The following is a 142,298-nucleotide window of genomic DNA, read 5'->3' as shown; positions in this document are numbered from 1 at the left end:
GCTCCTATTGCAGAACCAGCCCCCTTGTCAGACACACACCTTGACCTCTTGTATTTTCTTCCCTTTCACTGTGCTGAGGACATCATTATAGTACTGTTTGCAGCACAAAACTTTTTATTTTGGTATAAGCAAACTTATTTTTTGTCATGTGTACATTTAGTGTTTTACTTAAGACTAGAAAATGTAGTTCTAACATTTTCTGCTGAAAGTTTAATAGGTTCAGTTCATATTGAGAATGCATGCTCTCTTTTGAGCTCATTTTTGTGTATGTTCTGAAGTAGGTATGCAAATTCATTCTTTAACATGTGGATATTGAGCTGTCACCCAAGTGTTTGTTGAAGAGGACTATTCCTCTACAGTGAATTTTCTCAGCACCTTTGTCGTGTAAGTGTTTATTTCTGGCCTCTTCATTCAATTCCATTATCTTTATGTCTATCCTCATGCCAGTGTCACGTTGCCTTGGTTACTGTACCTTTTGATAAGTTTGACACTGGGAATTCTGCATCTGCCAACTTTATTCTCCTTTTTAAAGGCCATTTTGGCTATATGGATCTTGCATTTTCATAGGAATTTTGGAATTAGCTTGCCAATTTCTGCAAAAGAATGTTGATAAGGATTGCTTTGAATGTATAGACCACTTTGGGAGAACAATATCTTAATATTAAGTCTTCCAATCCATTAACACAGCTTTTAAATTTTTTACAGTACTTTCTAGTTTTTAATATGCAAGCATTGTCCTTCTTTTGTTAACTTATGCCTAAGTACTTTGTTATTTTGCGTGATATTGCAACTGGAATTTTTTTCTTAAAATTCATTTTTAATTGTTCATTGCAAGTATACAGACACTCAATTGATTTTTGTGTATCAATGTTACATGGATCTTATCCCCTCCAATCTGGCTGAACATGTGTATTGGTTATTTTGTGAATCTTAGGATATTACATATACAAGAAAATGTTACCTACAATTGAAGATAGTTTTGTTCTTTTTCCAACATGGATGACTTTCGTTTCTTTTTCTCACATACTTGCTCTGGCTAGAACCTCGAGTGCAGTGTTAGGTAGAAGCAGATAACCTTGCCTTGCTTCTGATTTTTTTTTTTTTTTTTGATAGGCAGAGTTAGACAGTGAGAGAGAGAGACAGAGAGAAAGGTCTTCCTTTTCTGTTGGTTCATCCTCAAATGGCCACCACGGCCGGCGCACCGCACTGATCCAAAGCCAGGAGCCAGGTGCTTATCCTGGTCTCCCATGGGGTGCAGGGCCCAAGCACTTGGGCCATCCTCCACTGCCTTCCCGGGCCACAGCAGAGAGCTGGACTGGAAGAGGGGCAACCGGGACAGAATCTGGCGCCCCAACCGGGACTAGAACCCAGAGTGCCGGTGCCGCAGGCGGAGGATTAGCCTAATGAGCCATGGCGCCGGCCAGCTTCTGATCTTAAAGAGCCAACACTCATGCTGTCCCCACAAAGCACTGTGTTAGCTGGGAGTGTATTGAAGGTGACTTCCATGGATGAGGAAGTTCTCTTCTACTCACAGTTTGCTGAGAGCTTCAGTCATGAACACAGTTTCTCTTTTTCTTTGTTGAATCTCTTGATTTGTTGGTTAGGTTATTCTGTATTTTTATACATAAGGTGAGATTTGCCAGGATGTCTTCCTTCTTATTGTTGTAACTGAGCATAATTTTTATTGGTACCAAGAAAAACTGCTTTTCATAGATACTTTTCAAAGTAGAAATAAAGTCTCTGTGTTTAAGAGCCCCAGTGTGGTCCCAACACTGGCTTTTTTTTTTAGCCATTTAATCATAAGTGATTCTATAGCCAACAGAGGAATCTACGCTATGTTTGTACAAAGAAAAAAATATAATACAAAGCCCTCCAAAGGTTTCAGATCTGCCAGCCATTTTAAAAATGCAATACACATTAGTGATTTTTTTATATTAAAACTTATTTATTTGAAAAGCAGAGTTATAGGGAGAGAGAGAGAGAAAGAGAGTGATCTTTTATCTGCTGGTTCACTCCTCAAATGGCCAAAATGGCAGGAGCTGGGCTGACCCAAAGCCAGGAGCTTCTTCTGAATCTACCATGTGGGTGCAGGGACCCAAGTACTTGGGCCATCTTCTGCTGCTTTCCCAGGTGCATTAGCAGGGAGCTGGATCAGAAGTGGAGCAGCCGGGACTCAAACTGGAGCCCATATGGGATGGTAGTGCTGCAGGTGGCAGCTTTACCCACTGTGCCACAGCATCGGCTCCACACGAGTGATTTCTAAAACAAAGTAGATGTTGTAGAGAGTGGTGAGACAGGAACTCAGGTATACCCTCTGCGACTCCCCAGAGAGAACCCTTATTCATTTATCTACTGACAATAATTAACTAGAGATTCAATTTTATGACTGGAACTTTGTTGACCATTAGCAGGGATAGAGTTTTCCTGCGGTTAGTTAACCACGTGATGAAGTGTGCAAGTCCAGCAGCTGCCTTTCTGAGGGCAGGCTTGGATGAGACAAACAGAGAGAACAGGGAACTCTAGTGCTGGGGGACAGCAGGAGGTGTCTAAAGTGCTACCTTTATGGAGTCCAGAGTACACCAAGAGAACGCCAGTCTTGACAGATGTTCCCTACTCTGCCCCTATTCAGTTTGTCTAAGAAGCCAGAGTGGTTGTCATCCTGTGCCCCCTGACAGAGTTAGGGGTCCATTCCTCTTGGCAAGGGGGAACGGGAGGAGTGAGATGAATTGAGGCAGGTGGTTCCCAGTGGAAACCGAGGGTGCTAAATGCTTGCTTTTCCCCTGACCTGTAGCAAGGTCAGTTCCTTAGGAATTTCCAGTCTTCCCATGAGAATAGCCAGGGAGTGGTGATTCCATCCTTCTGAGCTCCCAGTTTACTGTAAAACAAACTAGGTTTCCCACCCTGCTGATGGCTCTCGAGCCAGACAGGGTAGACAAGATTACAATTTGGGTCTTTTCATGGGGTTGTCCCTGCCGTGTACTGACTGACCATTTTTTCCCAAAAATTGTGCTTAAAAACCCGACTACTACTAGCTCCTTCCATTATGGGCTGGTGGTCTCTGGATTATATAAATCTTGCTTTTAAATAAGAGAGAGGGAAAGACAGAGAGAGAGAGAGACAGAGAGAGAGAGAAAGAGAGAGACTCTGACATTTACAATCATTGTACTCCAAAAGCACCAGAAGTGACAGTTGCCCAGAGAAGTCCACAGCTGAACTCTGTGTTGGGTGACGACATAGGCTAAGGAGCGGCTGAAATTAAACCCAGGGGCTGACTGCCGCCCGTGGTCTCCTGTGAGCTGTGTCTCTGGTGAGCCATGGCACCCATTGCCTCTGTTGCTAATTAACCCTTCTAGGGCGTTTGGATGGTCAGCAGAGTCACTCACTGTCCAAGAGAATAAAGACATCTCCCGCTGGGAACACACCAGACTCCCAAGCTCAAGGTTGCCCTCCTGTAATGTCCCTGCCACTTGAGGGGTCAACTGACCTCTTCCCGTGACCACCTGGGAACTGGAGTTGGGGAGCCAACACAGTTGTGATGCTCTGGCTATTCCCTTTATGTTGGCCCAGGAGATCTGCCTTTCTCCCAGCAAACATGAAACTAGCAAGAGGCTAACTTGCTAGTTGCAAGCAGGGTAAAAGCTCAGACCCCTCAGTTGTGAATCATGATAAGTGAGGTTACCTGAGAAGTGTATGGTTGTAAGTAGAATTCACCATCCAGATGTATTTGGAATATCCTGCAGTTAATATTCTAAAAACCTCGGAACATTGGCTTTATGATCCAGATGCTGCTTCTTCCCAGACTCCAGGAACTTGTGAGTCTGGGAGAAATGACAGACAGGCTTCCTTTAAGGAAATATAAAATAGTACAAAATCATTACGTTTAAGGATGACCCGAGTTTCAACTAAACAAAAGCACTGGTTTACCGAAGATTCAAATTCGGGTTTATGTTTCTGTTATCTTCAGCTGCATACAAACTACCCCAGACTCGGTGCTATGAGACATAACCACCCTGCTTTGCTCAGTGGTGGTTCTTAGACTGAGGGACCTGGGCGTAGTGGACACGATGCCTGCTCCATTCAGCCAGGAGCCTTACCAAGACTCAAACACAGAGTTGAACATCCGGGGGTTGGAATCACCTGCCGTTGACTTCATTCACGTATTGGGCATCTGGCCTGGGTGACAGAAGCCTGGCCTCAGCTGAGACTGTTGGCCTGGAATGTAGCTCAGCTCCTCACAGTATGGCACTGGGCTCCAGGAGGGGCGGTGCTCAGAGGGCGTGGCCAAGAAAGCCAGGCAGAAACTGAGAGCCATGGGATGACCCAGCCTTGCAGGCCACGTAGCATCACTTGCATTACATCCTCCTGGCCACAGCAGTCACGGTCATCTCAGATTAAAGCAGAGGGGACGGGGCCAGCACCATGGCCTAGTGGGTTAAGCTACCGTCTGCAACGCCAGCATCCCATATGGGTGCCAGTTTGAGTCCCAGCTGCTCCACTTCTGATCCGGCTCCCTGCTAATGCGCCTGGGAAAGCAGTGGAAGGTGGCCCAAGTCCTTGGTTCCTGAACCCATATGAGAGACCTAGAAGAAGCTCCTGGCTCCTAGCTTTGGATTGGCTAGGCTCTGGTAATTTGGGGAGTGAACCAGTGGATGGAAGAAGACCTGTCTCTCTCTCTCTCTCTCTCTCTCTCTCTCTCTCTCTGCCTCTCTCTAACTCCACCTTTCAAATAAATAAATCTTAAAAAAAAGCAGAGGAGATATAGACCCCACCTCTTAATGGGAAGCTTATTAAAACATCTACCATCACTTAATATTTAGCTCCCCTGGATTATTATGTATTTGTATCTGTTGCATTGAAGATGGTAATAAAAAGGAGGCATACACCATTATGATCAATGCCAACTGAGGCTCAATCAGAATGTATGATATGAAGTCCTCATCAGATGTTTGTATCCCAGTAATGATGGTTTTTACAGAGAAGGCACAGGGCAGATCAGGTTTGACAGGATACCCAGAGAAGGGAGAGGGACAGTGAGAAGTGCAGGCTGGGGCTCCTCCAGGGACATTCCTGAAGTGAAGGCTCAGGGACAGCTCAGAACGGAAAAACACTCGAAGTCACAATGACCTACTCCAAAATTGTACCTGTGAGTGACTCTGGAATAAATCAAGACCCCCCCCCCCCCTGCATTCTCACGATGAAAGTCTGCAAATAAGAAAGTAGAATGTTTCTGTCTGGAAAATAAAATCATAAATCCTGGCCCTACAGGTCAACCCACCCACAGGAAACTTGGAAGCACGTCATTTTGGCTTGGTGTGTAGGAGCATCTGACTTAGCCAAGGGTCCGGGCAAACACTGCTTTTTAGGGGACTCCCAATTATTCAAGAAGAGGGAAACATGAATGACCTTAACTCCTTGCCAACTATCCACCTGCAGAGAGGAGTCAGTGCTGGCCTGGTATACTCCCCTCCACACCCTGTCCAGGCCTCTCACCTGCATAAGGAGGGGGTGGGAGGGCCGGCGCTGTGGCATAGAGGGTAAAGCAGCGGATGCCTGCAGTTCTGGCATCCCAGATGGCGCCAGTTCGAGAAGGTGAAGTTTTTCCTGAAGAGCCGGGGCCAGAGTCAGGCCAGCTCAGCCCTAGGCGGGGACCTTATGTTGAGAGTACAGGCACCGTGGGGCACAGGTGGCACTACCAGCGGGAGCAATCCCACCCCTGGAATGCTGACATCTGCTCAGCGCTGGACGCCTGGGATGGTCCAGAGGCTCTCTCTGAGTTTCTTCTCATTCATATTTCCCCATAGCCCAAGTCAGTGGTGTCACTCTGTCCTCTGCAGCTAAGAACCTCTGCTTGTGTAGCAGGTGTGAGGTGACTCAAAGGGATGAGGCAGTGTTGGGACTGCAACTCAGGTTCATGCTCTCCACTCCACTTGCCAAAGCAGAGTAGGGAAAGGGGCCAGGGAATGGCAACTCAACGATGTTTGCTTCTTGCCCACTCTGTGGACTGTCGGCTTCCTGGGCACAGTCAGTGACACCCCAAGTTACAGCCGGTGCCATAGCAGACTTAAACACCAGGCTCGGCATCAGATCCCTGGTTTCATTTGGTAGATGGAATGGAAGCTGTGTAACCACACCCCCCCACCCCAAACCACACACAGTTTATCCCTGGATGTGACAACGACCATCTGAGAATGGGCAACAATAAATCTCCCAGGGCCGGCTTCACTTCCAACCACCCAAAACTCTCTTGGACATCTGCCCAAAAAATGCACATTTCAGAGTGATTGCTTGTGTTTCTTGGTCTTCTGCCCTTGGTTCCTAGCCCCCAGATACAGACATGGCTAAGGAGGGCCCTGCCATACCCTTAGCTGGGCGTTTGAAGTCTGAACTGAGTTTTGGCTGTAAGAGCAAATGGAAACATTTCAAAATGTTCTCCTATTTTGGAAATATATAAAACTCGAGCTTAGGAGAGAATTTTTCACTGATCCTACAACACAGCTTTGTGTGTGAAGTAGCAGAAATTATAAGTGGGAGGGAGATTTTCATTTTTTTGTATTACTACTATTTTTGTGTACATTTTTGAGGTACAGTGTGATTAAGGGGGTCTTCATTTTCATAGAAAATACACATTATGAAGAAGCTATGCATGGATTTCAATTTTTTTTTTATTTCAAATGCAAAAGGACAGAGAGAGAGAGAGAGAGGAAGAGAGCAAGCTTCCATCCACAGGTTCACTCCTCAAATGTCCATAACAGTCGTGGCTGGGCCAGGCTACAGGCAGAAGCTGTGAACTGTCTGGGTTTCCCAAGTGGGTGGCAGGGACCCAAGTACTTGAGGCGTCAGTGCTGCCTCCCAAAGTGTGCATGATCAGGGATCTGGACCGGAAGTGGAGTAGCCAGGACTTAACCTGGGCGCTTCAACAAGGGACACAGGGGTTTCAAGCAGTGACTTAAGCCACTATGCCAACTGCCCATCCCTCAACAATGTTTGCACTAAAAATAAACATGTCTTTTAATCCCATTCTTCCATGATTCAAAATACCCTCATAACCACACAATGTGGAATGATTAAATCAAGCTAATTATTGTCCCCTTTATCTCAACGACTCTTTTTTTTGTGTGTGAGAGTACGTAAAGTTAAGAGCATTGCTCTCCCAATATTTCTGAAATGTTCACTACACTGCTATGAACTGTGGTCACCCTACTGTGTGATAGATCTCTCTGTATCATGTTTGTTCTAACTGAAGCCCAACCCTTTGACTCAAGTCTCCCACTCCCTACCCCAGCCCCTGGGAGCCATCACTCTACTCTCTGCTTCTAGGAGTTCAACTGTTTTAGATTCAACACATGAATGAGACCCATGCAGGATTTGTCTTTCTGTGCCTACCTTATTTCACTCCCTCCAGGTTCATCTATGTTGTTATAAATGGCAGGATTTCCTACTTCTTTAAGGCTGAATAAGTATTCCATTATGCATATACATCACAGTATAAATCACATTTTCTTTATCCCTTCATACTTAGGTTGCTTCTCTCTTAACCATGGCAAATAGTGTTGCAATGAACATGAGAGTGCAAACATCCCTGTGACATAGTGACTTCAGTTCCTTCAGACATGTACACACTGGTGAGACTGCTGGGCCACATGGTCATTGTTAGTTTTTTGAGAAACCTCCATACTGTTGCCAGAATGGATGTACTAATTTACATTCCCACCAACATGGTGCAAGGGGTCCCTTTTCCACACATCCTTGCCAACACTCATTTTTCATCTTCTTGATAAAAGTTATCCTAACATGTTTTAGTTGATTGCATTGTTTTAATTTGCATTTCCCTAGTGACTTGTTTTGAGCATTTTTTAATTAACCTGTTGCCTATTTGTATGTCTTCTGTTGAGAAATGTCTGTTCATGTCCTTTGCTCATTTTTTTAAATGGGCTTTTTGTTTCCTTGCTATTAAGTTTGAGTCCCTTATATATTTTGAATATTGACGCCTTATCCGATGTGTGATTTGCAGGTATTTTCTGCTGGTTGTCTCTTCATTATGTTAAAGAGAAAAGGGCTTCCTTCTGACCAAATCTATCACTTATTTGCATCAGGAGTCGGGAGGTTTTTGTCCAAAATAGCTGAATAATTATCCGATTTCACTTTCGTTTTAAACGTTGAATTTGTGACCAAATAGTGTTGAAAGAAAAGGGCCATCTAGTTTAATTTTCAAAGATGACCTAGAAACCATTCTGACGCCATGAGCAGCTGGTGCATAGGAGACAGTATTGGTGCCCTGCCTCCATCAACCCAGCCTGCAATGCTCGGGACATGCCTGCCCAGAGTGAGCCTGTCTCTCCATCCGGGATCTCTGCAGGTGGAAGGAGGAGTCATTGTCCTGGAGCGGCCAGTGACATGCTGGAGCTGGACCCTAAGCGCCTGTGTGTGTACATCCTTGGCTAGTACACCTGAGATGTGTTCTCTGTCATCTCCCAGAGCTGCCCAGTGGGGTCAAGCCCCAGTTGTCCACAGCAATAAGCTGCTTATCAATGCATCTCTCCTTGCCTGTCTCTCTTCCCATTCTCCTATTGGTCCTGCTGGGGCTACCTGCCTAACAAACCCCTTGCTCAGAGCCGGCAGGAGGAGCCAGGCTAAGGCACCCTTCCACATCCTCACGTGCTGGAAGCCGACGCAGGCACAGTGACTGCTTCCCTTTTCTAACACGTGACTTGAGGAGCCAAGGGAGGCATCGTTGAAGGAGGGAAAGGGGTCTGGAGGAGCCGACTCCTGGGTGTTTGTTTTGTCGGCTGCGAGATCCCACGAACCACAGTCATTCATAGTGTTAGCCATCTAACACATCACTCATGGAATACACTCGCGGGTGTGAACAATATCCAACACGCCGCTCGTGGGCTACGCTCGCGGGTGTGAACAATATCCAACACGCCGCTCGTGGGCTACGCTCGCGGGTGTGAACAATATCCAACACGCCGCTCGTGGGCTACGCTCGCGGGTGTGAACAATATCCAACACACCGCTCGTGGGCTACGCTCGTGAGTGCGAACAATGTCCAACACATCGCTCGTGGGCTACGCTCGCGGGTGTGAACAGTGTCCAACACATCGCCTGTGGGATACGCTCGCGGGTGTGAACAATATCCAACACACCGCTCGTGGGATACGCTCGCGAGTGCGAACAATGTCCAACACGTCGCTCGTGGGCTACGCTCGCGAGTGCGAACAATGTCCAACACGTCGCCCGTGGGATACGCTCGCGGGTGTGAACAGTGTCCAACACGTCGCCCGTGGGCTACGCTCGCGGGTGTGAACAGTATCCAACACGCCGCCCGTGGGCTACGCTCGCGGGTGTGAACAGTGTCCAACACACCGCTCGTGGGCTACGCTCGCGGGTGTGAACAGTGTCCAACACACCGCTCGTGGGCTACGCTCGCGCGTGTGAACAATATCCAACACATAGCTCGTGGGATACGCTCGCAGGTGTGAACAGTGTCCAACACATCGCCCGTGGGATACGCTCGCGAGTGTGAACAATATCCAACACACCGCTCGTGGGATACGCTCGCGGGTGTGAACAGTGTCCAACACACCGCTCGTGGGATACGCTCGCGAGTGCGAACAGTGTCCAACACACAGCTCGTGGGCTACGCTCGCGAGTGCGAACAATACCCAACACATCGCTCGTGGGCTACGCTCGCGGGTGTGAGCAGTATCCAACACGCCGCTCGTGGGCTACGCTCGCAGGTGTGAACAACATCCAACACGCCGCTCGTGGGATACGCTCGCGAGTATGAACAGTTTCCTGCGAGGGAGCCAGGAGAGTCGTGGAGAAATGGTGCCTGCTATTTTCCTAGAGGAATAGTTTTGGTGGACTTTCAGCTTTCGCTGCTTTGATCCACACAAACTGGAATATAAAAGAAAATCTATCAGCTGGTAAAAAGTATCCAAAAAGGTCAGTGTTAGTTTCAGTATTTCTCCGAAAGGACCTTTGTACACCATTATCTACTGTGTGTTGAAGCTTTCTCCAATAAAACGTACTCCTAGAACTACTGAAAATAATAATGTAATGAAGTGGACAAATCTTAGGTATACAATTCAGTGAGTTTTACATGCACACACTTATACGCATACACACACACAGCACATTTTGGCCACACACCTACCACACACAGAGACAAAACACAATGTACACTCATCCACATATATTACACACGAGCACATATACACACCACACAATTACACACATCCCCTTGTAACCACTCCCCAAAACACTAGAGAACACTTCCAACACCCGACAGTCCCCTGTGTCTCTCCTACTCCACGCCCCCACCCCCAGAGGTCATCCCTGTGCTGTCCAGTTTGTCTGATCCCAAGCTGCCCACGATGGTGCTCTGTCTCGGAGGACTTCGTGTGTGGTCTCCTGCCCTCGTCACTGCGAATGTGATATCCCTCATGATGTTGTGGGTGCCTGCAGCGTGATCTGTGTTGCCATGTGGTGTCCCGGTAGACGGCTACCGCACAGCCTGCTGCCGATGGATCTTTGGGTTGTCTCCAATTTATTGTCTACTATGAATCAAACTGCAGAAGTGTTCTGGCACACGTATTTTGGTGGACAAATGCATTCACTTATCTTGGGTACATACCTAGGAGTGGAGTCGTTAGTAGACACATGGCCAGATTTGAGTAGCTATTCCCAAATGGTTTTCTAAAGTGATTGCACCAGTGTATCCTCCTATCAAGGCAGAATGTGAGTTCTGTTGGCTCCATAGGCTTGCCAAGATTTGATACTGTCCATTTTAAAATTGCAATCACTCCCTGGGGGAGGAGAGGAATTTTCCCACTAGATCATGAAGAACAATTACATTGTATACACTTTTTAAAAAAATTTATTTGACAGGTAGAGTTACAGACAGTGAGAGAGAGAGACAGAGAAAAAGGTCTTCCTTCTGTTGGTTCACTCCCCAAATGGCCACAACAGCCGGAGCTGCGCCGATCCAAAGCCAGGAGCCAGGTGCTTCCTCCCGGTCTCCCATGTGGGTGCAGGGCCCAAGCACTTGGGCCATCCTCCACTGCCCTCTTGGGCCACAGCAGAGAGCTGGACTGCAAGAGGAACAACCAGGACTAGAACCCAGCGCCCATATGGGATGCCGGTGCTGCAGGTGGAGGATTAACCAAGTGCGCCACTGTGCCAGCCCCCATTGTATACACTTTTATGTACTTATGGGCTACTTGACTATCCCCTTTTGTAAGACTATCTGTAGGACAGATGTTTTTAATACCAAATAGTATTCTCTAAAACTATGCCATAAGCAAAGTCTCCAGAAAATGTAGTTTGAAGATGAAAACATGAAGCATAGCTCATCTTTAAAAATTAGCTAACCACCTTTAAACGTAATTTCTTTGTTTAAGAATATCATCCTGGGCTGGCGCCGCGGCTCACTAGGCTAATCCTCTGCCTTGTGGCGCCGGCACACCGGGTTCTAGTCCCGGTCAGGGCACTGATCCTGTCCCGGTTGCCCTTCTTCCAGGCCAGCTCTCTGCTGTGGCCAGGGAGTGCAGTGGAGGATGGCCCAAGTGCTTGGGCCCTGCACCCCATGGGAGACCAGGAGAAGCCCCTGGCTCCTGGCTTCAGATCAGCGCGGTGCACTGGCTGCAGTACGCTGGCTGCGGCGGCCATTGGAGGGTGAACCAACGACAAAAGGAAGACCTTTCTCTCTGTCTCTCTCTCACTGTCCACTCTGCCTGTCAAAAATTAAAAAAAAAAAAAAAAAGAATATCATCCTGAAAATACCTGGGCTACTCGGCTGACATCCTGGGGCAGGCACTGGGGCCCGGTGGGTTGAGACTCCCCCTGAAACGCCGGCATCCCGTATGGGCGCCTGTTCATGTCCCGGCTGCTCCACTTCTGATCCAGCAGAGGATGGCCCGAGTGCTTGGGCTCCTGCACTCCTGTGGGAGACCCAGGAGAAGCTCTTGTCTCCTGGATTTGGATTGGCCTGACTCCAGCCATCACAGCCATTTGGGAAGTGAACCAGTAGATGGAAGACCCTGCTCTCTGTTTCTCCCTCCCTCTCTCTGTAACTCTGCCTCTCAAATAAATAAGTCAGTCTTTAAAAATAAATAAAAAAATAAAAATAGGCTGACATCCTGATCTGTCCTGTGCATAAACAGTCACAAATGAATTACTAAGCCCCCATCAGTGAGAGTTTGCATAAAACTGGGCTCAGCCTGGTTTGAGAGCTGTAGACTGTTCTCATCCTGTTTGCCACTCGCTTGTTCCGTGTCTTTGGCCAGTCCCAGGAACTCTCTGCATGCAACCTCCTCTCCACTTGGAAACGTCACAGTTCACAGCTACAGTGCTGACCCCAGAGATAGGAGCCGGGCACACAGTGCCACCCATTTCTGCTCCCATGGGGCCCCGGCATCCTTCCAGAAAACACCAATTGGCACATCCATAGAATAATGCTTTCCAAACACAGCCCCGATCATACTTGATTGCATCCATGCAACAACGTTGGAGACAGGTGCAAAAGAAAACATCTCCATTGTAAAGGAAGAGAAAGGGCAGCTTCCTGCCCATGTGGAGCTGCTGGATCTCCACGGTGGAGCTGGAGCAAGACCCCAAGGCATCCCTCCTTGGGATGCTCGTGGGGAAATGGCACACCACAGCCTCATCCACTCGCACACAGGCGGCGTTTTCTGAAGCGTCTCCCATCCCCTCTTCTCTTCTACAACATCAGGAGAAGCTCCCGAATGTTCACCTCTTACACCTGGGCAGGACTCACGGCAGCCTTGACCAAGGATACATAGAAGGTATGAACTGCCCGCTGCACACACTTCCCCCGCTTGGCCTGTGGTGGTTTCCCCAGCCTCCGGGAAGCCAGCTTGTGTGAGACGCACAACCGTGCTGGCACCACACGCGTGAGCAGCTCCAAGAGCACAGAGAGCCCGTGTATGGGGACTGGGAGAAGGGCCGGCAGCCTCATGAGAAGCAGATTGGTTCTGAAGCCTCAGCTACCCCAGCCAGCACCAGGGATCCAAGAATCCCTCACACCCAGAACCACATCCAAAGTGAAACTGTGGTCTGAAGCCGTCAGGTTTTGTGAGTTTGTTGTACAGCCATAGATGATCAAAACCCTCACTGGGAGAGGGGAAAGGAAGGGTATCCAGCCACGTTCTCTTCTAAGCTCAAACAGTGAGCAAAACACAAATGCTGATGCCATGGAGCTTACATTCAAGAAGAATCAATCAGATTCCAGATGGAGGCTCAGGCTCAACCTGTGGCCTCTGGACCAGGTGGGCTGGAGTGTTTCCCACCCCATGGAGCTGCTCGGCTTAGCTCGAGGCCTTCCACGTCCCACGGGTGACCTCCTACCTGCACAGGGAAGGTGGGGCAGAGACATTCACGTGCAGACGGAGTAAGGGGCTGGGAGCAGTGCCTGGCACACAGTGGCACTGACGAAAGCACCCACGTGAATGACAGGTATGTCCATTCATTACAGCGCTGCTCGCTTGAAGTAGAGATTTCAGTGTGGAGTCCGTCCTTACGGTATCCCATGCCGCATCTGGAAACGGAGACTAACACACAGCTCTCTGAGAAAGTGTTGGCTTTTGTTCACAGAGAAGTTCCCTGTGTGTGTGCCCGTGGCCTGTGGGCTTTCAACACATACTGGCAGGACCATTTTTCTGATTTAAGGGTCCGTTGAGGATGGAATATTACGGATCACATTCTTTTAGAAACTGCAAGGTGCTTCACTTCACTGGGGAGCTGCTCCAGCTATGCGTGCTGTGTAACGAATTACTCCAGAACTCAGTGGCTCGAAACAAGCATTTCATTTTGCTTACACAGATCTTGTGGGTCAGGGGCCAGCATCGTGGCATCATAGCAGGTAAATCCACCACCTGCTATGGGTACCAGTTTGTGCCCCAGCTGCTCCACTTCCAATCCAGCTCCCTGCTTAATGGCCTGGGAAAGTAGTGGAAGGTGGCCCACGTGCTTGGATTCCTATCACCCATGTGGGAGACCTAGATAGAGTTCGTAGCTCCTAGCTTTGGCCTAACCCAGCCCTAGCCATCGTGGCCATCTGGGGAATGAACCAGCAAATGCAAGATCTCTCTTTCCCTCTCTTTGTCTCTCTCTCTCTGTCTCCCTCTATCTGTAACTTTGACTTTCATATAAATAAATCTTAAAAGTTTTGTAGGTCAGTAGTGTGGTAAGAGTTCTGTTGGGCAATTCTCTTTTAGAGTTTGCATTAATCAGAGTTCTGTAGAGAGATGGAACAGATAGGATACGTAAATAAACAGAGCTGAGTGGGATTTACTCGGGAAGTTGACTCACACACCTGGGATACGGAGGATTCTCAGAAGGCCAATAGGCCACTGGGACCGGGAGAGCCAAAAACTCACCCTCAGCCTCAGGCTGGAGGCCCGAGGACCCCAGCAGCCACTGGCCAAGACCTGGACTTCAAAAGTCACACCACTGAGACAGACCCAGAGAAGGGAGGAGGGGCTTTAAGGGGGAGCTCAGGAACTAAGTGCCTCTTGACTGACTGGTACAGAACTCTCAGCCACCAGGAGCTAACAGAGCCCAGAAGCCAATGAAGCCACTAGGAGCGATCTTCTCTCATCTGCAGCATGGCAGACTCATGTGACACTTCCAGTCTAGTTGAAGGGAGAAGTTGCACTCTGAGAATTACATGTTCAGACACTAGCCAGCCAGTCTGCTCATTTTCCTTCAGGCTGACATAATGCTCCCCAGGGTATTCTCTTTAGGCCTGGTACTACTTTCCGTTGCAGTTTCCTATACACAGGAGAGTGGAGTGGTGGGTTGGCCGCTCACACGACCCTGCACCTATTCGGTAGCAAATGGAGCAGCCATGTGTTGTGAGGAGTATCTTCTCCATCTCAGTGCTCACAGCAGCTTGTCTGCACTGATGGATCCCGTGTCACCTTTCAGAAGCACATACGTTGTAAGCTAAAGGGAATGTCGCTGAGGCTGACAGTGGCCTACACTGTTGCTGTATTGAGCACAGGGGAAGGTTCAATGATAAGAGGTTAAACCAGCCAGGGATACAAGTGATTCAGCATCACCTAGGGTCTCTACCTATGCTCATCCAGTGCCAGCACCCACAGAGAACCTGTCACCCATGTGGGAGACCTACATGGGTGACAGGAGCACCCACAGAGAACCACAAACCAGCGGTTACTTCATCTTCTCCAACTCATCAACAGAAATCCAGCCCACAACACTACAGGAAACAGGAACACAACCCACCAGCTCACCTTCCTCGCATTCTTGCCCAACAGATGGGAATGGCATCCTGACACAGTCTTCAGATGGCCTTTGACTGGACAGTCAAACTCCAGTGTTCCAGCACAGAATCCATGGATGACCCCCGGGAAGGGACTGTACATTGGAATCTGTATTTCTGCCTTGGTGTTGCTTGCTGTTTTTGTTGTCATAAGTATCAGAAAGTAGTTCTACATTAGAAAGAGAATCCAGCCACTAAGTATGGTCTCACTGAATGGCCCTCAAACTGGAGCTTTGCAAACCGCAACTGAAACGTGAGTCGGGCAGAAGACGGTATCTACATTATTGAGGATAATCTCTATGTTACAGAGTAACACCTGGTGAGTTCTTACACGTCGCCTGTGTGGCTGCAGCAGACAGTGACCAGATGTCACCACGTCGCGAGCCTATTTTTCTGTGTCAGTTTCATCCAACATTCCAACATGCCAGCCACAGCGGGCCAGGAACTCTAACTGAAAACTCTATATAGTCAATGTCATTGCTAATTCAGTTCCAGTTTTTATACTAAAACGGTCTCAATCCTTGTAGTCATTGCAAAGATCTCTCTCAAATAATAACACTTTAGAGTTACTGTTTTCTCTAGATCCCATGAATCATATATCCATCAAAGAAAATGGTGACTGGAAACACAGGAAATGATTCAAATTTGGTCCCTGAAATTATCAAGAGGAGGGGAAACAAAATCAGAAAATCCAATCTGAGACTTCTTTTGGAAGCATTTATTGATTACTTCTTTTTTTCATATTGTAAGGTCAAATATGTTTCTTAGGTTCTTCAAGGGTTTCAAATCACAGGTGTGCACACGTCTTTATTTTCCTGTAGGGTTTAATTTCACCATTACAGATACTTCCTTATGGCCCTGGATGTATTAAAGTGCTTGACCACTGGGTCAGGAAGGCCATTGTAGCGATCAGGTGACACTGTAGCAGTGACTATAGACAGAGTAGACCCTAATTGGCCCTGTGACTTTACACATTCATGCTATTTCTACTACATTTGTACCACCTACTCCATCCACACTCTGGTATAAGATACTTCCATAGGTAACCGTCAGGATCGTAACTGATTTTTAGAATGAGGCAGAGCGGAAATGAAAAGGAAAAAAGGAGGGAATAGAGAAAGAGGCTTCTGCCTTAGAAAAGTCATGCTGTGATTCTAATAATATTTGAACCACCAGTGTACATTTCTTATTGTTGCCAAACTACTTACGTATTTAACTCTGTTCCAGAAGGCTGAAGATCCTTTTCCAAATCTATTCCATCTACCTAACGCTACTTTCACAATTCAATTTTCGGTTTTGTCAAGAGAGTTAAAGGCTTATTGTAAGGATACCTTCAGTCATGTTCTCATGGCTGGGAAGCGAAGATCTGCAAGGACCAGTGTTGTCAGAAAAGAGAGCAAATTCCCCTGGCCTCTGCCTTTCTTGCCCTGTTCCTTGATGGAATGGCACACAGGGAGTTAGATAGGAATGCCAGCCCCGCACTGTTCCCCTACACCCTGACCTGTCCACTGAATAGGCCCACTTTCCCATAATGCACCTGTGTCTCATGCAGGGCCAGGAATGAGGAGGCACCATCACGGCCACGTGGAGGTTGAACTCCACATGGAAGTGGCATGAAAGCCTCACACACGCTAAACTCTACCCCATTTGTATATTCAATTAGGGTGAGCACTGTCTATGTCCTAAGAGGCTGGTGACAAGCGAGGCGCCATTCTTCTTCTCTTGACCTTGCTTATGGCTCCTCCTCTGGCCTCCCTGGGGACCCACTGTTCATGGGCATTGCTCTGTGTGGGGCGGCCCACACCCATGCGTGACTGCATCTTCACTCACTCTCTCTTAAACAAACCCTGCTCTCACTGTGCACTGTCTTCATGCCTCCACTTTGAATTCTTATCCCTGGGTTCTTATGAAGAACCTGCAACAAAGATTAGGATATTTAGGCCATAATGTAACCCCTGAGGGCAGATCCTCCCCGTGTAGCCCACTGATCAGAATGCCAGTCTCCCCTAGACACATCCAGAAGGAATGCTGTACCAGCCCTGTGAGTATCCTTAATCCATCAAGTTGACACTTAAAATTAACAGTCCTTAATGGAGTTCTGGCCACATCTGACCGGCACGTCACTGCTGGGTCAGCCATACATACTTCCTGTCTGGCTGCTCAGCGGGACAGACAACCCAAGCCCACCTGCCCCTCCAGTGTGGCAGGCTCAAGCCAGCACGACTTCTCACTGCCTCCTCACCTTGGCTGCCCGCGTGGGAGGCTCCCCAGAAGCCCGTGATGATTGTATTAATTAGCTTTTGGCTACTGGGACAAACTACCTGAGGCAGGCCACTTTGTCAAGAAAAGATCTTTAGTTTGGCTGAGGGCTAGAGAGGTGCAAAGTCACCCACACCTGCTGATGCTCTCTTGCTGGCAGAGCCCCCACGTGGACCAGAGCATCACTTGGCCAGGAGCGGGGAACACAGCTGTCAGTGTCTATGTCTGGTCTCTCTTCCTCTTCATATAAAGCCATCAGGACTGAGTCACAGGAGCTCTACCCTGTGTATCTTATTGAAACCTAAGCACTTCAAATGGCCCCGCCTCTAAATATGGCAGTCACATTCCTCTTCCACCCTCATTGCCATTAACCACACCTCTGGGGACTCAATGCCTACACGGATTCAGGGGCAGAAACCATAGCAATGACCTGGTTTTCCATAAGCAAAAAATCCGCAGGGTTGACTTTTAAGAACAAATGAGCAGACAACTCAAAAGCAAGGCTGACAAAAGAAATTCAGAAATCCAAATGAGTTTGTGAACTTTAACTTCAGGAGTAACCATTTCATTGATTTCCATAAAGCTCCTTCCTCTAGAATTCTTTCAGTTCTTTTTCCTTTCCCAAATGGCAATCTTCTTTTTTTTTTTTTAAGATGTATTTTTTATCTATTTGCAAGGCAGAGTTAACATTTGAAGTCAGGCGGGTTTGGCCTCGGAGGGGATGGTTTTGAGCATTATCAGGGAGCGCAGTGCCCAGAAGGGAAGGCGGGTGGGGACCTCGGTGGGAAATGGCTCTAGAGAAGTTGCTACCAGGGGGATTAAGCCCTTTTTACTCAGTGTGAGCAGAGTATCCGAGCTGGAAGATGACAAAAATGAGTGGAGAATTGATGAGTCGTCTCTGGCACTGAGAAGAGGGTGGCTCCTGGCATTGAGCCCCAGGGGGTTCTACAGCCCTGGGGGACACCTCAGAGAGGGCACACCAAGGACTCCCCACCCCTCACTGGCACCCCACAAGCCCCCAGCTGTGGTCTCCGGCTAATGACCCAGCAGCACACCATGCTTCCATTTTCTTAGGAATTGAATTCCTAGGACATTGCGTTAAGGTAATGTTTTCAAAAGAATATTGTCAACAGAACTGTCAGGAATCAAAGATATTAAACGGAATGTTTTCTTATTGAAAGCAATGAGGATGTGAAGTGGCAAAAATGCATCCGTGAAGGTCACACTGGCCTGTTTTTAAAGGGGCCTCTCTGATCTCTTTCATCTGCCCTCATGGGCTCAGCTTTCTGATCCTGATACCAAGGGGGTTGCTACAAGCTCTTCATCCTCTTAAGTTCCTGTATACTTTGGTAGTGAAATCAATCACCAGGAAAGCATCCTTGCCTTCCACTTACAAAGAAGCACATGGGTCTACATGTTATGTCCAAGTGAACAAACATTCGTGGGTAGTTGATGATTTCTTCCTCCACGAAGGAGAAGGACTTGAATTTGGAATCAGAGAGTCCTAGAGATACCATGTTCTGTCTCTGACAAGAACACCAGGCCGGGAGGCCAGAGTGCGCACCTGCCGGCTGTTCCTTCCCTGTTGGCTTGCACCTTGTCTGCACAGGCTGAGCAAGTGTGTCTGCTGCTCCCGGGCGCTCCCTCCTGGGCCTCAGCTTCAGTCCGGCTGGTTAGACAGCAGAGATTCATTGGCACATTGCTAAATTGCCAGGGCCTTTCTCTTTGAATCCCGGAAAAGCAAATGCCTTAGAACGAGCACAGAGCATAAATTATGGCCCTGAAAATTAGACTGGAATTCCCCCATCAGGCTCTATCACCAAATATCTCAGTTTCCTTGTCACTAAAACAGGACTACTAACAACATGTACCCTGAGGCATTAGTGGGATTGCATGAAGTTTTGATATGCAGTGCCTGACATACAGCAGGTATTCAATAAATGCGGGTGATGGCCATTCTCAGGACAGAAGAGGACGGGGACAGGGCCTGCATGGATGCAGTGGCTGAAAGCACAGGTCGCTCCTCTCTGAGGCACTTGCCCTCGCTGCCCGAACAGACGGGCACTCAGAGGCTGTTCCCTCCCCCTCTTCGCCCTCCTAACAGAAACCGTGACTCAGCACTGCCCCAGTACTCAACGCGGCATTCCCAGGCTGCGGCCAGTCGGTCAGGGACAGTGGACGAGGGTCGCCACCACATTGCTGTCCCCAGCTGGTGCTGCAGGAGATGCAACGCACCTTATTGGACCTGGCACCGAGACACAGGAACGGGAACCCTCGTCCTGGCTTCCCCAGTCCATGGGGTTCCCTTCCGTAAGGGCATCTACTCAGAGGTGGTGAGGTGCTGGGTGGTCCTTGGTGTCCCCATGAGCTCTGAAGTCTAAGAGGCTGCGACTACCTAGGGGTGTTTGTAAAAGCACCAGCTGCTGCCGAATTCCGAGGAGCAAACCTTGGACAGGTGACAGCGGCATCAAGTCGACCGGTCTCGTGTAACTCAGTTACAGCAACCCCCACACAATGCCATTTGGGTGACAAAACAAATTGCCTTTCCTAAAAACTTCCGGCCTCATCTGGATCAAGTGGGGAAAATCAACACCAGCGTAATTTAATCATTGTATCTGCATTTTGCTGTTTTTGTATCTCCTTCCAGTTTCCTCTCAGTCTATTTTTAACATCCTCCCTAGAACATCTTTCACAGCCTGCAAGGGGAGTGCACTGCATAAGAAAATTAAAGCAGGATATGACCATTTGAGGAATGAAATATCTTAAAGCAATCAGCTAAAGTGCTCCCAATTATAACAAAGAACATTCTTTCTGGAGAAATGTGGGTTGATTTGTGGGTTTAACAGATCCTCCCTTTGTGCAGTTACAATGTGTCCAAGCGATGTGTATAGCTGTTAGATGGACTCACAAAGTCATTTGAGTTAAAGCTAAGTATGTCATTCATTATCTAGCTATCTAAATTGCATAGACTGGGTCCAGGGAGTGTATGTAAACAAGGCCCTGATGAAGACCTGGCGAGCCCTGTAACTGGGTTTGATACTTCGTCTTCCCCAGTAGACAGCAGGCTCTCCTGGCACAGCCATGGCTGTTTGCTCAGGTGCCAAGCAGAGCACCTTACACATACCGAGTGTTAAATAACTTCTTGCTAATTGATTGGATAACCAGTTGAACATATAGATTGTCTACTGTGGAGGCCATCTGAAGACAGAGTGGTGAGTGGATGGGATGTCGCACGCTAATACCCTAGCGCCCTACCATCGTATCTACAGCTCTGCTGTAGGCACCTTAGCAGGTGACAGAAAGGCAGGTCACGTGGTCCTGTACTTGGCAGGCAGGCAACCTAGTTGGGATGGGCAAATGGAAAATAATAAATTGTGCAAATTGACATGTGATTGAATGTCAGAGTGAGCACAGCAGACATCCTGGAGTTGTGCTGGCTTTCCAGTCAAGCTGTGTTCCAACTGCGTGGCTGGAGTTTTGGAGTTAAGACAGCTGTGTCCGCTGGTGGCGATGGTGTTGTCACCAGGAGGCAGAATGACAGGGCTCCCAGCGTTCTGGGTCTTCACTCACAAAGTGGCTCCACCAGTGGGTGTGAACCTAACTGTAAACTTTACCATGCATAAGTTACGTTTCAACTTCAAAAAATAAAGAGGAAAAAAAAATGTCACAAAGTGCAGCCAGGTACACCATTCCTCCCATCTGCAGGTTTCTTTCGTGGCACACGAGCCTCACCGAGCCCGTCGGGGAAGCCATCGTGTGCAGGAGAAGAGAGAGCCAGAGACAGGAGACTGTTGAAAGTCCTCTCTCGGCTCCTTGGCTTAGAGCGTTGCACCTGCTGTCTCTTATTTGCGCAGAGAATTTCCCATGGGGCACTGTTCAACTCAAAGCTGGTCACTAATGCAGTAACCGGATATTTGAAAAGTAAATTTTGCCTTCCAATTTTTAACACCATTTTTTAACCCTCTTCCAGGGAAAGCAGTTTGCTGTAGCTTGAGGCTGAAGACCATGTTGGTTAGCAACTGGATGTTCTGGAGTTTCTAAGACACGAGGGATAAAGTTCTCCATCCTCTTAATGACACAGGGTACGTCCATGTGATGGCTAGTTTTAGATGTGCACTTGACTGGTTCAAAGATTCCCATGTAGCTGGTAAGGCATTGCTCCTGGGTTTGTCTATGATGTTGCCAGTCCTGTGAGACTGTGGGCTGTGGGCAAGCACCATCCAACCAGCTGAGGGCCAGATGGAACACAAAGGCAACAGAAGAATGAATTCTTATTTTTAAGATTTTAATTCTTTTGGCTTATTTGACAGTGAGAGAAACAAAGAGATTCCATCCACTGGTTTATTCCCCAAATGACCCCAATAACCAGAGCTGGGCCAGGCCAAAGCCAGGAGCCAGAAATGGCGTTCTGGTCTCTCATGTTGGTGGCAGAGACCCAACTACTTGAGCCATCACCTGATGGCCTCCCGGGGTGTACACCAGCAGGGAGCTAGAACTGGATGGAACTGGCGCCCAATCCCAAGCACTGTGTTATGGGGTGCAAGGTCAAGTGGCCTCTTTAGCACCAGGCCCAACATCTGCCCTGGAAAGATGAATTCCTATGCTGTCTTCCGGATCTGGGACACCCTTTGTCTCCTGCCCTTGGACATGAGAACTCCAGCCCTCCACCACTGTGATTTGGACCCCAAACTCATGCAGAAGTTGAACCCCAAGGTACTAAGAGGGTGGAAATGGGATCCAACTCAGGTATTTGGAAACGAGGCCCTTGGGGAATGGTCAGATTGGCTCAGGCCATCGGTGTGGAGCCCAGGATTAAACACTGGCAGCTTTACAGAGACAGAGTCAGGCACACTCCCTGCTGCTTGCCATGTGCCGCCCCACGCCACCTCTGGACCCTGGCAGCAGCAACACAGCCGGAAATTAAGCCGATGGGCTAACAGGTCCTTTCCCGAGACTTATAAAATGTGTGGAAATGTGGAATTACAAAACTAGTTCAGCGTGGTGCAAATTTTGAAAATCCACATATAGTTTCTTCATAAAACACATTTTCCATGAACTTTTTGGAGACCCCTTGCATGGTCATGTGTGTGTGTGCATGTGTGTGTATGTCCTATTGGTTCTGCCTCTCTGGAGAATCTTAACACAGCGACACCACGAGACTCTGCTAGTCCCTGGACTGTGGGTCCCTGGCAGGCAGGGGAGGCCTCTCCTAAGTCCCACTTCCTAGGACTGGCGCACCGCCAGGCAGGGTCCACGTGCTCAAGAGACTTACTCTAAGTAGGAATTACAGCAGGAAGGCAGAAGGAAGATCTGCTTCTACAGGCATGCGTGGTTCTACGAACTTCAAAAGTAACTTTATTTCTGCTTTTGAAGTCATAGTTTAGAAACGTTAGCAAATGTAGAAAAATAGCAATGCAAAGATCCACATCAAAACACTAACTCTGGCGTGTAAAGCTGGCTATGCCAAAACTGAACTCAGCTGAGAGGAACGTCCCGGCGGAATTCTGAAACTGGTAAGTTTGTCCTCAGAACCTCTGTCCCCTGACCCCGCTCCTCCAGGGCCCATCTGCTCTTGGGCGCCAGTGGTACCTTCCCCAGGAGCATGCGTGTTTCAGCTGCTCACAGCCTTAGGCTAGGAGGGTGGAATTCCAGGCACGAAAGAGCTGGGGGTGCGGGCAGTGACCAGGATCCGGGGGTCCCTTGTGGTCCTGGCCAGTAAATTTCCCTTTGGTGGTCTTTCTGATTAATGATACAACAATCAGCTAGGTCCAAGTAAGATGTCTAAATGACCCAAATACCTGGATTCCAGGTTTGCAGCAACCAGGGTTTGTCCACCTGAGACCCAGAAGGGACCTTAGAGCCCGGATCACCATACAGATGTGAGCTGGAAGTCACCAGAGGAAGGTCTTTTTTCTCAGGGAGATGCGCCTGCCCACAGGCCCTGGGGTGGGAAAACGTGGCCCAGTCAAATGGAAGTGGTCAGTTCTAGGCTGCATTTCCCCTCTGGGCTGTGTGAGCTGTGGACCTTTTTCCCCTTGAAATTAAAACAACCACCCCAGGCTTAACAAAAGGATACAACAGGATGTCAACCCCAGCAACACACAGCTCAGCCCAGGGCTGGGAGCCCCCATGCAAGCCATGCCACAGGGTTCTGATGGGTGCACTGGTGGCAGCAGCCCCTGACCTGCAGCTGGGAGCCCCCAGGCAGCTATGCCACGGTGAGCCGCCTCCACAGAGCAGGGTGAGCTTCCCAGGAGGAGATGGGGTGGCAAGGGTCGGGTGTGTCCTCCATGGGTACCAACCTGGAGGCCAGGGGCACAGGCCCCGAGGACGTGTCTGTCATTGTCACTGCTGTGGCTTCATGCTCAACCAGAGAGCCATGGCAGGACACTGCCCGTGACCTCAGCCAGGTGGGGAGAGGCACACTTGATCATCTCTCACCATGCTTGGGGTTCAGGGCCTTATGAATCTGGGGGCCTTGTTCCCCAAGTCCCCCAGTGGTCAGGAGGGGCCGTAGCACCTGGGGGGGGGGGGCACTGTGTCAACACCTACATTTTCTAGGTGGCAGCCTCTGATTGGCCAACCCAGGACTTCACCCGCCCACCAGGGCAGTGGAAGGTAGCTGCCCGTCTGTCCTGAGCCATTTGTACAAATCCCATACCTCTAAACTCAGAGGGCATGGAGATTAACGATAAACCAAAGCCTTTGTGCACCTGTAACTTTAAGTCAATTAAATGAATCTAAAGTTTTAAAAATCAGTCATATAAGCTGCTGGACCAGTCAACCTCAACTAAGTAGCGTGAGAAGTCTTCAGATCTGACTCTCCGTCTTCATGTGTCCTGGCTTAAACACTGCATCTCTGTATAACCAAAGGAAGTATGAGCTATATCCACATGTGATTCTCACAGGCAGAAAACTGATCATGTGTATTTACATGTGATCTAAACATTCACTTTGTCATAAGTCTTAGATGATTTTATGGGATTACATCAAAATAATTTCTTAGATGTACACATTCAAATGTGGTTGTTTTTTTTTTTTGCTCAGAAATTAAAATAACAAAGCACTTAAATTTGGAATGGGTATTCACCCTGGCTAACAGCAGGTGCTCAGAGGAGCAGAGACCCCCCTGCCTGGAGCTCTGTGCTCCACAGCCCCTCGAGCTGCCTCGGTCGGCCACCTCTTCACGCCAGTGGACAAAGCTGTGGTTGGCACCAACACAGGCCAGTGGAAGGCTGTTATTTTGTTGTCACAGAGTGAAGGGCTGCTTCTCTGCCCATCTCCCACAAAATCTGTGGCGTTCCTGAACAGCAAAGACAGCCTGCCACCACGTGCGAGGCAGAGGTCTGTGTGGTTCACTGTGTAATTCACAGAATCCTTGCAGCAACCCTGTAAGTCCTGTTAGTATCCTCCCAGCTTACAGGTGGGGGAAGAGAGGCACAGGGAGACCGAGGCCTAGCTCAGGGCCACACAGCAGCGCTGAGTGTGGTTTCCAGCCCGAGGATCTGGGCTCCCGGTCACTTGCCATCACCTGCCCCATCAGCAGGTGAGAGAGGAGAGCCTGTGTCTGGATCCAGCCACTCCTGATCACCTCCTGTAACACTGCTGTCAGCACACACACACACCCCCTTCACCCCTGCCCCAGCTCTGGCACAGCCCAGGCCTCTCTGCAGCCTCCGCATGGCGTGTCTTGTTATTTAGGACCTGGTGGTAGACATCACTTTGAAAGTCCACCATGTTCAGGGTGTAACTGGTAAAACGTACTCCTCCCTCTCGCCATCACCTGCCTGTTCCCTTCCTCTCCCAAGGTGCAGCTGGAATTAAGGAAAGAACTAACCATGTATGTCAGAGGGAGGACGAAAGACTGAAAGCAGAGGAAATACAGCAACACGGTAATGAAAATCCAAGTACGAGACTTTCAGTATTTCAGAAACTCTGGTTTTGTGAGTAAGAGGAATTGGTGTTTTAGAACAATCAGACATAGGAAATCCCTCAGTGTCATGTGACACTTTAGTTACTACTGCCAAAACATTATTAATTATTGAAAGGGTTACTTGAGTCATTAATATCCTCCCCCGTTTACCGAAGCAAACTTTTCAACTTAGTCCCATCACCAATTGACTCCTCCGTTAGGATTCTCTCTCTGCTTCATACACAGCTAAAAATAGCTCTCCAGTTTGTGTCTGGAAAGTCGTCTATTCCCTTCTCTTCTCCCTAAAAACAAACCGATGTGAAAGCCGGCACATCTTCCAGCCCCAGAGGCTTCGTGCCTGCAGCACCTCCCCACGCAGTGTCCTTACCAGGCTCGCCCTGACTGCGGTCCAGCCCAGGCGCTCCCCGGCCTCTGGGTCACACCGGGGACCCTCCTGAGTCCTCCTCTCTGGTGCCACCCCCCAGGCCTTTCCTGGACACCTCTGCCCGTCCCGATGCCCCTGGGTGTCCCCTTTACTCTGGATCTCGCCATCATCCCGCCAGGCCCACCCAGCTTTCTCCTCTCACATGAGAGCCATCACATGAGAGCCATCCCATCTTACCAATTCACGCTGAAATTATTAGCAATTTAAACACATTTTTCTTCTCCTGGAAAAGCCATCCATTAGAAAGGAAATCAGGGTACACAAGTCAGAAAATGACTGGCTTCCAGAAGATAACAAACTTTGGGAGGGGACCCTGTGATGCAGGCAGGCAGATAGGATAAAATTGATTAGATTTGTAAGCTGGAGACCACACCCTCCACCCCGCCCCCTGTGTGATCTCATGCCCCTACCTGATCTCACCTGGACGCCCACCTGCCAATCACTGAATAAAATCCTTAAAAAACAAAATAATACCATGTTGTCTGGTCCATTGGAGCCAGTACTCAGAACTGCTCTCTGAATACGTGCCAAGAGCCCACAGGATTACCCACGTTGAAGTCATAAACAAGGCAGGACGATGTCACCTGGAGCGCGTGCTGCCAGTCTGGGGCAAACCTCCCAGGAGGGGAGCTTGTGCAGAGCCCAGGCCCAGAGCCAGCGCCCCTGCAGCGCCAGGTCCCCACCAGCACCTCGCCCCTTTCCTCGCCAGCAGTTGCAGGGAGTCCACCGTGGTGCGTGCTTTCCCCAGCCCTCCCAGCCTTCTCAGGAAGCACTCGTGGTGAGGCTCTGATGAGAGCAGAGGCAGGGGAGCCACAAGTTTCCGCCACACGCTCCTAGCCTTTCTCTGCACGATGTTTCCATCCTGGATTTCTAGTGCAATGAAACCTGTCAAAAACATGAGAAGTAGGTGTGAAGACAGAACCCAGGCAGGGACTCTTGGAGGAAATGATAGATAATCCCCCACCAGGGCTCCTGATTGGAAGGTGGGGCTCGCTTTCTTTGTCACAGCTGGTGTTTCGTGTTCCTAACAGAATCTTCAACAGAGAGAAAAGAATGAGGTTGATGTTCCTGCTCTGGATGTCTTGGTTGGTGGAAAATTGGGATTTCGTTCTCCGTGCTCCTTCCTGACAGCACCCTATGAAGTGGGGAGCAAGTTCAGGGACAGGTGAACGGAGGTGGGTGGGGGATGGAGCCCACCTCCGTTAGATGGCAGAACCGTGGTCACCTCAGGAGGCGGGGACAATGCTCACCTAATGGCACAGTGTCCAAATGCTCAGCCCAACACCAGCTATCAGGTGGCTCCTGCACAGCTGGGGGTCACGTGGACGAGGAAAGGAATAGGCCAGGGCCAGTGCTGTGGCACAGCAGGCTAAGCTGACATCCCACATAGAAGCACCAGCTTGAGTCCGGCTGCTCCACTTCTGATCCAACCCTGCCAATGCGCCTGGGAAAGCAGTGGAGCATGGCCCAGGTGCTTGGGTCCCTGCACACAGATGGGAGACCTTAAAGAAACTCCTGGCTCCTGGCTTTGGACCAGCGCAGTTCCAGCCATTGCAGCCATCTGGGGTGTGAACCAGCAGATGGAAGACCTCTGTCTCTCTGCCTCTCTGTAACTTTGCCTTTCAACTAAAATAAATCTTTTTTAAAAATCTGATTAAAGAAAGAAGATCTATGAATATGGAAAGATAGGTAGGCAGACTTAATGTTGTCAAGTGGTCTGCTCTTCCCAATTTGATCTACAGATTCAATACAAACCCAGTCAAAATATCAGGAAATCATTTTGAGAAACAACAAACTATTTCTAAGTTTATGTGAGAAATCAAAAGACCCAGCGAGCCAACACAATATTGAAAGAGAAAAACAAAGTTGGAGAAACAACATGACTCAACTTCAACCTACCCTAAAGCTGCCATGAACAAGATAGAACAGAATTAGCAAAATAATAAGCAGATCAATGAGCAGAATAGAGAGCCCAGAAATAAGACACCCATGAATATGGTCAATTGATCTTTGACAAAGTAGCAAAGCTAACACAATGAAACAATGATAGACTTTTCTTTCTTTCTTTTTTTTTTATTTGAGAGATAGAGTTAGTGTGAGAGAGAGACAGAGAGAAAGGTCTTCCTCCCATTGGTTCACCCCCCAAATGGCTGCTATGGCTGGTGCTGCGCTGATCCGAAGCCAGGAGCCAGGTGCTTCCTCCTGGTCTCCCATGCAGGTGCCGGGGGCCCAATGGGCCATCCTCCACTGCCTTCCTGGGCCACAGCAGAGGGCCGGACTGGAAGAGGAGCAACCAGGACTAGAACCCGGCGCCCATATGGGATGCCGGCGCCACAGGCGGAGGATTAACCAAGTGAGCCACAACACTGGCTCCCCTGATAGACTTTTCTACAAACGGTCTGGAACACCTGAGCATCCACATGCAAATAAAAGTAAATCTAGACAAATTTCTTACACTTTTTCACAAAGGTTGACTCAAAGCAGATCGCAGACCTAAATGCAAAATCTAGAACTACAAAACTCCGAGAAGATAACCCAGGAGAAAACCTAGATGACCTTGACTTTGGTGATGACTTTTCAGATACCCCAAAAGCATGATCAAAGAAAAAAATTGTAAGTTGTACTTTGTTAAAATGAAACACTCAGCTTTGTGAATGATACTGATAGGAGAAGAAGAAGACAACTCACAGACTGCGGAAAAATCTTTGCAAAACAGATATCTCACCAAGGACATGTGCAGATGGTAGGTCAGCATAGGAAAAGATACTCAGCATCGTATGTCACCAGAGAACTGCAAATTAAAACAGAGAGATGTCAATGCACGCCTACTAGGCTGGCCAAAATTCAGAACAATGGCAAGACCGAGTGCTGTGAGGCTGTGAAGCAACAGGTGTTCTCATTCATTGCTGGCTGGAACACCAAAGGGTACAGCCACTCTAGAATATTCTAGGCAGAGTCTTGCAAACAAAACACGCTCTTGCCACATGATCCGGCAGTCAGTCTCACTCTTGGCATTTTCCCAAAGGATTCGTGGTGCAATGATGAATTCATGTCCCACGTCTGTCCAAACCCACAGCATGGACATCAGGAGTACACCCCAGTAACAAACGATGCAAGTTACTTAATAATGTTGGCAACAATGTAGCAACACATCACAACCATGCAAGATGTTAACACAGGAAACTTTGAATGGATGGGTGACTGAGTATATGGGCGCTCTCTGTGTTTTCTGCTTGTTTTTTCTCTATACATAGAATCGATCCAAAAAACCTGTTAAGAAAAAAACCCAGACTCCTCAGATGCATCCTACATATACTATCACCTTGCTCCCTCTCCTTGGAGAACCCCGAGGACCAGGTCTTCCCCTAGAAATTCCTGAAGGCCTTTTGGACCAGACTTGCTGAGCGTCTACAGCGGAAAGTGGAAGGTGGCTTGGCCAACCACGTCCAATTTTACCAATGAAGTTAGGACTGAATATCCCACATGTCAGAGTGAGGTGCTAGCCCATGACAGAGAGCCTGTAAGGAGAGTGACCCCGACGTGGTCTGCGAGTATCAGCCCAGCACCCTCCTCCAGGCTGGCCTCCAGGATGCTACAAATGTACTTTGCAAGAAGCCATCCATTTGTTTCCCTCCCCCACACTCCTGCCATGGGGGAGGCTGGGGAGATGCTGCTCCCTCCCTCACGCCAAGGGAAGCCACCTCAAGATCCATCATTTGGGGGGCAGGAATGGCATCATACTGAGAGGTCCCACAGGTGACAGCGTGCAGCTGGCCGGGAGCGCCCCCCCCCACCCCCGCCACACCTGCAGAGCCCAGTTAGCAAGCAGCAGCCTCCCTGGAGAATGAGAGGCCACAGACTTGACAAGGGGCCAATTCAGAGGGGAACCCCTGCATCTAGGGGCCTGCAATGGGAGGTCTCCAGCGGTGCAGAGTCCAGAGAGGCCTGCGGAACTCACCAGGGCACCACTCAGAACCCGTCATGCCACTGGCGCCTCTGCTGTGCCCACACATACAGCCCACCACCCTTTCCAGGCTCCCTGTGACCTGGGGGGCCCAGGACAGCCAGCAGGGGTGCAGGGGTGAAACAGAGATGGGGAAGACTCCCCCACCCCCACCCCTCCCTCAGGACACAGCTCCTTGTGGCAGGTTCAAGGCCTGAGGCAGGACTGACAGCTTTACAATCACATGCGCTGAGCTTTCCAGCATCTGGGAAAGAGATGCTGTAAGTTGGATCACGCCAGTGTCAATTACGGTTGGAATTCCGGGGAGGGGGATTAGGGGTGGGGGTAGTAGGGCTGGAAACTGCACCCCACAGACACAGCCACCTGTCCTGAGAAGGAGCCCTGGGCCACTGCCTGCATCCACCTCAATGGCGCACATCCCCGAGAGGAGCACATCACACGTCTGCGCTGACGTGTTTGTGACGGCGTCTCATGCCCTGTATCTAGTGGAAGAGGCCACGCACACAGCCTGCGAGCTAACACTGTGTCATGTGACAGCCTCCACGGGGCCCACAGCCAGGGGCCAGGCTCCGAAAGGCCGCACACCACCATCAACAACTCCCCAGCCACCTGCTGATTCCCCTGATGGATGCAGCTGGGATGGGGAAAGGAATTAAAACTGGCCTAGTGGGTAAAGCCACTGCCGGCGAGGCTGGCATCCCATATGGAGGCCAGTTCATGTCCCAGCTGTTCCATTTCCAATCCAGCTCCCTGCTGATGGCCTGGGAAAGCAGCAGCAGATGACCCAAGAGTGTGGGCCCCTGCCACCCACATGGGAGACGGATGAAGCTCCTGGATCTTGGTTTCTATCTGGCCCCCTGCTGGCCACTGGGGCTATCTGGGGAGTGAACCATCCTACAGAAGGTTTCTCTCTCAATTCTGACTTTCAAATGAATAAATAAGTGTTAAAATAAAATACACTGACTCCAATATCCCAGGTTTTCATTAGGGGTTAGGGGAAATAAATTTGTTATTGAAATCTAACATTCAGGCTTGCCAAAGACAAAAAGAGGGATTCAGTGACAACGGCCTGCAGGGTGTTGGGCATGACCCAAAGCCACTGCGTTCTCCCCAAGGTGTCACTCTCTAGCACCAAAACTGCTTATCTGGAAGGGGCAAGGAGGTCAGAAGAGGCCTGCTTCCGCTTCCGGAGGAGTATGAAGTACCAGCACAGTGTCACTGTCCCAACAAGGAAGACCCCAGGCTCCCCTTGATGGGTCACTAGACGTATGGGCGTCTGCTCCATGCGGACAACACATGCCCATCCATAGAGATGTGGTTTCTCCCATTCAGAGTGCAGCCTGCAAAATCCCAGACAGCCACAGGCATGGGAGGTGCCAGGGACACAGGGCACCTGCAGACCACAGGGTATGAACCCAGACACAGGCAGGTGACGAGCCGGTGCAGGTGTGGTCAGAACCTGCGTGGGAGGGGGAGGCAGAGCCCAGGGCTAGGACCTGGCTGCAGCTGGGCAGGTGAGCACAGAATGGAGTCACCTTAGCAGAGGTCCTCAGCAAGGTTCCCGGCTGCCAGCCACCAGCAGAGGCTGCGGAAGGCACGGAGCCCCTCTCTGCCCTGAAGAGGTCATTTGGCTCAGGAGGAGGAAGTGCAGAAAAGCCCTGGAAGCGGGGGCATTCCCCACAGGAGCCAGCACACGGGGCAGGCACTGGGGCGCAGCAGGTTAAGCCCCTGCCTGTGACACCAGCATCCCACACGAGTGCAGGTTCAAGTCCCAGCTGCTCCACTTCCGATCCAGCTCCCTGCTACTGTGCTGGGAAAGCAGCAGATAATGGCCACGTGCTTGGGTCCCTGCCACCCACTAGGGAACCTGGATGGAGTTCCTGGCTCCTGGCTTCCATTGTGGTCATTTGGGGAATGAACCGGCAGATGGAAGATCTCTTTCTCTCTGTCTCTCTCTCTTCTTCTGTGTGTCACTCTGCCTTTCAAATAAACAAAATCTTTTTAAAAATATGGGAACAGTGGGGATGGAAGACGCTTTGTGTGTGCCCGATCCTGCGGTGTGGCACAGCCGATGCCAGAGCTGCTCGGACTCTCCACCCCCGGGACCCGCAGGGCCTCGGCCTCTGCTCTCGCCACATGTCCTGCTCCTCGTGTCTGTCCAAGGTGCCTGGGCTGAGGTTTCCACTCCCAGCCATTCCTCCTGGCACATCCGCACCTTCTGTCCCCCAAGGCCCTCCCTTGAAATAAATCACTGCTCCTGTCTCTGCCTGTAGCTAGGGACATCACAATCGTGTCCCATGTCACGTGCTCACACACTGCGCCATGAGCACCTGGAGGGGAGAGACACACGCATCGTCCCACCTCCCTGCGCTCACTGCACCCCGAGAACCCGGCTCTCCCAGCGCCTCTGTGGGGCAGGGGCTCAGACAACCTGCAGCCCAGGGGCTGACCCCAGGGTAGGACAGTGTGGAAAGGGCTTGTTCATCAAAGTCCACGGCTGCACACCTGACAACCAGTTCTCCATCAGAGAACAACCAGGTACCTGGGGGGTCAGAGAGGCAGATGGCAGGTAGACACACAGAGATGATGCATGGGTACAGGTACCCTGAGCATCCTGAGAACGGAACAGGAGGCTGGGAGAGAGGCCATCGACAGCGTGTTGAAACGTTAACGACTGGGTCTAGACACACAGCAAAATGGGGTTCTTTGTATTTATTCTTTTAACTTCCGTGTGAGTTTGAAGTCATTTTTATTTTTAATTATTTATTTGAAATATACAGTTACTGGGAGAGGGGTGAGGAGGGACAGAGATATTTTCCATCCACTGGATCCCTCCCTGAACGGCTGCAGTTCAGGCTGAAGCCAGGAGCAAGTCTCCCATGTGGGTGCAGGGCCCAAGCACTTGGGTCATCCTCCACTGCTTTCCCAGGCCATTAGCAGGGAGCTGGATGGGAAGAGGAGCAGGCAGGACTCCAACAAATTACACCACAGGCCCCCTTATTTTGCTTGTGTGTGTGTGTGTGCGTGCGTGTTTAAAGTTCTTTCAAAGGCAGAGCGACAAGGGATCTTCAACTCCCGGTTCCCTGGCCAACATGCAACAGCCATGAAGAGCTATAACAACAGACACTGACCTGCCGTGTTTCTCATTCGCAGGGCTTTTCCGCTTGGTTCATAACCACCGGCTCTCGGGCAGGAGTCCTCGGCACAGGCTCACCCAGGGGGCTTCAGACCCGCGTGCTCCTCCGTCCCCGCCTTCTGGGGGCGGCGCTGGGCGCCTGGAACGTGGCGGGGTCCCGACCCAGCCAGCCACTGAGTCCAGCGACGCACATGGCCTTCTTCCAGTACCTTGGCGGGACCCAGCGCATGCGAACCCCGCATCTTTCTGTCCAACCGAACCCCTGCGCGAGGCGGTGCCCAGTCCGCCTGCCCCAGCACGCACTCCAGATTTCTCCTTAATTCTCAGTGCCACCCAAGCCAACCCCACCCCACTGGCTACCGAGGCAGCTCCCCACGCCCCAGCCTAGGGTTTCTGACCGCTTCCTCGGGTGCCTTCAGCGAATCACTTAGGAAGGAAGGCGCAGGTGCCCCAAACCTGGCGCGTGCACTTGCAAGGCCGGCGCACACCTTGCGTCTGCCCTCGAATTCGCAGTCCGAGTCGGGCAAGCCCTTCGCCCACCCCGGCTCACCTGCTCCTACCGCCACCGAGAGTGTGGGAGACGTGGGCTAGGAGGGGGCGCGCAGGGGCCCAGGGTGGGGAGGGAGGCAGGGGTCAGGGGGCCAAGGGATGCGGGAAGCTGGGGGAGGCGGGGGCGCCTGATCAGAGAAGGAGGGGAGAAGGGGTCGCGCAGAGAACGGGGCCGGGGGCGCGCACCGGGCGGGCTCCAAGGAGAGGGAGGGAGGGCGCGGGGCGGAGGGAACCGCGAGGGACGAGGGGGGCGCGCGGGGCGGGGACAGGGGGCCAGAGGGCGGGGCGCAGCCGGGACCTGCGGGAGAGAGGCGAGCGCGCTCCGAGCGAGGACGGAGGGGTCCGGCCCACGCGCTCCGGCCGCCGGGCAGCCGCTGCGGGGCGCGCCGTGCACGGACCGTCTGAGCCCCGGGCGCCGGCCAGGGAGTCGCCGCCGCCGCTGCCGCCGCCGTGCGCTCGGCCCAGCCCATGGTGGAGTCCGCCGAGCCGCAGGCGCTCGGGACGGAGGCGGCGGGCGCTGGGTGGCCCCCGGCGCGCTGAGCCCGGGATGAGGGCGCCCGCGCTGCTGACCTGCTGCGGCTGGCTGCTGGTCCCCGTGAGTGCGCCCCGCGACCCCCGCACCCCCACCCCACCGGGATCCGCGTCGCTCACGTCCCGAGGAGGCGCGCCCCTCCTGCCGGGCTGCGCTCTCCGCGCCAGCTCCGGGGCGCAGAGAGCTAGAGGGGGGTGGCGCGGGGACCCACCCGTCCGATCGGGCCCCGGGACAGGGAGCCGGGTCGCCTGGCGAGCTCCGGCGCTGCTCCGTTGGCGCGTGCCGCACCGACTCCGGGGCCGGGAAGATGCGGGAGCCTCCGCCCTCCCTCGCTTACGTCCTGGGTTTGCTGAAAGCGGGATCCCATTCTTGCCCGGGCGCGCGGCGGCGGCCCAGGCCCGGAGCCCGGGGGCTGTGTCGTCCCGGTCACCTGCGCAGGCTTGGCGTCCCGGGGGAACCCGGAGTTTGCTTTGTCATTAATTGCTTCTGCTCCTCCTCCCGGTACTCGCTGTCCTTAGTGTTTGCTTTAGTGTGTGAGAGAGCGGGTCGTGGCCTGGCCGAAGAGTTTCCTTTTGGAAATATGCGTTCTTTTTTGTTTTTTTAATTGCACGGGAGGAGAGGATACCCCGCCCAGAAGTTGGTTAGATCGGTGCACTAAGACGTTACGCGGTGCTCAGTCAAGATTTCCGCCTTTTACCTAAAAGCCCATCTCTAAAAAGAAAAGTTTGGCCCGCCTTGCCTTCCTGTCTGCGGGACCGAGACGCGCTCGCCCGTGTGCACGCACGCGTGCTTCCTGTGTGCGGGTGGCAGCCTGGCCTCCCGCGCCCGGAGCTGTTGAGGCGAAGTTGTCAGTGCCGGTGGCTCTGTGGTCGCCGCACTCCCCGGTCTCGCGCGGAGCCGCAGCGGGTCTGCCCCGGTGAGAATCGGATCCCCGCCGCTAAGGGGGCCGCCGGCAGGAGCGAGCGGCCAATGCTGCTTTGGTTTCTGAGACGTCCCCCAGAGGCCACTGCTTAGTTTCTTTTTAAAATCAGTGTCATTTCCCTCCTTCCGAAATTCCTGAGCTGGCACGCTTGACATCAGGAATCTAACTTTTTGGTGGTTGGTGGGTATTGGGTGGTGAATCAAACAGACCGACAGCTTGCTAAGTGGGGCTGAATGTGGCAACAGGACCCAGCGTTCGGTTTCTCCTCTCTTAGAAAACTGTTGGTGGCTGGAACAGGTGACCTGTACCAGTAGCCGGCTAACCAGATACAGATGGCGCCAATACACCTGCCAAGTGTAATTCTCTTTGGTTGGTAGTAGTACTCCTGCACGAGAACAGGTTTGATTAGACAAAGTGTGTGTGTGTGTGTGTGTGTGTGTGTGTGTGTGAGAGAGAGAGAGAGAGAGGCAGAGAAAGACAAAGAGAGAGAGAAAAAGAGAGGCAGAGAGAGAGAGGCGCAGAGAGAGAGAGAGAGATGGAGGGAGACAGACAGGGACCAAGGTCTCTCTAAGCTCCGGAAGGAGCAGCTCTAGCGCATCTTGTGGGTATTTCTTGAGATGGAGCAGGGGCATAAAAGCAGAGACTGTTGTACTTTTGTGAAAACAGAGCTTGGAACGTGGTCTAAGATGCAGAAGCCTGCTGAAGCCTTGACACGAGGCTGTCTGCCACCCGAGTACTAACCAGATCCCACCCTGCTTAGCTCCCGAGATCAGACGTGTTGTCTTAGGGCTCTGCCCCGACCCTGATGGTCCTCAGGTGCAGGTGATTAGCAAAACAACGGTCTGAGGAGAAAACCTGTGTTTCCTTCAGTCAACTCCATGGCTGTGAAGAACGTGGAGTGATTATTGAAGTATAGAGTTGTGTCGCCTCCCAGTTAGTACTAACAGCATACAGCGGGGTGATGGTAGTAAGTTCCTTTTCTTTCTTAGAGAGTAGTTATTATTGGGTTGTAGAATTTTGTGAAGTAAATGGCAGAGCTGTTGTTAATGACCACGCTGGGCACTTTAGTTCGGAAGCAGTTTAGAACCGTGCACGCTCCGGTGCTCCTGGGAGAACCTCTGCTTGACGTTTATTGCGGAAGTTTCTCTGATTTCCTTTCTTTTCACCTTGAACAGGTGAGCAGCATTCACCCAGAATGCCGATTTCATCTGGAAATACAGGAGGAAGAAACCAAATGTGCAGAGCTCCTCAGGGCTCAGACAGAAAAGTACAAAGGTAGGTGGAAGGCTTGGGGACCAACCCCCTCCCGGATGGCGCTCTGCACGGCGTGGCTCACGCCTCACTCGCATCACTGATGGTCCAAGGTCACCTGCACCTTGCAAAGGACTCGGAAACTCACATGGTGCTCACTGTATGGGGGTCTTCCCACACCCCTTTTGATAGGAAACTTGGGAGTCCTTCGCAGACACAGACACAGTTTCCATGGCTTGAGCTAACAGCAGCAGTTCCTAAAATAATTTCCTGGGATTTGTTATGCTTTGCAGAGACGGCTCCGGTTTGCTGTGGAATGAACATTTGTCTGCATTCTTGAATTTAAAAATCGTAGTTAGATCACAGGTCATTTGGATGATGAAAACTGACCAGAGAGCACATGGGAAAGTGGGACTTGGGTTGACTGGCTGCGGATACCAGGAGCCGGCCGGCAGTGGCCACTCCAGGTCGGCAGAGGGAACGCTGGGATGTTAGTCGCTGTAGGCAGGTGTTTATAAATGCCGAAGGGCTGTGGGGTAACACCCGGGTCATAAATAGCAGCAAAGCCTTTGATCCTTTACTGTGCTTTGTCTGCTCTGTGTCATGACTTTTTTCCTTTTTGAGAAAGAGGTAAAACCCAAAGTAATACCCCGGCGTCGCGATGGTGGGCTTCGTTCTGACATGGCCGCGCGCAGTAGAAGCAGAACGTGAGCCATCCAGGTCACTTCGAGTTTTCCAGGGACTCTCTGAAAAGAAGCAAAAAACCGTGCGAGCTCGACTTTAATTATAGACACTATTCATGCATGTTTGTCTGCATCTTTAACTTATAATCGACAGAAATCTCCATTCTACATGCCATTTTATCCCGAGTCTTAGAAACCCTGTGTGTGTGTATTGAGCTCATGGCACGTCACCACTGGGATCACGGTTCAAGGATGGAGAAGCACAGGTGACCTGCAGCTCCCTGTGCTGGCCGCTGCGCCTCCACCTGTTACCCAAACAGGCATCCCTTGTCTTTCCTGGCCCCCGCCCCCAAGCCAAGCCTGCATTTCCTCATCTGAAAAACCAGGGCTTGGGCTTCCGGGTGACAAACCTGTGACCCTGGGGCACACACACCTTCCAGTGGCCGCCTCTTCCCTGTTGCCCAGAAAACAGCAGATGAAGCTGCTCAGCTCCCTGAGTGGCAGCCGGGAGAGGCTTGTGAGAAGGGTGGCCGGCAGCCGACCTGGGGAGACGGGGGAGACAGCAGCGCCATCTCAGGGACAACTCGGTTAAGAACGGAGACGTTGAGAACTGGCCATCAGGGGCTCGGGGTCCTGGGGTCCTAGGAAGGGGCAGCATCCCCTGTCCCCGTCTGAGTACAGGCAAGTCTGTAGGAAACAGAGCGCTTGTGTTAGGAAAGGAAAAGTGAGGTGGGACACGAGGGGACTGCTGTAGCTACTTTTGTTTTTTTTTTTTTGTTTGAAGATTATTTATTTATTTGAAAGTCAGGGTTACACAGTGAGAGGCAGAGAGAGAGAGAGAGAGAGGTCTTCCATCTGCTGGTTCACTCTCCAGATGGTCTCAACAGCCGGAGCTGTGCCTATCAGAAGCCAGGAGCCAGGAGCTTCTTCCGGGTCATCCACATGGGTGCAGGGGCCCATGGATTTGGGCCATCTTCCAGTGCTTTCCCAGGACACAGCAGAGAGCTGGATCGGAAGTGGAGCAGCCAGGATGCGAACCGGCGCCCTTATGGGATGCTGGCGCCGCAGTTGGAGCTCTACCCACTATGCCACAGTGCGGGCCCCTGCTGTAGCTACTGTCAAATGCTGGAGGATGATTCCAAATTGTGAAGTTTCCTGTTTAAGGAGGCATCAGAAATGCAACCAACCATTACGCAAAATGTTTCCATTTTTAAAAACAGTTTATTTGAAAGACATGGTCTCTGCCTGTCTCTCATACAGGCACAGACACACAATCTCCCATCTGCTGGTTCATTCCCCAAATGCCTGCAACAGCCAGGGCTGGGCTAGGTCAAAGCCAGGAGCTGAGAACGCCACCTGTGTGGGTGTCAGGGACCCAACTATTTGAGCCATCACCTGCTACCTCCAGGGGTATGCCATAGCAGGAAGCTGGAGTGGAAGCAGATCTGGGACTTGAATTCAGGCACTCTGATGTGGGGTGCAGGCACCCCACGTGCTGTCTTAGCTGCCGCGTCAAGTGTCTACCCCTTGGCTTTTTAAGTTTGCACATGGTGCGTCATTGAAAACCAGAGCTGTACAGGAGCTGGCAGACTCCTGTGTGATCAGCACTGCCCAGAGCTGTGGATGGTGGCTGGATGCAAGCTTCATCCTGTGATTGGAAACTCCTGTGGCACATCTGCCAGAGATAAGCCAGCCTTTTAAGATAAGACTCCTGGGGGTGTCTCCTGTGGCTCAGCGGGTTAAGCTGTCACCTGCAGTGCCGGCATCCCATATGGATACCGGTTCGAGTCCTGGCTGCTCCACTTCTGACCCAGCTCTCTCCCAGGCTGTGTCCTGGGAAAGCAGTAGAAGATGGCCCAAGTCTTTAGGCCCCTTGCATCCACATGGAAGACCTGGAAGAAGCTCCTGACTTCTGGCTTCAGCCTGGCCCATCCCCCTGCAGTTGCAGCCATGTAGGGAGTGAACCAACCATCTATCTGTCTCTCTCTAACTCTGCCTTTCAAATGAATAAAATAAATCTTAAAAATCGAAAAGACTTCTTGGCCTCCTCCGCAGAGGTGTCCTGTGTGCGAACGGCATCATGTCTTGGGTCAGAGCCTCCAAGGGCGGAGTGCACACACCCCGCAGCTCGCCCTGGCTGCAGGCAGAACCGAGGGGACTTGGCCGGTTTGGAGCAAGACTGCGAGAGGTCTGCCTGAGCTGGAACAGTGGGAACCTGTCTCCGCTCTCCTGTGATGTCTCCCTGAGCATTCTTTCTTATCGAAGGCTCTCACTTCGCCTGTGAGCGGTATCTGAGTCTCTCACCTGATTGACATTAGGAAACGCTTGGTCACAAGCCAGTGGCCCTCGGGGGAAGAACACAGCGTGACCTGGTCTGGCCGTGCTTCGGCTACTGTGCACTGACGGCTTGTGTCCAGAGGATTCTTTTTTTTTTTTCTTTTTGCTCTTTGGAATATGCGTGGTGCAAATGCCTGTGATATAAATAGTAGTAAGTTGCCAGAATGAAGATCCTGTAGGTGATGGGAACCAGACCCGCAACCTGCCAGGGCCGAGGGAAGAGGGCGTTCTTGCCAGCGACGGAGGTGAGGGGGAGTCGATAGGAAACGGTGTGAGATGGGCCACGAAGGGTCTGCAGCGGCTACTTTTAAGTTCCAAAGGATTAAGAAATAGGTGTGAACGAGCTCCAGAAATGGGAAAAACAAAACTCGTTTTCAATTCTAGTGAGGTAGTCTGTATATGTATTTTAAAAAAATAACACATCTAGACAAAACCCATTTTTTAAAAGATTTAGTTATTTTATTTGAAAGGCAGAGTTACAGAGTTGGGGGGGGGGAGAGATCTTCCATCTGCTGATTCACTCCCCCCAAATGGCTGCAACAGCCAGAACCAGGAGCTTCTTCCGGGTCTCCCACATGGTGCAGGGGCCCAAGGACTTGGGCCATCTTCTGCTGCTTTCCCAGCCATAGAAGAGAGCTGGATCAGAAGTGGAACAGCTGGGACTCGAACCAGCACCCATGTGCAATGCTAGCACTGCAGGCCTCGGCTTTCCCCACTATGCCACAGCACCGCCCCTCAAAACCCACTTTCTTCTTTTTCTTTTTTTAAATTTTATTATTATTTTTTTATTTTTTATTTGACAGATAGAGTTAGACAGTGAGAGAGAAAGAGAGAGAGAGAAAGGTCTTCCTTCCATTGGTTCACTCCCCAAATGGCCACTACGGCAGGCGCTGCGCCAATCTGAAGCCAGGAGCCAGGAGTATCTTCTGGGTATCCCATGCGGGTGCAGGGCCCAAGCACTTAGGCCATCTTCCACTGCCTTCCCGGGCCACAGCAGAGAGTTGGACTGGAAGAGGAGCAGCCAGGACTTGAACCCAGTGCCCATATGGGATGCCAGCGCCGCAGGCAGAGGATTAACCAAGTGAGCCACTGTGCCAGCCCCCAAACCCACTTTCAATGCTAAAGTCTTCCAGAGGACTCACTGGGTAAGCTTTAGAGGCATTTAGTGCTCTGGACTTAGTATGGTTCCGTCATTGGGCGAGATGGGCGTGTTCACGTGATTCTGCCTCATCGCATGCCGAGATCTGGGGCTGTGGCCAGGAGGAGTGGGGCGGTGCCTGGGCTCTCTCTCTTGTTCTACTTTCTGGGCCACATGCAAGGTGCACGGCTGACCTGGGGATGATGGCGAATGCCGGCTCAGGACAAGGCCACAGCAGGTGCTAGGCAAAAAAAAAAAAAAGCTCACAACAAATCCTGCTGAGCCAAGTGTGATCTGTCAGGAACCGGGGAAGGTTTGAGATGGTTCCTGCTTGCAAGGTAGCTTGTCTCGGTCCCATCAGTGCTGGGAGAAGACACAGGAGCCTTTATCACTCACAGCGTGGGCTCCGTGTCCCCAAGGGTTGCCTCTGACCCCGAGTCCCCAAGGTTCCGTGGGGAGCAGCCCGCATGCAGGCAGTGTGTTTGTGTCAGCGTGAGGAGCTCAACCTGCCGACCTTGGCTCCAGAGAGAGAGAGATGGCAGCGGAACTCGCCTGGGCACCATGGGCACACATCGTCTCTGCCTTCCAGGCTGTTCGCTATGTGCACCTGCTCAGAAAGGGAGTTTGGAACGAGGCTGCCGACGCCACCTCACAAGATGCCCGTGGAGAATGATCCCCGAAGCCGGGGTTGGTGGCCGCCTCCTCTCATTTTCCATGACACAATCCTAACTCACGGCGTGACTAGTCCATCCGTCTGCTCCCCCGTCCTCCATGCAAAAGGCAGCGTCTCGTCTCCCCTTCCATCTCCCGAGCTGTACGTAGTGCTTGACATTTGAAAAGGCATTTTAAGAGCTCTTGCTGAACACATGCATGAAAGTACGCACATCGGGTATTAAGTGATGTGCTCACATGGAAGAATGTCACCCAGAAATGTATGTGGTGACAAGTGTCCCCACTGTAGGCTTTTCCACGCTAGGTTCTCATGTGTTCCCCTACAGAGCCTGTGCTCATAGGAGGGTGCTTTGAAAAGTCTGTGGGGAAAAAATGGAATGAAAAGATAAGTTAGGGGGCAAACATTTTTGCAGTGCGTGTATAGTTTTTTAAAAATATACATTTTCCGTGGGGCAGGTGTTGTGGCACAGTAGGTTAATCCCCGCCTACGGCGCCGGCATCCCATATGGGCTCTGGTTTGAGTCCCAGCTGCTCTTCTTCCAATCCAGCTCTCTCTGTGGCCTGGGAAAGCAGCAGAAGATGGCCAAGTGCTTGAGCCCCTGCACCTGTGTGGGAGACCTGGCAGAAGATCCTGGATCCTGGCTTCGGATCGGCACAGCTCTGGCCATTTTGGCCATTTGGGGCATGAACCAGTGGATGGAAGACCTTTCTGTCTCTTCCCTCTCTCTGTAACTCCATCTCTCAAATAAATAAATAGAACCTTTATATATTATATATATATATATATATATACACACACACACACATACATTTTCCACAACCTTTTTGAACACCTTTTGTCTAAGTCTACATGTAGGTATGCTCTCTCATTTTCTTTTTGTTTAATTTTTAAAAAAGATATTTTGTATTTATTTGAAAGGCAGGGTTACATGGGGGGCAGAGGATGGGGGAGAGAGAGAGTTATCTTCCATCCACTGGTTCATTCCCCAAATGGCAGCAACAGCCAGGACAGAGCCCAGCTAAAGCCAGGAGCCTGGAAGTCATCTGGGTCTCCAATGTGGATGGCAGGGGCCCAAATGTTTGAGCCATCTCCTGCTGCGTCCCAGGCACATTAGCAGGGAGCTGGATCAGAAGTAGAGCAGCCTGAACTCAAATTGTGATGGATGCCAGTATCACAGGCAGCAGCATAACCCACTGCATCGTAATGCTGGCCCCTACTTTTTTTAATTTTTAAAACAATCTCTTATTTATTTATTTTTCACTTTATTTGAACATCAGTGAGACATAGACAGCTCTTCCATCCACTGCCAAAATGCTCACAATAGCTAGAGCTGGGCCAACTTGAAGCCAGGAGCTCGGAACTCAGTCTCCTACCTGGGTGGCAGGGACCAGTCATTGGGCCACCATCTGCTACCTCCCAGAGTGTGCATTAGCAGGGAGGGGTATTGCAAGTGGAGGAGCTGGGACTTGAACCAGGCCCCCTGATGGGGAATGCAGAAGTCCCGAGTAGCATGGCACCACTGCACCCAATGCCCACCTGTCCCGTTTTCTTCTGTAGAATGGGAGCTGGCCTTCTGTGCACACTTGCTCTGATGTGAATATTGTGTTTGGTTTTCTTTTTCTGTTTAACTTTAACTGCGTGTTTGGAGACTGTCCTGTTTTGGTCTTCATCATCTACTTGAGAGCTGTGTAGTATTCTATTGTATTTCTTTAGTCTCCCTTAGAATCCTGGACTTCAGGGTAGCTTTTGGTATTTTGCTACTACAAACAATGCCTCTCTGACTATGCTGTCCATGGGCATAAAGTAGTTACCAAATTTGAGGGTCGACTTCAAGCCACTAACTATACCATTGGAATCACCTTCTCCTGGAACCAAAGAACACCATGTCAAGCCACTTGCTCGTTTCTCTAGTTGTGGTGTCACATGGAGTATAGTTGATGACATCTCATTGGTCTTTGCTTTCTTGTATGTCTTTGTCACAGAGGAAGCTGGGCAGTTTCCATGAACGGGTTCTCTTTCAGAATATCACGGGGGAGGGGAGCATCCCAGCTTGGAGAGGTGTCCAGAGGCCGTGCCGTGATGCTTGGTGTGTGCACCATCACACTTTGTGGTTCAGTGTCCCCCTGGGAGCCTGGGCACTTGACAAGTGAGGCTGTTGTGCCCGCTTGCTGTTCCTGGTCCCTAGCAGGTGTTCTGGACCTGTACATGCAAACTGAATGAACAGCTGCCTGCCGTCTTGTGCTTGTGTAGGTCTGAAGCGAGCAGGTTTGGAGTTCCCGGTGGGAAACAGGGAATAGATGTGCATATTGACAATGTAGATCTCTTTCTTTGTAAAAGAGGCGTATTTGTTTATTTGAAAGGCAGAGTGACAGCAAGAGAGGGAGAAAAAGAGATCTTCCATCTGTTGGTTCACACCCCAGGTGCTCTCAACAGCTGGGGCTGGGCCAGGAACTCCACACGGGTCGTCCGCGTTGGTGATAGGGACCCAAGCACTCGGGCTGTCATCCGACACACATTAACAAGAAGCTGCATCGGAAGCGTGGAGTAGCCGGGACTTGAACCACGTTCTCCGATACAGGATGCAAGCGTGCCAAGTGGCTGCTTAACCCCCTGCGCCACAACGCCCACCTCCAGAGCTCCTTTAGGACGCACACGCCTTTCCTCTTCATTTTCTCTAGTGAAAGTAGCCCGTGTTCTAATCCAGGGCTCTCTCTGGGCCAATGAGGGCACAGCTGATCTCTTTTTTTCTCTACAGCCTTTTTGCACTAAATTTCTTCTAATTGCTAAACTCCTTAAGATCAAGCCCTAGACTTGGCCATTGAAATAATCAAGAACAGTTTGTTCTGGAAGTTATGGATTTAAATTTGTTTTTGACAAGAAGCAAAGCCCATTGAAATAAATTCTGTCCTGAATAAATTTTTATATAGAGACTCCTAAGAGGAATTATGAATAAGAAATTAGTTTCTGGCCGGTGACTCTGGGGCTCATTGCTGATGTTTGTCGGAACGAAGCTCTTAAGCCACGTGACTCGGAGATCGGATGCAGGAATTCTGAAGTGGACGCACCTGCTCTTTCAAGTCACTTTGCTACTGATTTGCGGCGAAGTCCGTTCCCTCTTCCCTCCCTCTAAGGTCAGGGCTCAGCGTGGTTCTGGTGAGCCCACGGCATGGCCACGCAGCCTCCCATGGAAGCCGTCTCCCCTCTGCACACAGTCCTTCACTTCTTCACTCCTCTTCCCTCCCTGCTGGCTCTGGTTCCCAAGCCATGTGCACGGGCATCCTTACCAGGCTGCTGTCCCTTCTGCACATGGCTGTGGCCGGAGAAATTCCAGCCAGCCTAACTTCCTATGATGGCGAATTTGCACACCGTGTCTTATGCCTTGTTCACAAACCGTAATACTCCCAGCTTATTATCTTTGGGGTCTCCTCTGGCTGGGCACTTAGGACAGCGTGGAGGTTTATCCTGGGCAGCCTCTGTGAGAAGCAGACACACAGCTCTTGTGTCCTCTGTGGGCAAATGACATCTCAGCTCCTCCCTGGGCCACCGCGGTTGTCACAGACATGTGGCCACGACTGCCCTTTCTGGATGGACAGAAACACATGCGCCTCCTTGTGACCCCTCTCGGATTCCTGGTGGCTTTCGGTTTCGCATGTCTTTGGTTGCCTGGGCAGATTGCAGCTTTTCCCAAAGAGGATTCGAGATTTGAATCTCTTCATTTGCAAGGCTCTGCAGAGCTTTCTGGGTCAAGAATCAGCTCCAGTCCTCGTGGCCAGAGCCTCTGCTTTTGCACAGTTGCCTATGTCATGGAATCACTTGCTGATGTGCTGGCTGGTTCTCCCTTTAATTTGTTTTCAGTGGGTTTGTACTGAGCACACGTCATGTGGATTGAGTGATGAAAAGTTTATCAGGACATGGTCACTCCCCTCAAGGAGCCCCAAACCCAGGGTTAAATAAAAAAAAGCAGATCTTGGCACAGTGTCTCTTGATTTCTCGGGGAAGGGGACTTAGCATGGAAAGACAACAGAGCGTAGAGTTTCTTAGAGGCCGTTGCATGGTAATGTTAGCTGTCAGGAATGGAGAACTGACAGTGACAGACTGATGATTAAAAACCAACTTCGTCTTTACTCAGAGATAAGACGGAAAAGAGGTGGGTGGAGAAGCTCCCCACAGAAGGGAAGCTTTGATCCTAAGCTGATTGCGGTCACTACCAGCATGACTTCCTGTGGATCTTTTGTGTGTAGTGTGCTCGCTGCGCAGGGCCTTGGCCTTGCTTTGGTGTTTGCCGTGTGTGTCTCAATCATTGCACCTGCTGCATCTCACCCATCGCCTTCCTACTGTCCGGTGAACGCCTCATCCGACATGCACACACACAACACACACAGATACACACAGATGCACACACAACACACAGACACACAGATACGCATAGGCAGACACACACAGAGATACACACAGCACACACATACACAACACACACACAGACACACAGATACACACAGTCACAGAGACACAGATACACAGACACAGACTTAATGCACACACACATAAACACATGCAGACACACACAGACACATACAGACACACAGACATACAGACACACAGACACATAACACACACAGATACACAGACACACACATAGGCACACATATACACACATAGACACACACACAGACACACATGCACAAACACACACACATAGGCATACATACACACAGTCACACACACATACACACACACACACACCCCTCCCAGCACCACCATGCAGAGCCCACGGCCTCCATCCTGGCCTCCGTCCCCCGGCTACCACCCTGTGCTCCTCTGCACTGTGGTTGCACAGCCACTGTCAGGACGGGGAGCAGGTGCCATGCCCTCCTGTATTTTCAGAGTGGAAATCGTCATTTTGCTCATAGAATTTCTGTTCCTCAAAGTCCAGGGTTCTCCCATTGGGCCTCAGCCAAGAATCCTTCCTCTTTGGTGGGGGTCGATTAGATGAGGACCAAGCCCTGTGAGCCTTGCCTGATGCCCGGGATGGACGGGAGGCGCAGGGCATGGTTATGTCACCGAGGGGCTTCTAGGGGTCAGCCTGGTAAGGGGGGATGCTCACTGCAGTGGCCATGTCCCTAGACCCCTTTGGCTTGCTCAGAGCAGTGGGAGCGCCTGGTCTTGGTGCTGCTAGGCGGCTAGCCTTCCCTCACCCCAGAACCCCAGGCTGCTAACCAAGTGCTCCGCTTGCAGAATCCTTTTGGGTGCTGGGGGGAGCTCGAGTAGGGGCTTGGCTTCCTCTCCACAGGCAAGGGGCAGCCTTGGGGGCGTTCCAGCGTCTGTGGCTGAGATTTGCCTGGCCCTGGCCTGTCTCCTCCAGTCATTTGCATGCTCGGCTTGAGCTCCCCGTGGAGCTGAGGATTCCCTGGCTTGCTTCCTGCGTGGTGAGCTCAGCGTTTTCTCTCCCTCTCTGGCCTCCGCTGAGATCTTTGAAATCCCAGGGAGGCACCTCATGTCCTTCAGCCTCAGGGTTGAGGGATTCTTGCTCCTCTGGCCACAGCCTCCCTCGTCTCCCCTGGCAACCCCCTGCGTCCTCTCCCTCGAAGGCAGACGGCTTCCCTCTGGAAGTGGAGACTACGCTGGACAGGACATTAAATGCCGAGAACATTCTCAGATGTCTGCAGCCACTGTAAATATTGTGCCGTTGGTAGCACCCCCATAGCTCAGGCATTAACTGTTGATTTCAAAGGCAACCTTGCTCCCAAGCCAGGGGACTATTAATAGAACTCTCTAAACCATCTAACTCACCTGTGCCCAGAAGGGAGGGGAGATACCAGCCAGAGAGGACGCTGAGGGTGAGGCTGGGTCCCCAGCGCCCTGAGGTGGGCCGTGAGGAAGAAGCGTGCTCTTCACGCTGTGCACCTGCGAGCAACCGCTGCACGGCTGCAGGGTCCCGTGCTGGGTGCTGTGCAATATTAAAAGGTGCACAGGAGATGGTCTCCTTGCACCAAAATGTGAATGGGAGTCCTGAGAGGGAGGGAGAGAGGGAAGGAGGGAGGGAGAGGGGGAAGGAGGGAGGGAGAGAGGGAAGGAGGGAGGGAGAGTTCCACCTGGGCCTGGGGAGCTGGCTTTGTCCTGGAGTTTGAGCTCAGCACCCCCAGGGGGGAAAAGGCAGGGCACTGAGGGCAGAGGCCCCTGTGGGGAGTGATGGGAAAGGCACCTTCCAGGGGCCAGAGTGCAGAGGCGCGGGCTGGGAGGGTCCCAGGGCTGGGCAGTGTGTGCCTGTTGCTCTTCAGAAATTCAATAGAATGAAAAGAATAGCACAGGTGAGCCAAGGAAAAGTGCCTTGGGTCAGGGACTGTTGGCATGTAGCCCTCCAGGGGAGGGGAGAGGAGGGGAGTTGGGAAGGGCTGTTGACTGTCAGGATGGGGCAGGGAAGGGGGAGGAGAGCCCAGGGTGAGACCTGGCACAGGAGTGCGGGGGTGGGTGGGCAGAAAGACCTCCAACTGCAGAGCTGGGCAGGGACCTCTGTTTCTTTCTCAGGAGGTGGACGTTCTCACGTGCTGGGGATGTCTGGGTCCAGAGAGGCCCTTGTGTGCTCAGCACTGGTCCCAGGGTGCAGGGTAGACAGGGTTCAGGGGAGGACGAGGTTGGGGGTAGGAGAGGAGTGGGCCCAGGGTGGACAGGGGGCCGGGGCAGGGGGGGTGGATGAGGGTCAGGGAGTCTGCTCCTGGACAGAGTGTTGGAGAAGCCAGCAGAGCTGGACCCAGAGCGAGGAGCTCAGAGCTTGGGCACAGCCACTGTTCCCCGCTGTGCCTGGATGGTGGCACCAGGTTGTTTCCCACGAGGGTGAGATGCAGCCAGAGCCTGGGGGAGAGAGCAGTTCCAGGAAGCATCTCCACACTGCTCAGTGCCTCCCTGGATCAGCATGGAATCCGCCTGGTACGTGAGCAGCCTTGTCCGCACACTGCAGAGCCGTGTTCTGGGATGCACTGGGAAGTCGCCCAAGTCCTGGTCATAAATCTGCGGGAGATTATCCTGGGAGCAGCGTGGCAAGATTTCCCATGCGGCTCGTCCTTGAAATGCTCGCCCTCTCCAAACTGGGCTGGTCCCAGAGACCTCAGGAGGAGCGCGGCTCTGCCCAGCCCTGGAGCTCCTGTGGCACCAGCAGTGCCCCAAGGGGTGGCCTGCATTGCAGGAAGGTTTACAGGTGATGTAAAGTGTCAGGTAACAGTGGAGCCTGGAAGATGGCACAGGCAGAGATGGTGAAAGGGCCAGACACGTGCACACTCACCGATCTTTCTACACAGTCGCCCTTAGATGGCCCTGAGTCTCCGCCTGGTGCCGCCGTGCATCGCTGTGTGGGGGCCCAGACGACCCTGCAGGTGCAGGAGGGGCTCCTGTCTCAGAGGCGTTTGGAGGGGGTTCTGGCTTTAGGCAGCGGTGACTGGACAGGATCCCAGCCTCATGCATCAGGTGGCCTTGGGTTCACTCTGGAGCATATTTTGATGTTCGGCTTTTATTGAATTTAGCCTGTATTTTTAAAAATATATCAGTTCTCTCTGGATCTCTGCATGTTACTTTGACATATTTTTTGGTTCCTCCAACAGTATTGGTTATTATTTCTGGGTTTGGAGTCTCGGATTAAACTTAGCTCAAGTCTCAGGATAGGGCTCCCACCTACGGAGTTCACTGAACCCTCACCCCCAAAATAAAGCTGCTATGGCTCGGATTCAAAAATCCCAATGTCATCCAATTTCCTGTTGGCAGTGTCCCAGGAAATGGTGTTTCCCCACCGCTTGGTTCTGGTTTACCCCAGCCCTGGCTATTGAGGATGGGACGATTGTAGCCTCCCAGGTAAGCAGGCTGTTGTCATATGCTGGAGTCTTCTTTTTTTTGTTTTTTTTTGTTTTTTTTTTTGACAGGCAGAGTGGACAGTGAGAGAGAGAGACAGAGAGAAAGGTCTTCCTTTTTGCCGTTGGTTCACCCTCCAATGGCCGCCGCGGCCGGTGCGCTGTGGCCAGCGCACCACGCTGATCCGAAGCCAGGAGCTAGGTGCTTCTCCTGGTCTCCCATGGGGTGCAGGGCCCAAGCACTTGGGCCATCCTCCACTGCACTCCCAGGCCACAGCAGAGAGCTGGCCTGGAAGAGGGGCAACCGGGACAGAATCCGGCGCCCCGACCGGGACTAGAACCTGGGGTGCCGGCACCGCAAGGCGGAGGATTAGCCTGTTGAGCCACGGCGCCGGCCTTCTGGAGTCTTCTAGGGAAACCTGGTTCCCTGTAAAATATTCTTTGCAGCCTTCCAGACTCATCTGGGTCAACACCGTGTGGGGCCTCGGTGTCCTCGTGCCCGGGGCCTGCTGAGCTGTTTCTTTTAGGAACCCAGGATAGGCACTTCACATGCTGGCAGACCATAGAAGATCAAGCCCCCGCATCAGTGGCTGCACTGGTGCAGCTAAACTCCCACTGTTCCTCCTGGCAGGAAAAGCTCTGTCGTCAGGGGCTTCCAGGCCATGGCAGGAAACCCCAAGTGTAGCCGAGCACATAGGAGTGTAGTAGATGCTTGATAAACATTCGTTGAAGAGATGGACATTCACTACTGCACACGACAAGGCACATGGCTGCAGCTTATCTCTCAGACGCAGTGTTAAATCATGAAAAACAGGTCGATCCGTTGGCAGGACAACAGAGTGGTTAATTTCTGTCCCTGTGGGTATTTGGGTCATCGTGACATCCCGAGCTTGCTCTGGTCCCTGTCTCTGGAATCGCTGCGGATAAGAGCCGTCTGGCCTATGGCCATCTTGCACCTGCACCGATCGTCCCCTGCACAGAGCGCGTTCCCATTCTGTGCGCTGTGCACTCCCAGGACGCTCCTCCTATTAGTTTTGACAGGTTGTTGCTTTGGGTGTCTCCCTCCAAAGGCTTCTTTTCCTCTGTGCATCTGCCAATAGCATTTCTCGTCATCGTTCCTAATTGCAGCCTTTCTAAACGACATTTGGCACGGTACCCAGCTTAGCTAATGCATGGATGCGGCTCTCCTTACCTTAGTGGCAAGGAGACGATGTACGTTTACATCCTCAGAAACAGAGAGAAAGGAGGAATCCTTCATTTAGTAGAATGTGTGTAGTCTCTGGGATTTAATGGGCTGTAGAGTAACAGGATGGTCTGTAATTGATCACCCGGATAGAGATGTCTGAGCGGGGAGCTAAGTCCGCAGGAGCCTGGCACGCAGGATCTGCCGATGCTGTTGCAGGGTTGTTTCCCAGGGTGCGGGGTTGAGCACTAAGATGAGAGCGTCCTGGAATACAGTGGTGAGAACAGTGAGTTTCTCTTTGTGCCACGGCTCCCTAATAGGGCAGCTCCTCGGAGGCTGGTGTCCTTGTCTCGGCTCAGGAGACGGATGCCGTGGGGTCCTTCTTGCTCTGTGTGGTCAGCTCATGTCACTGCAAAACCGTGGCCCTGAGTGTCCATCCAGGAAGCACCAGGGGTCCATGCACGGCATCACGGTGAGGGTCCCTGAGCTGACAGTCCCAGCAAAGTCGTGGGGTTCTAGGGCCGGACTGCTCTGCCGGGCTGCACTACAGCTGCCCTGGAAGGCTCCAGAAGGCAGAACGGGGGCCCAGGGAGGACGTGACAAGGAGCCAGGTTGGGGAGGTTTTTGTGGGAGAACTGGGGGCCCATGACGGGGAGATGCCTGCTGCAGGAGCTGCCTTCAGACTCTGAGTGACAGAGGGCCAGGGCTGTCCCTGGCCAGCTCTGTGGTCCTCTGCATCTGGGGCTCTCTTAAGTGAGGAAGGAGCCGTGGTCACCTACGTCCCCCTTCCTGGATCCATGGGGACCCTGGCCTGTCACTGACCGCTGGCGTGTCAGTGAACTCCACACAGTGAAGACAGTGGTGTCCTGTGGAGCGACCGTGAGGCCAGCAAGGGGCAGTCGCCCGTCTGCAGTGATCCAGGTCAGAACAAATGGCCGTAGTTCAGAGCAGGGCGAAGCTCTTATGAAAAATGATTTTCCCTCAGTTTGGTTGGTGAGTCATCCTGCCCGGCATTTAGTCCTCTCAGTTGACAGCAGGCACAGAGGATCAGTGGCTTTGACAGCCAAGAGGAAGACGGTTTGTTTTTCTAAAAGACTGCAACATTAGAACTTAGGGGCGCACAGCAGTCGTGGGAAGCAGCTTGCCCAGCATCCTCCTTACCTGAGAAGAGACACGTACGCCCTGCACCTGCCCGTGGCTCCCTGGGTTTTCATTTCCACGGCAGGAAGCCCGCCGAGGAGGCCCACCATGCTTTGCTGCCTGCGTCCCTCTGTAGTATGTGCTTCTTCTTGAGAAAACAGCAGAACCCAAGGCAAGCGAGCTATGTGGGAGCGAGGGAGCAACTACTTGGGAAGTGATTCCAGACCTCTTTTCTCTTGTGTGACCTTTGCCCTTGACCCGAGTCCTGGTAGGAAGGTGTGGACTGGCTCTGGAGACTGAACCACTCAAACAGTGAGCTCTGAAGACAGTGAGACCATGGGGTGTGCCACTACCACTCAGGGGCATGGATGCCAGGGGAGGGAGCCCACAGTTTTGTTATCTTTTCCTTCAAAAAGAAAAGGAATTTTAAATTTTGTTTATTTTCTTTAAAGATTTATTTGAAAAGTAGAGCCACAGAGAAAGAGGGAAAGACAGAGAGAGTAAGATCTTCCATCTGCTGGTTCACTCCCCAAAGGCCAGGGCTGGCCCAGGCCAAAGCCAGGAGCCAGGGACTGCATCTGGGTTTCCACATGGGTGGCAGGAGCCCAGGCACGTGGGACATTACCTACTGACTCCCAGGCACGTTAGCAGGAAGCTGGATTGGAAGTGGAGCAGCTGGGACTTGATCCAGCACTCTTATAGGCGCTAGCATTGCAGGTGGGCAGGTTAGCACGCTACACCACAATGCTGGCCCCCTTAAATTTTCTTTATCTTCAATTAACATGTGATGCTCGTACATTTTCATGGGGCGTGGTACAATGTCTCAACCCAGGTATACAGCCTAAGCTGATCACATCATTGGTGTTTCTACCTCCTTGCCTTGTCTCTGTGTGTGGAGCACAGTGGCTCCTGGCCTCCTGTTTTTCAAACCGTGTGTAACAGGTTGTTGTGAGCTACAGCCATGCACTCTGCGGTGTGGTGCTAGAAACGGCTGCCAGAAATACCGCCCATGCCATGCATCTGTATCCACACCGTCCAAGCCACAGTGGCACAACCTGACTGCAGGTTTGAGGGCGGCTGTAGATGCATAACCCGCAGGACGCGAGCAGTTCAGCCGGGGCCTCGTCCAATTCAGCCCATTTTCTGGCAGGACCTCGCAGTGGCACCTGCTGGCTTTGTGTCTGTGTTTGCTGTTTGTGTTGAGCCCTTCCTCCTCCACTCTCTGCATTTCCTTTCAAGGAGCGCTTGGATCGCGAGGCTCCGTTAGATCCTGGTAGGTCCACTGCCTGGGGAACAGCACGGCTGGGTGAGCCTCTGTGCGTGTGCCTTGCCCAGGTTGACCACTCTTCCATCCCCTGAAGAAGTGGCCTCCGGAATCTCCCAGGCAAAGCCTTTTCTTGTCCCCGGTGCAGGTGTCAAGTCACCTGCGGGCTTGCCAGCACCCTGTACGTCCTGGTATGGCGACTTTTCACGCCTTGGTTTCCATGTTGATGATGCCCAAGTCAGGTGTCTTGGGGTGTGTAGGTAGGTTGACTTCTCAAATTCTAGTTATTCTCCGTACATTGATTAATAAGCACTCTCAGTAAAGAGAGCGTTCCTCGTCGCCTGAGAAATAGACGAAATTTTCCTCCTATAGGCAGGCTAAAAATACAAGCATTGCGTAGTCAATAGGTCAAATTTCCTTCCCGACAATTATTTCATCGCTGTTTGTTTATGGCATCCATGCGGTGGCTGTTGAGGGTTTACAAATAGGGAATCGAAACTTGGTTACTCATCCTGTGGGTCATTAGGCAGCCTTTAGAAACAGTGTTTCTGTACATGAATAACGTAAGAAATAGGAATCCTACCATCAGTGGAAGATCAAGGCGGATGTTAACAAGTGTGGCATCCTGGTTTGGTAAAAGCAGATTCTGTGCAGCGTCTCTGTGCGTGCATGTGTGTGTAAGCGTGTGTAACAGGGCATCACTGTGCACTCGCTGTGTCTCAGGTTCATCACAGGCAGTGTCTGTCGCCTTGGTCCCAGCCTCTGCTGGTGAAGATGAGGGAGCATTCTTGGGATGCTGTGTCCTTGCTCCCTCTGCCATGGAGGGAACCCCCCAACACACACACACACACACCAGCTCAGAGGACCTTCAGGAACCTCCGCTGGAGAAACGAGCGTGGCTGGGTGGACAGGGCCACTGAGGAGCGACGTTGGGAACTGCTGACCGCGTGGGAGGAGCCAGCGTGCAGCTCTCCGCCTCCGCCCAGCACACAGCCCCGAGGGCTGGGGTAGAGAAGGAAACACAGCAGCAGCCCTTGCGGAGAAGGTGGGCTCTGGACCCCGCAAGCCCAGAGGAAGCGGCAGGCCACCAGCAAGCCCGTGTCCTGCCCCCGGCGCCCCTCCTGCCCTGACTCCCCTGCCCTGCCACCCCCACCCCCACCCCCGGCTGCTGTTGGCTTCCGGCCCAAACCAAGTCCAGGCTTAAGCTTTGAAGTCCGGAGCCGCATCTCTAAAATGAGGACAGTAAACTACAGCTGAGACCCGAATGCCAAGGAAACACCTTTGCTAGGTGGCCAGAGGCAGCTGGCCGTGCCCTGTGAGGTGGGGAGGGTGGTGCTCTATCGGCGTGAGCATGGGCATCTGGCATAGTCAGTGTGGGCATCGGTTCCTGCACACACGGGGCCATCATGCTCTTCTGCACCTACTTAGGTCCTGTTGGGATTTGTTGCCAGTGGGTGTGGACTACTTTTGCAATTTAAAAATTCATCTCTGGAAAAGTGTATAGTTTTAAAGACCTGGGGCTCACATTTTGGCATAGTGGGTAAAGCCACCACCTGCAGTGCCGACATCCCATATAGATATCCTGGCTGCTGCACTTCCAATGCGGCTCTGTGCTATGGCTTGGGAAAACAGTGGAAGATGGCCCAAGTCCTTGGGCCCCTGCACCTATGTGGGAGACCCAGAAGAAACTCCTGGCTCCTGGCTTCAGATTTGCGCAGCTCCAGCCATTGCGGCCAACTGGGGAGTGAACCAGCAGATGGAAGACCTCTCTCTCTCTCTTTCTGCTTCTCCTCTCTCTTTGTAACTCTGACTTTCAAATAAATTAATAAATCTTTGGGGGGAAAAAAAGAATTTTAAAGACTCACAATGGATCTTCAAAACATTTGTGTAAAATGCATACCATGAGCAAAGTGCATGGATTTCAAAATGTTTTCCACCGAACTCATCTTTTAATTCTGTTTTCCATGAACGTTTGTGAGGAATCCTGTAAGTGAGGCATTTTTAAAAATGATTCACTTATTTATTTATTTGAAAGGTGGAGTGATGAGGGGGTAGGAGAAAGAGAGAGACAGAGAGGTCTTCTATCTACTGGCTCACTCCCCAAATGCCTGCACTGGCCAAGGCTGCTCTAGGTCCAATCCAGGTGCCAAGAACGTTTTCCCGGTCTCCCAGGTGGGTGGCAGGTGTCATCATGCTGCCTTCCAGGCACATCAGCAGGGAGCTGGCATGGAAGCAGAGGAGCCAGGACCTGAACTGGTGCTCCAACAGGGGAGATGGGGATGTCGTCACGAGCAGCAGCTTAACCTGCTGTGACACACAGAGGTGTCACCTTAGGTCATGAGACGTTCTAAGCTTTGTCCTGCAGCAAGGACATGGAACTCAGGGTGGGCAGAGCGTGTGTCACGGGAGGAACTCGTGGGCAGAGCGTGTGTCACGGGAGTTGACGTAGCATGATCGGTGTGTCCCCGTGGCTTCATGACCTGGGGCCGGCCGGGGACCCCCCTGGGTAGGAGAGAACACCAGCTGAGCCGGGAGGCTGCCTCCCACACTGCCGCTCTGCCCTCCTGCGGCCGTTCTGCTTGCTGGCCGACCCTCTAAGCCAGAGTCGGCTTATTTTAAGGCACTGAGGAGGAGAACGACACAGACAGTGAGAAGAACGTGGCCTTCACGTGTAAGCACAGTCTCCCATTCAGGGCTGCTCAGCGATGAGTCGGACCTGAACCAGCCCAAACTGAGAGGCAGAACACAGGAGCAGCTGACAACGAACTTGCTGGCAGGTGCACGGCTTCCCGGCCTGTGGCCTCGCTGCGTGGACGGGCCTCGGGGCTCTCACAGCTTGGCAGCTGCCCCCACAGATGCGGGGGCACATGGTGTGGAGTCAGCCAGGCCACCACAGTCCCTTGTGGGGTCCCCATACCTCCTGAAAGGTGCTGTGGGCTGGAGGATGTCCCGATCACATGCCCTCCCGAACCCCTAGGGAGGCAGGTGTTGGTGGCCCAGGGCCTGACCCGTGAGCCTCAGCCACCTGCTGGCCATTTTGCCTCTGGCACTTTAGTTAAGCACTCTGTGCCTCAGTTTTCCTGTATGTGAAATGGGGTCATAATAATACTTGCCTCTTGGGGTTTTAGGTGTTAAGTGGACTTGTGTGTCTGTCGCACTGAGCAGTGCCTGCAGGGGGTGTCCTGGGTGTCTGCTGCTGCCCTTGGCACTGAAGTCTGTCCGTTTTCTTCCAGCAGTCACATGGGACAGGGTCAGCTGTTTGGGCTCCTGTGCCCCCAGTTTCATTGGGTGGGGGGGGGGGATAGCACCAGTACAAGGAAGAGCAAAGTCCAGAGACACCAGGCCACTCATCACCATCATGAGAACGTCAGATTACATACCAAGCTCTATGCCAAGTGTGCTCATAATTACCCATGAGATGAGATGCTGGGGGTGGGGAATTCTACCCATTTTACAGAGGGAGAAGCTGAGGCTTGGTTCCAGTGATGTGCTCACGGTCCGAGCCGAGAAGCCCACCAGTGTCCCTGCCTCCATCCTTCCTGTACCTTCCAACTGGGGATTGAGGGCTTGTTAGAACCCAGACAGCTGGGGCTGGCGCTGGGGCACAGTGGGTTAAAGCCCTGGCCTGAAGCGCCGGCATCCCATATGGGTACCAGTTCTAGTCCCGGCTGCTCCTCTTCCCATCCAGCTCTCTGCTATGGACTGGGAAAGCAGTAGAGGATGACCCAAGTCCTTGGGCCCCTGCACCCACATGGGAGACTCAGAGGAAGCTCCTGGCTCCTGGCTTCAGATCAGCGCAGCTCCCACCATTGCGGCCATCTGGGGAATGAACCAGTGGGTGGAAGACTCTCTGTTTCTACTTCTCTCTGTAACTCTTTCACTTTTGTAACTTAAAAAAAAAAAAAAAAAAAACAAAAAACAAAAAACAGATGGCTGAGCCCCACCGGAGTTTCCAGCTTAGGGCCTGGGGCCAACCTGAGACCATCCCTGACAAGTTCCCAGGGTGGCTGCTGCGGGACCACACTGAGAGCCCACGGGTCACACTCAGGTCCTGTCCAGCCTGTGTGTCCCAAGATGGGGTCTCAGCCAGGGTCGCCTTGGAGCCACCCAGAAATCTTTAAAAGATGAAAACGCTACCCAGGCGCATTAAACCAAAGGCCTGGGAGACAGAACCAGTGGTTCCCAGTGTGCAGTGGGCGGCTGCTGAACTGTTGTCACCTGTGTCACAAGTGGGGGGATGGGGTCAGGAAGGGACATGGAGGGTCCTGGGGGGTGCTTGCCAGGGGAGGCCACTCGGCTACCCCCGGCTCCATACCCACAGCCTTGAGTGTCCATGTCTGAAGTGGGGTGCTTCTGACCTGGCTTTCCTGTGGGGTGCACATCTGGGAGTGCATGGGATGCCACGGAGCGAGCTCCTGGGTCTTCTGGGAGATGGTTGCTGCACAGGGAAGCTGGTGACAACTGTGACCTCGCCAAGGGGCTCTGCGGCAGCGAGGCTCGGTGTCCTGTCCAGTGGTCCTTGAGAACTGTTGTGTTCTGGCCGTCGTGGTCTCTGCAAGGACTGGGCCGGGCGGAAGAAGCGCTGTTCTTCTGGCTTCTCTTGAGGTAGGAGAGAAACTTCACTCTGCAGTAAAGAACTTGGACTTGACCATGTGACTCCATTATGGTGGGGGCGGGGGGGGGCACCATGAGCCAAACTGATCCCAGACTGAGGCTTTTACAACATTTCTTCCTGCCATTGAGTAGTTATTTCTGTTTCCTCTTCCTTTTCCCTTCCATCTTCTCACATTAAAACATCCCGCTGTGGGTGGGTGCTTGGATAGCACTTAAGATGCCACTTGGAACACCCACGTCCCATGTCAGGGCGCCTGACAATGGTTTGGAGTTCCGATGCCAGTCCTGGTTCCAGCTTCCTGCTCATACTCGCCCTGAGGGGCAGCAGGTGATGGTGCAAGTGCTTAGGTCCCTGCCACCTGCATGGGAGACCCTAGGGAACTCCTAGCCCCTGGCTTAAGACTGGCCCAGTTCTGGCTATTGCAGGCATTTGGGGAGTGAACCAGTAGATGGGAGATTCTCTGTGTGTGTGTGTTTGTGTGTGTGTCTCTGTCTCTGTCTCTCTCTTTCCACTCTCAGCCTTTCAAATAATAAACTGCACAACACGGGAGACAGAAGCCCAGCACGGGATGTGCACACCGTTGGCCGTCTTCATCTTATCGCATCAGACTTGTTCACTGAGATGGCTTTGGCTGACTGGTTGGTTTTTTGTACACCTGTGGCTCCTTGAAACAAGGAGAACAGTATCTGGTCTCATGCGCCATTATAAACAGGCAATTTAAGTTGCTCTCCTGGGGCACTGTGCTCCAGGGGTTGTCTTCTGGAAGCAAACTGGCCATTTCTGTGGGGACAGAAGCAGTGGGGGCTCGGAGGCTGCAGCGCTGCACACGCCTGGCTGATGCTCTGACGAGATCTGCAGCAGCTCACTGCTGGAGGAGATACAGACGGCTTCCTTCATCAGTGCCTGTCGCTTGGCGCAGGAGCAAGCTGTTGAATCACGAAGCCTGGCTCGGAACCGCTCGGGCTCCGCTGCGGGTGCCTTCTGGGCTTTCCTGCTCTGCCTGGTTTCTGGACGCAGCTTTGCTGCTGTGACTTGAAACTGAAATGAACCTGTTGCACGGAGGATCTGATCGGGAGTATTTGCTCTTGAATGCAGAGGGAGGCACGTGACCTGACACCTCCTTGTCTGAGCGCTTTACTCCTCGCCCTCCGTTTCCACTCCTGCGTCTTGCAGAACATCCCTCTCGCTCCACCTGGAGAGCGCCACTGAGATGTTGACATCAGCCACCCAGCCCCTCTCCTCCCCTTCCTCCTGGATCCTCACAGCATCGGTCACCGGCTTCATTGCTCACCGTTTCCTCGTGTGTTGGGAAACACACCTGAATTTTTTTTTAAATTTAATTTGTTGATTATTATATTTTTATTTTTAACTGACATATGGTGATTGTGCATATGTATGGAGTACAAAGTGACATTTCTGGTTTTTTTAAGATTTATTATTTATTTGAAAGAGTTACAGAGAAAGAGGGAAAGAGAGAGGTCTTCCATCCTCTGGTTCATTTCCCAGATGGCCACAATGGCCAGGGCTGGACCAGGCCAAAGCCAGGAGCCAGGAGCTTTTTCCAAGTCTCCCACACAGGTGCCTGGTGCCCAAGTACTTGAGTCATCCTCCGGTGCTTTCCCAGGTGCATTAGCAGGGAGCTGGATCAGAAGTGGAGCAGCCGGGACTCGAACCAGAGCCCATATGGGATGCCGGCACTGCAGGTGGTGGCTTCACCTGCTACACAGCACCGGCCCCAGGGTGACATTTCAGTCCATTTTCACAGTGTGTAATGATCAGACCAGACATATCCATCACCTCCATCATTTATTATTCCTTTGTGTTGCAAACACTCGAATCATCTCTGTTAGCTATTTTGAAATATACAGCTGGCAGCTGGCACCCATGGTTACCTTTCTGCGCTATAAAACGTAAATTATTCCTGCTATTCGCACACCCCAAGATTTATTAACCACCTTCCCTCCATCCTCCTCTTGTCCACACCGGCACCAGGCTGTGGTCACCACTACTACACTCTATTTCTGTGGGGTCAGTACATTAAGTTCCACACGTAAGCTAGAACATCTGAGGTTTGCCTTTCGGCCGTTGGTTTCTTTCACTTCATATAGTGTCCTCCAGTTCCAGCCACACTGCTGCAAAGGACAAGCTTGCATTCTTTTTAGTGGTTGAATAATATTCCATTGTGTATATATGCCGCATTTTCTTTGTCCATTCATCTGTTGAGTGATTCCTAGGTTCCCATGGCTCTTGGGAACAGTGTCGCAAATAAATATAAAAATTGTGTCTCTTTGGCATACCAATTTTATTTCTTTTGGATATATACCCTGGAGTGGGAGAGCTGGATCATATGTTTCTAGTTTTTTGAGGCATTTTAATACTATTTTCCATAATGGCTGTACTAGTTCACATTTTCACCAACAGTGGATGAGAGCTCCCCTTTGTGTTCTTACCAACGTTTTTTATTGTTTGTCTTTTTGATAATAGCTGTTCTAACTAGGGTGAATGCCATTGTGGTTTTGATTTTATTTTCTTCTTGATTAGTGAACATTTTTTTCATACACTCATTAGCCATCTGTATGTCTTCATTTGAGAAATGTCTATTCATGTCATCTGTCCATTTTTAAATTGGATTTGCACCCTGTTGAGTTGCTTGGGTTCCTTATGGATTCTGGAATTTAATCTCATATTGGATGAAGAGTTCATCAATATTTTCTTCCATTCTGTAGATTGTTTCTTCATTCTCTTTGGTGTTTCCTTTGCTGTTGTGACCTTTTTAGTGTGATACAATCCCCTTTGTCAATTTCTACTTCTGTTGACTGTGCTTTTGGGGTCATGTTCAAAAAATCCTTTGCCCAGACCAATGTCCTGAAGTGTCTCCATTATGTTTTCTGCAGTAGTTCCATTGTTTAATGTCTTACCTTTAAGTCTTTGATCCATTTTGAGTTGACTTTGGTGTATGTTAAGAGGGATCTAATTTCATTCTTTTGCATATGAATATCCAGTGTTCCCAGAACCATTTATTTAAGAGATTTTTTTCCTTTCCTCAATATATGTTCTTGCTGCCCTTGTCAAAAATAAGTTGGCTGTACATAAATGGATTTATTTCTGGGAACTGTCTTCTGTTCCATTTATTTATGTGTCTGTTCTTATGCCAGCACCATACCATTTTGGTTACTATTAACTGCGGTATGTCTTGAAGTCAAGTATTCCAATGCTCTTAGTTATGTTCTTTTGGCTTGTGATTGCCCTGGGGGTTTGGAATCTTTATGACTCCATACAGATGTGAGGAGTGTTGTTTTCTATGTCTGTGAAGAATGTCATTGATATTTTCATAGAATTGCATTGAATCTGTGAATCACTTTGGGTGGTATTTTAGCAATATTAATTTCTCTAATCTGTAAACTTGGGATGTCTTTCCATGTCTGTGTGTGCATTTTTCAGTCTTCAATGTTTTGTAGTTTTCACTGCAGAAATTCTTCACTTCCTTGGTTAAGCTTATTCCTAAATTTTGTTTGTTTTGTTTGTAGTTACTGTATTATTTTCTCTTGACTTATAAGCAGTTTTGTTGATGTTTAAGATGCTATAGTATTTTTAAGAAAGCTTTTATTTAATAAATAGAAATTTCATAGGTATATGAGCATTTTGATGTGCTGTTGGATTCCTTGCTAGTTATTTATTTATTTATTTATTTATTTTTGACAGGCAGAGTGGACAGTGAGAGAGAGAGAGAGACAGAGAGAAAGGTCTTCCTTTGCCGTTGGTTCACCCTCCAATGGACGCCGTGGCCGGCGCACCGTGCTGATCCGAAGGCAGGAGCCAGGTGCTTCTCCTGGTCTCCCATGGGGTGCAGGACCCAAGCACTTGGGCCATCCTCCACTGCCCTCCCGGGCCACAGCAGAGAGCTGGCCTGGAAGAGGGGCAACCGGGACAGAATCCGGTGCCCAGACCAGGACTAGAACCCGGTGTGCCGGCGCCTCAAGGCAGAGGATTAGCCTGTTGAGCCGCTGCGCCGGCCACCTTGCTAGTATTTTTTAAAAAGAATTTGTGTATAGTCTTCAGGGATACTGGAATGTAGTCGTCTTTGTTGTGTTCTTATTGGACTTGGTATTTGGATAACACTAGCCTTGTAGAATGAATTTGGAAGGGTTCCCTCACTTACAGTTCTTTGGAATATTTTGAGAAAAACTGGTATGAGTTGTTTAAAGGTTTAGTAAAATTCAGCCATGAAACCATCCACTCCTGGGCTTTTGTGGTTGTTGGAAGACTTTCCATTATTTACGCAGTCTCATTACTTGTCATTGGTCTGTTTGGGCTTTCTGTCTTCACGGTTTGATTTCAGTGTCCAGACATTTGTGCATTTTTTCTAGGTTTTTCAGTTTGTTTGCATATAGCTATTCATACTAGTCCCCAGTGGCGATTTTCTGTATTTCTGTGGCATCAACTGTCAAGTCTTCCTTTCATTCTTTATTTATTTGGATCTTCTTGGTTAGTCAAACTTGATATTTGTCACTTTTGTTTAATTTGCAAAAAGCCAACTTTGTTTCATCAATCTTTTGATTTCTTGTTTAGCCTCTGTTTCATCTATTTGTCCTATTCTACTAATTTTAGACTTGTTTTATTTTTTGCTTTTCTACTTCCTTGAGTTGCAAGACTAGGTTATTTGGAATCTGTTTCTTTGATGTATGAACTTACTGCTATAAACTTACCTCTGAGTACTGCTTTTGCTGCATCCATAGATTTCGGTATGTTATGTTTCCCTTTGTATTTGTTTCAAGAAAGGTTTCAATTTCTCTTTTCATGTTTTCATTGATTTACTGTCACGATAATGTTTAATTTCCATGTGTTTAATTTATAACATTCCTCTTCCTTTTGATTTCTACTCTATTCCATCGTAGTCCTTTAGATGTTGGGGGACTTGTTGAGACATTTTTTATGACCTAACGTACTGAGAGTAGTGTATATTCTGCAGCAGTTGGATACAATGTTCTGTAAATGCCTGTTAGGCTCATTTGAAGTGTAGCTCCCATGCGTCTGTTGATTTTTTTTGTCTGGATGATCCATGCATTTGGTGAACGCACCATCATCCTACTAGAGTCTGTCTCTCCTTTCAGATGTTTGCTATTGTTATATCCTTCTGCTGAGTTGATCCTATTAGCATTCTATAGTGGCCCTGCCTCTGTTTATAGTTTCTGACTTAAAGCCTATTTTATCTAAGTGTGCCTCATTTTGCTTGCTTTCGGTTTCCATTTGCATGGCACAGCTGTTTGCATCCCTTCACTTCCAGCGCATGTGTGTCTTTACTGGTGAATCGAGTTTCTTGTAGGCAGCCTATCATTGGATCTTGATCTTTTTAAATCCATTTAGCATGTTTAAATGTTTTAATTGGAGAACGTAATCTGTTTACACTCAGGGTTACTATTGATGAAGACATACTCATTCTCTCAATTATTTTCTGGTGGTTTTGTGCAGCTTTGTTCCTTCTTCTCCCTCTGTTGCTCATCCTTGGGGTTTTCTGTGTTGATACGGTTGGATCCTCCTCTTTCTCGTCTGTGCACCTGCTCTGTGGGTGAGTTGTGTCCCTTCGTGTGCTTTCATGGTGGTGGTTGGTAGCCTGTTGCCTCCAGGGTGGGCCTCTGTGATGTGTTTCTCCTGGGGTTGGTCTGGTGGTGAGGAATTCCCTGTCTTGGAAAGACTTTATTTCTGAAGCATATTTTTGCTGTTTGCAGTATTCTTGGCTGGCAGAAATTTTTCTTACGACTTTTTGCTTGACCTGTAAGGTTTTTTGCTGAGACGTTCGCTGTTCATCAGTGGGGGTTCCCTTATATGAGGTGGGATGCTTTTCTCCTGGTATTTCTAGAATTCTCTCTGTGTCTTTATTTGGACAGTTTAGCTATGATGTGCCTCCGTGAGGACCTTTTGCAGTCAAAACTTTTAGGGCTCCTCGGGGTTTTCTAGACCTGGCAGCTATGTCTTTCCCAACATTTGGAATGTTTTTAGTGATTATTCATTGAACATATTTTCTGGACCGTTCCCTTTTCGTTCCCGTTTGAAACACCCATAAAACACAGAGAACACTCAGAAATGTGCCTGCAGTCCCTGCACCGGGGCCAGGCTGACCTCAGTCATTCCACTCTGAGCGTGTGTGCGGCCTCAGCACACGGGCAAACGCTCTCCCGATGCTGTTGGGCAAGCGAGCAGAGCAAAGCCTCACCCCAGCGAGGCCGGCCTGCCCTCCGCGGGCTCCCCCTCCCCATTGCCCGTCTCTGCGGGGCTCTACGTGTCTCCCGAGATAGAAGCAAGATATGAGGGTGACCCTGAACATTAAGGGCATTCAGTTCCTGCCTCCTGTAGCCACCTGTTCTCCAAACAGAGCCTGTGTTGCAAGGCCAGCAGGTTCACGACCAGGAGTCTCCCCTAGAGAGAGCGTGGGTCGCAGCAGACGTCCGAGTATCAGGTGAACTGTCGCAGCCTCACTGCTGACACGCGGCCCTGCACTGGCACGGCTGCCCTCACGGTACTCTCCCATTCGTTCACACGTGGCAATGCAAGGGGATGCGTTGTCATGGTGCACTTAAGATTTAAAAAGGAAAACAGGGCTAAACACATACCCGTTGGCTCCTCATGTGAGACCCTAGCCTCACCCTCACACTTCTCCGTGTAGTGTCCGTACCTGGGGGTGATACACCAAGTCCCATGAGGTCCGGGTGAGCAGATGTGGGCATGAGCCCACCTGGAACCAAAACCTTCCGCTGACGACCTGGTCGCGAGCCTGGGCTCCGTCCTCTCCTCCCCTCGTCCTTTGGCATGGAGCAGGTGTCTCCAACTCTATGACCCTTGTCGCCTCACCATAGAGTTTGAGGATGGGGGTTCGTGCCTCCTTCTAGGAGCTGCTCTGAGAGGAAGCCAAAATATTCGTGAAAGCTGCCTCGTAAATAAACAGTAATATAGAGAGATTCAGGTTGTGACTCGCTTGAAGTGAACTGATGTCTATATCAGAGAAATAACAAGAAAATCAACCCAAAGCTTGAACGTAACACCTGTACCCTTGTCTGTGAGAATTATGACTTGCCTGGGGATATTTTGGGGAGAAAATGTGTTCTTTGGGTACAATGAGATTATCATTTCCTTTTAACTGTGGCAGATTCCTCCACACCCAGTAGCACTTCCCCCTCCGGCTAGAAGATTCTACAAAATTGAATTACAGCTGTCTCCCTTGGGATTCCACTGGGACGAGGCAGTGCCCTCTGTACCTTGAATCTCTAGCACGTCGGTGTCGGTGAGAACACCCACTACGAGCAGCCTTTTCCTAAATCCCATCATTAGTTCGCTGCATACATTCCATTGAGGGTGCCACAAGCGCTCAGAGATGCCTGGAGGGTGCATCGCAGGTGCGTGTGGTCGGTACTTCCGCATCACACGTGCGGCCGCTACTCCCTGCGTCACGCGCGGGGTCAGTACTTCTGCATCACGTTTGTATTTCTGCACCATGCGTGCATTCCGTATGTATCAGTCTCTCTGGATAATGTGTGAGGTCAGTATCTGTATCACGCATGTGGTCAGGACTTGTGAACCCCTCAGTACAAGGAGACTAAACGGCCTTGCACACAAGGATTCAGGGATCCGCCAGTGTTGGTCTACACTGCAATGTGGCTAGCTCTCTGGAAGCGTGGTTCCTCGAGAGGCCTCCCTGTAGGTGACCCACCAGGCACTGCCCACCTCCTGCCCTGTACGTCCCACTGACCGCGCTGTCACACTGGGACACTGAGCGCCTGTGCTCCAAGCTGGCCGGAGGCTTCCCAGGAAGAAGTAAGGTTTGTGCCTGTTTAGGAACGTGTGGCTATGCAGTGAGCTACCTGAGACAGTGCTTTCAAAACCAGCCATCTGCAATCTCCCACGCGGTGTGGTCTGACCAGATGTGCCCGCTGGGGTCTTTGCTCAGCCGTGTTCTCCAAGGCTGGAGAAACCCCCTCCCCTCCACGTGGCTGTCTTCACCTTGGCTGCCCTTGGCTCCTGCACACGCCCAGTGCCAGCCTTTCCGGAACCCAAACCACCTTCCAGACAAGAGGGCCTGGGGGCCCGGGATTGTGACCGCCTGCAGCCCACCTGTGCCCACGTGGTCAGGGCAGGTCACAGGCCCCCATTGCAGCATGGGGACAAGACCCTGGCTTGTGCCGGGGAGGACTTGCTGGAGAGGAGGGGAGGTGCTCACGGCAGCCCTGGGAGACTGCGGGGTCTATGAACGGCGGTCACCGGTCCACTCTGCTACCTGCTTGATTAAAGGCCATCACAGTTACCCACTCGAGCATCAGCCTGCTGTGAGTGTGCTGAATTCTGAGCCCCGCCTGCAGCTGCCTCGGCAGGATCACACGTGATTTCCCAGGCCTTGTAGGACCCAGGGGCTGGCTCCTCCCCACGCGGTACGGAAAGGTTTTGGCTACACATCGCAAGCTTGAGAAATAATGCCACGTTTTGTCTTTGAAACTCTAGTGAGATGTTTAAAGTGTATTTCTGTAGTTCTCTGATTTGCTCATGCTCAGCCCAAGCTGGTGACCTCTGCTTTGGATGGGGGAGGGGGGCTGCAGCCACTCTCCCTGCTGGGCTTGGACTGATGGGAAAGAGGTGGGTGATAAATGAAGAAGACTGCTTTTTTTAAGATTTATTTATTTATTTATTTATTCAAAGTCAGAGTTACACAAAGAGAAGGAGAGGCAGAGAGGGAGAGAGAGAGGCCTTCCATCCGCTGTTCACTCCCCAGATGGCCGCAACTGCCGGAGCTGCGCCAATCCGAAGCCAGGAACCAGGAGTTTCCTCTGGGTCTTCCCACATGGTTGCAGGGGTCCCAGGACTTGGGCCATCCTCCACTGCTTTCCCAGGCCACAGCAGAGAGCTGGATTGGAAGTGGAGCAGCTGGGTCTTGAACAGGTGCCCATATGGGATGCTAGCACTGCAGGCAGGCGGTGGCTTTACCCGATATGTCACAGTGCCGGCTCCTCATAGTCACTTTAGAAGGTGTGTACAGGACATGGGTAGCTGAAGAGCCGTGACCTGGAGGGCCCATTGCTCTGCCTGAGCGAGTTTACCTTCACCGTCAGTGTACGGTAACGATGGACTTGCTGTTTTCTCTCTGTGCTTTTAGCCTCTTGCTTGGCAAGGCTGGGGCGCTCATTTTATTTCTAGCTTGTCTCTGTGGCCGCCTCTAGGATTGTGCTGTCCAACAGAACTGCCCATCTTGAGGACCTGTCCAGTGGGACAGCCCCTAGCCCCTCATGGCTGCTGCGAGGAGGGGCTGAGTTTAGAACCGGATCTGGTTTTACTTAATTTCAGCGGCCACATGAGGTAAATGGTTGCCCCAAACTGGAAAGCGCAGATGCTCATTGACTTATGATGGAGGATGTCCCAATAAATCCATCCTTTCTCTTCGCTTTGCTTTGAAAGGCAGACATACACATACACATACATACACACACACACATACACACGCACACGCACATACACACATGGTTGGGGGTAGGGAGGAGAGAAAGCGGGCTCCCATCTGCTGGTTCACTCCCCAAATACCAGCAATAGCCAGGGCTAGGCCAGGCTGAAACTGGAAGCCAGGAACTCAAGCCAGGGCTCCCACGTGGGTGGCAGGAACCCAACTACTTGAGCCATCACCACTGCCTCCCAGGGTGCACACTGGCGGGAAGCTGGCATTGGGAGTGACTGGGACTGGAAGGCAGGCACTCTGATATGGGGTGTGTACTCACTGCTGCGCCAAATGCCTGCCCGGATAAAATCCATCCCGAGCAAACCTGTTGTGAGTCACGCGTGCACTTAAGAGGCGGGACTTCACAGCTCAGCGGCAGTCCGTGGAGTCTCGGCTGTTTCCGCTCATGGACCGTGGGGCGGGCAGACAGCAGCTGCCATTATCCACAGCTGGGCAGCGATCGCAATCCAACCCTGAAAGCGGTTTCCACCGAATGCTTATTGCATGCGCACCATGGCACAGTGGAAATTTGGTAGGGCAGGGATGTCCCTACTATTCTAGATTTGTCTTTCTCTTCTTTATACCAATTTATACCACTTGGTTCATTTGCCTTCATCTACTATATTTGCTAAAATTTGTGATATTTCAGTAAATAATAATGCGGGTAAGAGGCATCTGGTCTGGCTCCCGACTTTAGGCACACACGTGTGTCGAAACATTTCTAATATTACTTGCCGTTTTTTTTTTTTAAAAAACAAATATCCTCTTGTATTTTGTTAAGGGAGTCTCTGATTAAAAATATGGGGTTTTTAAAAATCAGCTCTGGCTGCTGAATTTCGCTCAGTGGCTTGCGGAGTCTGCACTGGGAAGGTTTTCCCTTCTCAGACCACCTTGGACTTCAGCAGCAGCAGCAAGGTGCTGCCAGAGTTTCACATGCCGATGCCCCGCCCGCCTCACCTGAGCCGCTTGCTCTGTTTCACAAAAGCTAGGCTGTCCAGTGCTTTCTGGACGGTTCTATCTGCAGTCTGTGAGCATGCCGTTCTCCTGTGGGTGGGGATCAGCTGGTTGCACATTGGCCCATGGCTGTGATCTGCCTGGGGTGGGATCCTGACCAGAAACAGTCACCCCACTCCGAACCATGGCAGCACCTGATTGGTACTCTTCTCTCAGATCTTGTCACCTGGGGGACCTGTTCTCGCAGTATTTTTTTAAAAATATGAGCTGATCATTTAAAAATATATATTTATTTATTTGAAAGGTAGAGTTACAGAGAAGCAGAGAGAGGGAGAGAGAGAGAGATCTTCCATCCCCTGGTTCACTCCCCAGATGGCCCCGATGGCCAGAGCTTCGCCAATCTGAAGCCAGGAGCAAGGAGCTTCTTCCGGGTCTCCCAGGTTTGTTGCAGGGGCCCAAGGACTTGGGCCATCTTCCACTGCTTTCCCAGGCCATGGCAGAGAGCTGGATCGGGAGTGGAGCAGCCGGGACTTGAACAGGTGCCCATATGAGATGCCAGCACTGCAGGCGGCGGCTTTACCCACTACAGCACACTGCTGGCCCCAAGCTGATCATTTTTGAGTTTCCACAATGTTATCACGCACTTCAGATTTTAGCTTTCAGCAAGGCGGTGCCTGTGTAAAGCTGTGTGGGGCAAACAGTGCACAAGGCGTTCAACACAGATCATGAAGTCCAGGCCACCTTCCTCACTCCCCGAATCTCACCCATGAGGGTGCGAGGTGCTTTCTCCAGCATGGGCTTTCTTATTTCTAAACAGCATGCGTATGTGGCTGGAGTTTGTCCCAGTTTACGTCATTGTCCATTAAACTCCTACTGTGCATAGAGATTTCTCTCTCTCTCTCGGGCCGTTCTCTCACCCATGTACCCATGGACCTCCCGATACCATAGTGCTGGCTTGCATCATCGCAATCACAGTTGAGTCATTTAAAAAGCAGCACTTTCTTTATAGCTTGATGCTTTGCCTGGAATAACGGTTTCCTCGTTTTCCATTGCTTGGTCAGTGCATCGGAACAGCAACCACAAAACTCACTCAAGTTCATAAGCCAGCCTCAAAATTCTGCTTCTTCCTTGGAGGTCAGACCCCTTCCTCCTGGCTGCACAGTCTGGAAGCTTGGGCCTCTAGTATGGGACGCCGGCCGGGGTCTCAGAGTTCAGAACTCAAACTTGGACATGATCTTCTTGGACGTGGTTCTCCAGTGCCCGGCGTCCAGGCGTGCCGTGGGCAGCAGGGCCAGCCTCTCAGCCCCCTAGGCAGTGGCAGCAGGTTCCTGCCATGCTGCCCAGTTCCTGAACACACGGGCTTTGTAGCTTGGGAGCTGTCTGGACGCCTCTCAGTGCAGCCCTTTCAGCATCTTGGCTGTCACTTTTGTGAGGCTGGAGAAGCAGAAGAGACAAAGTCACTCCCCGCGGACGGGCAGTCTCAGAGACTGGGTGTCCATTGCCACTTCATTCCCAGCCCGCCAGCCCTGCACCCCCTGCCCTGCACACTGTCCCTACTGCAGGGGTCCACGTGCATCCCCCTCCCCGCCACAGTGGCCGTGGTGTCAGCCTCTCCAGTCTGTTTATGGCCTCACCACTTCCAGCACATTCCTCGCAGGTGGGTGGCAATCAAGGAACAAGTAAAGGGACACTTAGTTAATGGCTGGGGATGACTGGGATGACAAATCAAACTCTATACACTTGAGTCGAGTCTTGCCATACTAGGAAGATTGCCTGACTTGACGTGAGCTGGGCATCTGGCTGTGAGGGGTTAAAGCAGAAATGATCAGGACTAGGCAATGCGTAATTGCTATGGTACACTTCGTATTATGTATTCATACGTTCCTTTGAAGTCACTTGATCTTATTTGTGTCTATTCTTATTAAAGCAGCAAGTTGTCATTTTCTGGTAGAGAGAGTCGAGCTCCAGAACAGCTGAGCACAAGCCGTCAGAAGGTGGTGTTTTACGAGGTGGGGTGACCTTTCTCTACTGCGGGTGGGGCTTTCCCTGGAAGTCTGGGCATTGTCACTTTCCTGATGGCTCTGTTCACTCCCTGCTGGGAGCCCCGCCCTGGCCGGAGCCGTCTCCTAGGGTTAGCAGTTCCCCAAGGTGTGCACTTGGCCAGCTCAGCACTCACCTGGTGCAGCCGCCTGACGAGCCCTACACACACCTGTGCGGCTTCTCGGGCTGCTTCTGTACTCGATGACTTAATTTTTTTTTTTTAACACTTTAAAAGAAAACAAGCATTTTCTTTCAGTATGTAAGAGCATTAATATATGGATTTATGTAACCATACATTTTTGCAATGAATATATTTTGAGTTTTGTAAGAAAACATTTAGTAGGTCTTCTGCAAAATTTGACTGGTGGCCAGCTTTTCAGAGACATATCCTTGTCCTTAGAGGTAAAACACCCCTGCATTCCAGCCAAACACCTGTGTGTACTCCCCGCTGATGTGTTTGGACACAGTCTGGGTGGACAGAGGAAAGCCATTGCTGCTGTGTGCTAGTTTTTGTTGTTGTTGTTTGTTTTTCCCCAGGTGAGCACATTTCCCTCAATATTGGAGTTTAAATGGTTTTGGCCTGGCCCAGCCTCACATGTTACAGCCATTTGGCAGGGAGGGGGGTGAACCGGTGGATGGACAACGTCTCTCTTCTCTCTACTCTCTGTAACTCTACCTTTCAAATAAATAATATTTAAAAAAAATAGGAAATGTTTTTTTAAAATGTGGTGGACTTGGAAGTCTTTGAGAACTTTTTCCCACCGATCTGCTCAATTAAAATGACCATGCAAGCTCTATTCTTGGGAAGACTGTTGGCACAAGTGTGTCTCCTAGAAAAGTAATTTGCGAGATAATTATCTAATTAGGGGCCTCGCTACTTGTAAGGCATTTACACTAACACAGCCTTGCCCCCCAAGCGGTGTCTCAGCATCTCAGGTCATGGTGTCCCTCTCTCTCTCCTCTAGCCTGCCGTGGTGTCTGGGACAACATCACGTGCTGGCGCCCTGCGGACGTGGGAGAGACCGTCACCGTGCCCTGCCCGAAAGTGTTCAGCAACTTCTACAGCAAGCCAGGTACTGCCTCTGGGGGGTTTGCGTCTGGGGGTGCTGGTTTTGTCCAACAAGAAGTGGGGGCTTCCCTTTTTTGGAACTTGCTGCTACCGAGTCTAAGAGCAGCTGGGCCATGTTGGGGTGAGCATGGTTTTGTTTTGTTTTTTTAAGATATATTTTATTTATTTGAAAGACAGAGAGGTAGAGTCAGAGAGAGAGAGAGAGGTCTTCTATCCACTGGTTCACTCCCCAAATGACCACAATGGCCAGAGCTGAGCTGATCCGAAGCCAGGAGCTTCTTCTGGGTCTCCCATGCAGGTGCAGGGGCCCAAGCACTTGGGCCATCCTCCACTGCTTTCCTAGGCCATAGCAGAGAGCTGGATCAGAAGTGGAGCAGCTGGGACTTGAACCTGCCCCCACATGGGATGCCAGCACTGCAGGCCAGGGCTTTAACTGACTGGGCCACAGCGCCAGCCCTGAGCACGGGCTTTAGGGAGCAGGAGGCCAGAGTCCACCAAGTAGGAGAGAGCAGGGGCGGGGGGACGGAAGAGAGCAGGTGATTCGTGCTCAGGGACGGACACCTGGGAATCCAAGCGCCAAAACCATAGTGAGCCCAGGTGAGGCGGGACTAGGGGTGAGGAGAACAAAGGAAGTTTCCGTTCCTGCCTGCAGAGGCTCCCAGAAGCCCCCGGGGGGACACCTCCCCGGGGGGCTTCTGAGGAAGGGGAGACCACTCGGCGTCCGGGAGACCTGATAGCAGCCACCAGAGCTGCAGCTTGGTGACCATCAGGAAGCATCGTCCCAGCCCACCTCGTGTCACCTGTCTGATTTCGCTGGAGACTTGCGACTGCTGAGTTCCCAGAGATTGAAAGGATGCCCCCAGCTCCCTTCCTCCGTGCCCAGGGTGTGCTCCCCCGGTGAAACCCACACATCCCTCGCTTGGTCCTGGGAATGTTGTCTGTTTCCCTGTGGTCATAAGTGATCCCACTTTGCTAAGCGCAAAGATCCGAATCCAGGATCACAGGAGGTCAGCAGGAAAAGCGAAGCACCTTGCTTGGGGACTCTCTGTGTCATGGGCAGATGTCGAAGGTGAAGCCGTGCGCACCGAGTGTGTGGAAGATCTTCAACACAGAACAGTGGGGTAGAGGCTGGGATGAAGCCGAAGGAGGCTCAGGAAGCAAGGTTTTCTCTCCCCTCGGGTATGAGCACAGTGAGGCCCTGTCCCAGCCCTCTCCAAGGTACAACCCGCGATATCCCAGAGGGCCTGAGCTCGAATCTATCCCAGCCAATCAACACCATTTCTGCTGAATGGCTCGGGCTATAAATATTCTCCCTGGAAATTCCAAATGAACTGGCACGGTCCCAGGCGTCTCCTAATTGGACGTATGGTTCTGACTGCTTCCAGAACGCACACAGCAGCCTGGTAGTTTCACACTGGCAGGCAGCAGAGCCGCCATCGCTGGGCCATCTGGTGCAGCCAGCCCAGCCTCTGCCAGACGGGAGCCATCTGGGGTCCCAGCCCCAGGTGTTTACTCTCGGCCTCTGCTTTGAGTCATCGTGGGTCCTTGTTTGGAGAATCCAGCTCTGTCTTGAGTAGGGCTGGGCTGGGCTGGGCTGGGTGCCCGCTGTCGTTGGCATTGTACACCAGGGGCCGAGGCCTCAGAACAAAATTGCTCAGGGGCAAACTGGGAGTCTTGGGACAGAAGTAGGATTCGATGTGGCCCAGTGCTTTCCAGTTTGCAGAATACTCTGCCCCACACGGCAGCCACTCCTGCCTCTCCCATGGAGCTGGAAGGAGGAGCCACGCACGCTCAGGATGAGGTCGGCCCACAAATGCAGAGGGGTTCAAGGCTCAGACTGTACCGCAGCAAAAAGTCAATCTCCCCTTCAACTTCCCATCCCACCAGCAGGTGGAAGGTTCGTGTGCCCTGCACAGCTCAGATGGCCTCTGGTGGCATAGTCACAGGCAGCCTGGTGTGTCGTCATGGCAACCAGTACCCCAGCACGCGCCCTGCTGCATCCATGCCCAGGCACAGAGGCAGCTCCTCCTCCAGGTCCCACGCTTGTCCTGTGGCGCTGGGACCTGGGAGGCGCATTTGCCCCTGGCCTGAGCTGGCCTCTAGCTGTAGAGTACTTTGGTCACTTCCTGCCCCCACCTCTGCGGGAGACAGTGGACCAGCTGTCTGCTCGGAGCAGGAGGAGGGGAAAGAGACAGCCTCCTGTGAACAGTGCCTGTTCTTGATCTGTACACAGCTACCTGCAGGCAGTGCTAACAGCTCTGGTCTGTTTCCCTCCTTGCCATACTGTGTGTGTGTGTGTATGTGTGTCCCCTTGTCTGTTTCCCTCCTTGCCATACTGTGTATGTGTGCGTGTCCTTACTCCATGGTGTCCACCTGCTGACCTGGCACGCAAGGCTGTGTCCAGCCTGGTGGAAGCAGATCAGCCTCCTGCGAGCATGCATGGACTTGGGGGCAGCTCCAGGGCATCCCCGGGACCTCAGTGGAGGTTGGTGTAGACTGAAGAGGACTTGAAATCGCCCTAAAACTGTAGCCTTGGCACCTGGGCCTTGGGCTGTCCCCTGCCTCCACCACCCTGCGTGACAAGGAATGTCGGCACCCCTCGCCAGCGTGAAGGGAGTGGGTTTTGCTCCTGATGCTCTGGCTCATCAGAGCAAGTGAAAAGGGGGACGGCTGTAGTGTGGACAAATGGCAGGGCTCAGGGCTCAGAAAACCTGTCGCTCCCGCTCAGTAGTGACCGAACCTTTATTTTCCCCATCTGTAACATGGGGATAGAATGGCCCATGAAATCTGCCCTGGAAAAGCAAGAGGCTGTCACACAGGGGAAGACGTTTGCAGCGCAGTGAGAGGGCAGCTGCAGAGACAGGCACCGGATCGGCAGTGCCCAGGGCAGGTGGCGTGTGAGGGTCTGAGCGCCGTGGGCTCTGTAGTGAGGGCTGCTCAGGACAGGTGCTCTGGGGCGTGGTTGGCTCAGGAAATGAGTATCCTTATCTCATGCCTTCCCACTTGGCTTGTCACTCACTGTTCCCTGTTGTCACCTGCTAAGGACACAGTCTTGGACAGCACAGGGACCATGTGTCTTAATGTATGGTTTTAGATCATTTAGGAGCGAACAATGGGATTGTAAGATGTCAAGTGCCTTCCTTGTGGGCAGTTCAAACCTGAATTGATGTCGTTTGTTCCAGTGTCCGGGAACAAGTGGGAGACTGCCCTGTGCTCTTCGATGGGCAGTGAGAGGTGAGGAGGAAGCTTGCGAGAGCTGGGTCCAGTGAGCTGGAATAGGCCAGCTGGCCCCAGAGTGATCGGGGCTTGGCCATCGCTGTCTTACGGTGACAGAATCTGAGAGTCTGTTAAGAATTGCTCCAAAATACCAGCGCTCACACTTGCAGTCATTTCCTGAGGATTACAGCTTCTGTCTTTGGCATTGCCTCATGGCACCATGCACTCACTGGCAGCACTCGGGGCCCCAGCAGCCCCCCGAGCTGGCTCACTGGCCAGGCGAGGCAGCTGAGGAAGGACTGAATGGCAGCCCCGGCTCCTTGTGGCCATGGGTGAGAGCAAGCATTCTAAGACAGCACAGGAAACCTGGCTTTTGTGCACTTGCGGTTATAAAGCATCTAAACTTCTCTCTCCAGGAAACATCAGCAAAAACTGCACGAGCGATGGCTGGTCGGAGATCTTCCCGGATTTCGTAGATGCCTGTGGCTACAGTGACCTGGAGGACGAGGGCAAGGTAGGTTACCGTCGTGGCCCCGCGCGATGTCACCATCTACTTCCCGGCACTGCACACCGCCAGCAGCCGAGGTTTACTGAGATTCCCTTTCTCAAGAGCACCCTGTCTCTCCAGACTAGTGCAAAGTTTCGATTTCCATTCTGCCGCTTGGCCATGGGGGTTAACGGAGTACGCCATCCGCTTGGAGGCGGGGAGAAGCAGGTTTCCTTTACCTGCCGTCACTGTGTCTGGAAGATGGGAGACACCTGACCGTGGGCTGGACCTGCTGGAACCAGCTTTTCTGATGTATCCCACAGGGTTTTCTGGGCCCTCATCCTGCAACAGCTGTGACCAAAGTTGGGGCAAGAAAACAGTAGGAGAGATGCAAATAGGCAGCAGGTTCAGGCATCAGTAGAACTACAAGGTAGTCAGTGAACGCGTGTTAGAATAGCTTTCTTGTCTCCATATCGTGGCTACTGTGAATAATGTTGCAATGGAGGTGGGAGTTCGAACATCTCTCGAGCATGGATTTAGGTTCCTTTGCATGATGTATACCCAGGGACCCGGAGGCTGTTGCGTCCGCATGAGCACCCCGCAGCGCCGTGGGGCATGGCATACCGGTGAATGTCTGTGAAGCTGTGTTGCTCATCTTGCTGCCTTATGTGGGCGTGCACACCGAATAAACCTGCAGCCGGAGGTGTGTGTAGACACGTCCTCCTACAGAGGCGTTAGGTGTGGCTGAGAGCGTGGGGAAATACTGAGCTCACACGCGTGCACACACACACACACACGCCTTCCGCAGGACCACAGAGTGCTGGGTGAGGTGATCGGCCTGTGCAGCCGAGGCTCCCTTGGCTCTCCTCCTCGTCCTCCCAGAGGTGCCCTCCTGGCCTCCCAGTCCCCCAGGGAGACCTCAGCAGCGCGGCTTCAGCGTGGGACTGGCCCATCTTCTCTGTGTCCCTTCCTGCCCAGGGCTGGCTCGGCTCGCTTCCCTAAGAGCTACAACTCGGAGCCAGCTCTGTGTGTGCGAGTGATTGAACCCTGGTTAAGAAGGGCGATGGGGCTGGTGCAGCTGCCATTTTTTTAAGTGTGTACTTGAGCTGGATGTAATTACCAATATTTCCTATTGGGAACTGTTAGCAACCCACTTCTCAGATGGAGAAACTGAGGGTTCCAGCCGTGCTGTGGCCTGCTTCCCCGCTCACAGCAGAGCCTCTTGGGTCTGATTCCAGAGCAGGGCTGCTCGCTGCCCATATCTGCTTTGTTGAAGGCCCCAGCCGTGGGTTGGGTTGCACCTGTGCGAGTGGCCCAGCCTAGGACAACACTGGCCCTTCTGGCACACGCAAGAGTCACTGGTTAGAGCCCTGCTGGGATCCCCGCCATGAGGCGTCTGGCACTGGCTCCCACAAAGGCTCCCCCCCAGCCCTGGGGGGTCGTGACAGCTCGCCAGGAGGATGCTCGCTGGGCGCACGTGCCCAAACCCTCGGCTCAGCTATGGAGAGAACAGCGCCTTGCGACCTCCCTCGGAGCTGGTCCCTCAGTTCTGCCATGTGTGCTGTCACAGGGAGGGGCCACCTGCACCGGCTTCCGTGGGCAAGGGAGCTTCCCGCTAGGCCGTGGTGATGAGAGGGATGGAAAAGGTCTCAGTAGGCGTGCTTTGTTCTCTTCTCTCCTATTTCTGCTGTGCGTCATCGCCGGTATTAGCTTGGCTCTGACACGTGTGTTTAATGCTCTCTGTGGCTGTCACCCTTTGGTTGTGAGCGGGGCCCTGAGTGGCGCCTGGTTCCCCTGGGGCACAGGGAGAGCTGCCTCTGAGCCCACACCAGCCTGCTGTGTGCACCAGGAGGTGATGTTGTGGGCACAGCCCTGGAATTTAATGTCGATCCACTCCACCCACACATCCCCGAGGTCACGTGGGAGGCCCCTCAGCAGCCTCGGCCAGATGAGGAAGCCAGGGAAACTGAGGCACAGGGGAAAAGCTGCCATGGCTGCACCGGCAGTGGATGGAGCTGACAGCCTGCTGCAACCAGATGCCCGTGGGTCCGCCCACCTAGCGCCGGGCCCTGTACTGCGGGCCCCCGCTGGCCACGCCTTCCCATCCCCTCCCTCACCCCTAAATCCTCGGACAGTTTGGAGAGTTAGTCACATCCTGTTTTCCTCGTGGTCGCCCAGGGGCCGCCTCCCAGGTCCGCGTCGGTGTGTTTAGCGCTGTCTCCTCGGATCCCACGGATAAGGCCCAGCTGCTCCCACGCGGGCAGGCTGGGGGTGAGCTTTTATCCAAGGCCATTTAGCAACAGCATAAAGCAGCAGGAGCCCTGGGCCAGGCTGGAGTCTGTTTAACTTTCAACTCCGGTTTTCCCATCAGGAAGGTGGGGGACAGATGCCACCCACGCCACACACTTGTGTGCAGCCCGGTCCCCATCGCGTCCGTGTTGAGCCTGGACTTGAGAACACGGCTCTGGGGGTGGGGGTGGGGTACCTTGGGTTCCAGTGCTCAACCCAGGAAACCACCCTGGTGGCTTTCTCAGGAAAACTTTAACCCCATGGAAAGGACTGTTTTGGGGGAAAAGATAAGTTCTTAGGCCTTGTGTTTTGTTTTTAAAGATTTGAGAGGCAGAGTTACAGAGGGAGAGATAGAAAGGTCCTCCATCTGCGGGTTCACTTCCCCTTATGGCTGCAATGGCCAGAGCTGTACCGATCCAAAGCCAGGAGCCAGGAGCTTCTTCCAGGTCTCCCACACAGGTGCAGGGGCCCAAGCACTTGGGCCATCCTCCACTGCTTTCCCAGGCCATCAGCAGAGAGCTGGATCGGAAGAGGAGCAGCCGGGACACAAACCCAGCCCGTGTGGGATACCGGCACTGCAGGCAGAGGTTTAACCCACTACACCACAGTGCCAGCCTTTAGGTCCAGTTCTGGGGACCCTGCATTCTGATGAGAGCAGGGACTGCTTGCCCTCTCCCAGCATGATGTCCACCGAACCTGTCACACCCTGTGTATCTCACTATGGGAGACGCCTGGCCTGGCCTGGCCCTGCCTGGACATGGCCAAACCATTTTAGGAGCTGTGAAGAAGGCTCCAGCGACCTCCTCCACGGACTCTCATGGCTTCCGTGGACAGTGGAGGTGGGGAGATCGCAGTGTGCACGCTGGAGCACAGATGTGGAGCGTGGGCACCACAGCTGATGCTTGCACTGTTACTCTTGGGGGGGCATCAGGACCCACGCTGGTGAGGAGCAGTGTCCCGAGGCCTCGACAGCAGGACTGCTGCCCATTCATTAGCTCATTCAGTCATTCCGTGCATGAACATTTCCTGGGAACCTCTGTTCTGAGCTCCCCCTGAGAGCTCAACGCCCATGGTGGCGATTCGGCTCCCATCGGAAGTCGCACTCAAGCTCCTTGTCCCTGCACTGCCCTTGGTCGCAGCCCAGGAGGCACTCCCAGAACGCTGGGAAACTGCCAAGTCCGTCTGGTGCTTCGCAAGGGCCCCTAACCCAGTCCCTGCCTGCGTGAAACCCAGAGCGTCCGGGATCCGTGATGCTTTTCGTCCAGCCTGAAGAGCGATTTTTCTCCTTGATTAAACATTCCAGAGATTCCACAGATATCCTAAGTGCATATTCCTTGCTAATGGATTAGAAAGTCAAAATATTTTCATGTGAGAAAGTGAAGAAAGGGATGGCACGCAACCAAAATGAGGAGTTCTTCCGGATCGCGTTCTCCACCCCTGAACACTTCGAGTGCTTGGCTGTCTTCACAGTACCCACTGCAGGCCACGCCAGACGCCTCAAGCACCAGCATGGCTTCCAGGGGGGCCTGCGATGCCCGAGGCCGGGCATCTGTCTGTCCAGCGCGCACAGGGCAGCCTCCTGGGGCGCAGACTGGGTTTCTCCCACCCCTGTGGCCCAAGCTTCATCTCCTTAGCATCTCTTCCGCTGCAGATGGCAGATGTAAAGTCTAAATTGGATTTCCTGTGTGCACATGCGTACACACACACACAGCCAAACCCACTCGAGGTATGGCATGAGCAGTCGTTAGTAGCTTGGAGCTTAATTGAATCCAAGAGAAAAATTAACCTCTGCAGAAGTCACACAAGCAGGCAATTCAGAAGATGAGATGTAGTTAGTAAGGTGGGGTCTTCTGCAGGGAGCAGGAGTGTGGAGACCCTCAAGGACCATGGTGGAAGCCCCTGAGAGAGGGGTATTCCATCTGCTGGTTCACTCCCCAAATGGCGACGACGGCTGGAGCTGGGCCCATCTGAAGCCAGGAGCCAGGAGCTTCTTCTGGGTCCCCCACGTAGGTGCAGGGGCCCAAGGACTTGGGCCATCTTCCGCTACTTTCCCAGGCCATAGCAGAGAGCTGGATCAGAAGAGGAGCAGCTGGGACTAGAACTGGCGCCCATATGGGATGCCAGCACTGCAGGCGGAGGCTGAGCCCACTACGCATGGCACCGGCCCCAGCGGCCCTCTTCTGTCACCAGCTTCCACGTCCACACTCTTCCACGTCTGAGTCCTTCTATCAAAACCACTTTTCAGCTTCTTCACTCCGTGGTGCAGGGACATTGTCACAGCAGGCCTTGTCTCTCTCAGTGCTTGAACGATGGGTCAAGCTGATGGAAGGATTTAAAGGAACGTTAGCCTGCTGGGCAGAGCCGACAGGTGGGACTGGGGTTCATGTTGTGCGTAAGCAGGATGGGAACCCCCGTAGTGACAGCACAGCCCAAGTGAAGGTAGAAGCGTGGATGCTGTAGCAGCCAGCTGATGGGAGGCGAGGGTGGTGGCCGGCCCCCACAGAGCTGTGCGTAGACCACAGGTGCACACGGAACCTCTGGGTCTTGTCAGGATGTAGGTCCTAGCTCAGGGTCCACAGGGGGGCCCAGGATCCAGAGTTTCTAGAAGGTTCCTAGTGGATGGACGTGAGGCCTCAAGTCCTACAAAAGAGGCAGGAGCCTTGGTCTCGGAAGTCCGGTCTTGGTTGGGCCCCTTCCAGCTGTCTCCCATCTCCAAGTAATTCTGGACAAATTCTCCTGGCCCCAGAGACCTCTGGACTGCCTTAAAGTGCTGCTCAGCGTCTTCAAAGCTCCCCTTCAGGCCCCTGCACTTGAACTTTAGACATTGAAAAGAATGCCCTGCTCGCCAAAGGCCTGGATGCCTCCCCCAAAACCTGAAGGGGGCAGCAGTTCACCTGCGGGAATTTGAAGATTTATCTCGGGCGGGGCCGGAAGAGCGTGGAATTGGGAGTGCGCCCTCACCCTCGTGGAGTCAGTGTCCGGCGCGAACAAAGCAGTCAAATCTCTTAAGACCTCAGCACTTGGCGTCCCCGCCCCTGCCACCTTCGCTCCTGTGGTCCAAGATGGCAAGAAGGTCAGGGGTCGTGCTGGGATGCACCACGGGACAGCGGCCCCAGCAGCGCGCTGATGGCCAGCACTTGAGGGGTCTGCTCCCTCTGTATTATATATTTGCTAGCATAATTCTTAAATAAAGGGCACTTAGGCTAAATTTAGCCAAGAGAGCAGTTTGGAAGTGCAAGTAGACACATTTCTTCCATATTATGCCATATTCCTAAAAATATTTACGCACTCTCCTCCCAGCACCCAGACCACTGGCTGCTAACTTCACTCCACCAGGGTTCCCCAGCCCTGGCAACACCAATCCCAGCAGCCGGCACTGCTGGTAACCCTGGGATGCGCTGGGTCCCAGCAGACACCTGCCCAAGATCACTCCAGCCAGGACTCGCGGTCAGGATCCAAGGAAGCAGAGCACCCCACTGGCTGGCAGCCTTGAGGGTGCACCAGCCCACAAGTCCTGGGACACCCTCGTTTGCTGTGTGGAAAACAGAACAGGAACCCCCCAACAGTGACAGCGCAGCTCAGGTGAGGGGTTGGAGGTGTGCGTGGGGGATGGGGGCTCGTCTGTTCAGCTTCAAGGCTGTTGGAAGGTCCATTCTTTATCTCATTTCACACTGCATAGCAGAGGGAGGCCTTTGCATCTGGGGAGCTGAGGGCACAGGGAGTGCTGTGCGCTGGCAGGGGACCCATGGAGCAGGGGTGGCAAGGCTACCAGCCACGGGCAAGCTGTGCTGGGTGACTCCAGCAGGAGCCGGTGGCTTGGGCTGAGCGCTGGATCCGCAGCTGACGGGGAGGGCGTGGAGGCAGGAACCTGCTGCCCGCAGAGGTGGGATTCAGACGTTGCATCCTCGTTAGCTGTTCTGAGACTCGTTTTACCTTCACCTGTGAGCATGGTGCTTTCCCGATAAACACATGAGTCTTATCAAGGCCAAGGGAGAGACGGGATGAGGGCGAGGGGTTGGAGGAGGAAGTCCTGCAGACACTCGCCCCCAGGATGGGCAAGTGAGTCTCTCAGTTCTTTAGGAAAGACCCTTTTAGGACAGATTGTCCCGGAAGGAGGGGGATGAAGGCGAAGCAGTCGGCAGTCAAGGTACGCAAGGAGCGCACCACTAGGATACGTCCACGGAGAGGGTCGTTCTGGAGGGGGTGGGACATAGAGGAAGAGGCGCACCTCTTGGGGCCTCCATGTCCCGTATGTGAATGCCTGGTCTCGGTCCCGCTCCTCTGCTGCCGGTCCAGCTTCCTGGGAGCAGTAGGTGATGGCTCAAGTGCTTGGTTCCAGGCCCCCAGCTTTGGCCTAGCCCAGCCCCGGCTTTTGCCGGCATTTGGGGAGTGAAGCAGTGGATAGAAAGATCTCTGTTGCTCTCTTGCTCTCTGCCTTTCAGATAAAGAATGAACATATAAAATAAAATCTGAGGTCCTTTAAAAAAGACCCAGTCAAGTTTATGCCAAGTTAGTCTTTTAACCTTGGCCGTTGTCAGGACAGTGGAAAAACTTCTGATCACATTCTCTCTGCTGTATCTTTGTAGAAACCTGTTTTGAAGTAGCAAGAACGGTGCAAGGGACCCCACAGGTGGTACTTCAAAAAGTGTGTCAAAAAATGGAATTCAAAGATTTTTGTTTTGGTGCACACTGTCTTGAACTCTGTGCGTAGCTTTTTCCCAAGATGCTTTTCCCGATCCCCTGCTGCGGTCTGGAGCCCTGCTCACCGGCCTCCTCCATCCTCCTCGCTCTCCCAGAGACGGGGCTGCCCGTGTCTCTCCCACCTCTTAACCGTGTCAGGGCGTGTCTTCTATAAAGCAGGTCTCTTCGCTTCCACGGCCCCAGTCCTGTTATGAAATCTATGGGAACTTAACATTTTTTCCAGTGCTAACCTCTAATCTGCAACTCCACTCCAGTTCAGTTCTCCCCCTGTAGGCTCGTATGGCGTTGTTCTCCAGGGCAAGCTCACACGCGGTTATTTAATTGTGGTGGTTCTTGTGGCTTGTTTATTCTAGAACCTTCCAGGGTGTGTCTCGTGGTATCCAAGTGTGTGTAGATTCTACGCCTCTTTGGCCCCAGAGTGGCTCTTGCTGGGGGTCTGTGTGACATCATCTTGGGACGAGATGCAGCCAGGCACTTTTCTTTGAAGCCCAGGTCAGAACACCAGGCGGCAAAGCAGAGTTCCCAGTTCCTGGGTCACTTGCCTTTTTTTTTCCCCCCTCTATTTTTTTCATAATCATAAAGGCTAACGCTCAAAATAGATCTCAGTGGGATAACCCACTGTGGCTGTTTCTTTACCTCAGCCGTGGCAAAGTCGGATGGTAAAAGAAATCAGGTCTCCCTCTCACCCCGCCACAGCAGGGGAGGAACATGCCGGGTAACTACGTAAAATGAGGAGCGCACCGCCTCGAGTCGCAGCCCCTCGCTGCACAGGGCTCTGCCTCGTGCCAGTGTCGCCGCAGATTCACCGTGGGCCTGGCACACGGAAACCGGCTCGTGGGGTCATTGTGGTGCGAGGGCAGTCGGTCCTCATTCAGAGCAGGGCTGGGCCGGCACCCTCTCCTGCTGGGGGCACCCTGGGTCCCCACAATGTCTCTGTTCTTCTGCCCTGGGAGACCCAAGAGCTGAGCCTGCAGCCCGGGGACGTGGGCATTGTCACGGATGGTGGGATAGTTTGTAGACACTGGGAACGTGTCCTGTCTTTGAACGAGACCTCATCAGCTGGGAGAGAGATGGCTGACAAAGCCGGGGAGCTGGGGGTGACGTGAGCCCTCCACGCCTTCCACCTGCGCTCTCAAAGACTTCATGAAGCCCGAGACAACTGCAGGGGTGACTGTAGATTGGTGCTTTGTCACCAGCCATGCTCTGGTCCCCGGCTGCCTCTCTGGTCATTGGAGCCATGTCTGTGCCCTTGTTGGATTGACCTTGACTTGCCCCCAGGCTTCCGTCACCTCCTTCCCGGAAGAAGCTGCAGCTCGCTCACTGTGTGTGCCGGAGGCAGCGCGCAGCCTGGGTGGCTACCATGTCCCTGCGAACACCCCTGAACTTGATCGCACACGGACCATGTGCCTCTTACATAAAACCTCAAAGAAACCAGTCTGCCAAGAAGCATCTGGGGGCTGCGATGGAAGGGGGTTGTCTGGGTGAACTGGTTCGGGCTGTGCTGGCACAGTGATGTGCGAGGGAGAGTCAGAACTCTGTAGTTGGGGGGGGGGGGGCAGTGAACGTGAGAAGGTCCCTGTTGGCAGAGGACAGCGGTGGGCTGGAACCCAGAGGCTCACCTGCCACTCTTCCGTTCTGAGAAAAGCAGCCCAGATGAAAGGGTGGGGGGAGCGATGGTGTCAGCAGTGGCTGGTCCCCGCTGACAAGGTCACTCGGCGCTCAGCCAGGTGGTGGGGCGGGGCACCTGTGGCCTTTGCACGTGATGTTCTCAGCTGCCTCACGGGCGACAGATTACCTGATTTAACGCCGGCCTCGTGGTCTTGCTCGCTCTGGGCTCAGCCTGCAGAGTCAGGCTTTGGCAGTGGGAGGACGAGACAGCACCAGGGCGTCCCTCACGTCCAGTTCCACTGGGACTGCCCACGGCCCAGGCTCCCGCCGGCTCTCCCCAGGCAGCACAGGTTGTCAGGGGGATGAAAACAGTGGCTTTGTCGATCGGAGGGCTCCCGGCTCAGGGGGTCCCAACCCCTTCCCATGGTGCTTCTGACCCCTTGTTCAGGTCCCGGTAACCTCCCGCCCCCCCACTACACAGAATGAGGGAGGGGTGCTGGCAGGTCTCAGGCAGGTGAACTAGGAAGCAGGAGACCCCCTCCTGATGTGTGAGGAACCAGCCAGTGGCAGGGGGCAGGGTTAGGGGAACACACCAGAGATGGAAACCATGTACCGAGCGTTTGCTGCAGGTCAGGCACCAGGCTCAGTTCTTACCTGGGTGAAATACCAGTAACTCCCCCCACAGCCCCATCGGAGCAGGCATTGCCACTGCCTCGGGCTGCTTCTGGGCGGATCCTGCAACCCAGAGGCTTGTCAGTTACAGGAGCACTGGAGCTGCAGCCGGAGGCCCTCGCCCCGCCCCACCCCTGCACTCTGCAGCACCTGCTCAGAGTGGTGCGGCCCGGCTCAAGGTCCCACCTCTCTGCCAGGTGGCGCAGGCTCCTGGCTAAAGGGTAGCCCCCTAGGCAAGCCAGGTGTGGTTAGTGTGGGCCCCTGGTCTCAGTCGCTGCAAGGGGAGAGAAGCAAACGAATGTGAGCCCGGCAGCTCTGCCACGGTCACGCCATATCCTGTCTCTTCTTGTCACAAAAGCGTGGTGTCCTGTCCCAGGAAGAACAGCAGTGAGTGGGGTGTTCCACGAATCTGGCCACGGAGGCGAGCCAGTGGCACTAGTGTCCAGGTGCCTTTTTCTTGGGTTGAGGACATAAGAGAAGCAGACAGTGTTCACATGGGCATGGCGTGGTTTTTGAAGCTAAACAGGGGTTATATATTTTTAGATTTTGATGTATGTTCTTGAAAGGTAGAGCAATAAGGGAGGAGGGACTAGGGGAGAAGTAGAGAGCGAGCGAGAGAGAGAGAGAGCTTCCATCTACTGGTTCACACGCCAAATGGCCACAGTAACTGGGGCTGGGCCAGGCTGAAGCCAGGAGCTTCATCCAGGTCTCCCACCCTGGGTGGCGGGGGCCCAAACACTTGGCCATCTTCCACTGCATCCCAGATGTGTTAACAGGGACTGGATTGGAAGCATGGAGTAGCCGAGCTCAAACCAGGAACTCCAGGATGGGGTGTGGGCGTCCCGCTGTGCCCCAATGCCTGCCCCTGGGGGAGGGTTGAGATCTCAGATGATAAGATCTCAGATGATAAGAGTGCTGACCCTGGGGGGCTTTACCATTGCGGGAGGGGGCTCGAGGCAGAGGACTGCCCCCCCACACACACCGTGTCTTTTTTCAGTGATGAGCAAAGTTTGTCACATCCTTCCCCCACTCACCTCCAGCTCAGCCGTGCCTGCTAAATAACCATACTGCCGGATTCTACCTGGCAGTAACAAGGCCTGGAAACTGCCCGCTGGCCCCACACTCCTGGCTCAAGGTCCGCTTTCTTTCCCCGGTGCCTTTCCGCCCCCTGCACGGTGATTTCTCCCTCTGCCTGCGGCGATCCCTGTGCCGATGGCGGCATCAGCCCGTGTGAGCCTGGAAGGCTTCGTCGTTACCCTGCGTGTAGCACGCAGCCAGTACATCAGCGCGCGCTGTTAGGATCCCGTTTGCTCTTGGAGGCCGTGGGACAGCTCAGTGCTCTTCGGTGTTTCAGTTTACAGATGGAGAAAAATGAGTTATAAAATGTTTCCTTGATAGCAAAAACCAGTAGCGTTTCTTTAACACCTGGAATGCACTCGTGATGTTAGCTACAATGATAATAATATTCATGGAGGACTTACTCCATTCTGAGCTCTTTTCTTTGCAGTGTGTGATTTAATGCCCAGCAACGCTGCAAGACGGGAGCTGTCCCCATTTCTCAGATGGGGAAACCAAGGCAGAGACAGGCCGGGGTTACCATCTCCCCGCTGTTTCCAGGTAGTGATTGACCCAGAGCGGACTCCAGCGTCACGGCTGTCATTCGCTTTGCCCTTACCCTGTGGTGCTCCCCCACCCTCCGTGTGGCACCCTGTTTGTGCCCAGCCAGGGCAGTGTCTGTGGTCCACGAAGCCCCTCCTCACATCAGGAGCTAGCCCGGCTGGGAGACGCTGTGCTGTCCTGTGATGTGTCCTCACCGTGATGTGGTTGCTGAGCCCAGTGGCAGATGTGTCCCGGGTCATAGCTGTGCTCTGTGGCCTGGCAGCACTGAGTAGCAGTCTGAGGGGAATGGACGATGCCCTGGGGGTAGGCAGAGGAAGAACCAACCTCAGCTTATCCGGAAAACCAGGGGTTCCTTGCTGTCTTTCTCGGGCACAGCAGCTCCTGTGCGTCGTAGGTCGCGTTTGCAGGCGTGGAGACACAGCTGGGGTCCTTGCGCTTTGCCCTGCCCTGGGATCCCATGCAGGTTTCCATCTGCTTCATCACTACCTACTTTCCTGGGTGTTGCTTGCTCTGGCATCCGTGTCGAGCCATTAGAGCCGTGACAGCGTCCACCTCACAACTCTTTGGCTGTCCTCTAGGCCATGTGAGATGAGCGCTGACATTTGTTTCGTAGCAGGAGCCAGGGACAAACTACTGGCATCATAAGCCGATGTCCAAGACACACTTTTGCCATTCAAGTGAAATGCATCATTTTTGCATTTTTGATATGCTTGTCGATGACGGTACCAATAAGGAACCAGAGGAACCATGGGAGGAGGATTCTGTCCAAAGAACAGAGTCTTGTTAGAGGGCATGGCCAGTGTCACAGCATGTGCTGGCCTGAGAGGGGCGGTTTGGGAGCAGGATGATGAGAAATCAGCCTAGATCCCACGCCCAGACGGCCCGTCTAGAGAGGAACTGTGCACCGACCCCCCTGGGGTTGCGAGCGTGTCTCATTATTCCCAGACTCGTAGAAGCCATGAGGTCATGTGCCGCACCCCACCCCCACCTCCCACGGCTCCTGTAAGGGCAGAAGCTGTGCAGGGCAGGGCTCCGGCTCAGCCAAGCCTTTGCCAGTCTCCCGCCCCAGAACTGGTTAGAGCAGGCTCCAGGGAGAGCTGCTGCCCCAGGGCTTCCGGAGTCAATCCGTCCTGCAGCTTGCTCCAAAGCCAACACAAGGCGAGGGCCCCCGGACAGACCTCCGCCCTCGGGGGTCCCCACTGGGGTGCAGGCGTGAAGCCGAGTGCTCAGGGCCCCTGCCAATGCTGGCCAGGTTTGGCCCTCTGTTGCCCAGGGAGCCCACTCAGTAGCACCTCTGCAGGTGTCTGGGGACAGGACGTGGCCGAGGGAGCAGAAGCAGGCCCAGGGGAGCCTGAACGTCCTGCCTGTCTCCTCCCGCCTGTGTTGCCCCTGCCCCAGGCTTCCCGGCCACCTGCCCCCTCACCTGCTAAGTGCTCCCCAGGTTGCTGCCACCCACAGTGAGCTCCCGCCCCTGCTTGTGCCTCGGCCATGGGGTCTGGATGGTCCGCTCAGCAGAGAGAGCGCTTCGGCCCCCGTTCCTGCGTCGTGGCGTGTGTCCGTCTGGTTTGTCCGAGGGCGGGCCAGCTCTCGGGATCTGTGAGCTGGGTGTGGCAGTGTCAGGTGGTAGAGATTTGCTCACACCTGCAGGGCCCTGAAAGCAGTCACTTCCCGCCCAGTGAAAGGGCCACCACGGGCAGACAGAGTAGGTCCCCATCAGACACATCGCAGGGTCCGCCTCTCCGGCTTGCAGGCCAGCTAGAGGAGGAGGGGAGAGGGCAGAGAGAGGCAGAGACCCTGCCACCCGCAGCACCAGGTGGGAAGCTTCAGCCGCTGCTGGTGGGCTTGCCAAGGGGCTTTGTACCTATTTGCGTGAGACCCACGATTAGAAACACACTCGACACAGTGCAAGCACGGGCTGTGGTTCCTGGCTCACTTTAAGTAATTAATTTTAACTTATTTTAGAGACTTATTTTAGAAGAGAGAGGTTCACTCCCCAAATGGCCACAACAGCCAGGGCTGAGCCAGGCCAACACCAGGATCCAGGAGCTCGGTGGTAGTCTCCCTTGTGGGTGGCAGGGACCCAACTACTTGAGCTGTCACCTGCGTTCTCCCAGAGTCTGGGAGCTGGAATGGGAGGTACTGACAAAACTCGGACCCAGGCATTGTGATAGGGGATGTGGGTGTCTCAAGTGGGGTAACTGCTAGGCCAAACACCTGCCCCTCCTTTTTAAGCATTGCCCATTACCCACAAACTGACAGCAAGATTTTGAATAGGGAGACAGTAAAGCATGTCTAGAGAGGAAGGGGAGCTATTGATGACTCCCCGGGACCGTGCCTGGCCTGGGAAAAGCTCTGGCCCGCTGGGAGCCATGAGTGTAGCCCAGTGATCTCGGGAAGGGCTCTGCCGCTGTCATTCTGCTGAGAAGTCAGGAGTGGGTGGAAAGTTCAGAGCGTACTTTGTCTAATCTCATTTTAGAGATTGGGAAACAGCCCCAAAGGCCAGCTGCTCAGGGTCACAAGTGAGGAAAAGATGCCCCCCACTTTGCCCCTGGGACCCCGACTGCTCTCCAGGGAGGTCCTTGGTGTTCAGGGCTGGGTTGTCTGATGCTGAGCTGTGAGCTGCAGGGCCCCTGCAGGTGCGGAGAAGGGGACACACGCCTTGGACTCTGGCCTTGCGTGTTCCACGGCGATTCTGGATGCATGACAGTCCCACGCTTGTGGTTGTAGCACAGGGCTCTGCTTGTGAGCTCCTCGCCTGCTGAAGCCGTGCGCTGCCGAGACGCCTGCTGCTTGCATTTGCGGGGGACGTGGCAACATCACGCTGGGCCATGCTGAGCGTGAGGAAACGCGGGCACTTGGTCACTCTCTCCACACGGCCCGCGCCAGGTGTCTGGAAGGTTCTGACACCCCTGAGTGGCACAGGCCTACAGGGAGAGCTGCTCTGGCTGGCCCCACAGCTATCTCCATTGCCAGATGAGCGGGAGGCATCCTCAACTCCACGCTGCTTGGGCAGGAGCCTCTTCAGTTCTTTTCTCCTAGGCCAAAGCTGTACCTGCAGCAACCAGCCAGAAGGGCCTAAAGCTGTTTGTTTGTTTAAGATTGATTTATTTGAAAGAGAGAGGCAGATATTCCATCTGCTGGTTCACTCCCCAAATAATGGCAATGGCCAAAGCTGGGCCAATCCAAAACCAGGAGCCAGGAACTTCTTCTGGGTCTCCTACATGGGTGCAGGGGCCCAAGCACTTGGGACATCCTCCACTGCTTTCCCAGGCTTATTAACAGGGAGCTGATTGGAAATGGAGCAGCTGGACTTGAAACAGTGCCCTTATGGGATGCCGGCACTGCAGGCAGTGGCTTAACCTGCTGCGCCACAGCGCCGGCCCCCCTAAAGCCCTTTTTTTCAAAAATGTATTTGATAGGCAGAGTTACAGAGAGGCAGAGGCAGAGAGAAAAAAGTCTTCCATCTGCTGGTTCACTCCCCAAATGGCCGCAATGGCTGGAACTGTGCCGATCCAAAGCCAGGAGCCTCCTCCAGGTCTCCTATGTGGATGCAGGTTCCCAAGAACTTGGACCATTTTCCACTGCTTTCCCAGGCCATAGCAGAAAGCTAGATCAGAAGTAGAGCAGCCAGGACTCGAACTGGTGCCCATATGGGATGCTGGCACTGCTGGCCGTGGCTTTACCTGCTAGGCCACAGAGCCACCCCTGTAAAGCTCTTTTAAGGAAAAGAATGCAATATGGAAAAAACAAAATTAGGGGCTGGTGTTGTGGTGCAGCGGATAAAGCCACTGCCTGCAACACCAGCATCCCATATGGGCACCACTTCAATCCTGGCTGCTCCACTTCCAATCCAGCTCCCTGCTCATGTGCCTGGGAAAGCAACAGAAGATGGTCCAAGTCCATGGGCCTCTACACCTATGTGGAAGACCCAGTGAATCTCCTGGCTTCAGCCTGGCCCAGGGCTGGCCATTGCAGCCATCTAGGGAATGAACCAGCAGGTGGAAGATGGCTCTCTCTCTCTCTCCCTTTCTAACTCTGGCTTTCAAATAAAGTCTTCTTTTAAAAAAAAAAGTGAATATTAGGGGTAAAAACTGAAGTCTCAGGTTACTGGAGCGTGGAACATTGCAATATCTCCAGGTGATTGCCAGAGACTTCAGTGGCAATACCTCCTGATTGCGCACCTCCCGGCTCTGGGTACCAGCAGCAAGGGCTCCCTGGACTGATCACTTGGCTGATTGGGAAACTGTGGCCCGGAGTATCAGCAGTCTGACTGTGTGTTAGATCAGATTTCCTGACTCCCTGACGCAGGTTCTCTGCATCGTTCTGGCCACTGTGTCATTCCAGGATTACAGGTACAGCCAGAATCGAGGCTTGAAGTTGGCTCCCATGGTCGAAGGATAGGAAATGTGTAAAATCCGTTCACTGGAGAAGAAAGCAAGCCTGGCCCCTCACTGGCCCAGCTGGCTGAGCGGGGCTTTAAGTTGTCACCCTGCGTGGGGAGGAAAAGGCTTGACGGGTTTATGGTCATTTCCTGGGCAGTCACATTTTATGGACGTACTGAAGCCAGCCACGCCTCCCTCACTTTCCCACTCCGGAGTGGCGGATGATGGATGGATGATGTGTTCAGAGGCGGCAGCAACCTGTCAGCCTGAACACCCCAACCGGGAACCCCGGAGGGCGAGTGAGAGATGCACAGAGCCCGGAGGCGGTGACCACCATTTCCGACGTCCCCCGGGCAAGGAGAGCCACGTGGCCCCTGGGGAGTAGGGGAGGGGAGGATTAGCCCTGGGTTTGCTGTGCCCCTGAGTTTCCTGTCTGCACCCCAACACAGCCCCGAGACCCTCCGCCGAGGAGCCTCACGGAAAGCCCCACTGGGATGCTGCTGTCCTGGCCTGGTCCCAGCCGGATCTGAAGGGGAAAAGGTCACTGGATAAGGGTGCGGTTGAGGTTGTACCAATTTTACTGAGCGAGGCCAGGGCCCCCAGGTCCATCCTGGGCTTTCTGTCTCATCACGTATGCGTGGATGGGGCACAGCTTGATCATTCCACATACCTGTACTATGTGCCGATCAAATCAGGCTGGTTAGCATTTCCATCTGCCTGAATGCTGTGGCCAACTGGAGCACTCGTGCCTACCTGTTGATTGCCGTGGCTGAGCCTCTCTTACCACCCACTGGGTGACGGTATCCATGCCAGCCCTCCTCACCTCACCTCTATGGTGAAGACCACATGACACAGGAGGGGCTCTGAAGCCTGTCAGCCTCGTGGCTGGACACTGGGGCGCCCACGTGTCCAGAACCGGGCTGGAACGGGGATGGTGGTGAGCAGGTGCATCTGCATCAGAGCCCTCGTCTTCTCAGCTTGAGCTGGGGAGTGAGGGACAGAGCTGGGGCAGGAAGGTGTCCTGGGGGCCTGAGCTGTGGTAGACGCTGAGGGGTAGCAGGAGTACGGCCAGGGGAGCGTCTGGGTGGACAGAGGCACTGAGGAGGCATGGACATGCAGACGGCTCACTGTCAGGATATGGTGGGAGGAGGGGCCATGGCAAAGGCCTGGGACCAGGGAGCAGGTGCCTTCCTAAAGAGCATGGGCTTTTGTTTTGTTTTGTTTTTTTTAATGTGTTATTTATGTGTAAGGGGTAGGGGAAAGAAATCTTCCATTCGCTGGTTCACTACCCAGATGCCCATAAACAGCTGAGGCTGGGTCAGGCTGAAGGCCAGAGCCAGGAACTCCATCTGGGTCTCCCGCAAGGGTGGCAGGGGCCCGAGCACTTGAGCCTCATCTGCTGCCTCCCACAGTGTGCACCAGAGGGAGCTGGATTGGACGTGGAGGCAGGACTGTACCCCCAGGCACCCTGGTAAGGGGTGTGGCCTTCCCAAATGGTGGCTTAGCAAGCTGGGGCAGTGTTTGTTTCGGGAGGGAGAGGGCTGCCTGGACGGTTTGTGCTGTGTGGACCACCTTGAACTTGGCTGCCTCAGTCACCTGGGGAGCTTGCTGAGAAGCTGAAGGGCAGGCCTCCTCCAGCAGGGCTGTGGGCCTCCTCGAGGTTGGCATTCCTGACAAGCTCCCGGGTGATGCTGATTCTGCTGTGTCCAGCATCACCCTGTAAGAGCCACTGATCTGGGTGGATTATAAGGACATGGTTCTCTCAGGGCAGCTCAACGGGGACCAGCTGGGGACCTGGTAGGCTGTGCCAGTGTCTAGGCCCTAAGCAAAACCCCTGGATTGGAGTCTGTGCATGGGGGTCTGGGCCTTGGCAGTTCTGACTCACAGAGGCCAGCTGTCCCACTCAGCACTGATTCTCAGGGAGAGAGGAGGAGCTTGGGGAAGAACCAGCCCTGCCCAGCCTGGGAGGGTTTGCTGGCCACGCAGAGGATGGAGATGGAGAAGACACCGTAGTTCTGTTCTGTGACGGGTGGTGTGTGGATTACGGGGAAGTGGGCAGAGAAACACCACCGTGTGCATTGGGTTTTCAGCTTGCTGTGTCTGTGCTACTCGGGAGCATGGAGGTGGAGCTGTCCAGAGGCCTCCAGGAGTGAGGTCTGGAGGCGCTGGAGAGACTGGGGGCTCTGGTCTGACTGTCCTCAGGACCCCGTGAGCGTGAGGTCCCACTGGGACAGGGGTGGCCCAGAGAGACTGCCAATGGAACATGTGGAGGCCAGGAAAAGAGACAAGGAGCGCCGTGTGTCTGGGAGCGCTGGGTGCATGCTGAGGCTCTGTGGGCCAGCAGGGGCCTTGTGTGTGTCGCACGATGGAGCTGTCACCTGTGTGGCAGCAGGTGCCCTGCCAAGGGCAGGGTGTGCAGGAAGGCACCGAGGCCAGTGGGAGAGGGGAGGATGGGATTCTTGAACCTGATTTCAGACTGAGCTGAGGCTGACCCGTGGGGAGACTGGGAGGGACCAGGGCAGGGGACAGCGGCAGACACAGGAGGAAAACGGGCCAGGCACGTGGAAGGCACGCTTGCAAGCGGGACAGGAATCGAAGCACCTGCTGTGTTCGGATGTTCATCTGGTGTTCTGGATGCGGCAGGAGAGGTCTTTGTTCAGAGTAAAGGTGGGGCCCAGGGGGCTACAAGGGAGCCAAGGAGAAGGTTTGGGCCTTGCCATGTGAGCAGTAGAGCTGGTCCAGGATGGAGACCAGGTCAGTGACTGTGTCCGGCATCTGAGGGCAGGCCAGGGGCAGGTGCTCCACGAAGACCTGGGGACGTGAGTGTCCGCCTTCCGCATCGCAGCCCTGAACTCCCCCGTCTGTTCTGTTGTGGAAACCAGCACAGATGACGTCAGCGTTGAGATGGCACCCTGTGTCATCACACCAAGACTTTGCAGGTGGCTGGCTAGCCGCGTTTGCATTTAATTAAGGAGGACTTAATCTCTCTAATCCCATGGGGGAATTGCCCTCCGCCCACACTCCGTGGTAGCACATTCTGCCTGTCCATCTGTTTTATGCACAACCTGTCTACTCTCTTAGAAGTCCAGAGGAAGTAGGTGAGCAAATCAGGTAACTAAGACGAGCTGGGGGTGCTCTGCTGTGTCCTAGAAACATGATGGAAACTGACGTTGGCATCAGATAATCCGCTCTCCCGGGTTTTCTTCATGTCATTTGCACCTAGTCTGTTTTACTCCTTTCAAAATGTCCTGTCCAAAAGGAATCTGATGGTTCCAGGGATAAATACCCCAAGGGTGCGCTTTCCCCAGCTCGCGTACAGAGGTGGATTGAGTCTGAAACCCAGCTCTATAACCCTGAGCACAGTGTAACTAAGGGGTATAACGAAAGGTTTTCTGTTCGATCATAGCGAACTCTGCTTTGGACTGCAGAATGAAAGCAAAATGCGCAGCCTGCCACAGATCCCCTCTGCTTTTTAAACCCCCAACACCGTGCCAGGTTCTGGATAGATACAATAAACAGCCTAGGGCTGTCAAGACAGAATTCACAGAGCATTGCTTGATAGTGAATGTTTTATTGAGAGAGAAACAAACTGTGCACATGGAGCTCTCAAAATCAAAATGCTAAGAAGCTCGTCTCATGAAGATGACGGTAAAGCAGCGGGACCTCGGAGCTGGGCGACCCTCAGGCTGTTACCCACGGGCCCCAATGTGCTGAGCCCCACGCACAAGGAAAGACACTCGAGCTGTGTCTCCTGCGGGGTCAGATCTGTGTGATCTTTGATGCACTGCTGGGAGCCTGACGGTCAGAGGAGGAGGTCCTATTCTCCCTTTGTTTTTTATTTTTATTTTTCATGATTATTGGGACTGGAAGTGCAGCCAACCACCTGGCGTTACTCTCGGTCACCACATGGTGCTCCTTCTACCAGGGACATCCAAAAGTGGCAAACCAGAATCTAGGCAGGTTTTTAGGACAATTTTTTTCATGGATGGTTTTCATTGTTTCATTCTCGTGGAAACCATTTGCCACATCAGTGGACGCTCAAGTGGATCCAGTCTTGACTGTTGCTGTCCGGGTAACGCCTGTGGCCCTGAAGCCAGGGTGCCCGCTGGCTCCAGTGTAACCAGCCAAAAAGAGCAAGTGGGCTGTAGCCAGAGTCACACTCTTCACTTTTCCAAGCCAGTGAGTGTGCCTGTTCTACAAAGTGGCTAATTGAGTTTCAGTTTTCCATCAGTTATTTCCATAAACGCAACATGGTGTCACACATGGTCCTTATCTAGTTAGGAAATCATCTCAGGCCATGTTATTGTTTATTACAAATTGGCAAAAATGGTTTACAGATTCTACTGGAATTGGTAAGATTTTGTAGCAAGAGGGGCCAGTGCCATGGCTCACGTGGTTAATCCTGCACCTGCAACGCCAGCATCCCATATGGGCGCCAGTTCTAGTCCTGGCTGCTCCTCTTCCAATCCAGCTCTCTGCTATGGCCTGGGAAAGCAGTAGAAGATGGCTCAAGTCCTTGGGCCCCTGCACCCACGTGGGAGACCAGGAAGAAGCTCCTGGCTTCAGATCAGCGCAGCTCCGGCCGTTGCAGCCATTTGGGGAGTGAACCATCGGTTGGAAGACCTTTTTCTCCGTCTGTCTCTCACTTTGTAGCTCTACCTGTCAAATAAATAAAATAAAATCTTTTAAAAAAAAAGATTTTGTAGTAGGAGAGGCCCTGCCAGCAGGGGAACGGTGTCTTGTTGGTGTGTTAACCAGTAAACTAATCTCCAAGCGCTACGGGATGGGGCGCATTGCTTTCTGTTGAAGCAGATCACAGGAAACTCCTTACGTGTGGCGAGAATAATCCTTTGAACATCGCATTAGTGCCTTTGGTGCTGAATCGCCATGATGACTTAAGACAGGTAAACAGGAGAATGGTGGTGGTGCAGGTGAGCTTCTGCCTGAGGCAGACCTGAGCACCGTGTGAGAAAATGGTACACAACAGGAGGCATTTCTGTTGGAGCAAAAGAAAAGGTTAAGAGTTGGAACAAATTACAAACTCGGTTTCTGAGTTCAGAAGGCAGTTACTTGAGAGACATAGATGTGAGCTCAAAGCAGCTTTTTTTTAAAAAAAAAAAAGATTTATTTATTTCAGAGTTAGAGTTACAGACAGAGAGAGGGAGAGAGGTCTTCATCCTCTGGTTCATTCCCCAAATGGCCACGACAGCCAGAACTGGGCCAATCCAAAGCCAGGAGCTTCTTCCGGGTCATCCATGTGGGTACAGGAGCCCAAGCACTTAGGCCATCTTCTGCTGCTTTCCTGGGTGCATTAGCAGGGAGCTGGATTAGAAGTGGAGCAGCTGGACTTGAAATGGTGCCCTTATGGGATGCCAGCACTGCAAGAGGTGGCCTTACCTGCTATGCCACAGCGCCAGCCCCTCAATGCATCTTTAGATGGTGGACTTGGGGCTGCAGTTTCAATCTGATAGATTCTCCTGGTCTCCAGTTTGAACGTCTTTGGTGATTCATCAGGGATTCTGGAAGTCTAAGTGGCTCACACAGCAACAGGAATGAAAGTGTCCACACGTGACTGTTAGGGTGTTTCCTCTGAAGTTTATATTAAGCTTTCCTTCAATTTGCAGGGCTGAAGAGAAAGGGCAGTTTTAGTTTTTAGTAACTGCACATGAGAAGGGTAGAAGAAAGTTGGAATTGGTGATTTGGAAAGTCATAGCCTGACATTAGAGGAACACAGAAAAACTTGAGATCCAGCCCACGTCAGATGGACAACAGACCTCAGAGACATTGGACGGGGCTAGAATATGATAACAGGTGCACTCTGGTTTTCTGGGACATGATTGTTCTCTCTGCAGTCACCTCTGTTTGTACCAGATACAATCACAGAAGGCTAATTTGTTGCAGGATCATCTAGTCTCATTGAACTTGGGCTGATCACTTTAACAGTGACGGGGGTGAGTGAGTGCACACATTTTCAAATGTGACATTCCAGTCAAAGTTTTGATAATATCCAAGAATTGTTAGCTCCACTGGTTCCTTAGAATTCTCTAGGAAACCTCACACTAGACATCTTTGTGTGAAGATTTTTATTTATCTGCAAGATAGAGTTGCAGACAGAGAGAGAGACAGAAAGAGCGACAATCTGCAATCTACTGTTTCACTCCCCAGGTGGCTGCAGTGGCCGGAGCTGAGCCAATCAGAAGCCAGGAGTTTCTTCCAGCTCTCCCATGGAGGTGCAAGGGCCCAACACTTGGGTCCTCTTGCACTGCTTTCCCAGGCCATAGCAGAGAACTGGATCAGAAGTGGAGCAGCCGGGACACAAACCGGCCTCCCTATGGGATGCTGGCACTGCAGCCAGAGGCTTAGCCCACTACGCCACAGTGCCGGCCCCAAATTAGACTTTTGAAAGCCTCCCTAGGTTAAGAGGCCAAGCCAAGGACTCAGATCCTGTTTATGAAGCAGACCGATCCTTTTTGAATTTATGTCAATAACTATATTGAAAATCAAACTACTCGGTAAGAGGTTCTGAACTCTGGAGTGGTCAGGTACGGAAAAAAAATATGAATGCTCCATTTTTGTTTACAAAAGCAAAATTCTCTGATGCACTTTGAATTATAGGTAGCTTAAACGAGAAGAGGGAGCACGATCTTTAAATCTGGTAAGCAAAGCACGAAAGAACCAGCAGCATTTCTAACCAAAAAAACAGGAAACTTGTATCCCCATCCGCTCATTCAGTTCCATGTGGTTACTTCTCGTGCTGCGTGGTCTTGGGTTAGCACTTTGATGAATTCATTGGTTTTTCATTACAGTCTTGGAAATTCTCACCCAGTCCGGTGGCACCCAGCAGCATGGGGACATGAAAGCCGTGCCAGTCTTTTCCATGAGTCTTCCTGCAAGTTGACATCATGGCTGCTTTCAGAGAAACTTCAGAATAACACAGTGACTCTGTGGATGATACGTAGAATGGCCGTAGTGGGAGATCTGATAAGGGTTCATTATTAGCATCTTAGGATAACATCTGTAATTATAACTGACATTATACCAGGGCATATCAGATTTCCAGGAAGGTCACACAATTTTGGGGACATTTATGTTAATAGCATAGCTACACAAATACATCACCTTTATTTGAAAAGGATTTCCATGCAATTGAACATCAGATAAGCCTAATTAGTTTACCATCTCTAATCTTATAAGGTGAGAGAACAGATTATTATGAGATTCACCAGGGACCCCTGGAAAATGCTACACTTAGTTTGAGATGGAAAAAGATTTCATTTAGAATTTTTTTTTTCTTTTGACAGGCAGAGTGGACAGTGAGAGAGAGACAGAGAGAAAGGTCTTCCTTTTGCCGTTGGTTCACTCTCCAATGGCCGCCGCGGTAGCGCGCTGCAGCCAGCGCACCGCGCTGTTCCGATGGCAGGAGCCAGGTGCTTCTCCTGGTCTCCCATGGGGTGCAGGGCCCAAGCACTTGGGCCATCCTCCACTGCACTCCTGGGCCACAGCAGAGAGCTGGCCTGGAAGAGGGGCAACCGGGACAGGATCAGTGCCCCGACCGGGACTAGAACCCGGTGTGCCGGCGCCGCAAGGCGGAGGATTAGCCTGTTGAGCCACGGCGCCGGCCATAGAATTTTTTTTTTTTTTTTTGACAAGCAGAGTGGACAGTGAGAGAGAGAGAAAGGTCTTCCTTTTGCCATTGGTTCACCCTCCAATGGCCGCCGCGGCTGGCGCATCTCGCTGATCCGAAGCCAGGAGCCAGGTGCTTCTCCTGGTCTCCCATGGGGTGCAGGACCCAAGCACTTGGGCCATCCTCCACTGCACTCCCGGGCCATAGCAGAGAGCTGGCCTGGAAGAGGGGCAACCGGGACAGAATCTGGCGCCCTGACCAGGACTAGAACCTGGTGTGCCGGCACCACAAGGCGGAGGATTAGCCTAGTGAGCCGCGGTGCCGGCTTCATTTAGAATTTGATTCAGAGAAGTTTGTCAAAAATATCAACAGACTTAAAACACTTGATTAAATAGGATCACAGGTAGTTACTTTTTAATGAAAGTAACAAGGATTTCAAAGGGAAAAACAGTTACATGGTTGTTAAATAAGTAAATAAATAAATGGGGCTGGCTTTATGGCACAACATGTTAAGCTGCAGCCTGCAACACCAGCATCCCATATCCGAGCGCCAGTTCGAGGCCCAGCTGCTCTGCTTCTGATCCAGCTCCCTGCCAATGGTCCTGGGAAAGCAGCGAAAGATGGCCCAAGTGCTTGTGTCCCCGCACCTACATGGGAGACTAGATGGAATTCTAGGCTCATGGCTCTGGGCTGGCCCGACCCTGGCCATTTGGGGAGTGAGCAGGTAGAAGATATTCTCTCCCCTCCTCCACTCTGCCTGTCAAATAAATAATAAAAATAATTCTTTAAAAAATAAATAAATGAACTTTAGGTCTTTCACTGGTGAAGCTTACATAATGAAAGACTTGATAAAGAGCATGACGCACAGGAAGTTATTTCAACAAACACAAACTCCTTGTTTCCTAGACAGATTAATGACATGGGACCTACAAAGGACTGTGTGTACAGCCGTGGGCCTCTAAGACTGTGATGGAGCTTACAAATTCCTGTCGTCGGGGGCCCCTGTAGCCATCCCAGCAGCAGTGCACAATGCACCTCATTCATGGTGGTGCAGGGGAAGCAAAGCTGACCTGCTGCCAGTCATAGGAAAGATAGAACAGAGTCCGTACATACGTAATACTTGATAAGAGGCAGCTGTGCTATTTACTGTTCACTGTGTTGTTATTTTCAAGTGTACTCCTTCTACTTAGAACACAAAGTTAGCTGTCAAGCAGTAGGCCCGTGCATCTCCTGCTGGCTGTATCTTTTGATCACACCAAGAGGCCACGTCCAGAGCCTGACCTGTGCTGCCTAGGTATGTGTCATGGTCAAAGATGGGGCCCTGTCGCCGGGTCTGCACAGGGGACAAGGGGCCGACAGGCTCCCTCGGATCTCTTGTGAGGGTGCTGATCCCACTCGTGAGAGCCTGGTACTCGGGACCCTCTCCCCTCTCGAAGGCCCTGCCCTTAACGCCATCACTGCGGGGTTAGATGTCAACCTGTGACTTGGGGAGAGGGGGACCCAAACCTCCAAACCACAGCACACACTCGGCAGCACAAAGCCTCATGTATTCTCCATTCTCACCAGTTTTACAACAAAAATGTGTGAGGGGCTTCAAAAAGTTGCTGGGAAAATAAAAACAAGATATCAGTTCCTTGGGACCAGCACCACCGCCTGCAGTGCCGGCATCCCATATGGGCTCTGGTGTGAGTTCTGGTTGCTCCACTTCTGATCCAGCTCCCTACCAAGGTGCCTGGGAAAGCAGCAAAGGATGGACCTAGTCCATGGGTCCCTGCACCCACATAGGAGACCCGGAAGAGGCTCCAGGCTCCTGGCTTCAGCTCAGCCCAGTTCCAGCCATGGGGGCCATTTAGGGAGTGAACATAATCTGTTGTATTAGCCACTACTGAAAACAGAGAAGTATTCTGTGGGTCCGTTGTAAGTCTGAGCATTTGCTAATTTACTCACTGTAATAAGGAGTTGCCGGGCATGAGTGTGTGCCAGCGCTGTGCCAGGCTTTGGCCTGGACATCAGTAAACACAGCAGAAAGCCTTGGCCTAATGGGCCCTGGCCCCCTCTCCGCCCCCTGGAAGGAACCAGCCTGATGATTTCCTTCTGGGCTTAATCGTCATCTTTCCTCCTCCTTGCTTGATTGGTCCTGCTTCTCCACTTGTCTGGCTCTGTCATTTTTCTGGCTTCTTTAGCTAAGTGCTTTATTTTCTTAAATTTAATAACAAAGGCACTTCAGGCCGTAATTATGCCATTGATTATGGTTTTGGAAATGTTACCGTTTTCTTGATTTCTCAAATAAGTGTGCTGTTTTTTCAGTTTCTTACCTGTTTAGAAAATAAGTTGGCCACTCCTCAGTGTTATGGCTTTTTGGAATGTGATCACCATATGCATCGTATTCCGCGAGCCTTGCAGAATCAGGGCATAAATCTCCGTGCCCGGGTGTTGCTCCTCTCTCCGCAGGCGTTCGCCTGCCTGCCAGTGCCATAATGCATTCATCCGAGAAATATTTCATGACTCTTTGCTGCAGCCAAGGCCCGAAGTGGGGACGTCTGGCCCAGGGGCCACGGAGCCCTGTGCAGTCACTTGGCCTGGCCCTGCCAGAGCCGCAGGTGGCTCCTGACATTCAGTGGATTGATGGCAGGCTCATTGTTTAGGTTGATGATTTCGTATGGCCCGTGAATGACGGTACAGATACCCAAGTGGCCCTTGGCAGAAAAAAAACAAGGCTCCCCACCCCCACCCCTGGTGCAGGCAACCCAACTCAGCTTTCTCTGTGCCTACGTCATACATGATGAATTCCAGTTTACCAGGGGCCTTGGGCTTGCTCGTGACTTCTTCATTGGCCTTTTCTGAAGCTAAAAATGAAAGCTCTCCCCATCTTTTCTCTTGTAAATATTAGAAATGATCTTGCTAATGATTAAGGGTGTGCTCCTTATGGCTCACCGCTCCTTGAGCTGTTGGGTTAAAACCAGGTGCGTCGGCGAGCAGGGCTGGGGAAGCAGAGAACTTGGGAATCCTGACGCCCAGGACTCCTGGGGAACTGGCACCAGGGAGACCCTCAGACCCGGGCATTTGCTGGGAAGGCCCCGTCTCTGAGGGGTCCCAGGCAAAGGCTCCCTGAAGGTGGGAAGCCGAGCCTCCCATGGTGAGCTCGGTCCTCACTGTGCTGGTTTTGCCCTCTGTTCCTAACGAGATCTTCCCAACCCGCAGGGCGAGAGGCTTCCAGCTTGCCACACAGCCTGCTCGGCTTCCCAGAGGCCCCAGAGCAGCGCATTTGAGTCACCCCATTCAGCCTCCTTGAGCGCTGGCTGACCTGGGTGTGTAAAATCTATACCGGCTCTAAGCAACTCGTGTCAGTGGAAATGTGGGCAGTCCTAGTTCTTTTAGTGAACACAGAGATAGGACTTTGAACTCGCACAGATCTCAACTGCTAGCTCATATTTTGCCTCCCAGGACAAAGTTTGTGGAGTGGGGATGTGGCTGTTGGTGGTGAGCATCTCACAGTCCTCCTTGTATTTCCCACAATACTGTGCGCAGTATTGAGACTGACTGGAGTGTTCTGTAAATGCATTGAATAGAAGGAATTAAATTAATCCAGCAAGAAATACAACTCTTACATTAGAAATTTGGAACTGCAAACTCTCACTGCACATCACCCCAAATGATTCTTTAAAATGCTTGGCTGAGATTTCAAGAAACTAAGAAATCGCAACAAAAGGCACTGAGAGCCAGGGTGACAGGCATTGGTGCCTTGCTCCTGGCCACTTGTTGAATCAGGGACAAACAGCTTGGGATCCACGAATGACCGTGGAGATGACAGGAACATTTTCTCAGGGGCCTTTGCCTTCCTGCAGGGTGGGTTTCCCTGTTTGTCTTCTCTCCCCGGTGCGGGAAGCCCTGGCCCGAGACACGGACTCCAGCGGCACTGAATTGGTAGCCTCTGTGGGTACCTAAGGACGAGCACCAGTTCTCTCTGGAGGGAAGCATCTTGGCCCGGGCCTCACAGAATTCCCAGAGGCAGACTCCAGACATGAGCTCACGTTCCAGATTCACAGAGCACACGAGGGAAAAGCACCGTGAACAGAGCCTGCCCGTGAGAACCAGCGAAAGAAACCCAGAAGTTCAGGTCACAAAGTTATCAGGCACGGAATGTAAATACATATGTTTAAAATTTAAAAAAGGAAGGGGGGAGGTTGAAAATATGAACCCAAAATAAAACACTTTAAAAAGGAGCTGTGGCATAGCAGGTAAAGTTGCCGCCTGCAGTACCGGCATCCCATGGGGGCGCCAGTTCGAATCCCAGCTGCTCCACTTCTGATCCAGCTCTCTGCTATGGCCTGGGAAAGCAGTAGAAGATGGCACAAGTCCTTGGGCCCCTGCACCAGCGTGGGAGACCTGGAGGAGACTCCTGGCTCCTGGCTTTGGATCAATTCAGCTCCAGCCATTGCAGCCAATTTGGGAGTGAACCAGCAGATGGAAGACCTCTCTCTCTCTCTCTCTCTCTCTCTCTCTCTCTGCCTCTCCTTCTCTCTTTCTCTGTAACTTTCAAATAAACAAATCTTTTTTTTAAAAAAATGAAAATCAAATAGATGTAGTCAACAAGAAATTAGACTCCTGGAATTAGAATCCTGGAGTGTAGAGGATAGATACAACGAAACTATCCCAGCAGCATAGAGAGTGAGAAGTCAACAGTCAAACAATTGTGGCAAAACCCAAAGCTCCCAGCTCTGTCACTCTATGTCTGCCTCTCAAATACAATTTAAAAAAAAAAAAAGAAATGTCAGCAAGAAAAGAAAGACCCAATCAAACACTGATAAATTAAAGCAATAAAATCAGGTGGGGGAGAGGAAGTGGTGGCTAGGCAGGTGGAGCAGATAAGGTATAGAAATAGCCCAAAATTATATGACTCCACGCACAGAGTAAAGCCATTTAATTAAACTAGAATGAAGCAACACCAGACATGACCGAGTCGTGTGTAGGATAGTTCATGTCCTGAACACACAAAGGCTTGCATGGGAACCACAACCCCAAGCTTAGGCCAGGAGGAGCGCCGGGCACTGCTCCTGGCACCTGTGGGTGGTGACGTGCCTCACTGTATCGTTGTCTCCACTCTTGCCTTGCCGAAAGCTTCCATTGCTAACCGTTCAACCAGATCCCGTCACCAGCTGCGATGGCAGAAAGCTGCCCCTTCTACCCTCGTCCTATTTATAATGCCTGAAGCAGAAAAGAGAAGTCAAAAATGGACAAAAGCCGAAATTAGCATTGTCGAGGGTGTCTTCGGAACCTAGCTGTCACCTGCTTTATTCTGGGGACCATGCTTGGAGGGCTCCAGGGGCCCGGGCAGAGGGCTCTCTGCTGCCTGCTGTCTTGGCCTGGGGAGGCGGCGGCAGCGGCGGAGGCCAGCGGTGGAGGCCAGCGGTTCTGCCGCTCTCAGACTCGGCTCTGCTGTGAGCCTGCCAGGGCTCTGCTGAACCTACCATTGCTGCCGTCAGCCACGGAAGATCAGATCATCCCAAGGATTAATTAAGAGGCTAGGGAAGCCCAAACTGTCACACGCACGCGCACACACACACAATCACACAATTCTCTCTGTGAGGCTTTTTCCCATTCTTGGAATGTGTGTCTATGGGCAGGGTGGTCTTGGAGAAGGGACTCCGGACCTAGGGGTCAGATGGCTTTGCGATCAGACTAAGCATTCAGGATTTCCCTGACAGATTTTAAATGCATCCTAGTCCCCTTAAAGGAAAAAATCTAGGCAAAGCGTGTGACCGATTTGCAAAAAGGGCCATGGTATTTCAAGTTAGCAGAAGATGAGCTCCATAGTTCAGGCGACATGCTGTTTGCCTGTGTTGATTTTTTTGGTTGGTGAGCGAGCTGCTGTGCATGTGTGGGGACCCCAGGTGAGCAGCGGGCCCGTGCCGTGAGCATCCCCGCGAGGGGCTGCACCTGCACCATCCGACCACTGCTGTGCTGTGCCATAACCCCAGGCTCAGTGCCGCTGGCGAGGCAGTTGCTGCTTTTTGGCCAGGGCAAGCGATGGCGTTTGATTGATGACACGACTTCTGGCCCTTCTCCTTGGCTTCGGCAGGCTCTTGGACCGACAGAGAGAACTTCAAGGTCTCGCAAATGTGTCTTTCCAGAATCAGTGCTGGAATTAACTTCTGCTGTGACCATGACTTTTTTTTCTCTGAAGTCACAGCTGTTGGATCACGCCCTTTCTTCCCAAGTCTGTGCACTTCCTGCTGCCTCATTCCTCCTCTCCAGTGTGAAATCATGGCGTTTTTAGAACCCTGTAATGAGCAGAGCTATTGTACGTTTTTTGAGATTTAAAATAGCCACACTGAGCCGAGCACTTTCTTGTTGAAAGCGTGGAGATCACGAGAGGAGCGTCACGTCCACGTGTCGGGGTGGCGTGGGCTCCCCACTCACGCTGATCCCCGGGCCATCCGTAGAAGGGTCAGAGCTGCTTGGAACAGGGCACGCTTTGGGCACAAGGAGCAAGACGGCAGAACCTGAGCCCCAGTTGTGGTTGTGTTCCTGGGTGGTTCCCTCGACACACCTTGTGTTCGGGGGTCCCACGTGGCTTCATTCCTGTCATGAGGTTGAAGTGTGAAAGCACACGTGTGCCACCTGGGGTAGGTCCAGGATGCGTGGTGGTCACGTGGTCTCTGTGCTCACAGAGCTCTCTTGGAGGGTGGACACAGTCTTGGTCCACTTGTCCAGCTTGGAGGCTGCCGGCCACATGTAGCTTGGCACAAGGGGTTGCTGCCACTGAGTCACTGGGCTTAAATTTTATTTGACTTGAATTAATTCAAGATTTAAGCAACCAATACAGCAACAAGGCATAATGGGAAGTGCCAGTATTCAGTTCACATAATGGGGATCTTGGTTACCTATTGAGGTTTAACAAGGCAGAAAATAAAGAGCATCCCTTTCTAGTAACCGTATTAATACGTTCGTGTGCCAGGTCCCGGTGTGTGCTAACCTTCATTGCTTGACCGATTGAGAGAATCGTACTAATGAATTTGCTAGTTGATTTTAGCCAATGTAATCTTTCTAAATTATGATGAGCCAGCCAGGAAGCCTTTGTAAGTGGTCACGAGGGTCCCTGAAATACCATCACATCGAGGTCCAGTTCTCCGTGTAGGGAGGGCGGAGAATGGTGCACGTCAGCCTGCACTGAGCTGCCCGGGGCAGAGCCTGGCCGTGCGGCGTGGCCCCCAGAACCCCTCGGGCCGACGGAGGAGCAAGGGCCATCGGGGAGAGCCTGCTCCCAGCAATCCCATGCCAAGAAAAGAGCTTGGAGGAGGGAATCCCCTAGAGCTCTGGAAAACGAACCCCCTCCGCACCCTCCTGCACCCCCTGTCCTGCAGGGACCCCCTGGCAGTCACCTCCCCCCAGGCAGGCCCAGGGAGACTTGAGACCGTTTGCTGCAGGGGAGGAGGGGATGAATGGACCTCGGGGGGCGCGGTGGCAGAGAGATGACCAGCAGGGACACTGGCCTGGGCTCTCAGGACTAAGGCTCTGCAACAGCTCAGAAACATCGAAACATGCCCAGAGGGAATGAAATTCCCTCCCGCCACTCCCATCCTTGCCTCTTTAGAATCCCAGCTTGAGACCCAAGAAGGTCTTTTCCATCCAGGAAGGAGTCCGGTGGGCTTCCAGGGACCCTGGCTTGTAGTTGCTGCGGCTTTCTTGGCTTGCGCTCCATCCGCAGGCAGCAGAGCTCTGGAAGCAATAGCCTGGCCTTGGTGCATGGTGGAGTCATAGCCACAGCCTCTGATCTCTGGGGTCAGCAGCCCTCGCTGGAACCATGATGAATTTCCCCTGGGGAAAACATCAGGTGTTTGCATGGGGTGGGCAAGACCCGCAGAGCTCTGAAGGGTGGTTTGTTTCAGAGCTGAACAAAAGCCCCTTCTGCCTTGGGTGTCTCTCTCCCCTGCTCCTAAGCCTGACCCTCCCACAATGCTAGGGCAAGAGTTGTGAGGACGGGGGTGGCGGGGAGGGATGGTGGCCCCATCAGCCCAGCCGGACACAGGAGAGGCCGCTGTGGGCCCTGCCTGAGCTCTGTTGTGGAAACAGCCCAGAGCCAGGGGGAGCCAGGCCAGCGGAGACCCTGGACCCTGGACCTGGGCTCGTGTGCCCTGAGGCTGGGAGTGTGAAGAGAAGGCAATCCCTCCAGGCTCTCTGCAGTACTTGTCTCTGCCAGCCCCCGGGACCCCCAGGCCCCTGCACCTGCCCCAGCCACCGATCCATGCGGGACCAGCCCCCGTGGCAAAGTGATTGATCGCCCAGCCTCCCAGCTCAGGTACACAGTTTATGGAGATTCTGATTCCAGTCACAGTCATTTCCATTGTGTCCCCGGGTTGCCACTAAATAGTGACCCCACATTCTGCTGACTCTGGACCCTTCTACTCTTTCCTTGGTTCACTCCCTGCCCAGGTCCCGTCCTGGAGGGCTCTGTGCCCATGGTAGGGAGTGCCTTTCACATGACGGGGAGGGAAGGAGCAGTTCAGCCAGGGGCCTCTGAAGCTGAGAATGACTTTTCTCCCATCACACCCCTTGCCACCCTGCCTACGGAGTAGGACTAGGCCAGGCTGTCAGGATGGAGTCCCCTGATGAATCCTGGTGGCTCATAAGGAGAGGGAGAGACCGGGGCCGGCACTGTGGTGCATGGGGGCTAAACTTCCACCTGTCATGCCGGCATCCCATATGCATGCTGATTTGTGTCCCAGCTGCTCCTCTTCCGATCCAGCTCTGTGCTATGGCCTGGGAAAGCAGTGGGAGATGCCTGGGCCCCTGCACCCACGTGGGAGACCCAGAAGAAGCTCCTGGCTTCAGGTTGGCCCAGCTCCATCTGCTGCGATCATTTGGGGAATTGAACCAGAGGATGGAAGATCTCTTTCTGTCTCTCCCTCTGTCTGCTGTAATTCTGCCTCTCAAATAAATACAAATCTTAAAAAAAATAAATAAGAAGGAAGAGAAGAAGAGGGAGAGACCAGAGCCCCCACAGTGCCACTGTCTCACCTCTGCCAGCAGGAACGCAGTTGCTAGGTGTGGGCACTCGGACCTCCCAGATGAACCTCTTTTCTTTATAGTTCCCCGGCCTCAAGCGTTTAGTTACAGTAACCACTGATGCGCAAAGCTGAGATCCATGGTGCAAGAACTCGTGGACTGTTGGCCTCGCTGTGGGGTGGGAATTGGTTTCATGGAGAAAAGGGCACACCAGGAACCAGGCCCTGGGAGGCGTGAAGGCATAGCCTGGCTCATCTTCCACGAGACGCTGCTCCTCTCTGGGCCGGGTCCCCTGTGTGTCAGAGCTCCCCACAGCCCTGTCCCAATGGTTGTCACTCATCCCTCTTGTGTGCCATGATTTCGTGGGGATTAAAAGTATCAAGCCACGCAGTCTGCTAAAGCAAGAAATGCTAAGGAAATTAAAAGTACAGGATGCTACAGCTCTCCCCTGGCTCCGGCCAAGGGGGTTCCTTCCTCTCAGAACCTCAGCCGTGCACCTGTGGGGTCACACTGGTTTGAGAGCACCAAGACCCAAGGGTCCATTGAGCCTGTTGGACAGGTGTCCCCTGGAAGGTGGGTCAGGTCCTGTTCTCAAGGCGCTGCCTGGGGACCATAGCTGAGTCTCCTGACTACAGCGTAGCTTTGCCCTCATCCCTTGGCTTCCGGGAAACCCTCTGAAGCCGTGCGTTCATCCGTGATGCTCAGAGAGGTGAACATCATCTTTTGGCTCAGGACAGGAGTGGATCTGTAGGATGGTCTGTTCCCTGCTTTCCAGGCAGTCAGCCAGCCAGCGCTGTCCGCAGCGGGGAACACGTGGTAGAACCTCAGACCGGTTCCCCCGACCCGAGGCTGGCTGGCCGTCAGCGACAGCTTACAGATGCGTTTTTCTTTCTTTGTAGATCACCTTTTATATTCTGGTGAAGGCCATTTACACCCTGGGCTACAGTGTCTCTCTGATGTCCCTTGCGACCGGAAGCATAATTCTTTGCCTGTTCAGGTAAGGAGTGGAAATGACCAGCAGTGCCAAGAGACAGGTGCAGATCCCACTTAGGCTTTCTGGGTACATCGGGCAGGTGTTGGGGGGTTGGGGAGGAGGGGGAGATCAGTGTCTCCCAGCCTGGAGCCAGCCTCTCTCTGTGCTAATAACCCTTGCAGAATGCTAGCATGAAATATGATGTCTTGATTTCAATAATCTGCACTTAGATAAAGACACACTGCTGGTCTTAGATGAGAATTCTGCTTAGCCCCCATTTATCAAAGACTTGGTTATTATGCAAATGGCTGGAAAATACAGAACTGATGTGGTCTTGCCCTGGCACTCAGAAGCTCCTAGGTTTGGGTTTGGTGTTGAAAGATGCTGAAACGTATTCAACAGCAAGAAGGAAAGAGTCAGACTATCTTGGTTGAAGCCCTAAGTCAGTCTCTTAGTAGCTGTGTGACCTTGGACAAATTAATTAACCCCTCTGTGCAGCTGTAAAAGGTGGAGCCTACCTCAAACGATTGTTGGACTCCGTGTGTTGGTGGCTGGAGAGGGCTTACAGGACACACTGTGTGCAAAGGGCGCTGAAACTCTGCCTCGTTTTTACCTCGTAGTGAATTTCGAGTGTTTCCGGCCCACATGAACCTTTATTCTCTTTGATAACCAATGACTGCTTTACAGGTGCTTGATCAGATAAAGGCTTTGGTCCCAGAACAGAATTTTTTCAAGCAAAACCTACTGAGTGTATTTGGATTAAATTCATATCTTCAGCATCATTAATGCTAAATAAAATGATTTATAGCTTATTTTATCAGTGCTTTTCTTGAAGATTCATTTTGTATTTATTTGAAAAGAAGAGTGGCAGAGAGCAAGCGTGCGTGCTTCCATCTCCTGGTTCACTCTAAATGGCTGCAATGGCCAGGGCTGGTCCAGTCTGAAAGCAGGAGCCCAGGACTCCATCAGGTCTCCCATGTGAGTGCAGGGGCCCAAGGACTTGGACCATTTTCTTCTGCTTTCCCAAGCACATTAGCAGGGAGCTGGATTGGAAGTGGAGCAGCTGGGACTTGAACCAGCGCCCGTATGTGATTCTGGCACTGCAGGTGGGCCGGCCCCATAAATCAGTCTTTTATTAAAAAATGATAAAGCTTCAGAGAGGTAAGCTGGCAGAGGATAGCTGAACTAGAAAATTCTCTGCTTGTTTCCCTATATGGAACGACCAGCATTCTTGACATACACCCATTTGTACAGCACGACACACTGACTTAGCCAGCCCAATAGCATTTTGGAATTATTGCAATTATCGATGTGGACATCAATCCTGTAAGTGCGAAATGATTGGATGGGTCTTCTATACAGTGACATCACTAGTCACGTGTCAGTGGCATTTTTCAGTTGAAAAAGACATGTTTGTATTGGATGTCATTTTGCCAATGACTAAACACGTGGTGTTTGCTAGGATGTAAAAATAACGAGTTCCATTGTCCCAGTAATTGCACACAGGAAATGTAGTTTGTCGCAGTCACTGAAAATTTGTTCTCCACGATAGCCGCGTGGCTAAGAAATCGTTAAGTAACTGCGTCCTCACTTTGCATCCAGAGAAGTGGAGCGGCTTTTTCTTTGAAAACCAAGTCCAGACGTGCCGTGTAGGCCCCCGATAAGAAACAAGACCTAGTTTTGTTTGGGAGGTGTCGCCTGGCAACAGTGGTCCCGGTGACCCCGGAAAGGGGCTCTGAGCCCAGCAGTCAGGGTAGGGGTTGCTAAATGGGCACCATGCTGGGCGACTGGCAGGTGCTTACTTAGTTTAGTTCTGTCCTCATCAGAGAAGTGCTGTTGCCGTCCCAGGTTTACCAGGCAGAGAATGGGGGCCCTGAGAGGTGGCAAGATGTCCCAGGGTCACGGAGCTGTGGAGTGCAGAGCATGGATGACACCAGGCTCCTGGCACCACAGCCACATCCCCTGCTCACTGGCAAGCTTCCACGTCCACAGAGACATCTCTGACATGACCACTGAGCACGTTCCAGTCGTCTTATCTCCTCTTACTGTGAAAAAGTCTTTGCCATGTTCTCCCATTGCATCATCTGGAAATTTTATTTGAACCTCCTGTGTTGATATTTACGATCCACCTGCAGTAGATTTTGTGTGTGGTGTGAGGTAGGGGTTTTCATTGGTCTTTTTTCTGTATGTGTATTCAGATTATCCAGGACTATTCTTTTTTTTTTTTTTTTTAAATTTTTGACAGGCAGAGTGGACAGTGAGAGAGAGAGAGACAGAGAGAAAGGTCTTCCTTTTGCCGTTGGCTCACCCTCCAATGGCCGCCGCAGCCAGCGCACTGCAGCCAGTGCACCGCGCTGATCCGATGGCAGGAGCCAGGTGCTTCTCCTGGTCTCCCATGGGGTGCAGAGCCCAAACACTTGGGCCATCCTCCACTGCACTCCCTGGCCACAGCAGAGAGCTGGCCTGGAAGAGGGGCAACCGGGACAGGATCGGTGCCCCGACCGGGACTAGAACCCGGTGTACCGGCGCCGCAAGGCGGAGGATTAGCCTGTTGAGCCACGGCGCCGGCCCAGGACTATTCTCTAGGAAGACACAGCAGCATCTTTGTCCCAAAGCAGGTGATTGGATAGGTGTGAGCCTAGATTATTCTGTTCCATTTGCCTTTTGTCTGTCACTGTCCGATTTTTGTTGTAATTACCCTACCTTTAATGAGTCTTTATTTCTAGAAATCTGAAGTTCGTCAACTCTTTTCCTGTTCATTGGCAAAAGCTTTGCCGTTTGCATTAATGTGTACATTTAAAAAGAAATCAGCTAGTCAGCTGCAGTAAAAAAATTCTGGGATTTCATTTGGTATTGCATTGAGTCAGCAGATCAGCTTGGATATGCTGGCTGTCTTTCTCACTTGGAATCATCCAACTTGTGATCACAGTACATCCTTCTATTGTTTAGTTTAATTTCTCTCAATGTGTTGATATTTTGAGTAGAAGGCATGCACATATTTGATTGTCATTCATAGATATTTTTATGCTATTGTAAATAACTTGTTAAATTATGTTTTGTTTCTAAAAATTATATTTTAATTTTCTAGAAAAAAATATAATTTCCTTACAGTAACCTTGCTTTAGCAATCTTGCTGAGTTCCTTTATGAATTCTTTAATTATTCTGTGAATTCATTTGGGTTCTCCTAAGTGGAATTCATGTTGATTGTGAAGTCCAGTATTGAATAGAGGTGGTGATAGCAGATCCTTCTCCTTATTTCTGATCGCAGGATGAGAGCTTTCAGTTCTTCACTGTAAACTCAATGTTTGCCATAGATACTTTGAAAATAAATAACTTTGACAGTTGAAGAAAGTTCCTTTCACTCTCCAGTTTCCTGAGAGTTTTTGGTCATGAATGGTTGATGACTTTATCATAATTTTAGTTATATATTGAGGTGAGCATTGTTTTATCATTTGTTCATTTAATATGGAAAAGTTGCGTGATGGATTTTCAGACATTAAATACACCTTTCACTGTAAACCTAACCCTATGTGGCTGTGATGTAGTATCTTTCTAACATACGCTTCATTTACTTTGCTAGGATCTTGTTGAGGATTTATGCATCTACATGCATGATATTTTCCTTCCCTGTGAGTTCTAGGTCTATTTGATGCAACAATTTCAGTGACCCATCCAGCGAATAGAAAAGTGAGTAGTTTGGGTAGATGCAGGGTTGAATCTTCCTTAAATGTTTGGAAGAACTCATCAGAGAAACCACCTGGGCAGAAAGCTTTCTTTGAGAAGGTTTTGATTTGGGAGTTCAGATATTTTAAGACATGGGACTATTCAAATTTCCTCTTTCTTCTTACATTACCTATGTTGCACTTTTGTTTTCAAGGAATCTGTCCGTTTTATGTGTTTTCAACATTTTTAATATATGTAAGACCTATATCGATCTCTATTTTTTCACTACTGGTGATCTTGTGTTTTCTTTTTATCTTGATGAGTACTGGATAAAACTTTATCAATTTTATCAATGTTTTCCAAGAACCAATATTCAATTATTTGAAATTTGCTTTATAATCTACATGTGATGTATTTTGGTACAAGCTTTGCTTTTACTTCAAAACAATGTAAACCCTGTAGTTACGGGTTTGTATGCTGTATATGATTTCTGTCAAGTTGGTCAGTCATGTTACTTCATCTTCAGAGCTCTCCTGGTTGTTTTAACTGCTTATTGGATCAGTACTATAGAATTATGCTCCAGCTATAAGTGAAGGCTTGCCTATTTCTTTTATTTCCTTCACTGCTGGATGTAACTTAAGGTTAGGTTTTGGAAGCACACCAAGTTAAACTGACCATGTTTAGTAATGCCCCTTGCCTTAAAAATCTACTTTGCCTGGTATTAATATATTACCTTTCTTTTATTTTGTATTGTTTACTGTGCTATCATTTTCAACTTCCTCGTGTTTTGTGTTTAATTGAGAAACATTATAAGCTCCATTTAAGTGGGATTTGCTTTTTATCTCTAGTCTCACAATCTTTATTTTTAAATGCAGAATTTTTACACTGGTGTTTATTCTAATTGCTGAAAACTTTGAACTTTAACATACCTTCTGTTTCTTTGATTTGTAACTGTCTCAACTGTTCTTTGTTGCTTTTGTATTCATTTCTTCTTTCTTCTGAATTGCCTGGGTATTTAAGTTGTTCTAGTGTTCCCATTTTAGAATGCTAATTATACCTTCTATGCTTCCCCCTCATCACCTCAGATGCAACCAGGCATCCTTTCTCCTCGGAATTAACCTCCAATTACTACTTTGACAGTGTCCCAGTCAATTCAAAAACTTTGCAACATTGTAACTCCATTTGCCCTCTCCTGCCTTTTGTGTTTCTGTTGCATATTCTGATTCCAAGTATATTCTAAATCCCAGAAGACAGATGAAGATGATGCTTGTTTTACTAGTCAGTGTTTAGTTACAGTCACGCACACATTCATCTCTTCCGGCACCCTTCAGTCCTTCCTGGAGTCCTGTTTCTACCTGAGGTTGCTTTTCTCCCGCCTGGAGCTCTCCCTTCAGTAGCTCTCTCAGCACAGTCCTGCGGCGGTGAATCGGGATTTTTGGTCTGCTGTGATTTCTGAGGGTGTGTTCTGAAGTGCTGCGGTCCTGGTGGGCGTGTACCTTCATTGCAGTGGATGCTGTCCCTGTTTGCTTTGAAGTCAGCTGCCAGTCTGACCAGTGTTCCTGTAAAGTAATACGTCCTGTTCTCTAGGAGCTTGGAAGCATTTTTTTTTATCTGTCTTTAGGTTGCAGCAGTTTCACTCCCATGGGACTAAGTGTGTGTGTATGTGTGTGTGTGTGTGTGTGTTTTCTCCTTGGAGTTCGTCAAATTTCTTTAATCTATTACTGTCATTTATCAGTTTCAAAAAAATTCTTGGCTAGCATCTCTTCAAATATTGCTTCTTCCTCATTTTTCTTTCCTTCCGAAACTCCATTTTGACTTAGGTTCAGTATTTTCATGATTTCCTGTATATCTCCTCTATTTTTCCATTATTTTGTTTCTCTCTACGTTAATCCAGACATATTCTACTGATCCAATTCATAATGCTCTCATTTACTGTGTCTAATCTAATGTTGGCCCTATTTATTTCATATATATGTACATATATATATATATATGAGTTATTGATTTATTTATTTGAAAGGCAGAGTGACAGAGATGGGGGAGAGTAGAGAAAGAGATCATCCACTCACTGGTTCACTCCCCCATGTGCCTACAACTGCCAGGGCTGGGCCAGGCCAAAGACTGGAGCCTGGAGCTCCATCCAGGTCTCCCACATGGCTGGCAAGGGCCCATGTAGTTGAGCCATCCACTGCTGCTTTCCCAGACGCATTAGCAGGGAGCTGGATGGGAAGCCGAGCAGCTGAGCTATCGGGTGCCAGTGTTGCAGGCAGCAGCTTGACCCACTGCTCCACAATGCTGATCCCATGTTTCAGGGTTTTTCAAAGCTTAACATTTCTGTTTTATTAATTCCATTCGCTAAGAAAATTCTCCATCACTTCATCTATTTTCTTGAATATCAGAATAATTTTATAGGCCAGGTCCTAAAATGCCAGTATCTGATCTTCTTCTGATGTCTGGATCTGTTTTGAACTTGGCTTTCAATTTAGCTCTGTTTCCAGCATACCTACTAATTCTGAATTACAAACACTTAAATTGTAGAGGCCTTGGATGCTGTCTCATTAGAGAGGATTTAATAGGTTTTTCTTTTTTTTTCTTTAATGGTGAAGTGGGTAGCCTGAGCCAATCAGGGATTACGTTGATTCGAGGCTGTATTTCAGGCTCAGCCACAGTGGTTTATTTCTGGTTTGTCTTTCATCTTGGGCCCCAGCTCCTTAGGAGTCTTGAGCTTGGAACCCCTCCACCCAGGCAGATTCCCGTTTGGTCATCCAGTACCATGAGGTGCTAAAATGTCTTCCAAGCCTTCTGATGGTTTAGCCACTGCCCATTGCTTCATTTCTTAGCCTCAGCCAATGCTTGGGTTTGTTGGAAAGGAAAACACAAGCCCCGGCTGGGCTGAAGGCGTTCGTCTCCGTGTTGTGTGTGCTACCGGTCATAGCTGCTTACACCTGCTACCTCCACGGCCCTCTTGTGCGTTTTTGTGTGCTCTGTGGAGGGACAGTTGTGTGGGCTCTGGGCCTCTGCTCTCTGCTGAACCCTGGGGAGGCCCAAAGAGCTCCTCCACCTGACTTTACCTCCCTCCAGGGTCTGCTCCTTCAGGTCCCAACTACCTCTGCAGCTCTCCAGATCTCTTAGACAACTTTTCAAACTCAAGCTGACCCCTTAGTGGGAAGGTAGTTAGATAAGCTGTTCACTCAAAGTCTCTCCAGTATGTCCTTTAAAAAATTGTTTATTTATTTATTTATTTGAAAGGCAGAGTTACAGAGAGGCAGAGGCAGAGAGATCTGCTGGTTCACTCCCCAGATGGCCACAATGACTAGAGCTGAGCCGATCTGAAGCCAGGAGCCAGGAGCCTCCTCCGGGTCTCCCATGCGGGTGCAGGGGCCCAAGGACTTGGACCATCCTCTACTGCTTTCCCAGGCCATAACAGAGAGCTGGATCAGAAGTGGAGCAGCCAGGACACGAACTGGCGCCTATATGGGATGCCAGCACATCAGGTGGGACACGAACTGGTGCTCATATGGGATGCCAGCACGTCAGGTGGCAGCTTTACCCACTATGCCACAGTGCCAGCCCCTAGTATGTATTTTAATGTGCTTCAGACTTGTTAAGAGTTAATAGTTAATGAAAAAGTTGATGACTGTGGAAGTGCGTTTGTGTGGAACATCTTGCTTCCTAATGATCCAATTAAATGTTGCTGTAATTTAGGAAATATTGAAAATCATATCTATGAGATCAGTGCACATCATCAAAATCAGACCTACATTTTACTGTAAGATTTAAAAAAAAAAAAGTAAATGTCTCACAATTTTCAACTCATGGGAAGAAGAGCCAACAGAGATAAAATGAGCAGCTGCCCTGCCTCAGGTCGCTGAAATAAACTGAGCAGGTGATGAGGAAATGGATACATGGATTAGATGTGGCCGCGCCCTCAGAGTCACATCAAGTATCCAAAAATGGAATGTAAGTGCTTGAGAGAGTTGTAAACCAAATGTCCGCAGCGTTTTTTCGCGAAGCAAGCATCCTATAAAGATAAGCTCACCGAAAAGTTCACGTTGGCATTTGATGAGGGCTTGCAGGAAGAACGGAATTCCAAGAGCTAGAATTTTATGGCGAGTACATGCCAGGCAGAGGAGCGCAGTGGAAGTTAAATATATACAAAGTGTTTATCACACAGATGCAAGAAAGGGTATGGGCGTATTTATTGAAAAATAATTAACATAAGAGGTTTTATGAGTAAGAAAGAGCCTCAGCCTCTTGGACAGATGGAGCCAGTGAGGTTTGTGGAGCTACAGCTGGGCAGGATTTCATGAAGAGCTGACCAGGGCGTGTGCTGTGGCTCTGAGATACTTGACAGGTGCCCAAGGGAAAGGAGACTACCCAGACTCCCCCACTCGGATGGGGGCCAGGTCAGCGATGTCCAACACAACCATGGACAAACCAGTCATATCATTTAAAAGGTTCCAGTAGTCACATTTTGAAAACAAAAAGAAGGGGGCCAGTGCTGTGGCGTAGCTGGTAAAACTGCTGCCTGAACATCCCATATGGGCGCCAGTTCAAGTCCTGGCTACCCCACTCCCGCTCCAGCTCCCTGCTAATGCACCTGGGAAAGCAGAGAAAGATGGCCCAAATACTTGGACCCCTGCACCCACATGAAAGACCTGGAAGAAGCCCCTGGCTCCTGGCTTTGGAATGGCCCAACTCTGGCCCATTGCAGCCATTTGGAGAGTGAACCAGTGGATGGAAGACCTGTTTCTCTCTCTATTTCTCTCTCTCTCTCTCTCTCTCTCTGTAAATTTGCCTTTCAAATAAGTAAATTAATCTTTAATAAATAAATAAAAACATAAACCACTGAAATTTATCTTAGCAATATATTTAAATCAATAGATCCAAAATATTGCCAAATCAACAAAAGATCAATATGAAGAATGTTAATAACTGTTTTACATTCTTATGTCTACAATAAGTATTCAGAACTCAATATTTTAAGAAAGGCTAATTGATTGATTTGAAAGGCAGAGTGACAGAGAACAAGCGAGCTTCCATCTGCTGGTTCACTCCCCGATGGCTACAACGGCCGGGGCTGGCGCAGGTCAGAGGCAGGAGCCAGGAATTCCATCCAGGTCTCCCCCGTGGGTGACAGGGGCCCAACTTGGGTCGTCTTCCACTACTTTCCTAGACCATGAGCAGGGAGCTGGATGGGAGGTAAAGCAGCTGAGGCTCGGATCGGGCACTGCCGTGGGGGTTCCCCGTGTTGACCCCCGGGGCTTATGTGCCAGGGTCTCGATTTACCAGCTGCAGAATCTCAATTTGGTACCAAATTTGTTGGAAATACTTGATCTGCATTCAGATTTTTTAAAAATTACAGTCGGAAACGTTGTTCAGACATACCTCGGTTGTCCAAACATACTTAAGCGTTTCCAGCAAATGAATTGAGGGGTGCCAAAGGTCACTTTTCTTTGATAGTCACATCCACTCGGAGAAACGCAGTTTATCTTTTCTAGAGGAACTGGTGTTTAACTCTGAAGCCACACGACATTTGTTTTCAAACCACATCTGCCCAGCTTAAGTGGATTTACCAGTTACTGCCTCAGGTCAGTGTTAATTCACATCAAATTCAAAGTCGGAATGCCTAAGTCGGTGAACAATTCTAAGTTCTTCAATATGAAAAAAAAAATTGCCCCAAATGTTTACAGTATTTTTCAATGTATGTAACTCTATTGCAACTAAAAGTATAAATATTGATTCATATTAGAATAATATATTCCATCAGTAGTTATGATTTACATTATGAACAGTTTTCATTCCAACATATTTTTTTTTCCTTTAGATTTATTTTTATTTGAAAGAGTTACATAGAGGTAGAGACAGAGAGAGAGGTCTTCCATCCGCTGGTTCAGTTCCCAGATGGCCGCAAAGCCAGAGTTGTGCTGATCCAAAACCAGGAGCCAGTAGCCTCCTCTGGGTCTCCCATGTGGGTACGGGGGCCCAAGGACTTGGGCCATCCTCCACTGCTATCCCAGGCCATAGCAGAGAGCTGGATCAGAAGAGGAGCAGCTGGGACTCGAACCGGCACCTGTATGGGATGCCTTCGCCACAGGCCAGGGCATTAACCCACTGCGCCACAGCACCAGCCCCTCCAACATATTTTTTCATGCCTAGCTACCTCATAAGAGAGCTTTCCTTTTCTCGAGGCATCGAATGAGATTGCAATGAGAAAACATAAATTACTCTTGCATTGTTTTTGATTATTGAATATCTGGAAAGCACCATAGAGTGAATCTTGTAAAATTCTTCCGCGGCTCAACCCACAGTGCTGGCAAAGCACACGAGATCATTAAGTTCATTGTGTGCTGTTTGTTTAGCTGTTCTCAGAATCATAGCGTTTCACATATGTACATTCCTGGTGGTTTTCATAGCATTCGCCCCAGAAAACCAAGCATGATAGTTTCAAAAGCATAATGCAATGGAAACAAGGAATAACGGAAATGCATTCCTGTGTTTTAAATGCTAAATGAATTTCAATAAATTCATATTTTTGACCTACGTAGCTGGGAAAGTATCTGTGTGCTAGAAACTTTTCTTTTTCATATGCAGCTGAAATTACCTTTGACAGATGATAACTGAGAAATTATTATACTAAAATTTCAAATTTCTAGGCCACCAGGTGAAATTTGTTTTAAAAATTTAGAAGTCCTCTGAAATAAAATGTATTCAAAGCATTCATTGTCCGGTGACTTTATCTTAACCACACAGATTATCTAAAACTAAAGACTTTTCAAGTTTTAAATTAATTGATCTTTTATGATGTTAGAAAGGGCTGGCATTTTATGGCCAATAATTTGGCTTAATTGAAAAATTTTCACTTTTTTGTAAAATATTTTTTAGTCTGTTCTTTATATTTTTCTGCAGCATTTTCATAAGTAAGAGTTTCTTTCACTATGTCGCTAAATAAAAATTAGTTGTGTGTGGGGGAATCCAATTTGATTTACAGCTGGCCAAAATTGTTTAAAATTGTTGGAATTTTTAAAATGGTGTAAGGTGCATGTGCTGTAAAATCTATTCACCCATCTGGAAGTGTCCAGTTGTCCGGTTGTTACCACTCTGTAGATCCAGGGTTATCATCCCAGACAGAAACCCCAGCACATCCAGCCGCCTGTGTGTGTTCCTCCCAGAGCCAGGAACCACTGAGCTGCCTTCCGACTCTGGGCTCCAGCTGCGAGATAGAAGTAGGATCCTGTAACGTATGCAGCCTTCGTGTCCGACTTCCTCCACTCAGCATACTGCTTTCAAGAATCCATGCAAGGCCGGCACCGCGGCTCACTAGGCTAATCCTCCGCCTGCGGCGCTGGCACACCGGGTTCTAGTCCCGGTCGGGGCGCCGGATTCTGTCCCGGTTGCCCCTCTTCCAAGCCAGCTCTCTGCCATGGCCCGGGAAGGCAGTGGAGGGTGGCCCAAGTCCTTGGGCCCTGCACCCACACGGGAGACCAGGAGAAAGCTCCTGGCTTTGGATCGGTGCAGTGCACCAGCCGTGGCGGCCATTTGGGGGGGTGAACCAACGGAAGGAAGACCTTTCTCTCTGTCTCTCTCTCTCACTGTCTGTAACTCTGTCAAATGAATTAAAAAAAAAAAAAAAATCCCTGCACGCTTTAGCCTGTCCGTCCCTTTGTGTCTTCATGGTTGTCTGCTATTTAAATACACTAGTACGCCACATGTTGGTTATCCATCCGTCTGCTGGGCTCTAATGTTGTTCCACCTTTTCCTGTTGTGAGTAGAGCTGCTGTGAACAAGTTTTCCTTGAATACCTGGTTCCCGCGGTGGGCCTTATGCCCAGAGGTGCTCTCCCAGGACACGTGGTAGTTCTGTGTTCTACCTTCGGAGAAACCACCAGCCTGCTCTCACGGTGGCCACACCACTTCACCAACGGTGGAAGAGGGTCCCACTTCTGCTACAACCTCCCCAACATGGGATATTTTCTGTTTTCTTTTTGTAATTATTATTATTACTACCGGTGCCTTCCTGGGGAGTGCGATGTGATATCCTGTTGTGGTTTCATGTGCTTGTTGGTTTGTGTATCTTTTCTGCTGAAATCTGCGGTCAGATCTTTGCCCAGTTTCTAGTGAGGCTGTTCGGCCCTTTATTGCTGAGTTTTAAGAATTCTTTATAAATTCTGTGTATTAACCATCATCAGATACAGATGCTCCTCAGCATCATGAGAGAGTAGCAAATGTAGCGAGAAAAAATAAAAATTCAAAATTTGAGATATAGTTTCTCCTGAATATGTGTGACTTGTTGCAGGTACCATAAAAAAATGGAAAAATCCTAGGTCTAACTGCTAAGTTGAGGACCACCCGTATACAATGTGAAAATATTTCTCCTGTTCTTAGTTCTCTTTGAACTGCGTTCATAATGTCCTTTGATACATAAAACTTTCTAATTTATATTAAGTCCATTTCATCTATTTTTTTCTTTTATTGCTTGTGCTTTTGGGAAACCATTGCCAAATCCCTAGGCTTTTTCATAAAAGTTTTACTGTTTTAATTCTTATATTTAGGCCTTTGACTGATCTTGAGTTAATTTTATGTAGGCTGTGATGTCCGAGTCCAGCTTTACCCCTGTGACTGTGTAGTTGTCCTGGCACAATTTGTTGAAATTACTGTTCTGTTCCTGTTGAGTTCTTGCCACGCTTGTCAAAGATCAGTCGGCCATGGATGTGCGGGTCACTGCTGGACCCTCACTGATACTCTGTGGGTCTCTTTGCAGTACATTACTGTAGTCTGTACTAGGTTTTGAAAGGAAGAGAATGACTCCTTCAGCTCTCCTCTGTTGGAGACTGGCTAATTGAGATCCTTTGTAATTTCATGACATTTGGGATTAGCTTTCCGGGACTCCCATTATCCATACACTGGTGTGTTTGTGGTATTCCACAAGTTGCTTCATTCTTGTTCTTTATGCCTCTTGGATCGAATCATTTCAATTGACCCATCCACAGGTCACTGGTCCTTTGCCTGCTCAAGTCCACTTTGATCTCCTCTAGTGCGTTTTCTACTTCAGTTGTTACACATTGCAACTCTGAACTTTCTGCTTGGTTACTTCCTCTGATCTCTGCACCTTTGTTGATAGTCTTTGTTGAGACATTGGTCTCATGATTCGTTTTAGTTATTTTTTCCATGGTTTCCTTTGAATATACTTAGGACAGTTAAGTTAAATTCTTTTCCTAATCAACCCACTTCATGTAATTCCTCTGTACTTTCCTGTTTGTTTTCATGATTCATACCTTTTGATGAAACTGTGCATTTTTGATATTATGTTGTCATGACTCTGGAAATCAAATTCTCTTCCTCTCAAAGATTTGTTATTGTTCCTTGCTGTGGGTTACAGTTGTTTATTTAATGACTTTTCTAAACTATCTTTAAAGATTTTATGTATTTATTTGAGAGGCAGAGTTAGAGAGTGACAGAGAGAGAGAGGACTTCCATCCACTGGTTCACTCCCCAAATAGCTGCAATGGCCAGAGCTGGGCCAATCTGAAGCCAGGATATAAGAGCATAAGTATAAAGTATAAGCCAGTATATAAACCATTGGTTCTCTCCCAGAGTTGCAATAAGGTTGATTGGAGCAGCTTTTGTCAAGCGTTTTGGGTGTGTAAGAGAGATGGCCATGGGGGCACCTGCTCCATTATGTTCGTTGACCACCTCTGATGGAATTGTAATTGATTTCACATGATGAATTTTGTCAGCGGGGAAGCTCCTTATCAAACTCAGCATCCATTGGCTAAATCATCCCTTCGGCCCATCCACTGTCTCAGACTGCAAACAATGAAGAGCTTTTCCATTTGTCTCTGCCACGGCAGATTGCGGTCACCATCACCGTGAGCTTCTTGCAAAGCCCCTTCCAGCCTCTCCGGGTCTGTGTGTCTCTGGTCGTGGTGCTAGTTGCTCACCTTCATTTGATTCTATATAATAATATTTCTTCATTGAAATTCTAAAAATTGCTGCGCTTTAAACTAGGAAAATAATTGTAATCAAACCAGGAGCATAGTTACAGTTAACGTAAGTGTGTCCACTTAGGCCGGCGCCGCGGCTCAATAGGCTAATCCTCCGCCTTGTGGCGCCGGCACACCGGGTTCTAGTCCCGGTCGGGGCACCGATCCTGTCCCGGTTGCCCCTCTTCCAGGCCAGCTCTCTGCTATGGCCAGGGAGTGCAGTGGAGGATGGCCCAGGTCCTTGGGCCCTGCACCCCATGGGAGACCAGGAGAAGCACCTGGCTCCTGCCTTCGGATCAGCGCGGTGCGCCGGCCGCAGCGCGCCAGCCGTGGCGGCCATTGGAGGGTGAACCAATGGCAAAAAAGGAAGACCTTTCTCTCTGTCTCTCTCTCACTGTCCACTCTGCCTGTCCAAAAAAAAAAAAAAAAAAGTGTGTTCACTTAATAGCTGACTGGGACTTCTACAGTTGTTACTAAAACTTCATGCTGTCTCTAGAAAATACTCCTATATTACAATGTTCCATTCATGAATCAGAAAAAAAAAATCATTAACCTGATGTCAACTAGGCCAGCGAGTGAAATATTAGAAGACACAGAATGCTACATTTAAAGTGAAATGTAGCGTCACCAAGACAAGGAAGTTGTGTATAATGGCAAAATAGTTCACCCTGCTTCCACTTTGTAAACTTAATTAAAATTAAATTGAAATGTGAGTGCAGTCCTAAGACTAGCCACATTTCACTCTCATTCGTGATGTGCAGACATGGACAGCACAGGTCAAGGGTCAAGAGCGGGTCAGAGGGCAGGCTTCAGCCCGTGTGACAAGGAGAGGGGGCACAGTTGTGCTGGGAGGGAACCCACCTTGTGTTTGGTTGTGCTGAGGATCCTCGGTGGCTGTGCATGAGACAGAGAGACCCGGTGCAGCCAGGGGTGGGATTCCCGGGGGACGTGCAGGGAGGCTGGCGTGGGGCCCGCCTTGCGTGGCGGGAGTGTGACCGGGAGAACATCAGTTTTCATGGAAGTCACACATGACAGCTGCAGGCAAGGCCTTCGAGCCCAGGTGTCGGTTCACCGCGGAACAGATATGGCTGGTGCTGCCCTCCGTCTTGGGTGGAAGAATCCAAGCACGAGGTAGACAGAGATGAGGCAGGAGAGGAGGGAGGTTGCTGATGACCACAGAGCCATGTCGGGGACCCTAGGGGCAAAGGAGCAGCCCCCCGCTTGCAGCTCGGGAGCCGCCAAGGCTGCACACCTGCCAGGCAGGCTCACACACAGCTTGGCTTTAAACTTGTGTACTGAAATTGCTCCTAGGATCCCAGCGTAGGAAACAGCCTGAAACAAGGGGGAAGGCTTATGTTGAACAAGCTTTATCATAAAGCAGAACCGGAAAGAACAGATACACAACGACAGAGGGGTAGCTAGATAATTGAATAACTTCCCTAAAAAGAGGAAAACCTTAAGATGAAGGTTTCAACAGTCAACAGTGTGGTTGACTGTGTCTCTCCCCGCCCCCACAGGAAGCTGCACTGCACCAGGAACTACATCCACCTGAACCTGTTCCTCTCCTTCATGCTGAGAGCCGTCTCGGTGCTGGTCAAGGACGACATCCTGTACTCCAGCTCGGGCACGCTGCACTGCCCCGACCAGCCATCCTCCTGGGTAAGGCGGTCCTCCCAGGCTGGGGCCTCCCGTGATGATGCGCAGAAAGGGTGGGCCCAGGTGGGCAGGATCTCACAGAGGCAGGGAGGGTGGGCAGGGTCCAGGCCCTGAGCCCAGAGCCCTGAGCCCTGAGCCCAGCGCCCAGTAGCAGCAGCTCCCAGTTGAAAATTTCTGATGTGGATGAGCCTGCAACAGTGCTGCTGTTTCCTGTCTAAACCCCCCAGATTCTGAGCACATACACGTGTCCCTCCAGCTTGCTAGGGGAAGTCAGTCTGGGTTGTGCATAAACTCCACGCAGCACCCAGCTGGGGCCCAGTCACAAGTACGTGAACGCGCTTGGTCCAACTCTGGGATGCAAGGTGACTTCATCCTTAAGTATTCGTTTAATGTCGTAGAGGCTGTCTCACACTTCCCAAGCCATTGTCCTGAGTTTTCCTCTACGAGTGCTTAGCACTCCGGCACGTGGGCTTCTGGAAGTCCAGTCTTGATCCGAGATCCCAGCTACCGAGGGAGTCAGGAAGTGGACTCGACTCTCACATTCCAAGCAGATGGACTGATCCCTTGCAAAGCTGCTTGGACTGAATAGGGTTCAGCTAACTGAGTCCCAAGATAGGGACCTTCCGGTTGTATTTTTCAAACATTTTTGCGCCCAGCTGGGTTTCACCAAACCAACATTGCTCTCCCAAGCAGAACTCCTGGGCTGGCTTCTCCCCCTCAGTGGGTGTCTCGAGACACGGGGAGAAGCCGAGACTATGAAGAGGTCCCCTGGCCCCCGGGGCTGGTGCAGTCTCGTCTTGTGTCTGGCCTGCAGGCAACTCTGGTTTCCTTGGGTTCCTGAGCTGCCCAGTGTGGAGTGGAGCAAACACAAAGATTATTCTCCCTGTTGGCAAGAGAAGAGTCCACGCGGGCTTTTCAGGGACACTCAGAAGCCCATCTTCGGCCTCCCTCTGTCTGAGTCCTGCCCACTGCTGGTGGGGTGGACGGGCATGGCAGCCCTGGGCCCTGCTGTGAGTCCTAGGGCTGCACCTAGCCCAGGCAGAACCCCGACCTGGCACAGCTTGTTGGAGAGAAGGTCAGAGCCAAAGATTCCGGCTGCAGGCTGGGCTGGGCGCCCTCCCAGTCGGCATCCTAGCGACCACACCACAGAGGGCCCAGAGTGACAGAGGGAGCAGGAGGAGGGACGTGTGCAGAACACAGCAAGGGATTGCCTGCTCACAAGCTCACATGTACCCAGGCAAACACACAGGCACATGGGCACACGTACCCATGCAAACACACAGGCACATGGGCACATGTACCCATGCAAACACACAGGCACATGGGCACACATACCCATGCAAACACAGACACATGGGCACACGTACCCATGCAAACACACAGGCACATGGGCACACGTACCCATGCAAACACACAGGCACATGGGCACACGTACCCATGCAAACACAGACACATGGGCACACGTACCCATGCAAACACACAGGCACATGGGCACACGTACCCATGCACCCACAGGCGCAGTACACATACGTGTGAACACAGATGTGTTCACTCACAGACACATGCCCACCAGAGGGAACACTTGCAGAAAAACACATGTGTACATACATATCCACAAACAACCCTCACTCATAGGCCCCCACATAAGGCCGCAGCTCTGATTAGGGATCTGCTGCTGACGAGCGCCTGGTCCTGGTGAGCCTCCTGACCTGCTGTCCTAACACCAGTCTGTCTGGGCAGCAGGCCCTGGAGGACCCCATGGTGCCCCTGGCCCGCCCCCCTCCCCCCACGACACGGTTGACCCTGTGGAACGTGGCTGCTGCAGCAGATGAGGTTGCTACAGAACTAATCGTTCCCCCAAACCTCCTGTCCTGAGTTTGCTTATCGGTGAATGAAAGAAGAGACAGTATTGTGTCTCTTTTAGCAAGGAGTTTTAGCAAGAAAAGGGCATTATATTAAGTATGCTTTTTCTGCATCTTTCTCCCCCACTCAGTGGGTCATCCTAGAAACACTGCAAGTCCGCTGGTTTGTCCATCCCAGCAGTGGCACAGTGCCCATCTGGTGGGTGAAGCACAAGGCATTCAACCACGTCGCCCCGGCGTGAGCAGACTCTCGGTCTTAGACACCTTACTTCCTCTATAGACAGTGCTGGATGTGTGTCTTTACATACTGGGGTTCTTTTAAAAACAGATTTATTTATTTGAAAATCAGAGTTACAGAGAGACAGACAGATCTTCCATCTGCTGGTTTACTTCCCAGATGGCCAACAATGGCTGGGGCTGCACCAGACCAAAGCCAGGAGCTTCTTCCGGGTCTCCCACGTGGGTGCAGATGCCCAAGGACTTGGGCCATCTTCTGCTGCTTGCCCAGGCCATAGCAGAGAGCTGGGTCAGAAGTGGAGCAGTCGGGACTTGAACCGGGGCCCATATGTGATGCCAGCACTGCAGGCTGGGGCTTTAACCACTGTGCCACAGCGCCGGCCTCCTTTCTGCCCTTTAAAAAGATAACTGTACTCCTAGGGCCGGCTCTGTGGCATAGCAGGTAAAGGCACTGCCTGTAGGGCTGGCATCCCATATGGGCACCAGTTTGAGTCCCAGCTGCTCCACTTCTGATCCAGCTCTCTGCCATGACCTAGGAAAGCAGTGGAAGATGGCCCAAGTCCTTGGGCCCCTGCACCTGCGTGGGAGACCCATAAGAAGCTCCTGGATCCTGGACTCGGATCAGCACAACTCTGGCCATTGTAACCAACTGGGGAGAGAACCAGCAGATGGAAGACTGACACACACTCTCTCTCTCTCTCTCTCTTTCTCTCTGTGTAACTCTGACTTTCAAATAAATAAATCTTTAAAAAAAAAAAAAAAACTGTACTTCTTTGTCTTACTCCCATTTGTGACCCTATACGTTATAGAAATGAACTCTATTTTCTCCTATAGATACAATTCCATTTGCGTCATTTTTGGGATATTTTGCCACATAACACGTTTCCAATGTTTCTATCATCGAAACTGCCTTCTACGCTTCTCCCATCACAATCCCTGTCTTGGTTAGGAGTTTTATTTGTGAGCTTGTCCCTGTGTGTCTTCAGTAGTCTAGTTTACTCTCGTATGTTTGAGGATGAGAGCATCCAGGTAAGAAACCTGCAGGGTGGGTTGCCAGTCCCAGGATGCCACCTCCCGCAGCGTTCAACACTCAGTTCCTCCCACAGTGCCGCTCAGAAGTCGCACATCTGACGTTAGTTTTCCTGTTTGCATAGCTGTGTGGTTGTGTGCATCTTCCCACTGAAGAGCCTCTGACCTCTTAAGGCAGGCAGGCAAACTAGAGCGAGCTGGAAGGAGAGGGGAGTGCTACGGAGGCCAGCGGAGGGTTCAGCGCGCTCTTAGGAGCACGCTCCTTACAGCCCTGGAGGCCAACTCACAGGTATGGGATTCCCACACGCGTTTCCATCCCATACCTGTGAGTCGAAGAATATCCACTCAGATGCTTCCGAGGGCTCATGGAAAGTAAAATTAAACGTCGTTTCTTTTGTTGCAAGCAAATTTGAGATATGTACATACTAAGTATATTCAGCTTTATTATGCGTGTGACCCGTATGTGTATATAAAAAGCATGGCCGCCTCTATACAAGTATGTCAATCTCATGTAAACAAATAGAGCATCTCCAGGTACTTATATATACACATCTGTATTGATGTGCTGATATGTAACCACATGCAATATAGAAATAAAAAGAGTGGAAATCAAAGAATTCCCCCTTTTCAGGGCACATTGTATAAGCCTAACAATTAAATGCAGCCCTTTTGTGTTCGCTCATGAAGTCGAAATGCCGGGTATGTTTAGTTTGAGACATTAAGATAATGTGTCTGTGAATAATCTGTCATTTTTCCCAGGGAAGATCCTTTGGAAACTCCCACCAGAGAAAAATAGTTGATTTGCCAGGCTTCTCTTGTTTTTATTTTATTTCTAATTAAGTTTCCCAAAATTGAAGCCACTCTCCTACAACTGGGGGACTCACAAGGTTGTCACCACGTGTGAAGAGAAGTCCTACAGGACTCTAGGTCTGATCCGTTAATCTCTCTCCCCCACCCCGACTTTTCTCCCCTGAGACTGCCACTGTGCCCCCCTCCTTTTCCTGCACTCAGCCCCTGTCAGATGCAGAGACCAAGGCCCTGGAGCTGCAGGTGCAGCAGGCAGAGCCCCAGCTGCCCTGAGCCAGGTGTCCTGGTACAGTCGTCCCAGCACGTCCCAGGCTGCGTCCTGGGCTGGAGAGGGCCTTGAGTGGCTAGCAGACGAAGAACAGAGAAGGGAGGGTTGGAGGAGCCGGTGATGAAGGGCAGAAGGTGGAGCCTTGGGAGGGAGGAGGGGAGCAGGGCCCTAGGAGCCTGCAGAACCCCGAGCTCAGGAGCCCACCCACACTTAGGCAGCCACGCTTCACAGGGAGACTTGTATCCATTCACCTCTTTGCCCTGTGTTTATCCTCAAGGGGGTTCAGGGGCTCTGTGTAAGGTCCCCTGGTGTTTGTGGATACAGTGGGCCTCGCTCCCACATTCCTGGCGGACACCCTCGCTGCTGGATTTGTCACCTCTCTCGTGGGAAGGCACCCTGGTCTGTCCATCATTCCTTGTGCAAACACACAGCGTCATTGTATGCCCCGCGCAGCTGTACAGCCACGGGCTGTGTGTAGCCCATGGGACAGCCGCCCCATGCTCGCCCTCTGTGTTGCAGGTTGGCTGCAAGCTGAGCCTGGTCTTCTTCCAGTACTGCATCATGGCGAACTTCTACTGGCTCCTGGTGGAGGGGCTCTACCTGCACACCCTCCTGGTGGCCATATTCTCCCCCAACAGATGCTTCCTGGCCTATCTGCTGATCGGATGGGGTGAGGACCCCTGGGCTCCCAGCCTGCAGTGCCCCTGCCACCCACGGCCAGCACACAGACCCTCCAGGTCCCTGGCTCCTGTCCCACAGGGGCAGTGCTCAGTGGCCCATGTAGGGAGCCCTTCAGTGTCGTTCGAATGGACATGGTCTCCAGGCTGCCTGGAAGGCCGCACAGAAAAACATGTTAGTGCTTCTCATCATTAATATTAATATATTAGTATCTATAAGTGGATGGAATGTAATTATATTAATATTCATTTATTATGTGCATATATTAATATGATCTATATAATTAATATTTCTGGTAACTAAGAACCTCGTTTCAACTGCTTTCCTCACCCATTCCCCTCCCTTTTATTCCAAATTGAATCTGAGCCACTAACAAGCAGCCGACAATTTGTCCTGTTCCCGGCCCAGCTAACGTCAGGGGTGGGAAAAGCAGAGATAAGAAGGGGCCAGAGGGGGTGGGGCAGGTGCTGTCCTCGTATTGCACAGAGCCGGGAATGGGCACCAGCTTGGCACAGCCCTGTCCTGGGAAGAGGCAAAGGGCAGTGAACTCCTGAGGCTGTGGCAAAATCAGCTGTCGCCTCCTCTCCTTTCACACACACCTGCAGGGTCTGCAGTAACAACCCGTTCTGTACAGATGCTCAGCTTTCAAGCATGGCTGAGTAAGACATGGGCTTGAACTCAGCTCTGTGGGTGAGAACGTGGAGCCAGAGTGGCTCAGGAAGCTCACCCTGGCCGTTGCTGGTTCTCGAGGCACACACTGGGGTCTGAGCTGCTGCTCGTGGTAAGAGACGCCAGGGTGGTGTAACCAGGCGGTCTCTCTGCAGGAGTCCCCACCATCTGCATAGGCGCATGGACCGTGGCCAGGCTGTCTTTAGAAGACACAGGGTAAGTGCTGGCAAAGGACATAGCGCACCGTGGTTATGCATCTGGCACTGGGAGAGGGGTGCGCTACCTGGGTAGAGGGCCAGGAAGCTTCTGCAGCCGGCCCTGGGATGCTTGAGCATCCAGGGAGTGAGCGTGTGTGCACGGGAAGTGTGCGTGAGAGTGAGATCCATGGGAGGGAGTCGTTTGGGTTGGAGTCCTTGGAGGAAGACCCGGGAGAGCTGTCAGTTCTCCAGCCCAGTAACACTGGTCTAAACCAGGCAGGGACAGGGGGCCAACCTCTCCGATGCTATGCCAATTCACAAAAAGAAAAGCGAGCTAAATGCAAGTGGGGTTCCCCAGAGCAAGTGTTGGCCATCGGGTGAAATGGGCGGTGGAGCACAGGGCCCAGAGCCCCCTGCTGTGTGTCCACAGGAAGCCGGGACTTGGCTCCACACCCTAGAAGGGACCTCCTGGCTGCATCCTGTCGCCAAACAGGACCCAGGACCTGAGGATGTAGACCCCGCCCAGAGCAGTGGCTGCGGGAGCCAATGCTGAGGCTTCCTGTGGGGACAGGAAGCCACAACCAAAAACCTTGCTCGGTGGAACATTCCTGACCGTGGCAACCTCAGTTATTCCAAAGACAGTTCTGGAACCTTCCTCTCAGATACGGCTACAACCCACTTGGAAAATGAGGGGAAACTGATTTTCTGGTGACAGAACTCCGTGATGTTATTTGGAGCAGGCGTGAGCATGGGTTTTGTCCCCTTGTGAGTTAGGACGCACAGAGTGGCCGGCGTATGCTGCAGTAGTTATGAGACCCTTGGGAAGCCTGCACCGCATGGCAGAGTGCCTGGGTTCGAATCCAGCTCCCTGCCAATGCACACACTGGGAGGCAGTGAGTGATGGCTCAAGTAGTTGGGTCCCTGCCGCCCAAGTGTGAAACCCGGATGGCGTGCTGGGCTCCTGGCTTCAACCTAGCCCAGCCCTGCCTGTTGGCATTTGAGAAGTGAGCCAGCACATGGAAGCTCTCTTTCTCTCTCTCTCTCTCTCTCCAATGAATAAGCAACCCACAGAGTGGCTAGGCTTTTTGTGACAGACTGGCCCACGGAGGAGAGTGTGGGACAGGTGGCGTCAGGATCACTACGTGCAGTGTGACAGTGTGTCTTAGAGCAGCTCGGGGGGTCAGACGACACGAGCGGGAGCGGTGGCTGGTGCTTGGCAGGGTTCTGTTCTGCAGGCCCTGTATGAGCAGCAAACCCACAGGTGCACACAGGCCCCTGTGCACTTGATTTGCAGATGAAGTTAGCGGTGACACAATTTTCCTTTTCTTCCACAGTTGCTGGGATACCAACGACCACAGTGTTCCCTGGTGGGTTATACGAATACCAATTTTAATTTCTATTATAGTAAGTAACTTCTGTGTGGAAACATGAAATAGCCTATTGAGTTGCACCCTTGGGCAGAGAGCATCCCAGGAAGGAGGAAGTGGGGGCTGGGTGGTGAATCGAGAGCAGCTACATTTTAGGGCCAAAGGGGATTTGCATTTGTTCGTTAACTTTCTGAACTGTGCTGCCTCGTGAGGCCTGCAGCAGTGACTTTTCCAGCTCCAGTGTGGCGGGCGCAGCAGGTGCTGGGTGCCCGGCCCTTGGGAAGGGCCGTGCGGGAGCCCTGTTCATGGCAGGTGGCAGCGAGCCCAGCAGAGGACCGTGGGCCCGCCGCCCTGCCATGGGAAGCCATGCACTAAAATCTCCTGTCCCTTGTGCAGGTCAATTTTGTCCTTTTCGTTAGTATCATAAGGATTTTGCTGCAAAAGCTGACGTCTCCTGATGTGGGCGGCAACGACCAGTCACAGTATAAGTGAGTATGTGTTTGTCTCTCGCTGCCCTCCACTGCCTAGAATGGACAGCAGCCCTGGGGAGGGGAGGTGTGTGGGAACCAAAAAGAAGCTGGTACTGACTGGCCAGGAAGGTCCTTGAAGGCTTGTGGTCCAGAGATATGGGCACAGGGGTCCAGGGCCCGGGTGTGAGTGGTTGCAGGCGTGGCCCTTGGCTGGTATCCAGGGATCTCCTTTTATCCAAGGTCACATGGCAGCATTTGTATCGCACTGATGTATTGGGTGCACCTGTTCTTTTATCTTAGAAGCCGCAAAGACATCCTGTTTGGTGAACATCTTTGTTTAACAGCTAGCCACTTTCTTGTGGTGGGGTCAGTGTTCTCTCCTTGGCCACACCTTGTTTTTTGTGTACTGCCATCTCCCTAGCAGATCCCACGGTCCCTTGGCCATCTGTCCACCAGGCCCTGCTCTTGGGAATAAGTCAGTCGGTGTCTGTGGACTTGGTGATGGTGTGGGAAAGGTCATCGTCCTCTCCAGTAGGTGAGAGAAGAGAGCCTGGGATAAGTAAACTACCACAGTCACAATCAGTGATGCTCTGAGGCATCTAGAAAGAAACATAGATTCCAGAAAGTTCCATCAAGTCCACAACTCAGGTGCAGCCTAAAGCTACTTTCACAGGGTAGTGGTTGCCCAGCCGAGGCGCCTCGGGCTCACACAGACCAGGTTGGAACAGCAGCCAGGCCGAGTGTCGTCACCTGGACTGGTCACCCGGGTCTGCCATGGAGCTTCCTTCTCTCCCCTCCTCCAGAACACACAGCGGTGCATCCGGCAAAGGGCCCTAGTGCAGAGTTCACGTAGCAGCCAGGGGTGGGCGAGGGGTCTGTGTGCCTCAGTTTCTTCATCTGTAAGATGGGAACAACCAGTGTATCTGGCACTAAGTGTATGAGGGTTCACTGAGTGAGGGTTTGAGAGGCACGTAGCGTCTGGCACTGGAAGCATTGTGGAGGCTTTTGGTGAACAGATAAATACGATTGTGCTGTGCGGTACATGGAGGCCAAGGAGTGTTTCTAATTGCTCAGCCGCCGGAGGAGACGGGATTCCAAGTCCACCGTGAGCGGTAAGGTGTGGGCCGGGCCAGGCCTGGGCGCTGGGCCTGCAGCTGCGGGAAAAACAAGGAGAAGAGCATTCTTGGCCGCCCTTGAAATTGAATTTTGATTTTCTGCAAATCGTGTTTAGCTACTGTGCTGACCTTTGCTTTGGGTTCTGTGAGAATGTGAGCTAAGTAGATCTCCGAGATGGATGCTTTTAGTTTGGAAACAAAATTAAGTGGGGATAATGAAATCGGTTCTTTTCCAAGTCGGCAGAAAGGGCAGAGGGCTCGGCGCTGCCGCTCCCTGGGCCCAGCGATGTCCTTTCTGTCTGGTCTCTGTCCAGCCAAGGCTGCCTGGACCGGGGCCAAGGGCCGCAGCCTCACCCAGACCTCTTCTCTAGAGACCGTGCAATAGCAAACTTGGGGCATGCTAGTGATGGGAACGTGAGTGGGTTCTCTAATATCTGCTCCCAGGGCTGGCATTGTGGCACAGTGGGTTGAGAGGCTGCCTGCGATGCTGGCATCCCATACGAGCACCAATTCAAGTCCCGGCTGTTCCGCTTCTGATCCAGCTCCCTGCTAATGTGCCTGGGGAAGCAGAAGGTGGTGGTCCAAATCCTTGGGCCCCTGCACCCACATGGGAGACCTGGCAGGAGTTCCTGGCTCCTGGCTTCTGCCTGGCACAACCTTGGTCATTGCAGCCAGTTCGGGAGTGAACCTGTAGATGGAGTATATCTTTCTCTCTCTCTCCCTCTGCCTTTGATAAATCTTTACCCAAAACAAAAAAAAAAATTTTTTTTTAAAGGCACAGCTCCCAAGGAGCCCAGCTCTGTGCCCCGGCTGACTCTGCTGAGCCGTTAGCAGGGCCCAGGGGCTGCTGGGAGTCCACGTGCACACTGGCAGCAGGGCAGTGGCCATGACTTGCATGCTTGTGGCTCAGCCACTCCTGTCTGGAAGGGGCTGCACTTCGGGGGTTTATGCATATCCCCCCATGTGGGGAGGATCCTACTTACTGTGAAGTCCACAGGAGATGGTGTGTTCTGCTGGGAGGGGGTTTAAGAGAAACACACACACTTCTAGAACTTACCCTCCCAGGCTGTGAGTGCTACATTAGAGGCAATTAGCTCACAAAGAGCTTCAAGGAAGTTGGGGGCTGCCCTACATGCTGGGCAGGTGACCAGTGAGAGACAGCGGGAGGCCAGGGCCTCTCTGCTTGGTTCCCTTCAGCTCCCGGTTTCCCACAGTAGCCAGCCCGGGCGACTCAGAGGTGTTTATTGATAGTGGGATATTTATTCAGAAGCTCAGGGAGCGCCTGGGTACCAAGGCCAGAGCCGCAGGTAACCCAGCTCCTGATGCCCAGCCCACCTTGGTTCCCCCTGATGTAACTGGAGGAGCGAGGGCCGGATCTGAGGAAGCCCCCAGGTGGCTGCCGCGTACCTCAGAGCTGGATAGAAATGCAGATCCTCGGGCCAGAGCCCCCACGTCTGAACCAGCGACTCGGTGGGTGGGGCTGAGAGTCTACATTTTAAAAAAATATTTATTTATTTGAAAGAGAATCTTCCATCCACTGGTTCACTCCCCAAATGGCCACAACAGCCTGGGATAGGTGGCCAAAGCCAGGAGCCAGGAGCTTCTTCCAGGTCTCCCACGTGGGTGCTGGAGTCCAAGGACCTGAGCCATCTCCTGCTGCTTTCCCAGGTGCATTAGCAGGGAGCAGGATTAGAGATGGAGCAGCAGGGACTCAACCAGCACCCGTATGGGATGCCTGTGTTGCAGGCAGTGGGCTAACCCACCGGGCCACAACGCCAGCCCCAGGGGAACCAGCATTTTTAACAAGGCCTCCATGGGATTCGGATATGGCTGGCATTTGAGAAGCGCCGGTTTAGATAAACTGACATGTGTTTGCCTGGTTGGGGCATGGGGAACAGAGGCTAAGACTGGGGCTGTAGGGGTGGGAGAATTGAGTGTGGTGGTTTCATTTCCAACATTGAATATAATGAGTGGAAAATCCACTTTGACAAGGGGCAGTGATAACTCTGGAATGGAGTGGACAACACGTGGCCTCCAGCCCTGTGCACCCGACCGTGCAGAGCTCAGAGTGTCCCAGCCGACAAGGGAGGTTCTGTGGGGCACCTGCCAGGCCCACCCTCTATTTTAGGACCCCCTCTGCAATGGTGCTGATGAGAATTGCCCTGTGCTGTGAGCACACCGCTTTGAGCTGCATCTGGAATTGGCCCTGCTTCTTCCTGTGCCACTGTTGGGTCTCCACTGTCATCCCCAAGGACAAATGAACCAGCAAGGCCCTGTTCTGCCCTTGGTGGGCCCTGCCAGAGGCCCTCCCGGGGCCCTGCATCTCCTGCCCGTAAATCCAGAGGCAGAGTGAGCTGAGCACAGGGAGAGCGGAGCCTCAGAGCCTGGCCCCCGCGTCCAGCAGTTTGGCCACTTGCGAAGCGGACAGCAGCTGTCCACAGGCGTGTGCCGGCTGCCCGCTCAGCGGGGCTTCCTCTTCCTCCCTGGTGCAGGAGGCTCGCCAAGTCCACGCTGCTGCTCATCCCGCTGTTCGGCGTGCACTACATGGTGTTTGCCGTGTTCCCCATCGGCATCTCCTCCAAATACCAGATCCTGTTCGAGCTGTGTATCGGGTCCTTCCAGGTGCGTCTGGCATGCGGCGGGGCCGGCCAGTCCCCGGCTGTGTGGGCGGCGGCGGCACTGGCGGTGCTGATTGGCCTTTCTCGTTGTAGGGCCTGGTTGTGGCGGTTCTCTACTGCTTCCTGAACAGCGAGGTGCGTCCCCTCCTTGCCTGGGGAACCGGGCACAACTCGGTCTGTCGGAGGGCTCAGAGACGTCCCCCGCCCGGAGAAGGGGCTGGCTCCCGGGGGCCAGCTCCCCTGCCCAGGCTATCAGCTTTTCTCAGCCTGGCACAGCGGCCTGCTGTCCTTCCCAGTGTCCATCTTCAAGCCCTAGACCCCTGCCATGCCATGCATGCCGGATGCCTGGCCCCGTGCAGATCCCTCTTTGGGGGCCACATCTGGCTCCTTGGTCCCACGACTTGGGAGTCCCAGGAAGTCTGGGTGGAGATGGGGGCTTAGGCATTTCCCCTTCCGCTCCTAACCCAGGAGGTTGGGAGATGCTTGAGTAGGGTCCTTGCTGATAAAGCATGGGGGTCTCTGTGCCCCCATACACTGCAGCTTGCCCGCCCCCATAATCCACCCCCCAAACCTGTGCCCACAACCTCTGCCCCTTCCTGACTTTCCTCCACGGCTCGCCCCGCCCATCAGTGAGAAACACCTTGCCAGAGCTGACTCCACTCCATCTCCAAACCCCTTGTGACGCAAGCTGAGCAGCCCTGGCTGTGGCCTTGGCAGTCTCTCGCCACCCACCCGGTAGTAGGAACACAGTCCTGGCTGCCGCCGCCATCTCTCTTCCCCCACGCCAGCCTCTGTCTCCACCCATCTGGATGGGATGCAGACCCAGGCAGAAGGGGGAGAGCTGGTGGGTGATTGTCTGGGCCGTGTGCTGACACCTTGACCTCCCCCAGGTGCAGAGTGAGCTCAAAAGAAAGTGGCGAGGCCTGTGCCCGACCCAGCCCAGGAGCCGGGACTACAGACTCCACGGCTCGTCCATGTCCCGGCACGGCTCGGAGAGCGCCCTGCAGTTCCACCGAGGCTCCCGCGCCCAGTCCTTCCTGCAGACGGAGACCTCGGTCATCTAGGCCCTGCCGTGTCGCAGGTGCGTGCCATGGAGTTTCTGCCACGTGTCGTGTGCTCGCTTCCTCCTGTTCCGCGGGCATGATGGCCCCACCCCTCAGGTTGTCAGCTGCTTGCTGTGTGCGGAACTGGGGTCGCCTTGTCATTGGCTTGGCGGGTGATTGGGAAACTCCAGCATGTAGATGAGTTTGCTCATGATGTTCAGCCCTGTAGACGGATCGGTTGTCAAGAGAACAGAGGCGAGGAGGGGGCCCAGAGCCATGGCCCACGGCTGCTAAAGGAACACAAGAGGGTTTGGACTTGGTGTGTTGCCTCTTGTAAAACCCACGTCCGGTCAGTGGGACTGAAGGCCTGAACTGGGAATGGGGTATTAGTGCCCAAGGTGGGCCAGGAAAAATCAGCAGGGGAGCAGCCCCGCCTCCCCCAGGGTCCTGCCCTGCCTAACAGTCCCCTCCATACCTCTGCGCCACAGCACCCCAGCCCAGCATTCCCACGGGCCGTTCTGTCTCCCCAAGGAAAACCCCTAAGACCACTAGACGGTAACAGTGAGATCTTTGCGGGAGGGCACTGACCCTTCGGCGGGGTCCCTCAGCCAGAGGGCAGTGGTCTTACAGGGTAAAGTCCAGCACCTTCGTGGCCTTGCAGGTGGCGAGAGGGCCCCTCACTGGCCTCCACTGCCACCCTATAGGAGCCACCCTCCTCTGCGGATGGGGCCCTGGGGGCACAGGGACACTAGCAGGTGGAAACAGGAGACCAGTTCTCCTTTTGGTGAAAACCATCTTAAGGGCGTTTCTGTTTAAATGGAGAATTACTTTATCCAAACGTCAAACTGCATCAAATGCTCCTCTCCGATGGGCAAGCAGCAGCCTAGCTTAGGTTCCCTTGGATTTTTGCAGGCTTACAGAGGTGGTTCCGGGGAATATGGCTGCAGCGGCCACATGAGGGGATGTGCAGGGTGGGAGGGGGGCCTTTGGGCACCGTCCCCGTTCCCTGTGTCAAGTCCTTGTTCCTGCAGACCCCAAAGACTGCACAAGCCCAGTGCAGACACCTCAGCCGCCAGCCTCTGTGTTCTGAGCACTTTTGTCCCCACTTGTCCCCCCTGCAAATGGAAGCAGCAAAACCTTTGTTCCTGTAGCACTGTGGACACCTGTGTGCCAGAGCAGGGAGTGGCGAGGATGGAGGCCTTGCCCTGCCAGTGTCTCCCTGGGGGGAAAGACCACATCCAAGAAAAGTATGGCAGGATAGAGGATAGGCGGGTGCAACAGCAGCAGGCATGCAGGGACCAGCTCAGGTCCCTGCCTAAAAAACAAGAGACCAATCGTTGGCCAAGTCCGTCTAGGGCCGTGGGTGGGTTGGGCAGCATCAGTGGGTGTAGAAGACACCTGGGGCCACAGGGGCTCCACTGGAGATGGGGGGTGGGTGGGAGTGCTGATGGAGACAGATGACCCAAGCCAAGTGCTCAGGAGAGGGTTGTTGACCCTGGCAGTGAGACGAAAGCAGGTGGAAGCCAGAAACCCTGGTCCAGCCCTGCCTCTTGGCCGCTCCTCCACAGTAGGACCTGGGCAGACAGGGGCCCATCAGCGTGTGTCCCCCGCCCGCTCTCGGGTTTTGAGGAAATGCAGTGTCAACAGCCAGGTGTGGCCAGTGCGCTGTGACCCTGAGCAGACCCCCAAGGACCTGGGGCCACAGGTCATCGAGTGGTAAGCAGCCGCCAGGGTGCACAGGCAGTCGGCTGGCCAGTTGGGGGTGTGGTCATCAGGGTGGTCGCTAACCCCTGGGAGGTCTCTGGGTGGTTATCTGTCATTCCTGCTGTGCATACAGAGCAGGCTCTCAGCCAGGCACGGGCTGGGGCTGCATGGAGCCCGAGCAGTCGCTTGCCTTGGGAAGGGGAAGACTGCAGCCTGAGGCCTCGTCCTTAGCCTTGAATAGCTAACAGGAATGGTGCCCAGATGGTCCCGGGGGTTTAGATGTCCTAAGTGTGTATGGAATGTCTGCAGACCCCACTGGGTCGTGGGAGTGAACCTTGTACATACTCAATAAACCTGACTTCCTATCTGTACACCGACTAAGAGTTCAGTCTGACCCCGATTCAAGACCCTGGGACCTAGGATGTACTCACCCCCGGCAGTTGCATGCTGCTACATTCATAGAAGTTGTCCCACCTGGAGGGGGCGGTGTGCAACACGGCACCCATGAGGACAGTGGACGCAGTCGCCCCTCCCTTGGGACAAACACCGGCACCCGCCAACACAAGAAGAGGATGGTGAGGTATGAATGGCAGCCCTGGGGCTGTGGGCCCTGCCCAAGAACCATAGCGTGACCGAATTCATGTGTGTGTGTGTGTGTGTGCGTGGATGCATGTACATGGATGTGTGCATGTCTGTGAGAGGAGTACAAGCATGTGTGATCGCAGGTGTGGACTGTGTGCATGTGGGACTTTGTGTATACAAGGGTGTGTGTGCTCATAGGAGCATGCCTGTTGGCGTGTGGGTGCATCTGTGTGTGTGTGCTGAGCCTTAGTCATGTTTATACCACTGGCAGGTAAAACCTGCTTCCACTCCGTGCTCAACCACACTGCCGCATCGGCAAGAGGAATATACACACACTACTCAGATTCTCCAGAGCCTGCACTTGGAAATGAGCCAGGAGGAGCACTCTGGGTTCCTAAGAGCAGCACAGGTGGCAGAGAAGAGAGAGGTGGGGCATGGGGCCCTCCAGGGATTCTGCTGGCTGAGCTGAGCGCCACCTTGCTTAATGTGGGGAGATACCCCAAACAGGTGGACGGGGCGCTGGCCTGCAAAGGGGGGCTGAAGGCACGCAGTGGGGTCTAAGCCACTCTGAGGAAGCCACTTCTCCTTTAAGACAATGGCAGTGCTTTCCTTTCTTGCCAAAACTGCTATTTTTTAGATGGCTTCCTTTCCCGGGTTCTCAGGTTGCAGAAATCATACAAATGAGTCACAAAGTGTCAAGTAGAGGGGCAGATACTACCTGGAAGGTGAAATCCCCTGACCACGCCCATCCCCACCCACCGCAGAGGTGACTACAGAAAATGCACGATTCTGATCGCAGGCCTTGCCCCTGCTCCACACGCCCACCCTTTGCTCCCTCCCTCCCTCTCTCTCACCCATGGAAATCGGGTCGAGTGTGTGTAGGTGCTGCCACCTGCTTCTCTCCACCAGGACAGGGAGTGGGGATGTGGTGGTCCTACCCTCGAGCTACATTATTCTTTTAAAGGTTTGTTTATTTGAGAGTCAGAGTTACAACAGGAGAAGGAGAGGCAGAGAGAGAGGTCTTCCATCCGCTGGTTCACTCCCCAGTTGGCTGCAATGGCCGGAGCTGCACCGATCAGGAGCCAGGAGCTTCTTCCAGGTCTCCCACACGGGTGCAGGGGCTCAAGCACTTGGGCCATCTTCTACTGTTTTCCCAGGCCACAGCAGAGAGCTGGATTGGAAGTGGAGCAGCCGGGACTCGTGCCAGCGTCCATATGGGATGCCAACACTGCAGGCAGCTTTACCTGCTACACCACAGCGCCGGCCCTGGGCTGCGTTATCTTTAACAGCTGCATGAGATCCCACAGCACACAATTCCCTATTGTTAAATGTTTGAGGTTTTTTTCATTTTTAACAAACATCTGTTCGTTTGCCCAGATACTCAAATAGAATAAATTCTTGAAAGTGTTGAGTCACGAGGTGTGCCCATTCCAGCTGGACAGGAGTTTGCTGCCACAGAGGCAGCACAGGTCACCTTCCCACCAAACCCGTGCCGGTGCCTCGTGCCAGCACTGCCAGTGCTTCCGTCTCTCCCAGTGGGCTCTAGGAAACCGCTCGCTTTAATCTGCAAGTCTTTGATTGTGGGGGACGAGGAGTGCCACACCTTTCCAGAAATTGTCTTTGTTTCCGCTTGAAAGCCAAGCCTCAACCTTGCCCCAGGAACGGCACCGCCTGCCCTCTCTGGGATGCATAAGGAGCTTGGGTTTTACAAATGAATTCTTTTATTCTGGGGAAATGGGGCCCCAGGGGCCGGGAGCCGCTGCCCAGCGGAGACCTGGTGTTATCTGCGTTGTTGTCATCGGCGTTGCCAACCACCGGGTGCCCGAGAGCCCACCGCATGGGGATGTGGACAGTACAAAGGATGTAGGGCATCTTTTATACAGGGCAGTGTTGATTAGAAGATGCAAAGGGAAGGGATGCTTGCTTCCTTTATGCTCCCTGAAGGTTTAATAAGGAAAGTGGAGCAGGTGGCTGTGGGCGGCAGCTGGTGTCCTCGCTTAGGAAACTCAGCCCCCCCTCTGCCTCCCCGGGACGTGCTCTGGACAGGGCACACTCTAGTGTCAACTCCCGCCCCACAGGGCTTTATTGGGATTGCCTTTGAAGCTACTTCTGTCCAACAGCAGGAATTGAGGAAACAAGAAGGGGAAACCAGCTGCTAGGGCTGGCCTAGTGGGTAAAGCTGCCACCTGCAGTGCCGCCATCCCATATGGGCGCCGGTTCAAGTCCCGGCTGCTCCACTTCCAATCCAGTTCTCTGTTATGGCTTGGGAAAGCAGTAGAAGATGGTCCAAGTCCTTGGGCCCTGTACCATGTGGGAGACCCGGAAGAAGCTCCTGGCTTCTGATCAGTGCAGCTTTGGCCATTGCAGCCAATTGGGGAGTGACCAGTGGATGCAAGACCCCCCTCTCTCTCTCTCTCTCTGTAGCTCTTTCAGATGAATAAATATTTTTTTAAAAAAGAATAGAACTACAAAATAATGAGACCAAGAGGGTCCAAACTCTTTTTTCAGATCTTAGGTTTTGCCTATTCTCGGTGAGGTGCTATGAGAGACTAAAGCCTAAGAAAGCTACACTTCAAGGCAATGCACCTTAAAGACCCAGCCCATGGTGGTTTAAATATTCAATCATGAATCCAGAGCATGGAAGATCTGACTTCCAAACCATGAAATAAGTACTTGCTTCTCCCACTTTTGTAAGCATGCCATATACATTAGCCACCCCCCCCCGACACACACACACACACACACACTCTGTGGTTCAGCAGTGTGCACCTCCCTGCAAAAGCATGGTTGGATCGTGTGCAGACACAGTCTCTGTAGTCTAAGCCTAGCTTTTACAGGACCGGAACGTGTGTAACATGCACGCGAACCCCCAGTGAGAATTGTGTGCAGGGGGGCATCCAAGCGTGCCCTCCGGAAGGGCCCTGGCGTCTCCTCTGTCTCTCTGGTCCCTCCCTCCAAAGTGTTCTGCCTGTCAGTCTGCCCTGGGCTTTGGGAAGGAGAGTCTGAGGGCTGGGCTGCACAGCGTGTTCTCTCCTGGTGGAACAGCCCAGGGGAAGGCAAAGTTGAGCCCCGTGCAGGAGAGCAGAGAACAAAGAAGGAAAGGAATGGTGTGCGCTACCGCACGCATGGGCGCCTCTGCACTGTCCAGAAAGGACCAGCCAAGGGATCCGAATTACTGAAAATTCCTCTTGATAGGGGCCGGCGCTGTGGCATAGCAGGTAAAGTCACCGCCTGCGGTGCCAGCATCCCATATGGGTCCCGGTTCGAGACCCATTTGCTCCACTTCCGATCCAGCTCTCTGCTATGGCCTGGGAAAGCAGAAGATGGCCCACATCCTTGGGCCCCTGCACCTGCATGGGTGACCTGGAAGAAGCTCCTGGCTCCTGGCTTTGGATCAGCGCAGCTCTGGCCATTGTGTCCAACTGAGGAGTGAACCAGTGGATGGAAGACCTCTCTCTCTAACTCTGCCTTCAAAATAAATAAAAAAAAAATACCATTTGAGATACTTGTATCCCAAATGGGAGTCCCTGTTCTGATGTTGGCTCTTGACTCCAGCTTCTGGCTAACGTGCACTGTGGGAGGCAGCAGGTGATGGCTACCGTGCTTGGATCCCCGCTACCCACATAGGAGATCCAGACTGAGTTTTTGGCTCCTGACTTTAGTTTGGTCCAGCCCTGGCTGCTGCAGGTGTTTGGCAAGATTCATTCTCTCTCTCCCCGTCTTATCTTTCCAATAAAAAAAAAAAAAATTCCTCGTGGACTTAGCTCTTTTGCTCATCTACTACTCTAGGAATGGAGTCAGTGACCATGGATCACCAAGCACATATTGTGATCACCCACGTCTGTCTACAGTGTCTCATCACTGTCCGTCTGTCTGTCTAACCATGAGACAGCACGCGAGCATTGAAAAACAGCACTGAGGGCTCAGCAGGCCTGTGGCCGTTCTCAGCGAGGGAAAGAGAGGCTTGGAAGGAAACACGAAACTTGAATTAGGTGTGAGAGGATGAGTGGAGCTGATGAACAGACAGACTTCAACACAGGGCAGTGCGGAGGGGGGTGCAGGTGTCTGGGGCCATGCTCCGTCCCGGAAGGGAGTGACACGAGGACTGACAGGTCAGGTTGGCAGGATGGACTGTGCTGTGTAGGAGGCAAAAGCTGGCTTCTTAAGGGAGGTGGGGGCCGTGCAAGGCTTCAGGGGAGGGAGGGACAGAGTCGAGGCAGACTGGCTCAGCAGCTCCTTGACTGATGGAGAGAGGGGGAGACAGGGGCGGGCATCCGTCCACTGGCCATGGTCTGCAGGCCACAGAGCAGGGCTAGTTTATGAAAGAGACCATGTTGGGGCCAGCACTGTGGCAGGTAAAGCCTGCAGTCCCAGCATCCCATGTGGGTACTGGTTCTAGTCCCAGCTGCTCCACTTCCTTTCCAGCTCTGCTATGGCCTGGGAAAGCAGCAGGAGATGACCTGAGTCCTTGGACCCTTGCACCCACATGGGAGGTCCAGAAGGAGCTCTGGGCTTTGGATCAGCCCAGTTTCAGCCACTGCAGCCATCTGGGGAGTGAACCGGCAGATGGAAGACCTCTCTCTGTCTTTTCCTCTCTCTGTAACTCTACCTCTCAAATAAATCTTTAAAAAGGAAAGAGACAATGTGAAGATAATGTGTGTCCCAGGACTTGGGGATTGCCTACACATTAAAGCTATAATGACCATTGCAATCTCATCACCTGCCCACATACCTGTGGGTCCCACAATATGCCTTAAAATGGAGTTTGTCCTGTGCCCTCAATGCTTCTATAATACAGTAGATACATTGCTGCTTATTTTTAAATAATTATTTGAAAGATAGAGGTACAGAGAGAGAAGAGGGAGAGAGAGAAATGTTCCATCCTCTGGTTCACTCCCCAAATGACTGCAATGGTCCAGCCCAGCCAAGCTGAAGCCAGGAGCCAGGAGCTTTATCCAGGCCTCCCACATGGGTGGGCAGGGGCCCAAGTACTTGGGCCATCCTCTGCTGCCTTCCAAGTCACATTAGCAGAGACCTGGATCAGCAGTGGAGCAGCCAGGACTTAAACCAGTGCCCATATGGGATGCCAGCATCA

At 51.9% G+C, this 142,298-nt stretch overlaps 1 protein-coding gene across 2 annotated transcripts; it reads left to right on the top strand.

Moving 5' to 3' along the window:
* The first annotated feature begins 34,089 nt into the window (after positions 1–34,089).
* On the top strand, positions 34,090–137,593 carry VIPR2 (vasoactive intestinal peptide receptor 2). Of its 2 annotated transcripts, XM_062192938.1 has the most exons (13): positions 34,090–34,167; positions 36,202–36,301; positions 70,574–70,681; positions 74,310–74,407; positions 107,182–107,279; positions 122,419–122,560; positions 127,280–127,430; positions 128,263–128,323; positions 129,639–129,708; positions 130,068–130,159; positions 133,749–133,878; positions 133,968–134,009; positions 134,765–137,587. In XM_062192938.1, exons 1-13 carry the CDS (start codon positions 34,120–34,122, stop codon positions 134,936–134,938), a joined length of 1,314 nt encoding a protein of 437 aa, XP_062048922.1. In that variant the 5' UTR covers positions 34,090–34,119; the 3' UTR covers positions 134,939–137,587. The 2 variants fall into 2 exon arrangements, with proteins under 2 accessions (XP_062048922.1, XP_062048923.1); XM_062192939.1 differs by lacking the exon at positions 107,182–107,279 and having other exon boundaries at positions 129,639–129,671; positions 134,765–137,593.
* The last annotated feature ends 4,705 nt before the right edge of the window (positions 137,594–142,298 follow it).

Source organism: Lepus europaeus, chromosome 5 (assembly GCF_033115175.1).
Source record: "Lepus europaeus isolate LE1 chromosome 5, mLepTim1.pri, whole genome shotgun sequence".
Classification (NCBI taxonomy): domain Eukaryota; kingdom Metazoa; phylum Chordata; class Mammalia; order Lagomorpha; family Leporidae; genus Lepus; species Lepus europaeus.
This window is presented reverse-complemented; position numbering and strand designations above follow the sequence as displayed.

What these genes read in the sequence shown, in the direction of transcription:
- VIPR2 (XM_062192938.1), top strand. Translation starts at nt 34,120, where the DNA reads ATGAGGGCGCCCGCGCTGCTGACCTGCTGCGGCTGGCTGCTGGTCCCC. An exon ending in ATAATTCTTTGCCTGTTCAG is followed by an intron (nt 107,280 to 122,418) that starts GTAAGGAGTGGA and finishes CCGCCCCCACAG; the next exon opens with GAAGCTGCACTGCACCAGGA. An exon ending in CAATTTTAATTTCTATTATA is followed by an intron (nt 129,709 to 130,067) that starts GTAAGTAACTTC and finishes TCCCTTGTGCAG; the next exon opens with GTCAATTTTGTCCTTTTCGT.